Raw genomic sequence first — 144179 nt, 5'->3', positions numbered from 1 at the left:
ACCTATTCACAGTCTCCTCCAATTAGGATATTGACCTCTTTGGAGTAGTGTTGAGAGAACTGTCCTATCTGCCACAGTGAAACTCTGCTTTTCACCCTTCGTTCATATGTTTCTGGGTTTATCCAACCCAACAACCCTGGCTCAAAGCGTAGGCTTGGGACTTTTACGGGATTTCTTGGTAAAAAGCTCCCACCCCCACATCCCACTTCAGATGGGCTGATCACTGCTCACCTGCTCTGAAGAGGGGCCGGGGCGGGGACTCTCCCTGACTGGCTGGGGCCCTTCCTGTTTGGGCTGTTACACATCCAGAGGTTCCGCCCAGCTGCTGAAGTCCATGAGTGGGTAGCAGCTGTGTCCACCTTTGCAAAACACCAGACTGCTGCTGCTGCTAAGTCGCTTCAGTCGTGTCCAACTCTGTGCGACCCCATAGACGGCAGCCCACCAGGCTCCACCATCCCTGGGATTCTCCAGGCAAGAACACTGGAGTGGGTTGCCATTTCCTTCTCCAGTGCATGCATGCATGCTAAGTTGCTTCAGTTGTGTCCGGCTCTGTGTGACCCCATGGGCAGCAGCCCAACCAGGCTCCTCTGTCCACGGAATTCTCTATGCAAGAGTACTGGAGTGGGTTGCCATTTCCTTCTCCAGAACACCAGACTGGCATTCCTAAAAATAAAGCCTCTTCCTCCTGCTGCTGATTCAGGGAGCCGCAGTGCAAGTATGCAAACACTCCCTAAAAAACAAAGACGACTGAGTCAGAGCTCCTCAGTGACACCCAGCCTAGCACTGTATGGTCCCTTGTTTATTACTCACTGGCTTGAGCTGAGCATCAGGATGGTACATCAATGTTCAACATTGATTTGCTTTCTCTAGCCTCTCCTTTGTCATTCTCAGCATCCCCAAAGATTTTTTTTTTTTTTAATGCAGTAAAATATCTGTTTGCTAGGGTTCACCTGAAAGACACATTATTAGTCAGGTTTTTGCTATCTGAATGCTGTGCAACAAAAGACTCCAAAGTCTCAGTGGCTTACCAAAAGCATTTCTTCTTCCTCATTGGTCTGTGGGGCAGCAGGGGCAGCTCTGCTTTGCTTTACAGAAGGGGATCAGGTCTACTCCACATTTCTCTCATTATCCCTCGACCAGCAGTGACCAGGAACCGTTCTTCTCATGATGAAGGACACCAAGCCAAACTACAGGAGCACATTTAAGGTCTCTGCTCAGGTCATGACCACTAACATCCCATGGCCCCAAAAGAGTCACATGCCAAGTCCCCACATTAGTAGGTAAGGAAATGTCCTCTGGTTTCTCCAGCAGGAGGCACTGTTGAGCAACATGACAAAGACTGGGTGTGTTCCAAGGTGGAAGAGAATTGGGATAATCCAATCTTATCATTGGCGCTCAGCTGGTAAAGATTCTCCCTGCAGTGCAGGAGACCCGGGTTCGATCCCTGGGTTGGGAAGATCCCCTGGAGAAGGAAATGGCAACCCACTCCAGTATGCTTGCCTGAAAAATCTCATGGACAGAGAAGCCTGGTGGGCTGCAGTCCATGGGGTCGCAAAAAGTTGGGCACAACTGAGTGACTAACACTTACTTAATCTTATCATAGGGGCTTCCCAGGTGGCATTAGTGATAAGAAATACACCTGCCAATACAGGAGATGCAAGAGAGACTGGTTCAAGCCCTGAATGTGGAAGATCCCCTCGAGTAGGAAATGGTAACCCACTCCAGTATTCTTGACTAGAAAATTCCATGGGCAGAGGAGACTGGTGGGCTACAGTCTGTGGGGCTGCAGAGTCAGACACCACTGAGAGACTGAGCAATCCTCTCATAGACATCCTCCATCTTGATACTGTCTGTCTCTTTCATAGAAAAGGAGAAAATAACTATATAAAATTTTATAGGTCATTTCAAGAATTTCTGCAAAAAAAAAAATTACACACACACATATGTATATATATGTTACCAGTAAGATTTCACCCTGCCTCCTACCTATGGATCTGATTTCATGGGGTTTGTACAGGAGTATAGGACCTCACACCCAGAAAGACCCCACATTTGGTGTAATGCTCTGCTTTATCTTGAAGTTCTTAATAATGTTTGACCAAGGGGCCCTATTTTTTCAATGTGCACTGGCTCCCACAAATTAGGTAGCCAGTCCTACCTACACGTGCTGTATTTATGGTTCCATGTGGTGAGAATTCAGAGAAGGCAGTGGCACCCCACTCCAGTACTCTTGCCTGGAAAATCCCACGGACAGAGGAGCCTGCAGTCCATGGGGTCACAAAGAGTTGGAAACGACTGAGGGACTTCACTTTCACTTTTCACTTTCATGTATTGCAGGAGGAAATGGCAACCCACTCCAGTGTTCTTGCCTGGAGAATCCCAGGGACAGAGGAGCCTGGTGGGCTGCCGTCTATGGGGTCGCACAGAGTCGGACACGACTGAAGCGACTTAGCAGCAGCAGCAGCAGTGGTGAGAATTAATGCTCAGATTAGCAGCCCTGAGACCGGTAGGTTCCAAAATGATCCAAAATTCTGTTGCAATTCCCATGCTCTTTTCTTCTTTCAATATGTTTAATGGGCACAGTTATAATTCTAAGTGTTAGAGAGAAGACCGAGAACTAACCAGCCTGCTCTCCTCGGTTTTACACTGTACCATATTCTGGCTATCCGCTGCTGGACAGATGATTTTCATTATAGTCATTAAAGGGAAATCTGATGCAGACACTCATAATAGATCATGGATGTTGAAGGTCACAGGCAAGCCCCAGCACCCAGCAGGAACTCCCTTCATCTCGATATTTTCTTCCCAAGAAAGTAAACCAGAACACAAGTGAGTTAGAGCGCCACAATTAGTTAGACAGCCCATCTTAAAGCCACTTGGCTTTGTAAAGATAATAAATCTTTCCCAACTTTGCTACTTTGGCTATAATCCTAGCCTCCCAAGTGACAAAAAGATCCATTTTAGAAAGGTTTTCAACCATAAAGCCTAAAGTCAAAGAGCAGACCGAGTTTCTGGTTAGCATTTCCCAGGGGCTCTGCAAATAGTGTGAGAAATGCCACTCTGTGACAGCTTGAACCAATACCAGGCTCGTCCTTCAAGAGATCCGCTCACTACTGTGTTGCTCAGAGGAGTGAAAAGATGTCAAATTGCTGATCCGCTTGAAAGATCAAAACAGGTGTATTTCATACTCAAGCAGCAGGGACCCTGTCTTGGGAAGGAATCAGTGCTTTTCCTCATTTGCTTGCTTCACAGAAATTCATACCCTTAGGCTTAATACCTCACCCCATCCCCAGACTAGACTCTGCTTCCAGCAAGCCCAGCTGGACTCAACATGTTCACAACACGCACAGATGCCTCCATGATACAGATGGCACCACCAGCTCTATCAAAGCTTGCTTCTCCAGCCCCATAGGGCCTAGTTCTCAGATTTTAGCCTACATTAGAATCATTTGGGAGCTTGTTAAACACAGATTTCAGGGCTCTAGCTTGTGATTTTTTGGTTCAGTTAAGTCTTGGGTAGGTCCCTTGCTTCCCTAGTAAGTTTCTGGATGCCCGATGCTGCTGGTTTGGGTACCAATCTTTGACAGCCTCTGCTCCAGGACATTGCTTTAGGCCCTGAAAGGCTGCACCAGCAAAACTCTCTGCAATGCTAAAGACCCTCATTTCTTTGGCTTCTGACCACCTCCATCTCAGCTTTCCTCGACTCCCATTCATTCTTGAATATCCTTCTTTCGATAGTCTTCCAGCCTCACATGCCATAGAAAACGTTCTCACTGAGGTTAAACATGATGCACCTGCTGTCAAATTTAATAGACGGGCATCACCACTCAGGTGCCTCCCCAGCCAGGCCACAACTCACCCTGTCTGAGCTGCACACCCTGCCTCTCTGCCTGTTCTCTTGGTCTAGTGTTGGAGGCTGCCTGGATGGCGTGTTTTCTCTTCCTTCTGGTAATAGTATTGCCCCGAGGTGCAGCCATGGCCCCTCCCTACTTGGTGTCGTTGAGATGTGATTTCCAAACTGACACTCCTGACACCTTGATTTTGAACATCTGACCTCTCGAATTGTAAGAAAATTAATTTCTGTTGTTTAAGCTACCCAGTTTGTGGTAATTTGTTACAGCAGCCACATGGAAACAAATACATCCTGCTTTCATCTGAAGGGCTGGGATTGCGGAAGGGAGGCAGGGGATCCTGCTTAGGTGATCTGACCTAAGATACAGAAGGTAGGAAATTTCAAAGCTTCCTCAGCCCAGATCTGACTGCTTGAAAAACAGTACAGTCACCAAACTACGCAGTCTGAAGATAGCTACCACTTCGGCACAGATACTTAGCCAATCAAGAGCTCTATCTCTTACACCAACCCTGTTTATTTAGTCTCTTGAAGTTGGAGGGCATTCTCTCTGTAGACAGAAGAAAGACTTTCTCTGTATAATAAATTAAGGGAAAAAAGTTTCACTGAACAGTCCTTTCTTAGAAAGCTTACAATTAATTTCCTTTGTAATTTCCGGTGATAAGAGCTGATAGCAGATTTCCTTGCCAGCTTTTGTAATCCCAATGACATCACAGAACCTCCATCACTGTAGAAAAATTGTTCTTTTAGGTGGCAATGATGACATCAACCACTACAAGGGGTGCAGGGTGGGGAAGAACAGGAAATCCTACATTCAGCTGCTAACTGATAAATGAAGGAGGAACTGGTTTTTAAAGTAAGTTCCCATAACTAAGCAGCATTCTCAATTACTTGGCTTTATTTGAGACCTAATTGTTTCTATAATCTACAAGTCCCTAGTCAGAAAGGCTCCTCACTTCCAAGAAACCCAGGGATTATAGTTTAGATCCCCTCACTTTGGGGGAGCCCTAGGTCATTGCCTCATGTCAGACATAAGCATAAGGGTTAAAAAAGACCCAGACCACAGAGCTGGAGATAATTTTTAGGATGAAAGGAAGAGAAAGAAAGAGAGAGAAGGGGAGAAAGAGAGAGAAGGAAAGAAAGAAAGGAAAGATAAATAGAAAAGAAATACAGACAATCAATGACATCTGAGTTGGGCAACCTAACAAACGGTATTAGACTTCTCCAGAGAAAGCAAAACTGATGGGATATGTGTATATAGATACTGAGTTTCATTTTGTTTCATAACATCATGTAGAGTTTGGTCTCATTTGTATACAACTAAAGACGTAAATTGCTATATTTCCTGGAAAGGACGTTTACCAGAATCTTAACAATAGTAATCTCTGAGTAGTGGAATTTCAGGTTATTTTGGTAACATTTATTAGGGGCATACTATGTGTCAGGCATTCTTTCAAGTATTTTACATGGATTAAATTAATTCAATAATTGATTTTGTTTGCACTTTTTAAAAAACAAAATCATGTGTCATTCCCCCCCCCCAAAAAAAACTATGAAGCAGTTGTTTTTTAAAAAACATCCCTTCTATTCTCATACATGAGCAGCCCTTGTTTCCCAAAGCTCCACAACCTTGGGACCACTGAGAAGCTGAAACTGTTGCATGCAGATCCCACCCAGAGTTATTGCTGGAAATCTTCCCATTTCTCATACACACACACACACACACAAACTGATGCTTTCCCATTGCTGTTGGAGTGCTTCGTTTGTTTGATTGTTTTCATGGCTCCTCTCTTGTTTATTAAGAACTGGGTAAGTCGGTAATCTGTTCCCTTTCAACCTCAATCTTACTCGTAACCATCTCCCATAGACCCTGCTTCTAAGGTATTTAATTTGCATTCTTTTGTTTCTGTCTGTTCTCATAAAATGTGTTGTTTGGTAAATTCGTATTTTTAATTCACCTAGATGGTTTGACTTTATATCTCATTCAAGGGTTCTCTGCCACACCCGCTACAATCACCCATCCAGTCCCTGCACCCACTCTGACCATTGTTGCTGGTGGAAACTTGGGGATTCCTGGAGTTGAAAGTGTTCTCCATCATCCCTCTGCCAACCACTCACTCCTAATCCCCTGACTTGCTCCAGAACTTAAAGTTGATTAGACAACCTTAGGTCCAAGAGTCAACCTTGGTTTGTTTTTTTTTTTTCCATGTGTGTAGCTCTCTCCCCTGAGAAACTTGCTCCAAGTTTCCCATTTGCCAGCCTGAAGGGAAGTGGAAAGCTAGCAATGATTGCCAAGTCAAGCCAAAGTCAGGTCCCTGGACAAGGACTACCTGCCAGCTCTCTCATCCCTAGAAACTCCTCCGCCTAAATCATTTTCCCTTCTCCACCAGGTTGAAGCAGTCTCGTTTCCCAACTTGTGCAAATATTTACAGTGGGAAGCTGGATCTTTCACTCTAAGATTCCTTTGCTGAATCTTCCAGAAAATCTAACGTGTCCTTCATCATCTCACAAGCATTATAAGAATGTATGTGGGGGGGCACTCCTCTGGTGGTCTAGTGGTTAAGAACCTATCTTGCAATGCAGGGCACTTGGGTTTGATCCCTGATCAGAGAACTAAGATAGCACATGCTGCAGGGCAACTAAACCCGCACCATCTGGAGCCCCCGTGCCACAAGAGAGGCCGTGCACCGCAACGAAAAGATTCCAGCAACCAAGACCCGACTTAGCCAAATAAAAATATTTTTTAAAATGTACGTGATGAGTCCCTCACTTTTCTATAATTTCTGCATCCCACTCACCATCGGCTGCCTCTAACTTCAGTCTGATGTAATCTGCAGAAAAATGCTCAGGGTGGGACATGGTCAGAGGTGGATTCATCTCAAAGTTAATGAGGCTTGAGTTTCAGTCCCTGCCCTGTAAAGGGCCCAGGAAAAGTCCAACAATGTGCTCACAATGTGTTTTCATTAAATTTGTGATGTTAAGACATTTTAGCCACAGTCAAGTAAGACCGCTATCTTTGTTCTCTGACATTCCTCCCATCACCGTCTACCACGGGTCAGGGAGCTTTGGCAAGGCCTTGGATGTTTGGGGATCTGGCTAAAGGAAAGTTGGCTTGCGGATACACATAGTGGGGTTTAGTGTTTATAAACACTGTTGTGTCTTCTTGTTATAGTATTTGTATCCTACAATTGTATTCTTAAAGAGGGTTTCCAAAATTCCAAAACCTTCCTCCACCTCCCAAAGCTGGGTCTTCCCACCCAGTGAAGCCCAGTAAAATTTGCTTCAGAACCCATGTATCCTTAGGGGTGATTTTGGACCTTCACGGTTCTGTCCTGATCTTCATTTTGAAGCTTTTCTGTTGTAGGTGGACCCCTAATTCCACTGACGTGTAGCCCTTGACTCAGGGTATAATTTCCAACCTGCGCCTCTGTCAGTTTCCTTTCTGTGCCTCTCTCCTCTGCTCCCTCAGCACACACATACTCTCTCTCTTCTGCATCTGGCGCAGTTGCATCTCCTATTTAAATACCAGAAGCTGAAGTGCAGATTGGCAATGAGCCAGTTCTTAAAAATGAGCCCAAATGTTCGAGGCAAACACTTCCAAGAATGCCCACAGCTGCCAGTCTCAACTTTAGAGGGCAAGAGGAGGAAACGGGCTTACAAAGCAGGTGTTCTGTCCGGGTGTCCCTCTGGAACTGAGGCTGTTTGATGAGGCAGAAATATTTCCAACTCTCCACCTAACAAAACAGTGAGGGAACAAAACTCTTAAATTAGAAAAGTCTCTCAAGTCAACAACTCAGCAAAATTTTCAGCACATACACCAAAAACAGTGCTCAAGGACTATTAAGTTAACAAATTCTCCTTTTAGAGGAAAGCATCCCCCACCTCCAGTCATTGCAAATGGACTCTGTTTCCATTTAAAATGTCCTGGGAGACATCTTTCCTCTGGCCTACATTCAAGGTCAAGTTTTTGTTGGTTTCTTGGCAGGTAGGGGCTGGGGAGGGAGAACTGCTTTCATTTTCTTTACCTCTGCAAAATGCCTTTCCGAAAGTGTTAACCCTATTTTTTTTTTTTTCTTTATGTTGACCTCCATTTCTCTGGCAGACTTTCAAATCATTTTTTTCTCGTTGTAAAAGTAATCTATCCATGTATTAATCGAACAAATATTTACAGAGTACCTACATCTCAGGTCGTGTTCTTCTTTCACTAGGATAATTTTTTCTCTCTTATTAACTAGACTTTGCAAATATTTAAAATCACAATATTTATGATAAGCAGACCCCAGAATTTATTTAGCCATTCTCTTTTTTGTTAAACATTCAAGCCACTTCCAATTTCTCCCTGTTGTAAATAGTGTAGCAGTGACATTCCTTGCAATAGACTCTTGTCTATATCTAAAGAGTAACTCTTCAGGACAGATATCTAGCAATGGAATTACTAGATCAAAAGGTATAAACAATCTAAACTTTCTTAATAAACATTCTAGTAAACTTGCTGATGCATACTACCACCTTTGGCTTCCTCAAATCTTCCTCAAAGGAAGAATCACCCATCCCTATTTAAAGACAGGAGGGCATAGTCCATTCCTTCTATAGAAGTTTGCTGATTCCTAAAATAATTTCATTTCCTGGTGGTGATAAAATTCCAGTTCTTTTCTTGAACTTTCTGTACTAAATTCATCCTCTAGGGTCACATTTTTGCATTCCTTATGCAAAGGTGTAACACTTAGAAAAGAAAGAGTATCCACACTCCTCTGCTCATGACTATCACTCTGGGCAAACAAGAAATCAACCCAGAGGGAAATCATCCCTTCCAAGAGAAATATGGAGTCACACAAAGGTATGTAAGACTCTAGTAATCATCTTCATTCCTCGACCTACTGAGGGGTTTGAGGAGGAGAAAGGATGTAAAGCTGAGCATCTCTCTAATTAGCCTTGTTCACACAGGAGGAAAGGAGCCTTCCCACCTAGTCAGCACCTCTGCTCTGGCAAGTCAACCTGTAAAAGTGCCTTACCAAGGCGCTTTTCAATATACAAGCAAATTTCATTGCATAGCATTTTAATCTCTAATTTTTCTTCTGGAACAACTTCGTTCCCTGACTCTTTACTAAGAAGCATGCCTGCTTTCCAAGAAACCCAGTGCTGTCTTGAGAAACCCCCAGTACTTTGTCCTCAAGAAGAAACACTAGGGAAGACAAAGAAAACCAGAGCAAGTCCTCTTTGATCTTATTCAAGATGGAATATTTGCTAATGTGTTGCTTCATTGTCTTATTTGGATCAGAAGCCCTTTAGTGGGAATTTTGTTTATATAATGTTCTGCTTAAGGCAAAGACTACTGAGATTGAAAGTCAAGATTTTCTCTTTCCTGGGAGCCAGGCAGCCTGAACGAACTGATTGCCTGGCCTTTTTCCCTCCAGCTGAGCCCAGGCTAGGAGAAAATCCGTGACAAGAGCAAAGAGTTTCATCTCTGGATGACCAAAGGGGGCTTTACCAAAGGTGATGATAGAACCTGTGGTAGGTGAGGGGCAGCACCGTCATTCATTCATCCAGCAGTGACTTATTGAATGCTTAGTATGTGCCAGAATCTAGACCAGGCACTGTGTGAGTGAAACAGACAAATAGCCTGCTCTCGTGGATCTTGCTGCTGAATGAGAAGCAAACACCAACCAAATAGTGTTGATCCTTGAACAATACGGTCCACTTTGACCTGCGCAGGCCCGCGGTGGATGCAGATTTTTGTTTGTTTGTTTCCTTCAAACACTACAGTATACCACCATCAGGGTTAGTTGAATCTGCTGATGCAGAACTGCAGATAGGGAGGGTGGATGGAAAGTGACACATGGCTTTTCCGCCATGCAGGGGGTCAGCACCCCTAACCCCCAGTTGTTGGAGAGCAGCTGTACCTATGCCCATGGAAATAAGACCAGCCTTGGTGTGGGCGGGGCATCAAGAACATAGAGCTGTGAATGCCTGTTTGTGGCAGGGGATTCACCTTAAAGGGGGAAGGCAAGCAGTTGTTGCTGGAATTTAGATCTGAAAGGCAAGCTGGAAAAGAGGGAAGAAGGTGTGTATCAGGCAGGGGGCTGCAGTCAGAGGGTGAAAGGAAGGGGCAGTTTGCAGGATGGCTCCAGAGATGTGATCGAGGCCATACAGGGTTCTGGTTTTCATCCTGAATGGGTCTTTATTATTTTTTAAATTTATTTTTTAATTGGAGGATAATTGCTTTACAATGTTGTGTTGGTTTTGGCTGGATAACAATGTGAATCAGCTGTAAGCATACATATATCTGCTCCCTCTTGAGCTTCCCTTGACTCTCCCCCGGCGGGTCCCAGCCCTCGAGGTCATCACAGAGCATGAGCCGAGCTCCCGGGCAATACAGCTGCTTCCGGCTAGTCGTCTGTTTACACGGTCATGCGTGTACGTCAGGGCTACTCTCTCAGTTCACCCCACGCTCTCCTTCCCCACTGTGTCCAAAGTCCATTCGCTACGTCTACGTCTCTATTCCTGCCCTGCAAGCAGGTTCATCAGTACCATTAAGGAGTCTTTAGACTGCTAAGCCCCTATTACTTGAAGATTCTACTCTTAGATATTTACCTAAGAGAAATGGAAACTCAAAAGACTTCACATGAATACTCACAGTTGCCTTAAAATAGCCTAAAGCTGGAAACAATCCAAATGTCCATCAACAAAAGAATAAATAAATAACAGCATATTCATAGTCAACTGAATGGAATGAACACACAACAACATAGAATGCTATCCAGATTACTTTGAGTGAAAAGAGCCAGGCACATCCCGTCCATACTGTGTATTTATATTTGTATGAATCCAAAAATGGGCAAAACTAATCTATGGTGATAAAAATCAGAAAGTGGTCGCCTCTGGGTGTGGGGGCTGGGCAGGGGAGGGAATCACTGGAAAAGGGGAGCAAGAGAACTTTCTGAGGTGATAAGAATGTCCTACACTTTGTTTTTTTCATTTGTCCTACACTTTGCTTCAGCAATATGTGAACCATGAACTTCCAGATGTTCAAGCTGGTTTTAGAAAAGGCAGAGGAACCAGAGATCAAATTGCCAACATCCGCTGGATCATCAAAAAAGCAAGAGAGCTCCAGAAAAACATCTATTTCTGCTTTATTGACTATGCCAAAGCCTCTCACTGTGTGGATCACAATAAACTGTGGAAAATTCTGAAAGAGATGGGTATACCAAACCACCTGACCTGCCTCTTGAGAAACCTGTATGCAGGTCAGGAAGCAACAGTTAGAACTGGACATGGAACAACAGACTGGTTCCAAATAGGAAAAGGAGTACATCAAGGCTGTATATTGTCACCCCGCTTATTTAACTTATATGCAGAGTACATCATGAGAAACACTGGGCTGGAAGAAGCACAAGCTGGAATCAAGATTGCCGGGAGAAATATCAATAACCTCAGATATGCAGATGATACCACCCTTATGGCAGAAAGTGAAAAAGAACTAAAGAGCTTCTTGATGAAAGTGAAAGAGGAGAGTGAAAAAGTTGGCTTAAAGCTCAACATTCAGAAAACTAAGATCATGGCATCTGGTCCCATCACTTCATGGCAAATAGATGGGGAAACAGTGGAAACAGTGGTTGACTTTATTTTTCTGGGCTCCAAAATCACTGCAGATGGTGATTGCAGCCATGAAATTAACAGACGCTTGCTCCTTGGAAGGAAAGTTAATGATCAACCTAGACAGCATATTAAAAAGCAGAGACATTACTTTGCCAACAAAGGTCCGTCTGGTCAAGGCTATGGTTTTTCCAGTGGTCATGTATGGATGTGAGAGTTGAACTATAAAGAAAGCTGAGTGCCTTTATAGAATTGATGCTTTTGAACTGTGGTGTTGGAGAAGACTCTTGAGAGTCCCTTGGACCTCAAGGAGATCCAACCAGTCCATCCTAAAGGAGATCAGTCCTGGATGTTCATTGGAGGTACTGATGTTGAAGCTGAAACTCCAATACTTTGGCTACCTAATGTGGAGAGCTGACTCACTGGAAAAGACCCTGATGTTGGGAAAGATTGAAGGCAGGAGGAGAAGGGGATGACAGAGGATGAGATGGTTGGATGGCATTACCGACTCAATGGACATGGGTTTGGGTAAACTCCGGGAGTTGGTGATGGACAGGGAAGCCTGGCATGCTGCAGTTCATGGGGTCGCAAGGAGTCGGACAAAACTGAGCAACTGAACTGAACTGAACTGAAATGTCTTTTTGCAGGCACCACCTCAAAGTCAGAAAGGCCCTTGCTTGCTGAAGGTTTAGAAGAACCCCAGAAGCTAAGCATTTTACAGCTGGAAAGGATTCTTAGAGTGCACATCGGCCTAAACATTTCACGCATGGAATGCGGGAGTAAAGGGACTAAACTACCCAGGAACATTCATAACATTTGATTAATACTTACCAAGTACTTCCACATCAATTACCTCCTTAAATCCCCATAAAGTGATGGCAAATTATTCATTCTTCTTTTCAGAAGTTGGGACTCAGAGAGTAGAGCAGAAAAAGTGAATTCCTGTCAATGCACAAGTTTCTCCTCTTCTTCTAGGGTACATCACTACATCCCTGTTACCACCTCTCTTGCAGCTGGAGGGGTAGGGTAACTGACCATACAATCCTTCCTTCACATTCTCACTTCTTTGCCGGCTGTCCAGATGTACAGGATCCAGGGGAGGAGTTCACAGCCCCAGGGGATGGTGAAGCCATCCATTGGAAGGATCCTGGGTCTCTGAATGACTCTGTGGAGCAGAGGTATTTTCCCCCATTCACTGATCCAAGTGAACTATAATAGGAAGGAGAAATAAACCTTTCCTCTACCCAAGCACTGATGTTTTGGTGTTTGTTTTCTAGTTAGCTTAACTGACATAAGAAAAATTAAGGGACCCATGCAAAAATCCATGTATTAATTTATGTAACAACAACAACAACAAAAAAGGTATTGAGCACCTATTAAACACGCTTGACATTGTGTGTTCATCAGTGAATTAAGACAACTCTGGCCTGCGCCCTTATGAGGCTTGCAGCTAACAGCTGACACAGGTATGGACAGGGATAAGACCCAAATGAAAATCTGTTAACTACAAATTTCTCTCCTTCTCTACTTCACAGGCTTCTTCCCAAATAATTTAAATCAAAATATGTCATTCCTTTAAAGTTTACTTTACAAAATAGACAATTTACCCCACATATGAATTATAGGATGGAGAAAAAAGGTAGGGGGTGTTTGTTAAGCTCCTGCATTCCCCAAGACCTAAGAAGGCCCAGCCCTGGTAAAATCTCCTTATATCATAGAGCCTTTGTCAGTAGATGGGATTAGAAAATGATTGTTTTCAGATACTTAAATTTTGGGGTATTTAAAGATCTACAGTTGACCTTTGAACAACACAGGGGTTAGGGGTACCAACCTTGACCCTTTACACAGTTTAAAATCTGCATAAGATAACTAGTTGGCCCTCAGTTGAGTTCAGTTCAGTCGCTCAGTCGTGTCTGACTCTTTGCGACACCATGAACTGCAGCATGCCAGGCCTCCATGTCCATCACCAACTCCCAGAGTCCACCCAAACCCATGTCCATCCTATCAGTGATGCCATCCAACCATCTCATCTTCTGTTGTCCCCTTCTCCTCCTGCTCTCAATCTTTCCCAGCATCAGGGCCTTTTCCAATGAGTCAGCTCTTCGCATTAGGTGGCCAAAATATTGGAGTTTCAGCTTCAGCATCACTTCTTCCAGTGAATATTCAGGACTGATCTCCTTTAGGATGGACTGGTTAGATCTCCTTGCAGGCCAAGGGACTCTCAAGAGTCTTCTCCAATACCACAGTTCAAAAGCATCAATTCTTCAGCGCTCAGCTTTCCTTATAGTCCAACTCTCACATCCATACATGACTACTAGTTGGCCCTATGTATACCCTGGTCCTCTGTATATGCAGTTCCTCATATCAACAGTTCTGCATCCCTGGATTCAACTAACTAGGGATAGTGTAGTAATGAAGTATTTACCATTGGAAAAAAAATCCACGTATAAGTGAACCCACGTGTCAAACCCATGCTGTTCAAGGCTCACCTCTATATTGTTGGAAATGGCATGAGTTCATTTCCCTTCATTACTCAACAGTAGTAACCTAAAATTCTATGACCCTGTGAATTTTTCTCTCTGATACCTGTGACTTTCTTGTGTCTCATAGTCATAACTCAGAACAGCTGTTCTCATTGTAATGCACTGTTGAGGGACTAGATTAAATGTCTCAGACTCTGAGATATTCCAAGCAATTGTTTGGATTTTTCAGAATACTCAGAACCTGGTTTCTTATGCTTCACTCTCTTTTCTAGACAGCTTTGGCAAACCTATAGGAAGGGCTGTCATGGTCAATAGATACTGAGTTTTCAGCTTTTGCTCTTTGAAATTTCAGATTTGTATGTATTTATCCAATTTTTACTCTTATTCAAGTGACTTTTACATGGTCATTGCTGTATCAGTTAACTCTTGGTAACAGAAAGACCCATTCAAATGGGGGCTTAAGCAAAAGGTAAGTTTTGGTTCAAGTAACTAGGACCTGGTTTTTCTTTCTCCATCTCTCAGCTTTTGGGTCTCAGCTCTCTTATCTATCTTTTGGGTCAGCTTTGTTCTCAGATAGACAACCATCACCTGCTCATAAAATAACTGGAGGAATGCCAACCTCAAAGCCCCTTAAGTTCATACCCAGTGGAAAGAAAAAACATATATCTTCTGGTAGCATTTATAAAAGTCAAGGACTTGAAACGTCCTTGAATTGCACTGGTTTAGGTCAGGTACCCACTCAGGAGCACAGGTGCAGTCTGTCTTGGGCCTGGGTCATGACGCCACTCGATGTAGGCATCAAAATGCCATTGAGACATCGTAGACTGAGAGTGGGAAAAGAGTAAATTACCCGGAAGAAAATTGGAGACTGATTCTGCAAAGAGAGGTAGGTAAAGAAAAATTATGGAATACATTGGTTAGCACTGCCATTGATGGCTCTGGGTGATTAGATTCTTTTTAAAGAATACAGCTATTAACCAGCTTGGGTAGCTGTTTCTAAACTCAGCAAATGTCTGAGTGAACACAAAGTTTGGGGCTTCACTTAGCCTTAAGAACTAGAAAAACTAAAAGAGTAAACAGACAGTAAAACCTGTTAAAATAACTCTTCATCAGAGAAAGTGTAAGCTTGAGTAGGCACTTGGGAAGTTGTTTGTAACTAAGGGAAAGAAAGATAAGAGTGTATATGTACTTTCTCTTACAAAAGTGATTTATTTCTTGTTGCTTTCAAAAAAAATTTTATAGTGACAAGATAATATACATTCAGTGCAACAGTGTGATGGGGAGGTGGAAGTGGAAATACAATTTAAACTAAGGTTGCTAGCAAGAAAGAGACCTTTAGGACACTGCATGGATAGAAAAAAATTTTTTTTGAACAACTACTTCTTTTATTAGGAAAAGTACAACAGCAATTTATGGTCATTTTATTTCTTACCAGTTTCTGTGGGATGTTTGAGATATTTATCAAAATGAAGTTAACTTTTAAAAAAATATTTATTCATTTATTTATTTGGATACATTGGGTCCTGGTTGTGGCACATGGTTCTCTAGTTGTGGTGCTCAGGCCTAGTTACGCCACGGTAGGTAGGATCTCAGTTCCCCAACCAGGGATCAAACCCATGTCTCCTGCATTGCAGGGCAGATTCTTAACCACTGGACCACCAGGGAAGTCCCTGAAGTTAACTTTGGGGAATATAAATGAAGTTAGCTTTTGACAATATTAATCAAAATCAGTTACTTGAAGTTGCTGTATGAGTGAGGTCTCTCTCTTTGGGTAGAAAGTGACTGAAACCCAAGTCAGACTAGCTTAGGCAAAAAAGAATCTGTGTGGGAGGGCTCAGCTAGTTCTGAGATGACAAGGACACACCTGGGCCTCGTAGACAAGGAATCAGGGATTCAAACACCACCCAGAGTCTTTTCCTTTAATCCCTTATCTCTGTTTCTCTTACTCTGGCTTTCTCTCCAGGAATTATGCCAAAAACAAATAGAAGGTTTTCTCATTTTTTTACCATTTGCACCAAAAGGGAAGCCAAGAATACTGGAGTGGGTAGCCTATCCCTTCTCCAGGGGATCTCCCCAACCCAGGAACCAATCCAGGGTCTCTTGCATTGCAGGTGGATTCTTTACCAACTGAGCCATCAGGGAAGTAACTTCTCAATTTGTCTTAGCAAGGGAGTAAGCTTCTTTGTCCGCTGTCAATTTTTCAAATCCTGAAGAAGGACACTCATTGGTCTGGTGTAGGTTACCTGCTTACTTAGGACCAAAGCATTATATTTTGATCAGCCCTACTTGATATGGTTAATCATCTCCAGTCCAATTCGCTCAGGCCAGGAGTTGGGATTCCCTACAAGACGCTTGTATAGAAAAATAGGCATTTTCCAGAAGAAAGAGGATCGGAATGCTAGGTCAACAAAACCAGAGATGTTCACATCAAACATCCAATTATTTTATTAATAATAAAAAATATTAATGCCAATAAACATAATTGTCACTTTAACAAGTAGAGGGTTACAACTGCAATGCTAAAGCCCACACACCAAGATAAAATGCTTGGCACAGGTAGATAACCCAAACATTTCACAGGCAGTTGTCCAGCTTTGTTCACTGCCCACCCTTCACAGATGACCTTCCTGCCCTGCTGAGATCATGCAATGCCTGATGAAAGTCAGACCTCTGCCCAGATTTCCTAAAATGAATCCTAACTTTAGGGAGACCTCGGAGTTCTATTCATCTTTCTCCTGCTTTTGACCTTCAGTTTCAGTTCTAATAATTAGACCTCTGCTTTGCTCACCTTCAACCTAAGCCAAATTTCCCCCTCTTTGTCCTTCTATTCCCCTACATGACACTAATAGCCCTTCTCAGACATGCTTTTTAAAAGGAGTGGGACACAAAATCTTGGTTTCTAAGTATCAATATCATTTTCCACTTGAAGGAAACAGGAGTCGTCAGAAATGGCTGATTCCAAATCTAGACGAGGGAAGTAGATGAGCCTGAAATAGCTTATTGTACCAGCAAATAAAGAGGTGCTCAAAAATAATGGGGAATGTCAGTTTGTAGGGCTCCTTATCTTACTTGAATTCCTAGCCCTATATAAAACTACTAATCTCATCCTCCCTCTTGAAACCTCCTCTAACTTCTGGTCATCTTCTCAATGCTAGCTCCCTCTAAGAGTATTTTCTGGTATCTCATTTTCTGCCCAGTCATCAGACAGGTGTCCCTTGGGGTTCTGTCCTCAGCTGTCTTCTCATTCTATTCCCTCCCTGGGTGATCTCAGCTAATCCCGTAACTCCAGTTGTTATATAAACAATGGCTCCCAAATACATACTTTTAAGTGTGTTTATATGTGGGTAGAGAGAAGAGATAGATTTAGCACAGAGACTTTGTTAAAGCTCCAGAATCCATCCTGGATATCTCCACTTAGTTTAATTCTCTGATATCTCAAAGATAACCTGCTAAAAAAGACATTTTCATCATGTCATCTAATATTCTTTATTCTGTTTCTGGTACTACCAATGTCTGACTCTCGAAGCAAGAAATTCTGTGGTTATTCATTTTTGAAAAAACTTTTTGTTTTGGGGTATACAGCCAATTAATGGGCTTCCCTGATTGCTCAGATGGTAAAGAATCCACTTGCAATGCAGGAGACCGGGGTTCAATCCCTGGGTCGGGAAGATCCCCTGGAGAAGGGAATGGCTACCCAGTCCAACATTCTTGCCTGGAGAATTCCATGAACAGAGGAGCCTCGCGAGCTCCAGTCCATGGGATCGCAAACTGAGCAGCTAGCACACAACACGGCCAGTTAACACTGCTGTGATGTTTCAGGGGAGCAGAGACGGGACTCAGCCACACATACACCTGTAGCCACTCTCTCCCAAGCCCCCTCCCATCCAGCCTGCCACATAACACTGAGCAGAGCTCCATTACAGCAGAGACTTGTTGGTTATTCATTTTAAACACAGCAGTATGTACATGCTAGGGTTATTCTTAATGTCAGTGTCTTTCAGGCAGAGACCGACAGGAACACATCTCTAGCTGGACAAGCTGAGTTAATTACTCTTTGCAGTGAAGGAAGATACCCAGCCTAGGGAGCCCTGGGACTCAGAAGGAGAGTGTTTGAAGAAAACTATTAAGGAATTTGGGATTTGGTTGAGTGATTTGAGAGAGGACTGAAGAAACAGAGGTCTGCTCTAGGCTGGCCGCCATTGGAAAGAAGCAGCATTTTACTATTGGGAACTCAATACATCTTATGTGCAGGAAGGACACCAGAGGAACTATAACACTATAATTGGTAAAGAAGTAGCTATTGTTCATTTCAGAGACAGGGGCAGAGTGTTTGATACTTTGTGAATGGCATAGTGACCCTGTTTTTGTCTGTGCTTCCACAAAATTATCAAGTAGAGTTGTTTTGTCTCATGTTGTTATGGTCACTGAATAATCTTGTCTGATGCTGGTATTCTGTGAGATTCTTACGCCAACAGAAAATAACACAGCCTGACTCTGAAGGACAGGTCAGCATCAGGAAGTCAACAGCTGTTTTTTTCCCTTTTTTCTCACTCATTACTGTCATTCACATGTAAATTACTTACCAAGTCCTATTAATTTTACTTTCTATGTATCACTAGATCTGTCCCCTTCTCTCCATCTTCTTTTCTGCTTCTTTAATCCCGGCTATTATCATTTGTCATCTAAATGACTACATCAGTCACCCCAGATTTCGTCTTGCTCCTGTTCTGGTCCATCCGCTACCCTCCCCCCAGTTAGCCAGAATGAGGTTTCTAAAAATATCATCCCTGCTTAAAATCTTCATTGGTTATGTTATCAGCCATACTGCTAACACTTAAATGGTAAAATTAAAAATCACGGAGGTTAGCAATGAAATAAAACTTCTTTTTTCTTTTCTCCCTAAGAGGAATTAAGAAGGGTGGAAGAATTTATTTTTATACAAGAATCAGCTGAATTTGGAGACCATTTTTCACATACTGACTACCTCTTAAGAAGTTATGACTCAATACAAATCAATACAGTGACATGACCACTAAAAACCAATGCATTATTGACACCATTAGCAGAAGTATATTGTCCAGAACAAGAAAATGAAGTTCAGTTCCATTCTGGGCAACACATTTTAAGAGAGACATCATTTAAAAATGTATGTCCAGAAGAGGGCAACTAAGACCGGGAGCTTCTGGAAACCATGTCATACAGATAAAGAGAAAAAGTGCAGCTTAAAGAAAAACAGGAATTTGACAAGTGTTTTCACATATCTGAAGAGCTGTCATATGTAAGAGGGACTAAATATATTTTGTACAGTTCTGGGACAGGATCAATCCTGAGGATTACAAATCATAGGAAGATTGATTTCCACTCAGTATAAGGAAATACTTTCTAATAATGAGAACTGTCCGATAATGGAGTTAGCTTCCTGGAACTCCAGGTTACTAGAAGGGTTTAAGCCAAAACTGAATAACTGTCTGGAAAGAATGCTGTAAAACAGAAGTTGTTAAACCATCTGTGATAAAGGTATAGTTTTTAAAAATCAATTAAGATCTAATACTTTTATAAATTATAATAAAACTTGGTAGGATGAAAAGAAAAAAATGAAAAGTACAAACTTAATTTTTATTGCCTAATTCAATGAACATAAAATTTAATTTTAGTAAATAGAATTAGAACAAACCTGAACGTGCACATTCAGGATTAATATAGAAAATTTCTATGAAACTTCGCTATGGAGAACAGTGTGGAGATTTCTTAAAAAACTGGAAAAAGAACTGCCATATGACCCAGCAATCCCACTCCTGGGCATACACACCGAGGAAACCAGATCTGAAAAAGACACGTGCACCCCAATGTTCATCGCAGCACTGTTTATAATAGCCAGGACATGGAAGCAACCTAGATGTCCATCAGCAGGCGAATGGATAAGGAAGCTGTGGTACATATACACAATGGAATATTACTCAGCCATTAAAAAGAATTCATTTGAATCAGTTCTAATGAGACGGATGAAACTGGAGCCCATTATACAGAGTGAAGTAAGCCAGGAAGCTAAAGACCAATACAGTATACTAACACATATATATGGAATTCAAAAAGATGGCAACAATAACCCTATATGCAAAACAGAAAAAGAGACACAGATGTGCAGAACAGACTTTTGGACTCTGTGGGAGAAGGCGAGGGTGGGATGTTTAGAGAGAACAGCATCGAAACATGTATATTATCAAGGGTGAAACAGATCACCAGCCCAGGTTGGATGCATGAGACAAGTGCTCAGGGCTGGTGCACTGGGAAGACCCAGAGGAATCGGGTGGAGAGGGGGAGGGGAGTGGGAGGGGGGATCGGGATGGGGAATACATGTAAATCCATGGCTGATTCATGTCAATGTATGGCAAAAACCACTACAATATTGTAAAGTAATTAGCCTCCAACTAATAAAAATAAATGGGAAAAAAAAAAAAAGAAAGTTAAAGTGTTAGTCGCTCAGTTGTATCCGACTCTTTTGTGAACCCCCTAGACTATAGCCTGCCAGGCTCCTCTGTCCATGGGATTCTCCAGGCAAGAATACAGGGGTGGGTTGCCATGCCCTCCTCCAGGGGATCTTCCTGACCCAGGGATTGAAACCACATTTCATGTCTCCTGAATTGACAGGTGGGTTCTTTACCACTAGAGCCTCATGGGAACCAAATTTCTATAACTCTTAACATTTTGTTGCTCTTCAATTCTAACTGAAGAAAACTATGAGTGAATTAGCAATTTTCTAGATGAGCCCAATATAATTATACTTTGAATAAACACCCTGCATATTACTATTTTAAAGTTTTAATATTTTAAAATACCATGTGACAAATGAGCTTGTTTCTTTCTTGTTAAAATATTTAATCCAGGTTGGACTGGTGACAATACTACTTTCAGGAAATGATGTACGTCTAAACTACTTCTATATTTTAATATCATTCCTAAGAAGGAACTGAGCTGACAAAGGGGTGATGGTAGAAATGGAAAAAAGTTTTAAGATAATTTCAGCATGAACTGTTCGTTTTTAACTTTTGGACAAAATCAAGGGAGTGATCCTGAAACTTCAAAGTTTATTTTTAATTCTTCATTAGTTGCCAATTAGAACAATATATCCTATAAGTCTATAATTAAATTTAAATCATCTTTTGATGAAATAAATGGATTCCAGATCTATGAATTTACTGTCTGTACTTTCTTTTAATGGAAGATAAAATTCAAAACATTCTATCAAATTAATAATAGTTTGATGAAAACTGCAGATGTGCAGCATCAAGATAATCACCACTTCCACTGACAATTGTTAAATTATGGAACATATAATCACAATCTGTAGAAACCCTGTTCTTCCTGGCCTCTACCTTTTGTTTTTGCCCTTTGACTTTATCTTCCACTGAAAACATCTTGCATTCCTGCTTTGAGTAGACCAATTTTGAAGATATCAAACAAGTTAATAACTCTAGATGGCCAATTTATATCTAAAAATTTGGAACCAAGCTGGTTTCTTGAAGTGAAGCTAAATATTCAAATATACTCAACAGAATTCCCCCCTAGATAACCATATCTCAGCATGTAATCATAGTTGTTTATAATGTTTTCTAATTATCACATAATAAAAAGAATAATTTGAAATTTATTGCATTAGCCTTTATATAATTTACAATATTTCCTAAGTCACTAAACACACTGTTTAATTTAGCTGATGAACTTCTTATACTAAGACTTTCTGAAAGGAAGTGGTATGTTGACTTAAATTCTGGGTCAAGCTCCTTAATTTAAGTAATTACTTCAGAATGTTTTCTTATCATTGAAGCTATGCATCTAATTGTATTCCTACTCAAAAATTCAAACCACATTCACTAACACTGTAATCTTTCTGTTGTTTAGAGATAGTTATGTTTGTCAGCAATGAAGCTAAAAAGAGAATTGTTTGGACTTATCTTTGATTGTCTAAGGCTGGGAGCTGGGGAGGAGAGACAGCAAAAGGGATGATGGAAATGTTCTTGATCTCGCCAAAGCAATCCTGAGAAAGAACAGAGCTGGGGGGATCACGCCCCCTGACCTCAGACTATACAACAAAGCCGCAGGCATCAAAAGATGCACGGAGCTAGACACATGAACCAGACAGAGCTCAGAAATAAACTCGCACATTTATGGCCAGTTAATCTGTAACAAATGAGGTGAGAATGTACAGTGGGGAAAAGAACCTCCTCAATGAGTGGTGCTGGGGAAAATGGACAGCTCCAGGGAAAAGAATTAAACTAGAACGTTTTCTTATACCATATAGAAACAAACTCAAAATAGACTAAAGATCTAAACATAAAACCAGAAATCATAAAACTCCTAGAAGAAAACATCAGCAGAACACTCTTTGACATAAACCATAGCAATCTTTTTTGGATCTGTCTCCTAAGGCAATAAATAAATAGAAACAGAAATATGTGTATGTGACTTAATTAAACTTAAAAGCTTTTGCAAAACCAAGGAAATCAAAATGAAAAGACAAAAAGAAAATAGTTGCAAATGATATGATCAGTAAGGGATTGATACCCAAAATATATAAACTGCTCATACAAAATAGAAAATTCAATTTTAAAAATGGGCAGAAGACCTCAACAGACATTTTTCCAAAGAAGACATACAGACGACCAAGAGGCAGATGTAAAGATGCTCAACACTGCTCATTACCAGAGAAATGCAAATCAAAACCACAGTGAGATATCACCTCACACCTGTCAGAATGGCTATCATCAAAAAGACCACACACACACACACACACACACACAAAATGACCACAAATAACAAATGTTAGTAAGATCATAGAGGAAAGAAAGAGAACTCTTGCGCACTATTGATGGGAAGGTAAATTGGTGCAGCCACTATGGGAAACACCATGGAGATTCCTCAAAAATCTAAAAATTAGAACTATCATATGATCCAGCAATTCCACTCCTGGGTATGCATCCAAAGAAACAAAAGCACTCAGTGGAAAAGATACATGCACCCAATGATCACAGTAGCATTATTTACAACAACCAAGGTATGGAAGCAACTCAAGTGTGCAGAACAGATGAATGGAAAAAAAATATGTGGTGCATATATATATATATATATATATATACACACACACACAATGAAATACTACTCAGTCATAAAAAAAAGAACAAAATTTTGCCATTTGCAACAACATGGATGGACATGGAGGGTATTATACTTAGTGAAATAAGTCAGGCAAATGAAGACAAATACTGTATGTTAAATATGTGCATTTTATTATATGTAAACTATACCTCAATAAGGTGGATTTAAAAAGTGGTTCTCCAAGAAGCAGTCTTCCCCACAAATCTAATCCCCAGTGAGTACTTCTTTTCCTGAACTTGAATGATAGTACACAATTTATCAATTGATTACTTAATGTCTTATTTCAGCTTCCAGTTGTTAAGCAGACCATACCATCTTACTGTTTAACTCTTTCCCACCTCCACCCTCTCCTTAGCTAACCAGTGTGTGTGGAAAAGAGACAGTATTAAAATAATGTTCTAATTGATAATGAAATTATCAGTTAATGAGCGTATCAGTGAGGGATCATTCAAGTAAAGCTGGTTTGTAAGCAAGAGTTAAGAATTTTTTTTTGGACATCAGGAAAAAAAACTTCAGTTAATTTCTTACTGCGGGGCTTCCCTGGTGGCTCAGTGGTGATAAGCCCAGCTGTCAATGCAGGAGACACAAGTTCAATCCCTGAACCAGGAAGATTCAACTAAACCCGTGCACAACTCTTGAGCCTGTGCTCTAGCGCCTGGGAGCCACAACTACTGGTGAGCGGTGGCTGCAACAACTGAAGCTCGGGCTCTCTCGAGCTGTGCTCTGCAACAGAAGCCACTGAACGAGAAGCCTGCACTAAAACTAGAAAGGGGCCTCCACTCGCCACAACCAGAGAAAAGCCTGCATAGCAGCGAAGGTCCAGCACAGCCAAAAATAAATGAATGTTAAATTTTTAAAAACTTTTTACTGACAGCCAACCATACGCTGAGCATTCAGCTCTGTCCTACAGACACATGACAATCTAAACCCAAATGTAAATCAGTTAAGATTAGTGATTCCTACTGTGACAGAATGGCCACTGTATCTGCTGCTTCTTTCAAAAGGTAGAGAGTCCCTTTCCCCACTCCTGGGACCTGGGATGGCCGTGTGGAAGCGATGTCAAGCCAGTTCAAAGGCCTGGCCCTAAGAGACTTTGCAGCTTCCAATCTTGTACCCATGAGACCATGAAGCCATGTGACCAAGCCAGGCCTGGATTGCTGGATAATGAGAAACACAGGTCCTCTTATTGCCCTAGCTGATAGACATTCAATCACTGTGACACACGGATGATGCCATCCAAGACCAGCCAGCCTCATCAACCTTATTAATGACCTTGGATGGATAAGCCCAGCCTACACCAGAAGAATACCCAGAAGAACGTTAACTAAAATAAAGGATGGTTGTTTTAAGCCAATGAGTTTTGTGGCAGTTTGTAACTTAGCCAATAAATAACAGATACTCAAGGACTCATCTGAAGTTCTCTTAAAAGACAGACCAAGTCATTTAGACATTTATCAAAAAGTTATTAAATCCTTGGACCCCCCTGGTGGTCCGAGGGTTAAGAATGCTTGCCAACACAGGGACAGGGGTTCAATCCCTGGTCGGGAAGAGGCCACATGTCACGGGGGCAACTCAGCCTGTGTGCCACAACTACTGAGCCCATGCTCTAGAGCCCGCAAGTGGCAACCACTGAAGTCCACTCGCCTAGACAGCCCACGCTCAGCAACAGAATAAGTCACTGCAGCGAGAAGCCTGCGCATCCCAACGAAGAGTGGCCCACACCCGCCACAACTAGAGAAAGCCTGCGCACGGCAACAAAGACACAGCACGGCCAAAAATAAGTAAATGAAAATAACTTTTTAAAAGTCATTAAGTCCTTAAACTGGAAGTCTAGGTTGAAGCTGACATGTAAAGAATAATTTATTTCTCCCTGGAAATATTAACCAGAAAACAACGTAAAGTGTCTCTGAATGGACAACTAGAATGAGTGAAGAAATAATCTAATGCTTTAATAGTAAACGTATGATTTCAGGGGCATAGCCAGTGGAATGCTAGGGCTGGTTCACACCAACCTTTGAAATTCAATTATTAAACTTTCAGAAATGTTGTGAGCCAGTTGCTAAACCATTGGTAGATTAAATCAGCCATGATAAGCGTATTTACACCATGGAATCCAGTTGTTAAATCTCTACTAGTATATCGCTGGGCACATCTGCAACTGGAGGCAAATTTCATGAGTATGTATATACCTGTATACATATTAAAATATCCTTGGGACTTCCCTGGGGGTTCAGTGGTTAAGAATCTGTGCTTCCACTGCAAGGGGCACAGGTTCAATTCCTAGTCAGGGAGCTAAGATCCTGCATGCCATGTGGCATGGCCAAAAATAAAAATAAAATAATAAAATATCCTTAATAGTTAAAGAAGACATTGGTTGGCATAACCAATGCCATGGCATAACATTCTGCCATGATATGTAATCTTGGGCAAGCCAATTAGTCTTGGTAAATCTGAACCCATATATGTAAAGTCTGTGCCCAAAAATCATCTTTTAGGTTTCTTTCAGATCTATTATTCTATCTCCTATGAGTGTACTGATGGTAATTATATCTGGATGGCAATGATGGAAAAGGCCAAGGGAGCATTCAAATGATCACACTGTGCTAGTGACTACAAACTTTGCTCTAATTCAAGACAAACTAAACTGATAGTATAGTAGTAATTACATGTGCTTGGGGTTATGGACAGCAAGGAGGTGCAACCAGTCCATCCTAAAGGAAATCAGTCCTGAATATTCATTGGAAGGACTGATGCTGAAGCTGAAACTTCCATACTTTGACCACCTGATGCGAAGAACTGACTCATTGGAAAAGACCCTGATGCTGGGAAAGATTGAGGGCAGGAGGAGAAGGGGACAATAGAGGATGATATGATTGGATGGCATCACCGACTCAGTGGACATGAGTTTGAGTAAACTCTGGGTGTTGGTGGTGGACAGGGAGGGCTGGCATGCTGCAGTCCATGGGGTCGCAGTCAGACACGACTGAGCGACTGAACTGAACTGAACTGGGTTATGGAGAAGGAAGAGGTGAATTCTGACTAGAGGGGAAAGAAAGGAAGGTCAGGCAGGAATGAGATCTCATCTCTGAGTCCACAGTGGTTCGAACTCTGTAGGTGCTTAATAAAACCTGCTGAAATTGGGCTTCCTGCAGGAAGATACTGAATAAATATGAGATGATTTTAGTGATGTTACTAAATCTAAGTGGATGCCTTTGGTAGAATTAGAAAACACATTACATACTCTGAGTACTTCTTGCCTGTGCATTGAAGTCTTACTTTCAAAAGGTTAAACAGTACATTAGAATATAGTAGGGGGCTAACAGCTGAGCTGTAATTAGGAAAGTATTTCTTTACCATTGGAATATTTGCAAATTATTTTGGTAAGAATATTAGCAAATAATTTTGAACTTTGGTGGAAAAAAATCTAAGAAATCATTCCTTTTGCCTATAAGCAGTGGAAATACTTCTCTATGCCTTCAGCAAAAGAATGGTTTGCTAACTTCTTGTGTTTATACACTGATATCCAAGTTGACTCATTTCTGAATACACATCTGAAACTGAAAAAATATTCCTTGATGGAATTCTCCCATCCAAAATGAAGGCACATGATGTCTTGTTTTCTTCTTTTCTTAAAAAAGCTTGAATCTAATTAAGATTGCATCTGAGAATATGTGGAAACTACTCTATGTTGCATATCAATATCATTCCAGTACTAATGTTATTATGTGCTTAGCTGTAGGCATGTAAGAACTAGGGCATAATGTGACAGAGCCTTTAATTGCTGAAAAACCACAGAACTTATGCCCAGGAAAAAAAAAACAACAAAAAACACAGATACAAAAATTCTCAAAATTCTACACAATTTCTGGAGTTTCATAGATACTTCCAACCCAAATCCCATTTACAAAATCCTTTGGTTAAAATCTTCTGCAAAAATCCTCAACAAACTATTACCAAATCAAATCCAAAAAAGTCTAAAAAGAATTATGCACCATGACCAAAAGGGATTTGTCCCAGGTGTGTAAGACCGCTTCAACACTCAGAAATCAATTAATGTAATCCATCAGTAATGAAGAAGTCAGAGGACTGATGACCATCTGATTTTAATGCTTATTATAAAGCTACAATCATCAAGAGAATGTAGTACTGGTGAGTGAACAAACAGGTCAGTGAAACAGAGTCCAAAAATAGACTCATACAGCAGTCAACTGATCTCTGACAGAGGAGTAAAGCAACGAAAGTGAGCATAGAATGTCTTTTTAACAAATAGTACTAGAACAACTAGACATCCACATGCAAAAAAAAACTAAACATAAAACTTTTCACCTTTCACAAAAATTAGTTCAAAATGGATTACAGATCCATATGTCAAAAGCAAAACTATAAAACACTTAGAAGATAACACAGGAGAAAATCTAGATGATCTTGGGTTTGGTGATGACTTTTTTTAGATACAACACCAAAGACACGATTCATAAGAGAATTGATAAGCTAGCCTTCACTTCAATGAAAAATGTCTGCTTTTTGAAAAGACACTGTCAACAGACTGAAAAGAAAAGCCATAAACTGGGAGAAAATATTTTCAAAAGACACATCTGATAAAGGGCTATTATCTAAAATATGCAAAGAACTCCTAAAATTCAACAGTAAGAAAACAAATAACCCAATTAAAAATGGGCCCAAAACATTTTAACATTGACTGTAGTGATGGCTACCCAACTCTATGAATATACTAAAAACTATCTAATTATATACTTTAAATGGGTGAATTGTATGGCATACGAATTCTAACTCAATAAAGCTATCAAAAAAAAAAAAAAAAGGGTCAAAGACTTTAACAGACACTTCACCAAACACATACAGATGGCAAAGAAGCAGATAAAAACATGCTCCACATTCTATGTCATCAGAGAAATACAAATTAAAACAAGACACCACTACACACTATTTACAATAACCAGGACATGGAAGCAATCTAAATGTTCATCGACAGAGGAATGGCTAAAAATGTGGTACATACAGTGGAATTTTAGTCAGTCATAAAAAAGAATGAAATAATACATACCATCAGCAGCCACATGGATGGACCTAGAGATTATTATACTAAGTGAAGTCAGACAAAGTATCATATGGTGTCACTTATATGTGGAATCTTATTTTTAAAAATTATACAAATGAACTTACTTATAAAACAGAAACAAACTCCCAGATTTTTTTTTTTCTTTTGATGTGGACCATTTTTAAAGTCTGTATTGAATTTGTTACAATATTGCTTCTGTTTTATGTTTTGGTTTTCTGGCCATGCGGCCTGTGGAATCTTAGCTCCCGGAACAAGGAATCTAACACAGCCTCAGCGCTGGAAGGTGAATTCTTAACCACTGGACCACCAGGGAATTCCCTCATAGATCTTGAAATCAGACTTATGGTTATCAAAGGAGAAATGTGGGGGGAAGTGATAAATCAGGAGAAAGGGATTAACATACATACTACTATACATAAAATAGATAACAAAGACCTACTGTATAACACAGGGAACTCGACTCAATATTCTGTAATAATCAATGTAAGAAAACAATCTGAAAAAGAAAAGATTATAACAGACTCACTTTGCTGTACAGTTGAAACTGACACACTGCAAATCAACCACATTACAATAAAAATTTTTTTACAAATTAGAAATAGTCCTCTTAAAAACAGCTATTCACCAGGATGCAGTAACAGCACTGTTTATAATAGGGATCAAATGGAAATAATGATTATGTCTAATGGTATGCATGCACGCTAAGTCACTTCAGTAGTGTTGACTCTGTGCAATTCTATGGACTGTAGCCACCCAGGCTCCTGTCCATGGGATTCTCCAGGCAAGAATACTGGAGTGGATTGCCATGCCCTCCTCCAGGGGATCTTCCCAACCCAGGGAGTGATCCTGCATCTCTTACCTCTCCTGCTTTGGCAGGCAGGTTCTTTACCATTAGTGCCATGGGGGAAGCCCACGTCTAATGGTATGGAGTTACTTAAATTATTACATTCCAGTTTATAAAATAATATGCATCCATTAAATGAGAGTACTGATACAGAAAAAAAAAAGCGTGATACTAAGTGAAAAAGCAAAATAAATACAATTATTTTTGGAAATATATTTATGCAGCAAAATAACCCAGGGAAGAAAGGTAGCAAAAATATTAGTGTTATCTTTAGATGGGACAATTATAATTTTATTTTCTCTTTATTTAGTCTCTAATTTAAAAAAATAATGATACATTATATTCATGGTTAAAAAGCAACATCATTAGAAAAACTAAGCAGCTTAGTGGATACTAGTTAAGCAGACACTACGCTCCTTAAGAAGGGTCCACTTTTTGTTATTGGCCTGGCAAAAAGTACAATGCCTCTTCATAGTAGTAGGGGTACAATAAATGACTAGATCAACAGAATGAATAATGGCTTTACTTAATTTCACTGCCGTCACTTATTCTACTTATCATTCTTACCTACAGAATACCCAAATAGTATCTGCTAAATTAAGTACATTAGTATCTGCTAATTAGATACATTTAGTATCTGCTAAATTAAATACATTAAGTCACTGCCCTTTGGGTGAGGAGTGCTCAAACTGAACCCTATATGAGAGTGCCCTCTGGTGGTTTCATGGACAATGCTTTTTATCAATTTGAAGTATGTTAACAATCCATTCCCTTCTCCAGGGGATCATCCCCACCCAGGGATCGAACCCAGGTCTCCTGCCTTGCAGGTGGACTCTTTACCATCTGAGCCACCAGGGAAGCCCCAACAACAATCCACCTCACCAATGGAAGGAAATATGAGAATGAGGACTGGGTAGTAGTATTTTCATGAAGCTAAATTTATTCCATTTAAAGAATCATCATACCTTATGTATTTTTTTAAATTTCTGAAAAAACAAAATAATCTTCCATGAAATGTTAGTGATGGTGGACAATAGGTTACACCTTTGAGGTGGAAAATGGGAGAGGCTGAGTGGAGGTGAAGGTGGTGATGAAATATGTACTTATTCAGCAACTCGTGAAATCCAGCATTTCAGGAACTACAGTGTTAACTACAATGTATGATATTTCCAGTACAAATAAAACTAATTCTCCAAAGCACTCACATGTATATGTGCGCTTTGGACATCTCACAACTGAACGATCTCTACTTAGTAGATCCTAGCATTTAGAAGAAAATTTGTCATTTACTTTAGTTTTTATAATCTTACTACTTTCATAATATGGCATATCTCAATCTTTGTAAAATTTTGGATATAAATCAACCGGAAACAAACTATTTTTGAAGATATATCACCAAATATAAGTGGTTAATATTTCAGATTATTAAATTCTATTGATTTGTCTTTCCTTTGCTTTTCCCCCCAAATGAGTAACATATTTTTATTTCCTTTATACTTTCCTATTATTCCTACATTTTACTGAACACTTGAACCTTCACCTTCCTTTATGAAAAGAACTAGATTAAGCAATAGAATGTGAAATCATTTTTCACATCCAATTTAAAAATATCACAAATATTGCACAAGTTTGAATAAAGTAACTTTCCATCTTAAAAGACTCCTCATTTCCTAAGGAGAAAGCACAGAGGCAGCAATGCTGATCATATATAAGCTGGTAGTGATAATCAACAGAATAGACTATTAATATCCTTATAAGAGGAACCAGAGACCAAATCGCAGAGAAATCAGAGATCAAATTGCCAACATCCATGGGATCATAAAAAAGCAAGAGTTTCAGAAAAACATCTACTTCTGCTTTATTGACTATGCCAAAGCCTTTTTGTGGATCACAACAAACTGTGGAAAATTCTTCAAGAGAGGGGAATACCAGACCACCTTACCTAACCTCCTGAGAAATCTGTATGCAGGTCAACAATCAACAGTTAGAACTGGACATGGAACAACAAACTGGTTCCAATCAGGAAAGGAGAACATCAAGGCTGTGTATTGTCACCCTGCTTATTTAGCTTATATGCAGAGTAGTACATCTTGTGAAATGCCAGGCTGGATGAAGCACAAGCTGGGATCAAGATAGCTGGGAGAAATATCAATGACCTCAGACACGCAAATGACACCACCCTTATGACAGAAAGCGCGAAGAACTAAAGAGCCTCCTAATGAAAGTGAAAGAGGAGAGTGAAAAAGTTGGTTTAAAACTGAACATTCAAAAAACTAAGATCATGGCATCCAGTCCCATCACTTCATGGCAAGTAGATGGGGAAACAATGGAAACAGTGATAGACTTTTATTTTTCTGGGCTCCAAAATCACTGCAGATGGTGACTGCAGCCATGAAACTGACAGACACTTACTCCTTGGAAGAAAAACTATGACCAACCTAGATGGCATATTAAAAAGCAGAGACATTACTTTGCCAACAAAGGTCCATCTAATCAAAGCTATGGTTTTTCCAGTGGTCATGTATGGATATGAGAGTTGAACTATCAAGAAAGCTGAGCACTGAAGAATTGATGCTTTTGAACTGTGGCGTTGGAGAAGACTCTTCAGAGTCCCTTGAACTGCAAGGAGATCCAACCAGTGAATCCTAAAGGAAATCAGTCCTGAATATTCACTGGAAGGACTGAAGCTGAAGCTGAAACTCCAATACTTCAACCATGTGATGAAAAGAATTGACTCACTGGAAAAGATCCTGATGCTGGGAAAGATTGAAGGCAGGAGGAGAAGGGGACGACAGTGGGTGAGATGGTTGGATGGCATCACCGACTCAATGGACATGAGTTTGAGAAAGCTCCAGGAGTTGGTGACAGACAGGGAAGCCTGGCGTGCTGCAGTCCATGGGGTTCCAAAGAGTCGGACACAACTGGGTGACTGAACAGAACTGATTCTTATAACACCAGTTAAGTTTAGTAATATTCATGTTTTAATCAGAGTTGCATGTGCTCTAAAGCAAGCAGAATTTTTAAGACAGCCAGAAAAAAATGTCAAAATGAATAATATATTCTTTCTAGGAAAGTAAAAATTCTCGGCTGAAAGAAAACACCTCTTGTCATAGTGATGCATTGTTAAAAAGCTCTGGAGCCTGACAGGGTGGATCCTGGCTCTGCCACTTGCTAGGTAGGCAGAGTTCAAGTCACTTAGTCTTATCTGTAAAATGGGGAAGATGCTGTTTCTTCAGAGGACTATTTTGAGAATTTAATAATATTGTAAACAAACGACCCAGCAGATAGGAAAAACTGATTAAAATGTAACTAATTATTCCCTAGAGCCACAAGAAAGGAAACATTATAACATCTTTTTCTGTGCGAACAGCATGAGTTTCTTTGCAAAAGCAATTTAAAAATCTTCAGAAGAACCATGCATATTTTTATTAATCATATTTATACTACTAACAGTATTTGGTTGATAAAAGTACTTAAGCATACTAGGCACATAAAAATAAATACGAGACTTAAATAACTCAACAGGAAAATACTATAAAGGAGGCTTTTTAAAATTCAGATTGTCAAATTCAGAATTACTTACTATATATAAAGAAATACACATTCTAATATATGAAAAGATGTTTTATTATTATTTTACTATATAACATATTAGTGAATACACCCAATTGTATCTTCTCAAAAGGCAAATGAGATCCAGGGTAACACTCCTCTTTGATTCCTAAAAACATCAATATCATCTGTCTTTTGGAGGATTCAGTTTCCTACGACGTCTATGATACCTTGAAAGGAAGAAAACATTTAAGATAAGATTATTTTAATAAAAGTTAACTGTTCCTGATAGAAATATCAAATTTGTATTAGCTTGGTGTTTATTGGCACTCAAAAAAAAAAATCAATTAAACATAATACATACATATACCTCAAATAGATATTTCTTAATAATAAGCCACATTTCCCTGCTGTGAAAATTTTCTATTAATTAAGCATTTGGAAAGTCTTTTTTCACATCTTGAGGTAGTTTCAATATGGTAATCTAGATGACTGTTCCTTAACTTAAATCTAATGATTGTCTTTGGAGCAAAGAAACACCATATTGTGAATATGAAGAATACACTCTATTGAAGTTTTATTTAAAAGGGGATGATCAGCTCTAAATGGAAGACTCTTAAGCTTCAAAATTATGTTTTAATAAACAATAGAAAAAAAATAAAATAAATAGAATATAATTAGTAGTATGTATATGGAAAATGTGCAGTATCACAAAAAATGGAAGAATACAAATTTAAAGTGAGCAATCTTTTCCCTTGTTTTTGCAATCACAAATAATTTTTAAATTATAATGTACAATGCAACTATAGGTATGGTGAACTAAGCAATATCACACCCAACTGCTTAAAGTATGCATCAGTATAACATTTGAAAACCAGTGTGGCACTATCAAAATTTTTTTTATTAATCATAACTTTTGATCTAATAATTCCTCTCTGGAAATCTATCCTAAAGCAAATCTTAATATGAAAATATTAAATATATAATATTAAATATTAAAGGGGGAAGGGATGATACAGGATTCAAATTTATATATACAGTATGATTAAAACCATGTAAAAATAGGCAAAACTATTAAAACTTATGTATAGAAAGAGAGAAATAAAATGCACTGTTACCAGTGACTGAAGTGTTTTCACCATGGAGAACTCTATTTTCTTTTTTCAATTTCTCTTTTCAATTCTTTTTTCAATAAAGAACTCTATTTATTGAGTCAAGAAAATTTCTGCACAGAGTACATGTGCTCTCAGTGATGAGTTCTCTTCAAAAACTCCCTTAAGGCGAGACTGTGGAAAATTGATCTGAGCTAATTTTTAACTTTTTTGCTAGTGTGGAAATTCACTGTAAAGATATCTATACCATAAGTGACAAGGCATGTATCTTATGTCCTTCAGTTGTGATTACGATGATCTCAAGTATTTTTTGCTTATCTTAAAGGTTTCATACAGGCAACTTTCCTATATACTGCTTTTTGATAAACTGCAAAATATAGAAATTAAGTTAAATAAATGAAGCACATCTATATGTCCTAACATGGGATACTAAGTTGCAGGGTAACATATAGCACATTATCACTTACCTAAACACGTCTACATATATTTATATTGGCATTGAGAAGATTATCGTTTTCTTAAGGGCTCCAGTTATGTGCCATATAATCAAGGTTTTACTAGCACAACTGTATTCCTGAAAGATGTTCTGTAAAAGCTAAGAGACACAGAATAGAGGTTTGGGAAGTTACAAACTTCCTGAAATTATTTATTAAAATTTTGAACATGTATTTATTTTCCGGGGAAGTGGATTAATAGGTTTCATTGGATTCTCAATGAAGTCTGTGGTTCTAAAAATCTAAGCACTGTCCTACACAAATGTGATTCAGCTTACAATGCTCAAACACTTTCACTACTCAAGATGCTTAAGGCCCAAAAACACTTGGAGATCTTGATAGCCCTGAACCTAACAAAGTCAAATTCTAAAATATGATCAATAAATGTCAAATAGCATTTACAGACTTTTTATCATGCATGAATGTCAACACTTGGAAGCAAACACCTGAATTTTAAGATGCCCTTATGACTTATCCAAACTGGGATCATTTAAAGAATAAAAATCTGTTCTATTAATAATTAACAAAACAGTTAAACTGAGACAGTTCCTGGCAAGGCAAAACATATTGTTACCCCTCTTAAATTACATGACTCAGTGATATCTGAAAGATTTGTCCACAGCTCTTAGAGTCCAGGATAGAACTTCACCCCCTGATTCACAATGCAGCTGGATGTTCAATGTTTCCTACTGATGTTGCGAGTTAATTTTTGTTGCCTCCATGGGAAAATATTCAAGTCGCTCTTTAAAGAGGTATTGCTACTCAAATATTTATAGAATATTGCTTTATATTTCAGAAATATAGAATCATGTTCCATATCCTTCTTACTTTCAATCCAGACTTCTTTCAATCCTTCCATCCCTTTTTTCAACATAACTGTACATTTGGTGGAATTATGTTACCTATTTTCTTTTTTAAGAGATATTATGAAAATCAGAATCATTCAACGAATGAATCTCATTCATTCATTTTTAAATATGTGGAGCATCTACTACATAACAGGCATCATCTTTAGGCGTTAAAGTTTCTGTGGTACACAAAACATGACAAAATCCCCACCCTCATGAAGCTTACATTCCAGTGTATTAGACGGAAAAATAAGATAAACAAGTTGGCCAAGGAAGGCTTCAGTGATAAAAACTCCAAAGAAGAGGTGATGGAATTCCAGCTGAGCTATTCCAAATCCTAAAAGATGATGCTGTTCAAGTTTTGCATTCAATATGCTAACAAATTTGGAAAACTCAGCAGTGGCCACAGGACTGGAAAAGGTCAGTTTTTCAAATCCCAAAGAAGGACAATGCCTAAGAATGTTCAAACTACCATACAATTGCACTCATTTCACATGCTAGCAAGGTAATGCTCAAAATCCTTCAAGCTCGTCTTCAACAGTATGTGAACTGAGAACTTTCAGATGTACAAGGTAGATTTAGAAAAGGCAGAGGAACCAAAGGTCAAACTGTCAACATCCACTGGATCATAGTAAAAGCAAGAGAATTCCAGAAAAACATCTACTCCTGCTTCATTGACTACGCTAAAGCTTTTGACTGTGTGGATCACAAAAAACTGTGGAAAATTCTTGAAGAGATGGTTCAGACCACCTTATCTGCCTCCTGTGAAACCTATATGCAGGTCAAGAAGCAAGGGTTAGAACCAGACACGGAACAATGAACTGGTTCAAAACTGGGAAAGGAGTACATCAAGGCTGTATATTGTCACCCTGCTTATTTAACTTATATGCAGAGTACATCATGCAAAATGCCAGGCTGGATGAATCACAACCTGGAATCAAGACTGCAATAACCTCAGATATGCAGATGACACCACCCTTATTGCAGAAAGTGAAGAACTAAAGAGCCTCCTGATGAGCACGAAAGAAGAGTGAAAAAGACGGCTTAAAACTCAACACTCAAAACACGAAGATCATGGCCTTTGGTCGCATCACTTCAGGGCAAATAGATGGGAAAACAATGGAAACACTGACTATTTTCTTGGGCTCCAAAACCACTGTGGACAGTGACTGCAACCATGAAATTAAAAGATGCTTGCTCCTTGGAAGAAAAGCTATGACAAACCTAGATGGCGTATTAAAGAGCAGAGACATTACTTTGTCAACAAAGGTCTGTATGGCCAAAGCTACGGTTTTCCCAGTAATCACACATGGATGTGAGAGTTGAACTAAAAAGAAGGCTGAGGACTGAAGAACTGATGCTTTCGAACTGTGGTGCTGGGAAGACTCTTGAGAGTCCCTTGGACTGCAAGGAGATCAAACAAATCAGTCTTAAAGGAAATCAACCCTGAATTGGAAGGACTGACTGTGAAGCTAAAACTCAAGCTCCAGTACTTTGGCCACCTGATGTGAAAGGCCAGCTCATTGGAAAAGACTTGATGCTGGAAAAGACAGAGGGCAGGAGGAGAAGGGGATGACAGAGAACGAGATGGCTGGAAGGCATCACCAGCTCAATGGACATGAGTTTGAGCAAGCTCGGAGAGATGGTGAAGGACAGGGAAGCCTGACGTGCTACAGTCCATGGGGTTGCAAAGAGTCAGACACAACTGAGCGACTGAACAACAACAATAATGGGTCTGAGGTGGAAGGAAGGGCATGTTGAAGGAACAGCAAAGAGGTCATGAGGTTGGAACAGCCTGAAGATGGAAGAGAACAATTGGAAATGAGAATAGAAAGGTAATAGAGGATCAGATCACGTAAATTCCTGTAGATAATAGGTAAGGCCTATAGTTTTCTGAGTGAGATGGAAAGCTGTTGGAGGTTTTTCAACAGAAAAATTATAACTAACATAATTCTGGCTGTGTGCTCAGAACAAACTGCAGCAAAGCAAAGGCTCAAGTAGGGAGACCAGTTAGAAAGCTTCTTCTATGAACCAGGCAAACGATGGTGGCACAGACGGGATGATGGCAGAGGGAATGGTGATAAATGGTCAAATTGATACATTTTGGAGACAGAGGCAACAGGATCTGCTGATAGACCAGATGCTGGGGGTGAGACAAATAGAAAAGTTAAGAATGGCACCAAGATTTCTGGCCCAAGCAGCTAGAAGAATGGAACTGGCATTAACTGAGACAGGGAAAATTGTAGGAGAAGCTGGTTTGTGACAGACACATTAAGTTAAGGATGTCCATTAGACATGTCAAGTAGGTACCTGGAAATACAGGTCTGGAGGTCAAGGGACAGGAAGAGAGAAATTTGGGAGCCAATCTAGATGGTATTTAAACCCATAAGATTGGATGAGATCACTGTCTTAGGGAATGGACAGAAAAGATGAGAGAACCAAGGACTGATCGATCCTTGGGGAACTCCAAAATTTAGACATAAGGGAAATGAAAAGGAATCAGCAAGAGAAACCAAGATATTAATAGTATATGAACTCTGGATGTGTAAAAAATGTAAAAAAGAGTTTTAGCAAACTTATTAAGGTTGAATTAACAAGAAAAATAACAGAAAACTCAAATAGAACCACTAGGAACGCTGCAATATTGCTAAAATGATGTGTTCTGCAAAGAACCATAATGGAAGGAATGCTCCACTTTTATTTTTTTCTCGCCAACTGAGGAAGACTGAAGACAGGAAGAAGAGCTTGGACACAGATGCTGGCAACTTAGGGAACTGATATGTCCTGCTTCCTGAGTACTGGTGACATTAAAGGCCAACAGGAGACACCTCAGGGGCTGTAGAGAAGAGCAAAGTGACTCACAATCAGGTCCTCAACACCTGTATACAGAGGAGCTATCTAATGCAAACTACTATAGGGAGTACAAAGAAATTGATTTATAGAAGGAGTACCTTTCACAGAATATATTCAAAGTCCCATTACATCAGGGAAATTATAATGTAGTGATTTAGCCAGCGTAATTGGTTTTCATCACCTATAATATTAGTAAATAGGAAGTAGCAGAAGCCTCATGGTTACATATGCTATATTTTAAAAAAATCAATCTTTGCACAACTGCATATAAAAATAGGCAAAAGGTAGAAGGGAGGGAACCAAAAGTTCAATTTAATCCCAAACCCAGGGCCCTGAATTTCCTCATCACTCATTCTCACCCTGAAAATTCAAACAGTTCTATAACCAGTCTCAGTATAAAGCCCAAATCTAAGATGACTCCTTGAACTGCCATGTTAAAGTAAATAAGATCATCAGGATTAGGAAACAGTAATATCCAGTTCATAAATTTAGTGGTAACAATTCTAACAGTGGATTTCCATATGTGAGATAACCTAACCTCCAGTGTTTATTACCTATTGGACTATTTCAGCATCAATTCTGTAGAGCATACTACCTATGCTTCCAGTCCACCCCACTGTGGGTGAGGTCAATAATTAAATGCAGGTAGGTTCAGGATTGAATGAGGTAGGCAACAACCCAGGATCATAAAGCCTTTGCTGACCTTGATTCAGAATCTGATAATAAAGAACATCTTAATGCACAGGTGACCTACCTAGATAAAATGGAAATTAAATAAATCCTCATGACTTAACAGCTCAACTCTGAAAATAAAACTTGCAAGAATCACAGGGAAATTTACCAATGGACCAACCCAAAGACCACCATAAAGTACAGCTTCAAAGAAAAACAACACCTTCAAGAAACTGGAAAGATAATTAGGCAAGATAATATCCCATAAGACAGTGACTTAGTACATACACATTGTATTAAAGATACTGTATTAGAGGTCTTCCAGGAAACTACAAAACAGAAGTTGCATTCCTGATGAAGACAGAATGACAGCAAAAGAGAAAACCAAAAACTTACCACAAATATAATGTTAATGGGTATCTAATAAATTATAGTTAAAATAATTTAGAGGTGGTAGCTATTCAAAATGACTATAATCAAATTTCATGAAAAAAGCAGGCTAAGAACAAATGGCAGAAGAAGAGTGCAAGTACTGAAAATCAAAAGAAAAAGCACTTAGGATGGCTTGATACTAAAATCAGAAGTCAGACTGGATAAAAAAACAAAATACAACTATATTTCATTTAAAAAGCCCACTTTTGGGGACTTCTCTGGTGATCCCATGGTTAAGTTCATGCTTCTGATTCACCAGTTCAACCCCTGATCAGGGAATTAAGATTGTATATGCCGCACTTGGCATAGACAAAAAAAAAACAACAAACAAACCTTCAAACTTTATAAAAAATTTTGCACAGCAAACAGAACTATAAACAAAATGAATAGACAAACCACAGAATGGGAGAAAATATTTGAAAACAATGCAACTAACAAAGGATTCATCTCCAAAATATCCAGACAGTTTATGCTGCTCAGTATCAAAAGAATAAACAACCCAATCAGTAAATGGGCAGGGACTTCTCTGGTGGTCCACTGGGTTAAAACTCCATGCTCCCAATACAAGGGGTAAGGTTCCATTCCTGGTTGGGGAACTAAGATCTGGCATGCCTCATGGTGCAGCCAAAAAAGGAAGAAAAAAAAAGGTGGGCAGAAAATCTAAACAGACATTTCTCCAAAGACAGACAGCCAAAAAGCAAACGAAAAGAAGCTCAACATCACTAATTATTAGAGAAATGCAAATCAAAACTACAAGGGGGACTTACCCAATGGTCCAGTGGCTAAGAATCCACCTTCGAATGCAAGGGACATGGGTTTGATCCCTGGTCGGGGAGAGGAGCACCTAAGCCTGTGCTCCACAATAAGAGAAGCCTATGCAGTTCAACTAAAGAAAGTCTTCAAACCACAACAAAAAGCCCACATGCCACAACAAAGACCCAGTGTAGTTAAAGTATTAAAAAATTAATAAATTAAAAACAAACAAAAAACTACAATGAAGCATCACGTCACACCAGTCAGAATGGCCACTACCAAAAAGTCTGCAAACAATAAATGCTGGAGAGGGTACGAAGAAAAGGAAGCTCTCCTACACTGTTGGTGGGAAGGTAAATTGGTACAACCATTATGGAGAACAGTATGAACGTTCCTTTAAAAACTAAAAACAAAACTACCATATGATCCAGCAATCCTACTCCTGAGTATATATTCAGGGAAAACCATAATTCAAAAAGATGCATGCATCCCAATGTTCACTGCAGTATAGTTATAACAGCCAGGACAGAGAAGCAACCTAAATGTCCATCAACAGAGGGACAGATAAAGAAGATGTGGTACATATATATAATACAATGGGATTTTACTCAGCAATAAAAAAGAATGAAATAATGCCATTTGCAGCAACATGAATGGACCAAGAGATTACCATGCTAAGTGAAGTAAGTCAGACAGAGAAAGATAAGTATCATATGGTATCACTTACATGTGGAATCTAACAACAACAACAAAATGATACAAATGAACTAATTTACAAAACAAACAGACTCACAGATCTTGAGAACAAACTCAGGGTTACCAAAGGAGAAAGGTGGAGGGAAATGATAAATGAGAAGGCCGAGTCTGACACATGCACACTTCTATATATAAAATAGATAACTAACAAGGACCTCTTGTAGAGCACAGGAAGCCCTGCTCAGCATTTTGTAATGACCCACACAGGGGAAGGACCTGACAGAGAAAGGAGACACAAACACACACATACACACACACACACACACACACACACACACACACCCTGTCACCCTGCTGTACACCGGACACACACACACACCATCACCCTGCTGTACACCGGAAACGGACACTGTAAGTCAACTACACCCCAATAAAAACTTTTAAAGTTTAAACATAAACAGGACTCCCCTCGTGATGCAGTGGATAGGAATCCTCCTGCTAATGCAGGGGCCACAGGTTTGATCCCTGATCCAGGGAGATCCCACATACCACGGAGCAACTAAGTCCATGCTCACAGTGACTGAGCCTGTGCTCTGGAGTCCGGCAGCTGCAACTACTGAGCCCACGTGCCACAACCACTGAAGCCCGCATGCTCCAGAGCCAGTGCTCTGTAACAAGAGGAACTGACACAATGAGAAGCCTGTGCACCGCAACCAGAGAGTCACCTCCACTTGCCACAGCTAGAGAAAAGCCCGGGCAGTGTTGAAGACCCAGCACAGCCAAAAATACATTTTAAAAATAAAACGGCCAAAAAACTGGAAAGAAGCCAAAATGTCCAACTGGTTAACAGATAAACAAACTGTGGTCTATCCATACAAGGAAATACTACTCAGAAATAAAAAAGAACAAATTATTGGTATACAAAATAATATACAAAATATACAAAAAGCACTGTACTTAGTGAAATAAGTCAGAAACGAAAGGTTATGTACTGTATAATCCCATTTACATGAAATCCTGGAAAGTAATAAAAAGCAGACAAGTAATTGCCAAGGGTGAGGATTATAGGGAGGGATCAGACTGCAAAAAGGCATGGGAGAACTTCCTGGAGTTATGAAAACAGTCTATATTATGATCGTGGTAGTGGTTATGAAACAAAGCAGGACCTTATGGCCCTTGACTGCCCTCCCCACATATCCTCAGCTTGCTTTTTGTCTGTGGAAAAACTTTAGCCAACAAATAAGTTTAATCAAAGAAGTGAGAAAATGTAGAAACAAAGGAAAACAGTCCAACAATACTAAATAACAACAGTTGTAATAATAACAATAGAATAACAATAATAATGATATGCCAAATATTATACTTAGCATGTACAACATGTAATAACTACACAAGACAGTTGTATAATTGTTATCCAAAATGGGTGTCCAGCTACTTGCATCTCAAAATCTAGTAAGGAGGCAATGTTGGTGGAAAGGAAAGTTTGCTTTATTTTGGAGACTGGCTCCCAGGGAGAGTAGGTACTGCTGTCGGTCCAAAGGCTGACTCCCCTGACTGAGAGTTGGTGGGCAAGAGCTTTTATAGACAGAGGGAGGGGGCTTCATGCAGATAACAGTACAGTCAGCTCTGACAGTTATCTTGAAATTGGTCATTGGTGGTCTGATCAGCATCATCTTGACTGTTTTAAGTACGACCCTTTGCGACCCTATACAACCCTGTGGATTGTAGCCCATCAGGCTGCTCTGTCCAAGGGATTCTCCAGGCGAGAATACTAGAGTGGATTGCCATTCGCTTCTCCAGGGGATCTTCCCCACCCAGAAACCCAACTCTTGTCTCTTACCATCTACAGGCAGGTAGGTTCTTTACCACTAGCAGCATACATTTGTTACAATGTATACATTTACATACTTAAACTGGTGACTATTTCACTTAAAACATTTGTCAAAAATCATTAAGTTGTAAACTTAAAACTGGTAAACTTGAAGTATGTAAACTACACCTCAAAAGAGCCTATTTAAGAAAAGATGCTTCAGGGAGTTCTCTGGTGGTCTAGTCGTCAGATTTGGTGCTTTCACTGCCCTGGCCTGGATTCAGTCCCTGGTCTGAGAGATCCTACAAGCTGCATGGCATAGTCAAAAAAAGGGAAAGATGCTTCAAAAAGAATAAAAGAAAAACTGTGAGTAGGAGACAGACAATATTAATTAATTATCATTATCACACTACTACTGTACATATACTGTATGCCAGGTGTTTGATTATATTTTATCTCAAAACCACCAAGCAAATTATGCATTATTATTTCTATTTTCTTCAATAGATAACAAGATTGAACTTACTAACTAACTAGCTAGTAAGTAGCAGAGACAAGATGATTTAAGTCAGTCCAGCCTCTTTAACACAGTTATACTCTCAGAAAAGGTTCTACTTTATTGGAGTTCAAAAAGCACAGAACTGAGTATAATATGAGGTAGGGTTATTCATATAGGGAGAGTTTAACAGTGTTTATCTAAGGGGAATATAGCATTAGTAGGTATAAAAAAAAGATTTTTATTTTATAGTTTTAATACTTCTGAATTGCTTTAAAATATTTTAAAAACAAGTATTTTATACCTTTCAATAACTTATTTAAAAAGATGTTATATAGCCCCAAGTAGTAAATTCATAATGGGTCCCATTCTTTTAACTGTTATAACTTTAAAACTGTTAAATATTTAGTAAAATATCCTTGTATATCCCGCCTGATATTAAAGAAATGTTCTCTAACATCTAGAAACCAACACTTGAAAATGGCTCCCATTAATCCAAACTATCTCTCTCTCTATATATATATATATATATACACATATATGTATATATATATATATACATATATATATATACCAAATAAATCTTTGTTAAGTAGCAGTAATCACACATTAAAATTGTGAAAGATGATGCATCATGACAACCATGCCTACAGGTATAACTTTTCTTTGTACACACAAGCTAGCATCTGGGGTTTTTCTGTTGAACTCTTTATTAGGAGAGATCCTGGGATAATCAACTGCATCTAATTAAAGTCTTCTTAGAACTGAAAGTGCCTAGTAATCCTGAAGGGAGAAGATACACCAGGAGATTAAATTAATTAGCAGTTAAAGCTAATTAGCAGTAATAAGATTACACATAGGTGGGATACTACACAGAAAGTCTGAAGATTACACGTTTGGTTTTAAGACTCCCTAATGGTCTTCTTGCCTTCAGTCTTTCCTCTTCAAATTACAAATACAACACAGAATTTTTGTAACTTCAGCAATTTGGTTATAAACAAAAGATCCCAAGAAAACTGCAGCAATATGAAACATGCAGGAAACAAGTACTGAAAGCCATTATAAAAAAATTTTAAGGTGGGGCTTGAACTAAAATATCTCGATGATGGGAAAGAAATAAAAGATAAACATGAGCAATGGTATGAATCATAGAAAGAAATCTTAGAATACAGCAGTGACTGAGATATGGGGCTATATAAAAGGCTTGCTAACCTGTTTTCCTATAATGTAAGTTACAAAAAGGGAAAAATATAGACTGCATGTATAAACTAAGTGGGTGCTGGATAAGAAAGAAAAAACAAGGAAGGGGACATAAAATAGGTGAAGGAATTGAAAGACACTTTGGAGAAGACTCTTGAGAGTCCCTTGGACTGCAAGGAGATCCAACCAGTCCATCCTAAAGGAGATCAGTCCTGGGTGTTCATTGGAAGGACTGATGCTGAAGCTGAAACTCCAGTACTTTGGCCACCTCATGCGAAGAGTTGAGTCACTGGAAAAGACCCTGATGCTGGGAGGGGCTGGGGGCAGGAGGAGAAGGGGACGACAGAGGATGAGATGGCTGGATGGCATCACTGACTCGATGGGCCTGAGTTTGAGTAAACTCCGGGAGTTGGTGATGGACAGGGAGGCCTGGCGTGTTGCTATTCATGGAGTCGCAAAGAGTCAGATACGACTGAGCGACTGAACTGAACTGATGGTAGCCAAGAGATAAACGGATAAAGAAGATGCAATATATTTCTCTGCTACACACAGCAGCTTGTGGGATCTCGGTTCCCAAACAGGGACTGAATCCATGTCCTCGGCAGTGAAAGCACGGAGTCCTAACCACTGGACCACCAGGAAATTTCCAGTATTATGTTTAGTTAAATAAGTCAGACAGAGAAAAGACAAATACACCATGTTATCACCTATATGTGGAATCTAAAAAATAAAACAAATGTATATAACAAAACGGGCTTCCCGGATGGTGCTAGCGGTAAAGAACCCAGCTGCCAATGCAGGAGACATGAGATGCAGGTTTGATCCCTGGGTCAGGAAGATCCCCTGGAGGAGAGCATGGCAACCCACTCCAGTATTATTGCCTGGAGAATCCCCGGGAGGACAGAGGAGCCTGGCAGGCTACAGTCCATGGGGTTGCAAAGAGTTGGACACGACAAGCGACTTAGCATGCACACATATATAACAAAACAGAAACTGACTCACATAGAGAAGAAACTAGTGGTAACCAATGGGGAGAAGGGAGAGACGCAAGGTAGGGGTGTGAAATTAAGAAACACAAATTACCATGTATAAAATAAAGAAGCAACAAAGATATATTGCAGAGCACAGGAAAATATAGCTATTATTTTGTATTAATTTTAAATGGGGTAAAACCTATAAAAATACTGAATCACTACTTTGAGGTACGCCTCAAACTAATATAACCTTGTAGGCCAACTATGCTTCAATAAATTAAAAACAAATATTGTTTTACCTTAAAATAAAAAAGATACTACTGTGGCAAAAAAAAAAACACAGATTTTTTTCCCTTGGAAACTAATGCAGAAATATCATTTTATTATAGAAACATTATTAAGGGAGAGAAAGGCTTTTTTGAGTGGAAAAGAAGAGCTGTGCTTTGTTATAATGAATTTAAAACTTTGTACAGATATCTAGTTAGAAATATTCTAAGGACAACAAATAAAAACAATACTTTAAATGACTATATCACAAAACAGAAAAAATTTTAAGAACCCCTGCATGATTCCCTGAAAGCTTTGATTAAACTCTCCCACTAAAATAAAGGAAGAGAAGAAGTACACTTTCATTTCAGCTACACTTTATGTAGATTTAAAAGCACAATTCAGTAGGTGAACATACTGGGTGTTAACTCCTTCAGGCAAAGTACAACCTCAGAAGGCTGTTAACAGAAAGAAAATTGTGTTATTTCTTTAGTGTTCAGTGAGAGATGAAGAAGAAAAGAAAACACTTACTGTCCACGAGGATACCAACGGTGCTTAGTAGTAAAGAACATTTTACTGAGTTGTTCTATCATGGGTCCTTGCTCTAAGTGTTCACTTTTTTCTTCTAATCTGCTTTTCAGTACTAGATCATGTGTTTCTTCATTGTTATGCACTGGATCTGGCCGAGGGATAGGCTACAAAATAAACAGCAGTGAACATCAACATGTAGGAATGTTAGCCAGCATCTGATTGAGTTGACGGTAAAATAACTACCACCACAGTACTTCAAGGTGGGTAGATAAGTCACCAAAATGGTTTCACTGAGTTGCACTATCCGTTAGCAAATCAGAATTTATTTTTGGCTGCACCCCAGGCATGGCATGTAGGATCTTAGCTCCTCAACTCGGGATTGAAGCTGTGCCCTCTGCAGTGGAAGCACAGAGCCCTAACCACTGGACCATCAGGGAAGTCCCCAGAAATATTTTTCTTCTCATATCAAGTTCTGGGTTTCCTTTCCAATAATTAAGTTATTATTTAAATTTATCTTCTCCCAATAATAAAGTACTTATTACTTTAGTCTCTATTTCTCAAAACTATAAATTGTGCCCACTTTTTAACTTAAAAGTTTATAGTCAGGACTTCCCTGATGGTCCAGTGGTTAAAACTCGATGTTTCCACTGCAAGGGACTCGAGTTTGATCCCTGGTCAGGGAGCTGAGATCCCACATATCACATGGCTCAGGTAAAAAAACAAAAAAACCCAAAAATTACAGTGCCCACAGTCTCTAACATTAAAGTGAGATACAATGGAAAACCTTTAATTGAAAATGACATTTCTTATATCCAAAAGAAACAGGAAAAATTTTCAATATTTTCATTTTAGGTGACTGCACTGGCATTAAATGATGCTTTATGATAATTTGAGTAGTTTTTTCCCCCAAAGACGATAATTACTAAAAAAAAAAAAATCTCATTTCTTCCCAACACTAGTAAGATAGCATATGTCCATCAGCAACAGTAGCTGACTAAAGCTCTTAAAAATCAGTGCCTTGGAAAGTCAGCTTACCTATATTTTAAATATTAAGTGATATGACATGTTAACACAAGATTGTAACATTAGTTTTATTAAAAAATATAACATATACAAAATAGAATATATGTATGTTATATATATATATATATAACATATATAAAACATATATATATTTATATGTAACATATATAAAAGACGCTTGCTCCTTGGAAGAAACGCCATGACCAACCTAGTCAGTATATTGAAAAGCAGAGGCACTGCTTTGCTGACAAAGGTCCATCTAGTCAAAGCTATGGTTTTTCCAGCAGTCAGGTATGGATGTGAGAGTTGGACTATAAAGAAAGCTGAGTGCTGAAGAATTGATGCTTTTGAACTGCGGTGTTGGAGAAGACTCTTGAGAGTCCCTTGGACTGAAAGGAGATCCAAGCAGTCCATCTTAAAGGAAATCAGTTCTGAATATTCATTGGAAGGACTGATGCTGAAGCTGAAACTCCAATACTTTGGCCACCTGATGCGAAGAACTGACTCATTTGAAAAGACCTTGATGTTGGGAAAGACTGAAGACGGGAGGAGAAGGGGATGACAGAGGATGAGATGGTTGGATCATCTCTGACTCAATGGACCTGAGTTTGAGCAAGCTCAGAAGTTGGTGATGGACAAGGAAGTCTGGCGTGTTGCGGTCCATGGGGTCACAAAGAATCAGACACGACTAAGCGAATGAACTGAAAACATATATAAGCTTTACAAATAACTTATATATGTATTACAACACAATGAAAACTTGAATTTACAAATGAAACAATTCAAACACAGACATCTTCTTACATTCATACACTATTAATGACAACTACTACATTCGACCACTGTATTAAATGTTACAGCATATATTCATATTTATTTAGCTTACGTACATGAAAAACTAAAGCCTTTTAATAGGCAAACTGTAAGTACATGATGGTGGTGCAACTGACTAAGTACTACAGAAATGCAAAATAACAAAGACATTAGTGAAATATAGAACAGGAGCCAAGTTAGAGCCTTGTCATAGAGTGCAGAATGAGTTCTAGAAGGAATAAAAAACATTACAAGTAAAGCAAAGTAGGTAAAAACACACAATAGGTAATCTTAAAAAAGGGACCCTGAGGAATTAAGATTATAAAAAGCTTTCACAGTTTCAATTTTCGTGGCTCAGTGGTAAAGAATCTGTCTGAAATGCAGGAGATGCAGGTTTGATTCCTAAGTCAAGAAAATCCTCTGGAGAAGGAAATGACAACCCACTCTAGTATTCCTGCCTGGGAAATCCCATGGACAGAGGAGCCTGGCAGGCCACAGTTCATGGGGTTGCAAAATGTCAGACATAACTTAACCACTGAGCACTAAGTACAACAATTTGACATAAGTAGAAATAAGGAACCACTTCCTTAGTGTGGGAGGGAATAAGGAGAAAGTATAATGAAAAGGTTAAGAATTGGGGCTTTGGTCAATAACTACTAACTCTGTGACCTTGGAAAAATTATTGAAACTCTTAATTTCCTTTCTGTAAAATCTGAGCAGTAATTACCTACTTAATATAGGTTTGATGTGAGAGTTGAGACCATAAAGAAGTCTAAGAGCTGAAGAATTGATGCTTTCAAACTGTGGTGCTGGAGAAGACTCCTGAGAGTCTCTTGGACTGCAAGGAAATCAAACCAATCAATTCTAAAGGAAATCAACCCTGAATGTTCATCGGAAGGACTGATGCTGAAGCTGAAGCTCCAATACTTTGGCCACCTGACTTGAAGAACCGACTCACTGGAAAAGACCCTGATGCTGGGAAAGATTGAAGGCAAAAGGAGAAGGGGGCAGCAGAGGGTGAGATGGTTAGACAGCATTACTGACTCAATGGACATGAAACTAAGCAAACTCCAGGAGACAGTGAAGAACAGGGAAGCCTGGCATGCTGCAGTTCACAGGGTTGCAAAGAGTCAGACACGACTGACTGAACAAGCCACTAATATTTCTTTTAAGGCCTCAAACAGGAAAAAAGTGGTATTATTTATTTTTTTAAAAAAGTGTTCCTTAAACATTTAAAGTAATTTTATAAGATCATCTCTTTAATACATAGAGTGAAATATATGTCTTTGCAAGTTGCTATCAGGCTCTGAAGGATACCAGCAAACACTAGATTAGAGCCTATAGTTTTCTCTCCTTTAGGTTATTGTGTTATTATTGTTTTTAGTCACTAAGTCATTCCTGACTTGTGACCCAATGGACTGTAACCCGCCAGGCTCCTCAGTCCATGGGATTCCCCGCAATACTGGAGTGAATTACCATTTCCTTCTTCAGAGAGATCGTCCCAACATAGGGATAAAGCTGACTCTCCTGCTTAGCAGGTGACTTCTTTACCACTGAGCCATCTGAGAAGCCCCTTAGGTTACTATACTTGTTACTAAAGATCAAATGTTTTAAATATTATCAGCTATTTTCAAGTTAATAAATGTTCATTGTCTCTCTTCCTACTCCCAAATAGGCTCAATTCTAATACATCTCAAATTCTCTCTGCTTTGTATAATTAAAAACATTTTCTTTCCCAGGCACACAGAAAAAAGACATTAGAATTAATGGCTTCCTCGAAGCCTAAACCAAAAGCCTCTACAGACTCAGAACTGACTTTTAGGATGCACTTGACCTCCTGATCAAATTTCAAAGAAAGGGTACATGAATATTTCAGTAAAAAGGAAAAACTAAAACTGTATGTCAACTTTAAAAAAACATTTACAACTGTCACCTTGAATTTTCCTTGCTTTTCTTAAAAATTTTTAAAATTTGACTTTTGAAATTTTCCACTAAATCAACCACTAAAAAGAATTGCCTAATACTTAAATTTTTACTTTATTTTTCCAAATCATTATTTTTTTGTCCCTGGTTTAAAATCTTTATTTTCCTAAACTAGAAATCCTAAATTCTAGAAAAACATTTTTAGTTTTAATAAAACTTATACCTGGCCGAAACAGAAAGCAGGATCTTTTTACCCGGATATTTGGAATATAATCGACATCTAGATGCAAATACAAATTACCAGAAAACCAAGGATATAAATCATTTTAATTTTCTTAAAGTCAGTGTCAGTAGGTACTTCTACATATGACCAGGATCTTTGTATGAAATATGCTTTCCAGGGCCTAGAGAATTAAAGGGCCCACTAGAGTTGCAGCTGGGCTTCCCTGGTAGCTCAGATGGTAAAGAATCCGCATGCAATGCAGGAGAGACCGGTTTGATTCCTGGGTTGGGAAGAGCCCCTGGAGAAAGGGCATGGCAACCCACTTCAGTATTCTTGCCTAGAGAATCCCCATGGACAGAGGCGCCTGGAGGGCTACAGTTAGTCCTTGGGGTCACAAAGAGTTGGACACGACTGAGCAACTAAGCGCAGCAGAGAACAGAGTTGCAGCTACTTCCTTGAGAAAAGAAAATCAAATCTAAATGTTAAGTCATGTTTAAATACAGTTATTTAATGCTATATACTATTTTTGTGAAATTTGTAAATCTAGATTCAAAAAGAACATATTTTAGCAACGCATTTTCAAGAATGTTTCCTACTGTAAATAAAATCCAATCTGTAATTACTTGAGAAACAAAAAATTTCCAAGCTTCTACAAATTCATATCTCTTAGCTTTAAAACAGAACATCATGGAGAAGACCCAATTTATTTAGTTAATCAACAAATATTTATTGTGCACCAACCAAGTACAAAGGTTTTCCAGGTGCTGATGATACAGCAGGGAACAAAATAGTCAAGGCCCTGTCCTCATGGAGCTTACATTTTAATGAAGGGAGACACACAGAATAGCAGGGAAACATCCATTGTGCCAGAAATTATAAACGCTACTGAGAAAAGCAAAGCAAAGAAGGACAGCAGGGACTCCAGGGGCAGGGGTTCTACTTTAAATGCAGTGGCCAAGGAAGGTCTCTCTAGAGAACCAATAAGGAGAGATCTCTAGGAGAGGGAATAAACTACAGGATTTCTGGGGGGAAAGCATTCAGGCAAAGAAAGCAGTAACTACATGGGCCCTGAGGCAAGAGCTTCCTAAGTATCTACCTTAAAGAAGAGCGGAGAAGCCACTGTGTGGAGGGATTACGTGTGAACTCACAGGAGTGATCTCCTAGACCAGACAGAGGGATACTGAGGACACTGGAGAGGGGACAACTGATACAGCAAAGGAAGGGCAACAAAAAAGGAAAGAGAGAGACGGGTATGTATGCAAGGGAGTGATGATGATGACGCGCATGGAATCGATCCAGGTAAGGAGATTGTATGAGATGTGTGCAGGACTGCGAAAACACGGTTCCATCAATTGATGGCGGTCTTAATGAGAGAATGAATAATTCTTGGAGCTGGGAAACTAGCAGGAGTTGGTAGCACACTAATGGAATTCTTAAACACCTAGACAGGGAGAAAGAATTATTTGTGATTAAAACCTCTCTAGAAAACTACCATGGGTTTCCCTGGAGGCTTAGACGATAAAGAATCCACCTGCAATACGGGAGACCTGGGTCCGATCCCTGGGCTGGGAAGACCCCTTGGAGAGGAGAACAGCCAACCCACTCTAGTATTCTTGCCTGGAGAATCCCCATGGACAGAGGACCTGGCAGGCTATAGTCCATGGGGTCACAAAGAGTCGGACACCCCTGAGTGACTAAGCACAACGCGGTATCAGGGAACAACCATGGGAGTGGGGGCTGCTGTAGAGATAAAAGATCAAGAAGTCAGAGGCTGGGGTAGTAGACAGATCACCTACACGGACACTGAAATAACAAAGAATTAGGATACAGTGTTGGGGAGTGGGAAAGTACATTTAAAATCTTCAAAGAAGAGTGGAGGGATGGGGGAGGGAGGATGAGAAGTGAACTGCAGGATGACAGCAAAAAAAAAGTAGATAGCATGGTTTAATGATCCAAACTACAAAGCTAGAAACTGTTAGGGAGGAGGAAAGATGATCTGGACATGACAGTGAAGAGCCACAGGGACATCTATTCTATCTCTAGGCTCAGTAGTAAAAGGGTTTAGGAGAGAAAGCATAACTACTTAAGAGTGCCAAGGAAGCACTGGGGCCAGGGTACAGCCAAGTTTCTGTTAAGAGTCGGAAGGCAAAGGCAACATTCTATAAGCTAGGGTTCTGAGAGACTTTAAAATGATAGTAAGTTTTAATAGAATGTAGAAGTTTTAAGAGTTGGGAAGGATAGGAAAAGTGTCAGATTCAGGGATGCGAAGAGCTATATGGAGATGAGAGTCTGGATAGTGAGAAAAGACCACATGATCTTGGACTTTTCAGTATAACCGCTAACACAGGAATAAAGCACATAACCAGAAAAATAATATGAAATAAAAATGGGAGAAAGTATGAGCTAGAAGTTACAGGTCAAAAGTCAGTGACTTACACCTGTTTTCTATAAACTGTTCAAAGAAATGAAACAGAAAAGCTACAAAATTACTGCCTATGATATCTAGCTAGAATACAAAGTAGGCAGACAAAATGATGAAATTAAAAAGAGAATATAAAATAGCAAACTAACATTAATTTGTTCTATCAAATCAGTACTCTGGCCTTAATGATGATTTTTAAAAACAGCTACCACTAGATGCATCATGTGATGAATTACCTAAGTATTTTTTCCTCAAAAAGCAAATCAAACATTACCGAATATAGTAGAAGAAGGCTTAAAGAAAAAAGAGAAAGCAATTCATACATAAAATAATAAATAAAGACTTGGGTCAAGTTAAATAAATTGTATTAAAGTAAAAACAAAGCCTCCTTTATCTAGTGCTTTGCTTTTGAAGAAATATGGAAAACCTTAATTAAACTAGGCCACTTAAAATTATGCCCATGTTGGCCCATTAGAAAAAACCAACCAAAAAAAGGAAGAAATTCACCAAACATTAAAAGGATGATCAGAACCAACACAACATAAAAGTTATGAAACAGCACTCTAAAATACAAACTTTTCATAATTTATTAGACTGCAATATACAGTAGCACGGGACAATGTGTTCCTAAAATTTATACTAAGTGTGTTTGATCCCTAGTCAGAAATCTGCCAAATTTTAGGCAAGAAAATTGATGCCATAATTGTGTTTAAATGGTTCACTTTGTGTATTGAAAAAAGTCTTTACAGAAAGAGGAAAAGAAGAGAAAAATCAAAACAGTAAAATAAAAAAGCCAAAAGATGATCAACACCAAATAAAGAAAATCAAACAATTCCTTTCTCTTTGGACACTGTAAAGAAGTGTATTTTCAAGAGCAAATTAAAAATCATAAGAGATTTGCTTATACATACTTTTGTGTGTTCATATGGAATGTCCACAGAAGGGTGATAGCATACTATTGTCCTGGCATCAGATGTCAGAGCAAGCTCTACTTTGCTTAAAAAAAAAGAACAAATGTTTCAGAGACAGATTTATACTGTATTCAAGGCAAAATGAGTATTAGAGCTCAAATCTGTTAATCACCAATCCCCGAAGAATAAATGCCGTGTCACTGGACTGGCAAAGGAAGTACCCATATTATAGGAAACAACTCAGATCATCCCACAAAACATGTCAATTTAACTACCACAACAAACCCATTACCCATGATTTTATCTAGATTATCCTTCAAATTACTTGTTTTGTTAGTTCTCCAAATCTTTGGAAGAGATCTTCATGTTCACTCATCACTATTAATAGAACTTCCTCCCTTATCTAAAAGCTACCTTCAAAAAGCTGTAAGATTACTTGAATTATTAAAGCTGAAGATCAGCAAAATACATAATCTTCCAGGTAAAGGATCACCTGAATTTCTAATCATAAAGACTGTAGCTGAACACTTTTTCTAATTCAGCATTTCTCCAAGCACCCTTGGCATAATGCAAAACATGTAAGATTCAATCTCTTCAGGTTCAAAAAGTACCACCTATTATCTAGTCTTATTTCATCACTATCCTAATACTCACTAAGTTTACAATTAAAACTGGTATCAAGAGGTAAGAAAATATATTTTTACTAAAATTCACAATAAAACAACTTTGTGGGGCTTTCTTGCTTCTTCAGTGATGAAAAAAAATCTGCCTGCCAATACAGGTGACAGGGGTTTGATCCTTGGTCCAGGAAGATCCCACATACCACGAAGCAACAAAGCCCGTTGTGCCAAAACTACTGAAGCCCACAGCTCTAGAGCCCCGTAGCTCCAACTATCAAGGCCCCCCACGCCTGGAGCCCGGGCTCCACAAGAGAAGCCACCAAGAGCAGGAGCCGGCACGCAGCCATGATGAGCAGGCCCGCTCACTGCAAGCAGAGAATGCCCAGGCAAGTCAACAAAGACCCAGCATAGCCAAAAGTAAATAATTAAATAAAAAAAAATTTTTTTTAAGTAACTTAAGAAAAAAACATTGTAGCTTCTGCACATAAGACTCTGCTATAAAGGACAACTTCCACTCATATGCTATTCCTAGTTCTTAGCATACTGACTAGAACTGAGTAAGTACCAAATAGTTTGTGGTTGAATTAAATATTTGTAATTTAGGATTATTCAATATCAACAAAAGATAAATAGTTGTTTAAGCTAATAGATATGAACCCTAAGAGAAAATCATAAAAGTAATTAACTTCTCAAAAAAACTAAAGAATGATTCAGGAAGAAAAGACAGCATTTCTATCAGCACATCTGTCTTAGAACAAATGAAGTATTCACTGAAACACAATGATAAATGATTTTTATTTAAAACATTTATAAGTCCAGACACTGGGTAAATAAGAACACTGAAATATTTTTTAAAAACAAAATTAAAGAAAGAATAATCAGAAAAGAAAGCAGAAAATTCCAAAACAAGAAATAAAACAATCTTTTCAGATAGAGCTAAGAGACTCCTTTTTTTTTTTCAATTGGATTTCAATACATACCAGTTATAGTCATCCGGAAGAGAAGAATACGTAGATTTGTGACCAACACAATATAAGGCTCCGTCTGCAAAAACCCCAAACAGTAAAATGGATTTAAAAAAAAAAAAAAAAAAGGATTTAGTTCATTTGAGCATATGTTCTCACACAAATGTAAAGTTAGTTTTACTCATTCAACCAATATTTACTATGTTCACCATGAACAGGGCTGTACTTGAGCTAAGGATTCAGCAAGTTGAGATCCTGTCCTCAAAAAGGGTTCAAATCTGGTGAGAGAGGGACACGTAAGCAAACAACTCCAATACAAAGATGAGCCCTGTCAGCACAGAAGAACTGGGAGGAGAAGGGGCACACCGGCAAGTTACAAAACAGGAGTACAGGTTCAGGAACACTTTTCCAGTGGAGACGACCTTTAAGGTGTTCTGAAGGATGAAGTAGTAACTTGGGAGTTATTAATGGATGAGTACAATGTTCCTTTGAGAGGTAATAAAAAGTGCCAACGATCAAAGGAAAGAACATAAAACTTTAGTGTTGGGAATTCACTGGCGGTCCAGTGTTTAGGATTCGGTGCATTCACTGCCGGGGTCTGGGTTTGATCCCTAGTCAGGGAATTAAGTATCCTACAAGCCAGGGAGTACAGTCAAACAAATAAATAAAAACTTTAGTGCAACTGGAGTGCACAGTCCATAAAAGGGGAGTGTTTAAGTGACGAAATACAAAATAAACTCCTCAAAATCAACTTTTCTTAATCAAAATGCTGACATTTCCTTTTTTAAGAATACCTGCAAATTCAAAAGCCATATTTTTTTTAACGGTTTGTAAAAGGTTTCTCTACATTCAGAGAAATGATAATTCTTTTAAATATAAAGGAAAAATATAGTTCAGTATGGTAAAAAAAAATTCTGAATAAATCTTCTGTAGAGAAAGATCAACTTCTCTCAACTAGTCTCTTGCTCCTCAGTATGGAATGCCATCCCAAGTTGGTTCATATACCACTCATCTTTCAAAAGCCAAATGCTACTCTTCCATGAAATTCTTTTTCCCTTCTCCCTGCCCGACAGCCCCCATCACAGAAGAGCTGTCTATTTTGGATGCTCCACAACCAACACTCCATACAACACTGATATACCATCTTTGTGGCCTTTTTTCTTTTTTTCAATGCACCAGTTATTTACATGTATCAGAGACGTCTAAACAAAGATGTATTTTCCATCTTTGTATACCTCTCCTTTTCCCAAGGATTGCATATACTTCAGAGTTCTAAATATAAATCCTTACTCCAATACATTAAAAAGTACCTTAACAAAACTCACTAGACTGTAAAAGATTCTTCAGCAAAATGGTGACCCCACAATTCCATTGATGTAAAGATAACAAAAATACAAAGAATTAAAAATATAACCTCATCTTTCAAAAGATTTATCAATTTTCATTATCTGTGCTAATACAGAGGTGTATTCATTAAGACAAATCAGAGGGTAATGTAAAAATCATTTACACATATTTTATTTTCTTGTTTGACACTGCTGGGGATCTTCTTTTCTTAACTATGTATGGATTAGTATTAAAAGTCATTTGTATTCTCTGAATACAAACCAGCTAAGTGATCTACATGCTTGCTGAAAGAAACAGGGTTGGGTGGCAGAGGAAGGACAGAGAGAATTTACCATTTTTAGATAGGCAAGAGGGAAAACTCAAGACAACAAGACTTTCAGTTCAACAGAACCTGCAAAATTTCTACTCTGCACTTACACAGACATTTGTTGTACCCTCGTGACACACCACATTCTACCTTCTATTCCAGGTGTTGTTTCCATAGTTGTCTATTTTAACTACGAGTCTAAATAGATTCTTAAATGAACATCCTGCTTATTAATGTGTCCCCTATCGTGCTTAATAAAAGAGATTGCTAAACTGCCTCTGAAATGTTAATTTCTGTATAATTAATACTTAAAAAACATATTTAACATTTTAGCAAGAGAAAAATTCTAGATATGGTTAAGTATCAGAAGTTCTAAAGGCATAATTAGGACTGACGCCAAAGTTAACATCAATCAATCCAAAGCAACTCAATATGCCAAAAAGAACTTCCCATGAGAGTCAGTTCTCCACAACTCAAGGACTTTTCCTGTTTTATGTATATATTTATACACACACACAGAGTTTAATTGCATTATGATATGATCTGTAAAAGCTGAGAGTCCCATTCATTTTCAAATGCTGAATTATTTTAAATTACTACAACAAAGATGGTCTAGCAGAAAGTATATTGAGAAGACACAGTTTTGATCTTAGCTCTAATTTATCAGATATGCAACTTGGTTGAGTTTCTGATGGCCAGAGAACTCATGTTCCTTCATCTTCAGAAACAGAATACCACCACATGATAAGTAAATTATTGTAAAAATCAAAGTTGTAAACATCAAAAGACTTAAGATGCTTAAAAGTTGTAAAATTTCTACACTGACTATATATTTCAGAAGGTTTTAAATGTTCCTTTTGGAGTATAAGAAGACCTTTTTATTTGTGCTCATTGAATTTTCCAATAACCGTTTGCTTTGCCTCTAATCTTTCAACATCCTTCCCTTTTGTATAAAATATCAATAGCAACAGTAATAATATTTTACCTTCACTAGTAATAATACAAATTGTGTAGAATAGGGGCTTAAGGATGTAAGAGGTTAGGCAGTCAGTGATTATTAGGATGACTGAGTGATGATGGAGTAATATTCTGGGAGAGCCCAACTGGTGAAGTCTACATAGACATTTTTAACTTTTCCAGGGGCAGATTAACTGGTTTTCAGATTAACCTGAGTGAGGACAAACTGTTGTTTCAGGACATGGACTAGGTAAAAATTGATTAGGCCTGATTTCCCATCAGCCTTGGGGCTGAGTTCTTACCAGGGCAAAAGAGAGACTAATTGCAGCAGCACTCTCTCCCCAAGTCCTCAACAACAACAAAAAATGCTCCTAGGTAATCAAGGGCTGACTGCAGTTTTGTTTTCACTGATTTTAGTGTTTACTTAATTATACTTTTACTTATATAGTTTTTACCCACTAGTCTTCAAATAACTCTTTTCCTCTTAACTCAATAGAAATGTTCATTACAAACGGTAGTCAACAGGAAACATGGACAAAGAGATTAAGATTGGGCAGAGATGAGTAAAAAAGTTAGCTGACTAGCTAAACATGAAAAAGAAAACCTATTGTAGCGTTCTAACCATGTCTGCTTTAGAAATGGGAGGATGCAGTTCACAAACAGGGGAAAGGGGAAAAGAAAAGAAACTTGGTGGGGAAGTAAGATTTTAATTGCCTGTTTATTTATATAGGTCAATGTTTTGACTATCAAACATGTATTACTAGGCTTTGAAGAAAATATTACACTATGTTTCTTCAGAAAAGGAAGTAATTACATTTTTTTAAAAAGTTACATAGAAAAAATACAAAAAGAGTACACCAAAATATTAACAATAGTCATCTTGTAAGATGGAATTGTACAATTGGCCCTTATTTGCTAATTTTAAGAACTGCCGAAAAAGTAGTATGTGAGGACTCCCATGGTGGCTCAGTGATAAAGAATGTGCCTGCCAATACAGGAGACATGAGTTCAATCCCTAGTCGGGGAAGATCCCACCTGCCAGGGAGCAACTAAACCCTAGCGCCACAACTACTGAGCTGGTGTTCTAGAGCCCAGCAGTCTCAACTACTGAATCCCGAGTGCCCTAGAGCCCCTGCTCCAAAACAAGAAAAGCCACCTCAGTAAGAAGCCCCAGCACTGGACAAAGAGTAGCACCCAGTCCCTGCAGCTAGAGAAAAAGACTGAGGAGCAACAAAGACCCAGCACAGCCAAATAAATAAGTAAATACTTTTTTAAAAAAAGCAGTATGTGAAAACATAAGTAACTCAAACCAGAAAAAGGTTTTCCTTATTAGTCCTTCACTTGGCCTCAGTTAAATCCCACTTGTGGTCTACAAAGATAACTTACTTGGTCCACATCTTTTACTCTTCATTTATAAATGCCTATATACATATACGGGTCAATCATCTTCCAAATGCACAAATTAGATCATAAAATAGATACTGTCTGACATACACCCCTTTCTATATGAGGATCTTTCCACATCATGCAATATGTGGCATACATATGACTCCTATACAATAGCAAGCATATACAATAACTAAACACTGTACATTTTCTTCAGTGGACACATATTATGATATTATAATATTTGAAAAAGTTTAACATCTCTTAAACATTAAAAAAAAAAACACCCAACTTACTTTGAATTGGAAATAAATGTTTCAAGATAGTTCTGCTTGATATTACCCATTTTACTGCTGCCAATGCCATGGTGAATCAAAATACTTATCAGGTGGTATAAAGATGATTTGAAGAGAAACTGCTTTTTAAAATCGGCTTCTAGATATAACAATCTTCACCCCTGCATGAGAGATAAAGGAAAATCAGTGCTGCCTATGATAAACTGAAGCGACACAACACACTCAACACCACAAAATAGGATCGCTACCTAAAACTATAGACACTAACGCAAAACTTTTTAAACAACTTTCTGTTTCCAGGCAATACAGGACAAAGAGCAATATCATCAGAAATCCCAGAACTATGTGCATTACTACTCCTCTTAAATGCAAACTTCTCAACACCTGGTATAGTTATTTCCATTCAATGAGTGCACAGCCAATGTGTAACTATTAGAAACAGTCTATCACACATGCTATACAGAGCATTCTCCTTTCATAAAGCTAATGTGTCTGTGTACAACTTCCCAGGTACCATATACAAGATCTTAATACATCTCTTAAAATAGTGTTCTGTTTCTGATTAAATGAAATATTAAACAAGAAGACCCAACCATGGCTTATTAAATATTGACTTCGAGAAACACACATAGACATCCTATCCCAAAGCCCCAAATAAAATTTCGCCCTCTTATACATGTATGAGATTTCTACCTTTTCAAGGTGCTTTCACTACCATTCATTTTACTCTCATATTAATCATGAGAAGTATCTTTATTTTGACTCATGAAGAAATTAAAGTACAAAATTTAAATAACTTGCTTCCAAGAGCTTCAGAGTCAATCATTAACAAACTGGGAAAGTTTGGGCAAGTCATTAAGCAATCCTCTTAGTTCCTTCCACGGTAAAATGGGGGAAAACAACTCCAGGCTGCTGTGAATAAATGACATACATCACTCGTTCTCAACTGACTATGCGATGACTATTCCCCACACCCCCATCCCCGCACAGTGGTAAAATCGTTATTTTATCAGTCTTAGTTGCTAAAACTACGCTGACTCCTTGCACTGTCAGTACATTAGCACTGACATCCCTGAGTTCCTTTCTATAGTTTATAACCCATTTTCCTATACATTATATGCTCTTTCACAAGTGTAGAAGTAGGCATCTCCACTTGAAAAATTAAGAACCTAGGCTCAGAGAAGTCAAACGGTTTACCGCTGCTTAATAGGTGGTATGGATGAAACGCAAACCCGTATCTTCTGACTACGAGCTGAGGAACAGAACATTTAAAACGACATTCTGTCTGAAACCCAGGGATCAGATTATTCACCTCTAAAAGAGAATTCAGAGGGTATATCCCTTGGCCTGGAATTCAACCCTGAAGAAATACAGGGTTGCAGGGAGTCTGAGAGGGACGGAGGTTTGAGGAACACGCTACCAGAACTAGCACCTTTCACCTGGAGCGTAGCTCCCACAGGAAGCGTGAGTCTAGTAACCCCAGAGGCTTTATCCTGCCGTAGGATAGGAAGTAGGCGACCTCAACACTTGTCAATAAGCCTTCTGGGCCCGCCGAGCTTCTAGGAACTCCTAGACGGGAAAAAGAGAGGGCAGCGGTTACCTGGACTGCAGCTCACCGCGAACCCGCCATCTTGCCTCAGTCAGGGCTCTAGGCCTCACAACCCCACGCGCCTTCCTGGCCCGCGGGGCACTCTGGGAAATGTAGTCTCCGCCGGAAGGAGCCGAAGGTGCCGGGATTGGGGTTTCGCGGCGGCGGGGGCTGCGGAGAAGTGATTCATTCAACCTGCTCCCGGGATTAGTTGCAGCAGTTCGCCGGCAACTTTACTAGCACTATCTCCAAAAACAAATCCACTGCTCCCCACGCATATCCTTAAGAAAGTAACAAGCAGTATTTTTTTTAAGTTTATACTAATAATCGGAGCAACTTGAGATCCATCTTCGGATAAGTTAGGTTTCCTACGGAAAGAGACATTTCAGAGAAGCATTGAAGGAGTAGTGGCGTTGGATTTAATGTTTGAAATGGGGAAGCGGGGCAACCCTTCAACCTAAAAGCCCAGCATTGTATTTTGAGAACGGTGCTGGTTATTTATTATGGGAGGAAGACATGTGCAGAATCCTGAACCTTGTCTTGTATCTTAGAGGGAAGAATAGGCAACGCCATAATGTCTTTCCGGACTATGCTGTAGGGGAAGACAGCGGGGAGAGACAGATTGGAAGGAACTATCAATGGACTCGTCAAACATTCACTGTGCAGAGCTGAAGAGAGACGGATCAAAGACGATGCCACAGGCCACGTCTGGTTGGCTGTGAGCCGAGTGGGAACCACTGACCAAAGGGAGGCTCAGTGGGGCGAAGAAAGGTTCACAAAGCTGAGACCAGAAAAGAAACCAGCCATAGGCCTGTGCACGTAAGGAGTGAGTGTAGAAAAAGAAAAGAAAGGTACCCAGAACCTAGCCAGGAAATTCCAACATTTAGCGGTCCGGTGGAGGAGGAGGGCCAGCAAGGGCCTCTCAGAAGCAGCAGCAGACAAGCAGTATGAAAACCAAGAGGCGCCCTCAGAGAGTGTGTCAGGAAGAGTTTGATAAATGTAGAGTTCAGTGTCAGCAGTTTTTAAACTGTAATTTCCAACATGCTGACGTTTGATGTATAATCTGTCACTTTTTGTCTCTTTGTGTATCTGTACTATGATAGTAGCTAACAGTTATTAGACACATTATGTGTACTATTTTAAAGTCCTGTGGCCAGTGATGGAGCTGAGATATGAACCTGCCAGGCTGATTCTTCTTCAGCCTCCCTCTCTTTCACACAAACACTTTTATGTTTAGGTTTTCTCTTATTACTGTTAATATATTAATACATATATCAATAAACACATACATGCACAATAGACTATCTTTTCTAATATACCTTTATTCCACTTAACTGTGTATCATGAACATCTTTCCTACAAACACCTTAAATATTGTCAGTTTCAAACTGCAAGTCTCCTGGAGATCATCAGGACTTATTTAAATGATCAAAGATTCTCACAGTATAAAGTTTTTTCATTATTAGGTGCTTTTATGCAACTCCTGCTGCTACTGCTGCTAAGTCACTTCAGTCGTGTCCAACTCTATGCCACCCCATAGACGGCAGCCCACCAGGCTCTGCTGTCCCTGGGATTCTCCAGGCAAGAACACTGGAGTGGGTTGCCATTTCCTTCTCCAATGCATGAAAGTGAAAAGTGAAAGTGAAGTCGCTCAGTCGTGTCAGACTCTTAGCGACCCCATGGACTGCAACCCACCAGGCTCCTCTGTCCATGGGATTTTCCAGGTAAGAGTACTGGAGTGGGGTGCCATTGCCTTCTCCGTTATGCAACTCCTAAATTTATTAAATTTATTCTACTGCACTCATTCATTCTACAAATATTTATTGAGCACTTTTTAGATGTACCAAACACCTGAGTAACAGTCTATGTCTTTAGAGATTACACATCAAGTGGGGACCACAGATAGTATATGCATAATTGAATAAATAATTTATTTTATTATCATTGTCTTGAGTGCCTCAGAGGGAAAAAAATGCCGTGAAACATGTAACTATTGGTTATAAGCATATTGGTGTCTGACTAGTCTATTAGGGTTAGAAAAGGTTCCCCTGTGGATATAAATGTAAGCAGAAATGTGAAGGAAGGGTAGAAGTCGTGAAGATGAAGAATATAAGAGAGTAAGGGCCTTGATTAAGGGCCATAAGGTAGGGAGCAGTACAAGATCCTTTCAAGTAACAAAAATAAGGTCAGTGTGACTAGAATACAGAGTGTTAGCAAAAGCGGTGAAGCTGGTGACAAAGGTAGATCTATTTTATATTTTTAAGAAATATTTCACTCTTGGCAGGTAATATATAAAAAGAACTTTCTAAGAGAACACATATATTTGAACCTAACCAAAAAATAAGACCCTATTTTTCTAGTACACATTGAGTATTCTCCTTAAGAAGTGTTTCCTTGCCTTGTTAAGATAAATTACATATGTTTAATAGCATTGATAAATGATCCCACCAGAAACCATAAGAAATTTACACCAGAAACTGTTATTCCCCAATAGCTCTTTCTCCCTCTCCTCCATATTAATAGAACCCCTAATCTTTGACTGAGTATACATCTACTCTGAATTTAAAAATCTACATTTCTCAACCTCCCTTTCAAACATAGATGTGGTCATGTGACTTAAGTGCTGGCCAATGAGATATATGGACCCAACAGAAGCAGAAGATATTAAGAAGAGGTGGCAAGAATACACAGAAGAACTATATAAAAAAGATTTTCATGACCTAGATAACCATGATGGTGTGGTCACTCACCTACAGCCAGACATCCTGGAGTGAACAGTCAAGTGGGTCTTAGGAAGCATCACTGTATATGAACAAGGCTAGTGAAGGTTATGGAATTCCAGCTGAGCTATTTCAAATCCTAAAAGTTGATGCTGTTAAAGTGCTGCACTCAATATGTCAGAAAATTTGGAAAATTCAGCAGTGGCCACAGGACTGGAAAATGTCAGTTTTCACTCCAATCCCAAAGAAAGGCAATGCCTAAAAATGTTCAAACTACCATACAATTGCACTCATTTCAAATGCTGGCAAGGTAATGTTCAAAATCCTTCAAGCTAGTCTTCAACAGTACATGAACTGAGAACTTCCAGATGTACAAGCTGGATTTAGAAAAGGCAGAGAAACCAGACGTCAAATTTCCAAAATCTGTTGGATCATTGAAAAGCAAGAGAATTCCAGAAAAACATCTACTTCTACTTCACTGGATCACAACAAACTGTGGACAATTCTTCAAGAGATGAGAATACCAGACCACCTTACCTGCCTCCTGAGAAATCTGTACACAGGTCAAGAAGCAACAGTTAGAACTGGACATGGAACAACAGACCGGTTACAAATTGGGAAAGAGTACGTAAAGGCTGTGTATTGTCACCCTGCTTATTTAATTTATATGCAGAACACATCATGAGAAATGTCTGGCTGGATGAAGCACAAGCTGGAATCAAGATTGCTGGGAGAAATATCGTAACCTCAGATATGCAGAAGACACCACCCTTATGACAGAAAGTGAAGAAGAACTAAAGAGCCTCTTGATGAAAGTGAAAGAGGAAAGTGAAAAAGCTGGCTTAAACTCAACATTCAAAAATCTAAGATCATGCCATCCAGTCCCATCACTTCATGGCAAATAGATGGGGAAACAATGGAAACAGTGACAGACTTTATTTTCTTAAGCTCCAAAATCACTGTGGATGGTGACTGTAGCCATGAAATTAAAAGACACTTGCTCCTTGGAAGAAAAGCAAACCTAGACAGCATATTGAAAAGCAGAGGCATTACTTTGCCGACAAAGATCCATCTAGTCAAAGCTATGGTTTTTCCAGTATTCATGTATCGATGTATGAGTTGGACCATAAAGAAGGCTGAGCACCGAAGAACTGATGCTTTCAAACTGTGGTGTTGGAGAAGACTCTTGAGAGTCCCTTGAACTGCAAGGAGATCAAGCCAGTCAATCCTAAAGGAAATCAGTCCTGAATAATCATTGGAAGTACTAATGCTGAAGCTGAAACTCCAATACTTTGGCCACCCGATGTGAAGAGCTGACTCATTGGAAAAGACCCTGATGCTGGGATAGATTAAAGGCAGGAGGAGAAGGGGTAGACAGAGGACGAGATGGTTGTATGGCATCACTGGCTCAATGGACATGTGTTTAAACAAGCTCTGGGAGATGGTGAAGGACAGGGAAACCTGACATGCTGCAGTCTGTGGGGTCCAAAAGAGTCGGACAAAACTGAGCGACTGAACAATAACAATGAGATGTAAGCAACTGTGTCTTTGGCTCTTCCCAAATGCTTTGCAAAGTACCTGACAGATAGTAAAGCACTCAGTCAATACTAGCAATAATTTTACCTTGTAGGTGCTTAATAAATACTGGTGTAATAAATTTTTATGAATATCTTACCCAAAGAGATTACCTACTTCTTAGACGTTGAAATGTAATCCTTCCCTTTTGACTGTCAGGAATAATCCAGTGAATGTAATGAAAATTTAAAAAAGGACTTAGTCTAAAATGGACAATAATGATTTCTAGCTTTGAGTTGATACATCACTTAGTCTCAGCAGAAAGCAAATGACATACTCAGCTGGTATCATTCTGAGCAGTTTATTTACAGAGGAATTCTTTAAGGAGTTGTGAGTGGAATCACACAGAGCAGTGTCAGTATAACCCGGGCTTGGTACTATTGGCTGTTCCTTCCAGATCAGAAGGAATAAAGAGGGGGAGCAGTTCCTGGACTCCAGGAGAGAATCCTGTAGTTGGCTACCTGAAGGAGAGCAGTCAGCTGTTGAAGGACATCGCCAGCCTGATGTGACCTTGCCAGGAACCATCCAGGGTAATAATTACTCTGACTTCCCTATCCTTTCCATCTCCAGTCTCCTGTAAGGGCTTCTTATTGGCCCAAACCAAACAGAAACCAGAGGTGAAAGAACCCTCTCCATGCAGGGTTGTCTAATCAAGTTAACTTCCAGGAGAACCGAGTGGATCAGGTGAAGAGTGGATTTGGGAGAGCAAAAGGCAAGTTCTTGGCACCATGTCAGAGTAAGTGTCCTTGGTGTGTTTTTGGTGCTCTGACTGTAAAGCCAGAGACTGGTAATCCAATTGGATGTTATTTACATATAAACAGTATGATCCTCCAGTTTTAATGGAATATGAGAAGAATTCTGAATAGCTTTGAGCAGTAATACCTTCATTGAATATGGTGATAAATCAAATAAGTGAAACTGCTTGGGTAGGAGATTGGAGGCTCACATCACACTGGTAAGTTAGGTAATATGTGTAACATGAATTCAGGTAACACTCCATTTGGAGGGTATGGGTGGTGACCATACGAGGGGGCTCTGCTTCTCCTTCAGGTCGTGCGGAAGAAGATCCTGGAAGACTGCACTTCCAGACCTCACCTTCACAACCAGCCTAGAAGGCGTCTCAGATGCTTGTGTCGGTTACCCCAAGGTACGTGGGGGTTTCTTCTTTCCTTCAGTGTGAGTGACTTTTAGCTCCTCAGAGAATTTGGAATGATGTGTAGAAATGATGATGTAAATCAAACACACCTGTGGACTTCCCCGGTTGGTACAGTGGATAGGACTCTGCCTGCCATTGCAGGGGACATGGGTTCGATCCCTGGTCCGGGAGGATCCCACGTGCCACTGAGCAACTAAACCCAAGCGCAGCAGGTTCTGAGCCTGCATGCCCTAGAGCCTGTGCTCCACAAGAGGGGTCATTGCAACAACAAGCCTGTGCACTGCAACGGGAAGGAGTCCCTGCTCATTGCAACTAGAGAAAGGCCATGAAATGAAGACCCAGCACAACCAAAAATAAATCATTAAATAAATGAATCAAACCCACAGGTAGTATTGTTTTCCAGTTAGGGTTGAGAACATAATGCATTCACAAACGTGTATCTTTTGTGTTTATATTAAAGTATTTAGAATATATGAGAATTTGGACTGTTAAATTTGCTTTGTGGCCTGACAGATTAGCTTTGATTCTAATTTTTTAAAACTTTTTATTACAGAAAATTTCAAACACATACAAAATTAGAAATAAAAGTATAACAAACCACCACACACCCCTCCTTTGGCTTCAACAATTGCTCATGGGCAATTTTGTTTCATCTATGCTCCCACCATGTATCTTTTCCTACAGTTATTTTGAAGCAAATCTCAAATAGCCTATTATTTCATCTATAAATATCTCAGTGCATGTGTTTACTAAGGCACTTCAGTTGTGTCCGACTCTTTGTGACCCTATGGACTGTAGCCTGCCAGGCTCCTCTGTCCATGAGATTCTCCAGGCAAGAATACTGGAGTGGACTGCCATGCCCTCCTCCAGGGGATCTTCCCTCCAGGGCTCGAACCCACATCTCTTCTGTCTTCTGCATTGGCAGGCGGGTTCAACATGCAGCTTTCCAAATGGCTCATGAATGTCATATTTTCAATTGAGTTTGCTTGTTTGAATCAGATCCAAATTAGATCCACACTTTTCAATTGCTTAATATCAGGTTTTAAGTTCTTTTCATTTAAGAGTTCCTTCCCTATTTGTCTTTCTCCTTTTTCCTTGCACTTCTTTGGTAAAGAAACAAGGTGTTTGTCTGGTAGAGATTCCCACAATCTGGGTTTTGATGAGTACATCTTGGAGCAAACTTTAACATGTTCCCAAGTCTCTTGTGTTTTCCATAAATTGTGATTCCAGTTTGAACTTGTCATTAGGTGACTGATCTAGGCTTATGACTCTATGTTGAAAAGTGTGAAATAATTATATTGTTTGGAAGCAGTGCTAGAATACTTAACAGATGACTCACTGTATTTAAATTGTTTTTCATTTATAAGAATTATTTAGATGTTTGGTAATGTTTACCTATCAGAAAACTGAAGGGCTGAACAAGAAAATTGAGTATGTTAAATTTACAGGTGCATAAACAAATGGGACCTAATTAAACTTAAAAGCTTTTGCACAACAAAGAAAACTATAAGCAAGGTGAAAAGACAGCCCTCAGAATGGGAGAAAATAATAGCAAATGAAGCAACAGACAAAGGATTAATCTCAAAAATATACAGGCAACCCCTGCAGCTCAATTCCAGAAAAATAAATGACCCAGTCAAAAAATGGGCCAAAGAACTAAACAGACATTTCTCCAAAGAAGACATACAGATGGCTAACAAACACATGAAAAGATGCTCAACATCACTCATTATCAGAGAAATGCAAATCAAAACCACAACGAGGTACCATTATACACCAGTCAGGATGGCTGCTATCCAAAAGTCTACAAGCAATAAATGTTGGAGAGGATGTGGAGAAAAGGGAACCCTCTTACACTGTTGGTGGGAATGCAAACTAGTACAGCCGCTATGGAGAACAGTGTGGAGATTCCTTAAAAAACTGGAAATAGAACTGCCATATGACCCAGCAATCCCACTCCTGGGCATACACACCGAGGAAACCAGATCGGAAAGAGACACGTGCACCCCAGTGTTCATCACAGCACTGTTTATAATTGCCAGGACATGGAAGCAACCTAGATGCCCATCAGCAGACGAATGGATAAGGAAGCTATGGTACATATACACAATGGAATATTACTCAGCCATTAAAAAGAATTGAATCAGTTCTAATGAGATGGATGAAACTGGAGCCCATTATACAGAGTGAAGTAAGCCAGAAAGATAAAGACCAATACAGTATACTAACGCATATATATGGAATTTAAGAAGATGGTAACGATAACCCTATATGCAAAACAGAAAAAAGACACAGATGTACAGAACAGACTTTTGGACTCTGTGGGAGAAGGCGAGGGTGGGATGTTTTGAGAGAACAGCATTGAAACAAGTACACTATCAAGGGTGAAACAGATCACCAGCCCAGGTTGGATGCATGAGACAAGTGCTCAGGGCTGGTGCACTGGGAAGACCCAGAGGGATGGGATGGAGAGGGAGGCGGGAGGGGGGATCGGGATGGGGAACACATGTAAATCCATGGCTGATTCATGTCAATGTATGGCAAAAACCACTACAATATTGTAATTAGCCTTCAACTAATAAAAATAAATGAAAAAAAAAATTTACAGGTGCAACTTAAAATGTTCAAATGTATGTATTTAATTTTCTTTTATGGAAAGTTCCCTTAAAAGAGTTTTATTTTAGTTGCTAGTCTAATTAGCAGAATAATAAGATTAGTAAGTTGAACTTTAGGAAAAACTAGACTTTACTCTCATTTCAGTAAATTGAATGCTAATTAAAGCAATGCTACTTAAACTAATCTGTGGATAATTTCCTTGTGCAGGAAAGCTACCTCAAAGACACCAAAAATGCTTTTATTGGTATAAAGATGTTTTTGTCCTCTACTTTCCAAAATTATACTCAAACAACGAGAACAGAGATGAATGGCAAGAGATGGAAGAATGGCACCTGGTTTAGCGGACTGAAGTTTAGCCTGCAGGTTGTACCAGGCCTCAAACAATTGGTGTCACCACGTATTCAGGAAGAGGGAGAGAGGAAAGGGCTGAAAGCTGATAATATTTGAATGTCAGTATAAGGTGAAATTAGATCCAAGTCTCCCATACACATCAGCCCCCCCTGGTCAGAAATGGGAATCTGAATCTGAGAAGCTCTGGACTCAGGAGCACCATACGTGGAGGATGGCATGGGAGAAGCACCCAATAGGAAACCGCTGAGTGAGTCCCCAGCTTCCCGTCCTTGTGCGGCTCCAGAATGTCAGCACCCTTTGTATTCTGAGCCTGGCCTGCGGCCTTCCCCATGACCATATGAACCACCAGAGGTCCTCCCAATAAATTCCTTATCTGTTCAGTTCAGTTCAGTTCAGTCGCTCAGTCGTGTCCAACTCTTTGCAACCCCATGAATGGCAGCACGCCAGGCCTCCCTGTCCGTGACCAACTCCCGGAGTTTACCTTATCTGTTACTTGGAGTCAATTTCTATGCCTGCGCCCAGGAACCCTGGGCGTGTGGGATCTTAGTGCCCCAATCAGGGATTGAACACATGCCATCTCAGTGGAAGCACAGAGTCTTAACCACTGGACCACCAGGCAAGTCCCCTATCTTGCTCAAAAAGAAAAAAAAAAAACACAACAAAACAGTTCCTAGGGAGGACCTAACAGTAATAGGTAGAGAATGAAGGCAGGAAGAGGCCATATGTGCTAGGTATTATGTTACTGCTAGACGCATAGCAAGTAAGAATGTGCGTGGGTAAAAAGGCAACATGACATCAGTGACAAGCCAACAAGATGTGAAAATGATAGAGAGAACATAGGTATGATGGATTCCGGGATTTTCAGAGCAATGATGAGATTGTCCAGACTGTGGGCTGAGGTTGCCTTTGGGGAGCCAAGATAGAAAGTAAGCAGGAGGTTAAGAAAATGTCAGTTGGTTTTGTGATTAGAAGGTAACAGGAGTAAGTTTTCTAATTGGTGAATTTAAAATAAAGAACTGGGTCCTCTCAGCTGTGTCTCTTTTCCGCTTCTCTTTCTCTACCTCCCTCTCTTTCCCCTCTCTTTTCTTTTCTGCTTCTTTCTTCCTCCTTTCTTTCTCTTCTTCCTTTCTTTTCCCCAGCCTGTCTTCTAAGCCTGCCCATCTCCTCTGTCTTGGTTTAAGGGGCCTGAAGTTGCCTGACCATGCTAAACAATTGCGTGGCTATGCCTGCAAGTGGGAAGCAGGTTAGGGAACCATTAATAAGCTCAAAGTACTACAGACTTAGAGTTCTTTTCTATGATTAGCTTTACTAGTAATGAAGGCAATGTTTTGGTCTCCATCTCTTTCAACTGGTTATAATTTCAGGAACCTAAATTAGGTTTTATTTATTGGCTTCCTCAAAACCCAGCAATCTGGAATACCTAACACTTGAACCAAGTGAATTAGAACAGATAGGAGGAAAGATATGGGTATCGGGCCAAAAGGAATTAGAAAAACAGGAACAAGAGAAGTATAAATCAAGGTTGGTCTTATAACTGTTTTGCCTTCTGGAGCAGATCAGATAATATTGGACAGTGATGTTCAAGCTTTGGACCTCTCAGTGGTACTGAGGGAGCTTGTTAAAATCACAGGCGCCTGTGACTTGCACTCAAGATCTTGGGTGGGGGTCCTGCACCTGTTGTGTTTCGCCAGCTCCTGAGGTGCTTAGCACTCCAGAGTTTGAAAACCTCTGCTTCAGAGTATATTATAGCCCAAATCATTATACTGGAAAGCAAAACAAAGTTTTCAAAACACTTCTAATCATGCTGGAAGCAGGCCGGCAGTTTTATGCAGAAAGCAAGAGACACAAGTGAGACGTGTTTGACAGATCAGTAGGACTGGAGAGAGATCAGTGATGGGTGGAGGAAAAAAGGTGATGGGAGTGTTCTGACAAGAAACTTGGGCAGGGCACACCAGGGGAGAAGATGTGGGGAAAGAGCTTAGGCTGGGTAGGCTGAGTAAGCGCTCACAGGTGGAGTCACCTTGGGCAGCTATTCTCTGGGAAACCTGGAAGAATGACACACAGGGGCCGGGGAAAAGCTGTGCTTTCAGAGCTCCTGTTCCACAGTCAGGCTTCTGGCCAACCCTTGAGTCACCATCCTCTGGAATCTTGTTTCCACTGGGAACTGGCCCAAAGAAAGGAATACCCTCCTTCATCCAGAATTAACGAGGGGCTAATGTCTTGATGAAAGTGAAAGAGGAGAGTGAAAAAGTTGGCTTAAAGCTTAACATTCAGAAAACTAAGATCATGGCATCTGGTCCCATCACCTCATGGGAAATAGATGGGGAGACAGTGGAAACAGTGTCAGACTTTATTTTTGGGGGGCTCCAATTAATCACTGCAGATGGTGATTGCAGCCATGAAATTAAAAGACACTTACTCCTTGGAGGGAAAGTTATGACCAACCTAGATAGCATATTAAAAAGCAGAGACATTACTTTGCCAACAAAGGTCCGTCTGGGCAAGGCTATGGTTTTTCCAGTGGTCACGTACGGATGTGAGAGTTGGACTGTGAAGAAAGCTGAGCGCCGAAAAATTGATGCTTTTGAACTATGGTGTTGGAGAAGACTCTTCAGAGTCCCTTGGTCTGCAAGGAGATCCAACCAGTCCATCCTAAAGGAGATCAGTCCTGGGTGTTCATTGGTAGGACTGATGTTGAACCTGAAACTCCAGTACTTTGGCCACCTGATGCGAAGTGTTGACTCATTGGAAAAGACCCTGATGCTTGATGCTGGGAGGGATTGGGGGAAGGAGGAGAAGGGGATGACAGAGGATGAGATGGCTGGATGGCATCACCGACTTGATGGGCATGAGTTTGAGTAAACTCTGGGAGCTGGTGATGGACAGGGAGGCCTGGTGTGCTGCGATTCATGGGGTCACAAAGAGTTGGACACGACTGAGTGACTGAACTGAACTGAACTGAATGTCTCCAGGGGTGCATGCACTTAAAGCTTCCTGTGGGTAAGATAGCATTCAAAAATGCTTGGTAAAGCATCAAGTGGTGAAAAAAGGCCAGTCTTATTCCCCTGATCCTCTTAGGTCTCATCCTTCCAGAGTCTTTCCACCTTGAGATAGTGCTCTTACGACCCTGGATGACCTCACTCGGTTGTTTTTCACAGGCCGGCATTGTGTGGGTTAACACTTTGTAAGTGCTCAGCTATTTATGTTGAGGTCACGAATATGAAGCCGCAGGGTTTGTTTTTTTTTCTTTTCTAAAATCTGTGTGCAGCCTTTTCCTCCTCCCCCACCCACTTCCTCCCTGAGTCAGTGTTCACGAACCCTCTTCTCACAGACACTTGTCTTGATCGCCCACGAAACAGTTTTCTTATTCGTTAAGAAACAAAAAGTGTATTGCCAACAAATACTTCTGCATGAAGACTATTGCTCATAATGGAAACAGGACCTCTATTAAAGATGACCGATCTATCATTTTCCAAACTGATCTACTCTGTCTTGAAAAAGCATGAGACAGCTTGTGAAAGAAAAAAAAAAAAAAACACAACTCTGTTGTCCTCCAGGAAGTCAACTTGAAAAGTTTAGGGATGAACATCAACATCCCGTGTTTTCTGTAAGCAATCACTTATGGATGAGGAATTTAGGCAGCTGTTCTCAAACAGGTGCTTATCTTCAGCCTGAACTCACGGATTCATTTCTTGACCAGTTCTTTTTGGGAGGTCTGATGCTCTAGGCCCTGAGCTAGGTCCCAGGGATCCAGAGATACCCAAGATAGAGAAGATCCATGACTCTGAGGAGCTCAGGTATAAATGTCGTAAGACATTACCTGCATAGTACATATGCTTCTGCTATTGTGGCAACCCACTTCAGTATTCTTGCCCAGAAAATTCCATGGACAGAGGAACCTGGTGAGCTACAGTCCATGGATCACAAAGAGTCAGACATGACTGATTTAGCGGGCATGCAGTGAACATCTGAAATATCTGTGGGACGGGGGTGGGGAAGGAACCGGAAGCACTAAAATAGTATTTTTAGGAGTAAGATTTGCATTGAACAGGAGTCCTCTAAATTATCCAACACAGCATTCTTGGGCCCTCTTTCCTGTATTATAGTGCAAAGGCCCTCGGAGTTCGAGTTCTGAAAGGAGCAGAGTCTGGGGAAAAACAAACAAACAAACAATACAAAAAAAAACCTGGACAAGAAGGAGGTCTGATGAAGTGCCAAAAAAAGATTAACTAGCTAAGAGTTCTGCCTAGTGCTGTTCAGTTTAGTGAAGCTATTTGGTGGCTCTTACTTATTTAATACCATGGACAGGCATCTTTTGAATATTGAGTACATGATTTCATTTTTTCTCTTTCTTTAAAATTAGTTTTTCCCTTTTTTTCTTTAGTTGTATATCATTCTTTTTTTATGTATATATTTATTTGGCTGAATCAGGTCTTAGTTGCAGCATGAAAGATATTTGTTGCATCATGTGGGATATTTCACTGTGACACACAAGTCTCTCTAGTTGTGGCTGAGCAGAAACACTGCATCTCAGCCCTGTGGCAACCTGTCCTTCTAAAATATATCCCGTTCCACAGCATCGAAACATGTATATTATTTAGGGTGAAACAGATCACCAGCCCAGGTTGGATGCATGAGACAAGTGCTCGGGCCTGGTGCACTGGGAAGACCCAGAGGGAGCGGGTAGAGAGGGAGGTGGGAGGGGGGATCAGGATGGGGAATACATGTAAATCCATGGCTGATTCATGTCAATGTATGGCAAAAACCACTACAATATTGTAAAGTAGTTAGCCTCCAACTAATAAAAATAAATGAAAAAATAAAATAAAATATATCCTGTTCTAGAGGACTTACATGAATCAGAAGTTTGGATTTTATTTTCCAGATGAGTATAGTGTGAGCTGTTCTCAAAGGGGGGAAAAAAGGGTAAAGACATTCATGTGTATATATATATATATATATATATATATATATATATATATATATGCGTGCATGCTAAGCAGCTTCAGTCGTGTCCAACTCTTGTGACCCCATGGACTGTAGCCCACCATGCTCCTCTCTCCATGGGCTTCTCCAGGCAAGAATACTGGAGTGGGTGGCCATTTGCCATGCCCTCTCCAGGGAATCTCTCGGACCCAGAGATTGTCTCCTGTGTCTCTTGCATTGCAGGCAGATTCTTTACTGCTGAGCCACTGGGGAACATATTATACTATATATATAATATTTATCTAAGAGAATTTCCTGCCATCAAACTGATCTTGGCCAAACAAGCTATACTGTCAAGTTTTTAAAAATCTGGTTTCCTGGGCTACCCTGGTGGTCCAGTGGTTAGGAATCTGGACACGGGTTTGATCCCTGGTTTGAGAACTAAGATCCCACATGCTTCTGGGCAACTGAGTCGGTGGGTCACAAATACTGAGCCTGTGTCGAGAACCTGCGTCAAAACAACAAGAGAAGCCATAGCAATGAGAAGCCCAAGCAACGCAACTAGAGAAAGGCTGCATGCAGCAGTGAAGACCCAGCATAGCCCAAAATACAAAAGAACTAGTTGCTTAAAGTGCTTTACAAAAAAATCTGGTCTCCTATAGAAAACTATACATGGCCTTCATCAAGATTACAAAAATAATAGCCCTATATGTTATGAAGTGTTCTAAGTACTTAATAGGTATATTTGTATATCATTGAACTTTCACAATAAGCACATGAAGTACACTTTATAGGTGAAGAAAAGATCAGACAAGTTAAGCAAATTGTTTTCAAATCTAGGTGGGGCTTCAGTGCCCTCACTCTTAACCTCCATGATTCTCATTATCCATTCTGATACAGAATAGCCAAAAGAAGGCACTGACATTTTTGTTGTTTATTCAGAATCTTTCATTCTCAAATTTTAGGATCTATCAACATTACCCGTGATGTTTACACGCAGAGTTCCAGGCCTCAGCACTGACCTAGAAAATTAGCATCTCTGGAAAAGGGCTCCAGGAATGCTATTTTAACCAGCGTTGTGGATGATTCTAAGGCAGGTGGCTTGAAAACACGTTGTGACAAATATACCTGTGGCAGTTTGTGTTTCTCAAAGTTGGCCACAACCATATTTTCTATCATATGTATACTCTGCTAGTTTCTAGAATTTTGCCACTCTTCTTTCAAGAGAGGGGGGCCATGTCCCCTAGTTTTCAAACTGGGTGGGTTTTTATGACCACGAGAAGTCAACCAATAGATTATGGCGGGAGTGATGCGACCTGATTTCCAAGGCTAGGTAAAAAAAAAAAAAGGTGATTCAGCTTCCACTTTTGCCTGCTAGAACACTCATTCTTGGAATCCAGCCACCAGGCGGTGAGGAAGCCGAGGTTGTTCCAGGGAGAGGCCCACTTGGAGCAGGACTAACAGCTCGTACCAACTTGCCTGCCATGTGAGCCATCCTGGAAGTGCTTCTGGTTCAGTCAAGCTACCCGAGCTGACACAGCATGTAGAGAGATGTGCCTTCCCTGCCAAGCCCTGCCCAAATTGCAGATTCAAGAACTAAATAAATGATTATTGTCCTTTTCGGCACTAAAGTGAAGCTGAATTTTTATGCACTAGATAACTGGACTAGAACCCTTCTAATCCCATGTTCACTCCGCCTTTCTTCCTATCAAGGTGGGTTCCTGGACCTCTCTAAAATATTCTGCCAGTATCTCTGTCCAATGTCATTTACTTTCCCAAATTCTCCTAATGACAGAACGACTCGTTTCAGAGTTTTAGCTATTCAAAGTTCTCATTATTGCCTCTGAGGCTTGGTTTCTCATCTAAAAAACAACAGTAATAAGACAGCCTACCTTATACACTTTATCATTAAATGAGATAGTCCATGTAATCATTTAGCATCACGCTAATGATATTTTCTCTTATTATTCTTACTAGGTTTCTTGCATTCATATTTTCTATTCTTTAATGCACTAATTTTTTTCTTATAGTTCAATGCAATTCACAGGCTTTCTAGGCCTGGCATGCTCCCCTGACCAAGTCAGTTACATGCTTCTTCATCCTTAAGGATGTCACTTCTCCTTTGAGGAGCTTTCTCTGACTTCTCAGGCAATTAATGCCTGTGTTCAAATAACACCTTGAAGGAAACTCTACTACGGCCCTTAACGCACTGAATTGTAATTGTTGACGTGTCTCTATTCTCCACTGTACTCTTTAAGTTCTTGGAAGGTAGGGTCAGCCTTTTTGTATCCTCATCCACTAACATAGGACCGGGCACTCTTTTAGTCACCGTCTACTGTCTGTGCTACTGGGCTAGGAAACTCCGTAGCTAAGTAGTTAAGGGGTCCATGTTTTGGCGGAACAAAACTTCCCACACAACCTGTGGAAAGTGAATGTCTCTGAGCCTCATCTGTAAAGTGGAGGAAGCACCTTAAGGTTTGCTTTGACGAGAAAGGAAAATAATACCGCAAAAAGCCCACCACAGAGCAAGCAATCAATCATCAGGGTGTTACGAAATGGTTCCCCAACAATCCAATTTTCGGGTACCCTCACTCTAATCCTCCTTTAGCACGCCGGCACTCTAAGGGTAATCCTTCTTTTAGGAATTACTCTCTAATCCTCTCCTAGGTCATTCCTCCAGCGATCCAGTCGGCAAGTCAACTGCTAGGGCCAGGCATTCAGAAACCATTCTTCTTCCCCGTCCCCAACTCTCTCCAAATTCTTTGCTTTTAGCTTTCCTAGGACTAAGGGGTGTATCGAAAAGGCTCGACTTATGCGAAATTTAAGCACTAAAAATCTGGTTAGAGTTTTACTGGAAAACTTTCGAGACCCATACTTGGGAGTTTCGGTGTTTCGCTTCCCCTGGAGCAAGGAGCCCGCGATCAATTTGACCTGTCTTTTGCCCACCGCCCGCCCAGACCGCGCGCAATGCAGTAACGTTGAATGAGCTAACGAACCGATGAATGGGCTACGTCCACTGCCAGGCCTCTGTTATGTCGCCCATTGGCGCGGGCGTGGCCGCGGATAAGAGCCTGCGGGGCTCGGAGCACTCAATCCCACCTGCGCGCGGCAGGCTCGGCCACGAGAGCCGGAGCTCCGCGCCGCCCCGCGCCGCCTCCCCCAAGTCCCTGCCCCGCCGCGCGCGTCACTTCCGCCACCCCCAAGCCGGGGCTGGGGCGGGGAACGCGGGGGAGGGGGCCAAGTCCGAGGGAAGCCCGCCCGCGCCCGAGCAGGAACTACATTTCCCGAGGGGCCTTGGCGGCGGCGGCGGGCGCGGCAACGTCCCCCGGAAGTGGAGCCTGGGACTTCCACTCGTGCGTGAGGAGAGCGGAGCCGGAGACGAGACCAGAGGCCGAACTCGGGATCTGACAAGATGGCCGGGCTGCCCCGCAGGATTATCAAGGTAACCGCCTGGGCCTCCCGGCTCTGCTCTTGCCCTGTCGGCGGACCGGGCGGCGCGGCCCCTCGCTTTCTCCGGCCCGCGGCCCGCGGTAGGAGGCCCGAGGCAGCGCGGAGAGGGTTTGGACGCGGCGGCGAGGGAAGTCGGGTGCTGGGGAGGGGGCGCCGGGGAGACTTCCGGCCGCAGTGGGGCAGCCGGGTGGCGGGGATCCGGGGCCCCCAGGAGGCCGCCCCGCGAGCGGGGAAGGCCTGGCCTGCGCCTAGGCGGAGGGTGGGGCTGCGGTGTTGCGGGGCTCTGGCTTTGGGAGCGGGCCTCCGCGGCCTCTCAGACCACCCCAGAGCAGAGGCCGCGGGCGCGCGGGAATCGCGGCGGGGCCCGGACTCCGGGCAGGGGTTGTGGCCCGACGCGGTCACTCGGCCTCGGAACCCCGTCTCGGCCGGGGCGGGAGTGCAGGGGTGCGGTAGCCGCAGGTTCAGAATGAATGAACCGGGAGGGTGAGGCCGGGCGGGGCCCTGTGCCTCAGGAGGCGGCTCCGGGAGGGCCGCGCGTCCTGCAGCGGCCGGCACATGCTCGCCCTTTGCTGCTGGGGTCCGGGGACGTGGGGGCTCCGCGCCCGGCCGCCCTCGCTTCCGCGATCTCCTCTGCTTTAAATGCGTTTCCGTTTGTTATCTCAGCGAAGTGATTTTGCTCTGCTTGGCAAACTCTTCTAGAGCTGTTTCTGTTGGGAGGAAATAGTTTTAACGCGAGACCGGGCGGGAAGTGGGGGAGAGAGATGTGGGGGACCTTGTGAAATATTTTGCCTCTGGATCTCCTGCACTTTATTAAAATCGTTTTTTGGTTTCTTATGAATATATACTTTGAGAAGTACGAATGAAACCATAGAAAATTCATCTTGGTTTTGTAAGTTCTTTACAGAAACATCAAATGATCAGATGTAAAATGTTCCTTGAAATCCACGAAGACAAAACCTTGAGAATTTTTGGTCATTTTTAATGAAGGAAATTAGTTGAACCTCTGTGTTGCTCACTATGCGAGTTCAAGTACCTAAATTGCAAAAACATTTGCTTGCTATAACCTGGTGAACGTGTATTTAACTTAACTTGTTAAAGTTTGGGGGAAGATGCAAGCTAAGTGCGGTGATAGACCTGTTGAAGGATGATGTATTGTGTAGTGTTTCTGCAGTTGCAGTGAAATATATCTCAGATGGGGTGTCTTTGACCTAAAGGTTCTTGATTTAGAGAAATGAGACGTGTTTTGTAAGGTAGAAAGTCTTACTAGAAAGTACAGAAGTAGAACAAATTGTCATTGTGCTCTGGAATCTGAATGATATGACCCTTCGTAGTGTTGCATAAAACAAACCTTCATTCGTTGTATTAAAGATTTGTCTTCGACTCTGTCCAAGGCAGTTTAATGGCTGTGTGCTTTGGAGGGTACTTACGATGTGGTTTTAGTTGTAATAGAATCTCATGGCCGCAATAGTCATGTTTATTGAGGCCTCAGTTGAACATGAGGGATGGAGTATGGGGTTATACACCAAATATCCTTGGATTTTTATTTACTGTTATTCAGATTATCGACCTAAGTACGCAGTACACGTTGACATTCAAGATAACTCTCAAAAATACATAATGAACTAAAGACTTTACGTATATTTTTCCATTTTTGCTTAAGGCTGGATATATTCTGCAATAACATGAAAGCCTTGGATGGGAAAAATAAATTCTGTGGGACTTTGTATATGAACTTAAAGATAGGACTTCAAGCAATAAGTTGAAGTCTTGGTGGTAACATCTCTCTAGTGAAAGTTTCCTTGGTTGGGATTTTATCTTGTAAGAGGTGGTTTTACTTTAATGCTATTTATAGCAAAAGGAACTGTTTCCTCCAGTTTGTAGGATGGATTGAAAGAGTATACAATTTTTTTTTCCCCTAGTGCCTATGCTTATATTATGTAGGCTTTTCCATAATTGGTGAACACGTTTATTTTTTATATCAGAATTAAGAAGTTTGCCTCTTTTCTGTCAACTACAGTACCAGGTTCTATGTGGAATATAGTGGGGGTGGCAGTGGGGCAGCACTGCTGTCTTGAGTGATGGGAACAGTGTCTCTCACTGGCCAGTGTGATGCTTTCTGCCTCAAAAAGGGCATTATTTACATTTGTAAAAGACTTCAACCACTTGGTACCTGCAGAAATCTTGTGAACTGAACGATACCGTTTTGTGGCCCAAAAATCCATTCAAAGGACTTTTCCTAGGGCTTTTCAAAGCTGGCAGAGGAGGCAGAACTTGGATCTTGACCCAGTGGGACCTTCCCCTGCCTCTTGTTATTGTGAAGTGACATAATACATGTAAAAGTACCATAACAACTGTAACTATACACATAAAGATGATTTTTTAAATTACTCTTCACCCAGTTGCTGTTGCAGTCAAATTCCCATGTCTAATCCAGCAGCAAATTCTGTAGGCTCTATTTTTCAAATCTCAGACAGTAAAGAGTCTATCTGCAATGTGGGAGACCTGGGTTTGATCCCTGGGTTGGGAAGATCTACTGGAGAAGGAAATGGCAACCCACTCCAGTATTCTTGCCTGGAAAATCCCATGGACAGAGGAGCCTGGTGGGCTGCAGTCTATGGGATTGCAAAGAGTTGGACATGACTGAGTGACTAACACACACACCCACCCTGAATCAGATACATTTCCCTATCTCTCTGAAACCACTATTCAGTTCCATCATTTGTTACCTGGCCTACTGTATTGATCTTTTAAACAGCAGCTAGTGTTACTTTTAAAAATATAAATCTAGTCATTCTCCCACTCAGAACTCCACAGAGGTTTTTCATTGCATTTAAAGTCTTGACTTTGTTTCCTCCTAGCTACAAGGCTCTCCATGCATCTGGGACCCACCTCCCTCTGAGACCACCTCCCACATTTCTCTCCTTGGGTCGTCCCATTGCAGCCATCCTGCTGCTGGGCTGTACCCTGAACAGTGAGAGGCTCTGCATGTTCAGTCACAGGGCTTGCCTTCTGTTTATCACATTGCTTACTTTGCCGTATTACTCAGTTCTTACGTGTCCTGTCCTCAGAGAGGTTTACCTAAACTGTCCTAAAACACGGTCCTCCCTCCTCCCCCATAATTGCTCTTTATCCCCCATTTCCTTCTCTTCTGTATAGCACCCATCATTACTCAAAGTCATATTATTTACTCTCTCTCTCTACTCTCCATGAAACTCCATGAAGGCAGGATTTTGCTCAGATACTTCGAACACATAATCTACAAATCTAATGCCTAGACGTTGAAATACTGATTGAATGAATGCTCTTCAATCTCTTTGGAAGAAAACTTCAGGAGAGTTATTCTATATAATTTATTGTTACTGCCCTGTAGGTTCTATCTGAATTGATGTCTGAGCTGAAAGTTTCTAATTCTACCCATGAGATTCATTAAAAACAAATCAGTCTTTTGTTGACTAGGAAATACATAGAACACCTTTGAAAGGTTCTAAAGGATACATCGAGGAAGAGTAAGACTCATCTGTTATTCAGCATTCTAGTTCCCCTCCCCAGGCAGCCACAACTTTTATTGTTTGTTTTTCCTGAAAGACCAGAGAGACTTAGTGAGTATATGTTAGGCCTGTTCCCCTCCTCCCCAAATAAATGGGCTTCCCAGGTAGCGCTCTTGGTAAAGAACCTGCCTGCCAATGCAAGAGGAGGGCATGACCACCCACTTCTGCATTCTTGCTTGGAGATTTTCGTGGACAGAGGAGCCTGGCAGGCTGCATACAAAAGGATTGCAGAGTCTGACACCGCTGGGCGACTTAGCACACACACATGGAGTAAATCCTATACCATAGTTCCTCCGTTTGCCCCTAAATATTTCTTTGAGGTGACTAATTTTTTTTTTTTAAAGGACTGCTTTGTGAAGTGGTTAGACCTTAATTTTACTAATTGCATATTGATAACTTCTAGATTGTTCCCTGTATTTGCTATACAAACTGCTGTGATGTAGTCTTACACAGTGATATTTTGCAAATACATTAATTACACTGAATCTTGGCAGTTATGTGTTTAGCTTGAATTATAGAATTTCCTTTTCTTCCCTCTTTTTTCCCTGGGCTAAACGTCTTTTAGTCTATATAAAAATGACAGAACAATTAAAGCTTAAAGTTACATAGAGTGAAAGCTCCCTAAAATAAAAGATCCTCCTTAATTTATCTGTCATAAAGAACCAGAGTTATTTTGGGAACAGATAAAAGAGATCTGTAGTTGTGTCTTGGTTAAAAACAAATTTATTTGTTGTACATGTTACATTGACAGAATGACATTCCTTTAATTTTCTTCTCAAAATTAATCATGAAATCAATAAACTATAGCCTAAGCAAACAGTTACTAACTTACTCAAGGAGTTGACTTATTTGATTAAAACCTAGCAAACCAACTTTCTGAGATTAGAGTTTCATCAGTTTTTCCTAGAATTTATTTTTTTGTTTCTTGAGGTTTAGTTTCAAATTCTTAAAAATTTAATCTGTGTTGTACTGAGTCTTGAGTTCTGTTTTTTAATAATATTTATTTTGAAAAAATAGGGTTTTTGTCACTAAAAGTGATACATGTTTTAATATCATTTGATACATATTGTTAGTACATAAGGTAGTTTTTAGTAAGAAAACTAATTCAGAAAACCAACCCCTCTTTTAAACCCTAAAAATCTTTGGCTGATAATGTTTTTTTTCCCCATTTAAGAAAAAAAGGCATGAAAAACTTAAAATGATCTGAAGATGCACTTGTTATAAATTGTAAAAAACATATTTAGGAAGCAGATAACCCCATGTAGTAAAAATTTGAGTAGAAACAGTGTGGTGCTCTTTTGGTTGTTGTCCCAATTTAGGAATCTTCTGTGCTTCTTCCTAGTACAGTCAGCTGTATTTTTTCCATATGACTTCTGGGGATTCAGGTTCTTGACAGGCTTATTTGTGAACTCTCTCAGTCTCCGTGGATTCCAGGCTAGAGTCCCTGAACTACTTTTGGTAGTGATTAAACTTTCAGGCTGTATGGATATTGTTTAATATACTACCTAATGTTTTGATTATGGAATGTAGGCATAATTGAAAGTAGGTTAAAAATAGGCAGTTGAGTTTTTTTTTAAGCTCCTCTTTGTCATGCACTTTGTTCAGCCCAGATTGATCAACTCTCACACAATAGAAATTGAGTTTTGTCAAATTATTAAGTACTTCCTGAGTATCCAGCATTCTAAATAATTGTATCAGAAATATTTTGCATTTGCTTTATAGAGGTTCTGAGTTTTTTCCACACTTGTGATGACTTCCAGCTGTATACAGTAGAGAACATTATCCTTCTACTTCTCTGATGAGGAGACTGTAGGCCAAAGAAATTGGATGACTAAGATTCCTGGCTGGCAAGTCAGTATTTTTACTTTTCTCCCTGAGCTGTCTATAGTGACTTGTTTTACCTGTGTGTAAATGGATTTAAGAAGAAAATAACTTCCCTGCCTTGGATTCAAGTGGTATGGATTCTGAACATACATTTGAGTCTGAGTTATGGATGCATAAACATTGTAGGAATAAACAGCAGAACCAAGATAATGAGGATGGCATTCAGCAGGGGCTTTGGACATTACAATTCTAGTTAACACACTTCTGATGTGGATGCTTAATTAATATGTTACATGATTTTACTTGCTAAAACCAAAATAGATCTGAAAGGCATAGTGTATGTAGCAGTGTTACATCAAGAAATAAGGATTCTTTTTTTCCCCCATTTAAAGTTTTTTTTTTTTTTTTTTTTGGTTTATTTTCTTTGCAAGTGTAATATAGGACATCAGTGTGGATATACAAATTAGGAGATGAAAAATAGAGATTCAGTTAATGTCAGTTAAAATCATAGCATTTTTTTTTAAATGCTTCCCAAGTGAAGTTTTTTTGTTTTTTAATGTTAAATAGTCATCTTTGATTTGTAGATTACGTAGGATGTAGGATCACCATAGTCTTAAGAGAGTGAGATCTGTGGCCCTGGCATTTCTGGTGACAGAAACTATTAAACATGTGGTTGGAAGAACTGGGGAACTGGGAATCTACAAAAAATTCTTCATTATCTAGTTTTTCAAGAGCTACCCCTCACCATTCAGGGTGTTGTATGTTTGTTAAAATTCTGGATGTAGCTATTGTAAAATCCTCTGAGGATACTTAGGGATAGACATTTTTATAATTTGGAGTTGGCCTGTAACTCAGATGTTTCTGAATAATTAGGATTTGGCTATGATTTGAAGTACATTTAGGTACTGATTTTGGAATCTAATGTTGACGTGTTTTGTCTTCATATTTTCAAACTCCTTTAGTAGTATTCTTGCCTGGGAAATCCCGTGGCAGAGGAGCCTGGCAGGTTACAGTCCATGGGATCGCAGAGTCAGACCTGACTAAAGCGACTTAGCATGGGATAGCATTTGTTTTCAGTGCCCTCACAATATGCCAGTATCAGAGGTTTGGTCTGTTTTGGGCAAATCGGTTTTTGTTTTTAAGACTTCTACTATCCAGTGATTGAAGGTTCTGTAGTCTAGAAAAATACTAGAAAGAAAGGCAACAGATGTTATCTTTGTGTCTTGAGAAATGGGTGCTTTTTATTTTTTCATAGCTTTCTAAGATTTCTTTGTACCAAGGCAAATGTTATTGTTGTCAAGTCAGTGTGTTTTTAGTGACCTTTAAGGGTCATTGGGATTACCATCCCCTTTCCCCCCTTACCCTGTTGTTCAGTTTCTCTGTCGTGTCTGACTCTTTGCAACCCCATGGATTGCAGCATGCCAGGCTTCCCTTTCCTTCACCATCTCCTCGAGTTTGCTCAGACTCGTGTCCATTGAGTCGATGATGTCATCCACCCATCACATCCTCTCTTATCCCCTTCTGCCCTCAGTCTTTCCCAACATCAGGGTCTTTTCCAAGAAGTTGGCTCTTTGCATTAGGTGGCCAAAGTATTGGAGCTTTAGCTTCAGTCCTAATGAATATTCAGGGTTGATTTCCTTTAGGATTAACTGGTTTGATCTCCTTCCTGTCCAAGGGACTCTAAAGAGTCTCTCCAGCACCACAGTTGGAAAGCATCAATTCTTTTCACTCAGCCTTCCTTATGGTCCCAACTCTCACATCCGTACATGACTACTGGAAAAATCATAGCTTTGATTATACCGACCTTTGTTTACGTCGGCAAAGTAACGCCTCTACTTTTTAATATGCTGTCTAGGTTTGTCATAGCTTTTCTTCTAAGGAGCAAGCGTCTTTTAATTTCATGGCTGCAGTCATCATCTGCAGTGATTTTGGAGCCCAAGAAAATAAACTCTGTCACTGTTTCCATTTTTTCCCCATCTGTTTGCCATGAGGTAATGGGACTGGATGCTATAATCTTAGTTTTTTTGAATGTTGGGTTTTAAGCCAGCTCTTTCACCTTCATCAAGAGACTCTTTAGTTCCTCTTTGCTTTCTGCCATTAGAGTGGTGTCATCAGCATATCTGAGGTTATTGATATTTCTTCCGGCAGTCTGGATTCCAGCTTGAACTTCAGGGTGCAAAATTCAGACTTAAATTGGAGAAAGTAGGGAAAACCGCTTGGCCATTCCCTTATACAGTGGAAATGACAAATAGATTCAAGGGATTAGATCTGATAGTGCCTGAAGAACTGTGGACGGAGGTTCATAATGTACAGGAGGCAGTGATCAAAACCATCCCCAAGAAAACAAAATGTAAAAAGGCAGAATGGTTGTCTGAGGAGGCCTTACAAATAGCTGAGAAAAGAAGAGAAGCGAATGGTGAAAAAGAAGAGGAAAGACATACCCATCTGAATGCAGAGTTCCAAAGAACAGCAAAGGTAGGTAAGAAAGCCTTCTTAAGTGAACAGTGCAAAGAAACAGAGGAAAATAATAGAATGGGAAAGACTAGAGATCTCTTCAAGAAAATTAGAGATACCCCTTACCATTGGACAGCAAAAGTGGCTGTGGTAAGCTAGAAAGGGCCCAGGGCCAAATTTCAGTCTTCTATAACATTGTGATTTGTCTGTCTTTTTATTATCCATTCATAAAACATGTTTCAGTTCAATTAAATGGCCATTTATTGAATTCGTAATATGTATTCACAAAACCAGGTAAACAAGACAGGTATCCCTGTCTGGTGAAACGGAGTTGTGAAACAAGAAATTACTGTGAGGTGTGTTATGAAAGAAGGAAAACCTGGGGTGTACCATAGTCAGAGGAAAGGTATCTGTTGAGGAATATTTTTAAACTTGAAGAGAAGGAAGGAGAGAGTGGACAGAGGGACTATCATATACGAAAGCTAGAATCGGGGAGAGAGAGAGAATGAATGCATAATATATTCCAGAAATCCAGTATGGGTGGTGGGTAGTGCCTTATTGTAGTGTAATTAGAGGCTTTTGCATGAGTCCTGTTTAGTACTGTAGTTTGCCTCAAGATGGAATGCCTCTTCTGGGGCGGCAGGATCCTCTCCTACCCTCCTGGGTCCCTGGGTCTGGGGACGTTTGGGGTTCCAGTGAGAAGGAACTAAAGAGCAGATAGGAAAATACATTTGAGGTATCACTGCCTTGGACCATAACCACTCTAATGTGAGTTTTAAACAAGATTTTTTTCATTCAGTAAGCCTAAAAATAGATTATCTTACACTCGTTCACATTAAATTGAATTTTGTGTTTTCCACTCAAGGGGGAGGGTATGTACCTACTTAATTTCCTCACTGCCTCAGAGAGACTAAGGAAAAGTATTTTCCAGTAAAATTCCCCCTACACTTGCGCATAGTGTTATTCTTGCTTTGGCCTTAAAAAGTCATTTCTTTTCATAGTGGATGGCACAGTGATTCACAGCTATAAACCTTTTGAAGTCTTTTACGTTTAGTTATAAAAGAGCTATCCCCATTAGGTAATACCCGCCTTGCCCACCCACCCCCCACTCCCCCCAGTACTGTCTACCCTGTCTTTATTGTTGTGGTTCAGATAAGGGGTAAACTGAAAGTGCTGCAATCTGAAGTCAGGTTCCTGCCGCTGACTGTGATTAGAAATCTGAACACTTGGCCAGACCTTGTCTATTTCTTATCAGAATCTTTTCCCCGTTTAACTGGGCAGGTTGCTGATGAATTGAGTGGTAGGAACTAGAAGATATTTTCTGTGAAGACTTGTTTATAATCTGAGCAGTTAGTTTATGGTTGTGCACCAGAGTTATTTGGGTTGTCAGCCCCAGCTTGTTTTTCTGTTATGCTTTGTCTTAAGATCTCCACGTGATTTTGTAGGGTGCACCTTGCAGAAACAGTGGCCTGTATGTGCTTGGCTTCAGTGCAAAGATAGGTAGAAGGTGGTGGAATTAAAATCACATGTAAAGCTACCTTCTCATATGTAGAAAACAAAGGCATCAGTGAGGACATTGAAGACCTGGCATTGTGGATGGGGAAACCCCTCAAGATTGGTATAGGGAACGAGGTTTTTAGGGGGTGACATTTGAGCTGATTTTGAAAGATAAGCGGAAAAGTGGAGTGTGGGGAGAATGTTATTCCAGGTTAGACATACCAGACTCTAGGAAGACACTTGAGCAGTGCTAAAACCGTAACATGAGTCAGCACTTACTCGCTTGGCCCACAGACACTTCATATGCAGTCTTTTAATTTGAAGTTTTTTTTCTTTAGAAGCGTAGTTCATGGATTTATAGTCATTTACTAAAAATCCAATTAATATGGTAATATAGAATGTTACATACTAAAAATAATCAAGTAATATGGATAATTATTTCCCCTTTGCTTTATTTTGCTATTCTGATCTCCACTTTATAGATAAAAATGAATATGAAAACTTACTGAACATGAAGGGAAAACCAGATGCTTCCATTTTTTGATGTACAAATCACATATCATAAAATTCACTCTTTTAAAATGTATAATTCTGTGTTTTTAACATATTCACAAAGTTGTGTTGCTGTCAACACTATCTAATTACAGTACTTTTTCATCACCTGGAAAAAGAAACCCTCCATCTTTAGCAGTTCTTCTCTCTCCTTCCTCCCTCAACCCCTGGCCACCACTTAGCCACTTTGTCTCTATGTAGTCACCTATTCTGGGCATTTCATATACATGGAATCAAATAATATGGCTTTGGTGTCTGAGCAAGTTTTCAAGGTTAATTCATATTGTAGTATGTGTCAGTACTTCATTCCCTTAAAAACTTTTTTTTTTTTTTTGGCTGATGTTTTTCTAAATAAATAAAGAAATTAAATGTTGAATGAGGCAAAGCAGAAGTTTTAAATCTGTTGGTTTCCATAAAACTAACACATTTGAAATCTGCATTGCTCTAGAAAATTTAAGAAATTTCTTTAGCCTTGTGAGCCATTATTATTTTTAAATTGTCAGTGAGCAGTAAATTTTTAAAGACTGAATTTCGGGAATTTGGTGGTGGTCCAGTGGTTAGGACTCAGCACTTTCACTGCTGGGCCTAGCAGCAAAGCCAAAAAAAAAAAAAGATTGGATTTTATCGCTGGATACTGAGAAATTTGAGTCAGTTCTGGTAAATAATGAGTAGGAACCATCATTGATTTTTATTTTTGTCTCAAGGATTAAGAAACTATGTGACCTTGGCCGAGTCAGTTTCTCTGGGCCTCCATTATATCTGATACTTTTTTAAAAACTTTGCATTGAGAAGAAGCTATGATTATTTAATCTTAGAACTGATTTTCCTTTTTGGCTTTTAAATTGGCCCTTAAGCAATTCTCGGGGTAGGGGGGAGGCACAACTGCTAAGTAGTAGCAGTATTCTGAAATTTTATATAGCTTTCCAGTATAATTAATAAGAAGGCCTTTGTCCTGGGTTTCAGGTCTTTCCAATTGCCTACCAAGTCTACTTAGATGACTTGAAGACACTTTAAAATCAATTTTTATTTTACGGTGGAATATATTCATTTTGCTGTCTCCCCTCCCTTGCATCAGTACTTCCAGTGTTTCTTTATTAATTACGTTAACATTAACTGAGTTGCCTGCCATTTACTTCTCTCCCCACCCCCTTAGACATTCCGTTTGTTACTAAGCCAGTGGATTGAACCTCAGAAATTCCTCTGCTTCTCCTAACCTATTCCTGTTTCTCATCCTTCCAGTTTTCTTTGTATGTGGGCTGTTACCCGCTCCTGTACTTTTTGTTTTTGCATTAATCAGAGAACTCATCTATCTTCACTTACACACACATGTACATGCTCTCTCTCTCTCTCTCTCTTCGTTTTCCACCTTGCCACATTATTCTAAAAATACCCAGTGTGATCCTGGAGAGCTTAGGCTCAAGTTCATATTCCTTGACTTGGCAGGTAAGGCGTTTTCACGAATTGGTCTTTTCTTCTTAGTTCATTGGCATTTCCTTCCTTGTCTCCCCTTTCCTGTACAACTTCTGATACTGATGGTGTTTGCAGGTTAAAATGATGTATTTTCTAACTTTTGAATTACGCCACGTTGGCAAGAGAACATCCTTCGTATGAGTGTTACTGCCCAGCATTCTGTGTTGGTTGAGTTTGGGTTTTTTTTTTTCTCTCTCTTCTTAGAGAATCTTGATTGTAGTCATCTTGGTTATATTTCTAGCATCAAGTATATTGTGGTTTAGAAACCAGCATACTGTTTTCTACATGAAGAGAAAATCAGGCATAAAATTGAAGTCATTTGCTTTATTTTCTAGGATCCTGTAAAGGCACTCTAGGAAACAAATGTCCTATTGTTAATTGAGTCATCGTAGTGAAAAAAATTTTTTTAACTTTTGACAAATAAAAATATGTAAATATTTAAAGTATATGAGGTGATGTTTTGATGTATGTATACATTGTGAAACTATTACCACAAGCTAACATCTGTCCTTACCTTTGTTGTTTTTGTTCTGGTGGTCAGAATACTTACTAGCAAATTCAAGTATACAGTGTATTAACTGTAGTCAGCATGTTGTACATTAGGTCACCAGAACTTATTTATCTTCTGAAAGCTTATATCCTTTAATCATATCTTCTCTTTCCCTCCTCCTCTCAAGACTCTGATAACCACCTTTCTAATCTGTTAGGAGTTTTTAAACAAATGTTTTTTTAAGATTCTACACATAAGTGACACCATGCCTTTCTGTGTCTGGCTTATCACACTTAGCGTTGTATCCCTGGGTTTATCCACATTGTTACAAATGGCAAGATTTCTTTCTTTTTTACAACTGGTGAAAAGATACTTTAATTTGTTCTCTGTAATCTGACAGATACAGTACTTGACACTACTTGGGTCAGGGTTTTGAGTGCCTTTTATATGCTTAAGTTTTGTTTTATTTTACATTCTTTTTTTGGCTACACCATGCAGCTTGTTTCCCACCAGGGATTGAACCTGTCCCCTGCAGTGGAAGCTTGGAGTCTTAAAACACCAGACCACCAGGAAAGTTCCCCATATACGCTTTTTAAAATGCCTGCCCTCGTGGTTCCTGCACAGATACACTAGCCTTTTGTTTTCTACTGCTTCATTGATAATAGTGGATTAGTTGTAACCGGGCCTTAAGCGGGTCATGTAGAAGTCCAGTGTCGTCTCCCTTTGTTGGAGGGATCGCACCAGCAGGTTTTTACTGCGTTAGTATGCAGTGGGACTCGGGTAGCTGAGAAGCTAGTCCTCATCAGTGAGCAGGCTTTCACTCCTTAAGCACCTCAGGTAGGACTGTAAAATGCAATTATTTAGGTTTATTGTCTTCTGAGGTGGCGAAGTAGTAAAGAATCCACCTACCAATGCTAGCGACGCCAGAGACAAGGGTTTGATCCCTGGGTCAGAAAGGTCCCTTGGAGTAGGAAATGGCAACCTGCTCCAGTATCTTTGCCTGGAAAATCTCATGGACAGATGAGCCTGATGGGCTATAGTCCATGGGGGTCACACGGGTTGGACATGACTGAGCACGTGTGTGCACGCGCGCGCACACACACACACACACACACACACACATAATGAAAGAAGAAAATAGAACTTGCACGTGTCCCTCTTTTATAGCAATTTTAATATTTTAAGAGTGCACACATATACTCCTTTATGTAAAGTGTTTACTTGATTAGTCATTTGGATCATCAGGCCAATTAGGGTTATATATTTGTGTAAATTATGACCAGTGTGTGTTAATATTTTAAACATTAAGAGTATTAGTATGCTGAGTATCAACTGTGTTCCTTATAGTGATTGTTGACAGGTCTCTGTTGTTTGTGGCAGATTAAAACAAACACTTGAGATAATTTTTTCTGCTTGGTACATATCAGCTACTTCATTTTGCTGTTAGCTGGCATGTGTACTCAGAATGCTTTAATTAAAATATTTGATTTTAGTATATAAACACACTAACATTCAGTTTTATAAAAAGATCATGTCATCCCCCTACACACACACCTATTTATTTATTTAATTTTTGGGCTTCTCCGCATGGCATGTGGGATTAGTTCCCCCACCAGGGTTGCAACCCACACCCCCAGTGGCAGAAGCGTAGAGTCTCAACCACTGGGCTACCAGCAAGTCCCAAAGATTGTGTCTTTAAAACCCCAGATACATATTGCACATCCAAGTCCAAAGATTCACATTATAATTATAAAATTGTAGGTGTTTTACATTATCATGCTATTTATTCTCTCATTTATATTATAGAGTTAATCATACAACTTCTGTTGGAAAACAGGTGTCTTGAAAAAAATGTGATTGTGAACTAACAGAAATTTTGCCCATTTTGCTCAGTATCAAGAGTCTTACTGTTCTCACATCTACTGAAAATGGTTTATAGTGAAAGTGAGAAAGATTGAATCTGGCAGGAAAATTACCTTCCTTAATATTGATGTGTGCAGCATGCTTTTTTTCTGTAGATTATTTTTGACGCCCAAATGTGTGAAGTTGTTACCACAAAGTATTACCAAGCTGTGTACAGAAGTGCTGAACCCTAAATCTTTCATCAGGGTACTGGAGGTTACCTGGTTGGGGAGAAGCTGGTTGTATAGTCGTTGGGAGTCTCACAATTCTTCCATGATTGTGAAATTCTGTTTGGGTCATTCACACTTGGGTGTGGCTTGCTTTGAGCGTATTATCAGATTGTTTTGGGTTTTTTTTAAATTATTTTTTTCCATTTATTTTTATTAGTTGGAGGCTAATTACTTTACAATATTGTAGTGGTTTTTGCCATACATTGACATGAATCAGCCATGGATTTACATGTGTTCCCCATCCCAATCCCCCCTCCCGCCTCCCTCCCCACCCCATCCTTCTGGGTCTTCCCAGTGCACCAGCCCTGAGCACTTGTCTCATGCATCCAACCTGGGCTGGTGATCTGTTTCACCCTTGATAGTGTACTTGTTTCAATGCTGTTCTCTCAGAACATCCCACACAGATCATTTTCTAAAGAGCATCTAGCTGAGGCCCTCTGCTTTGAAAGGTGAGGGAAGGGTGGGTCTTAGTTGATACAGGTTTGGTCCTGACTTCTGTGAAACTCACTTTGATACCAATAAATCACCTTTGAATCCTGAGTTTAATTATTTTCTACTTGTTGGATATGGGCACTGTGGCTTCTGCCAGTGTCAAGTGGAAGCGCTCCCAGACACTGGGGACCGAGGTGCTTAAGTGGGCACCTCTAGACTTGGCATTTCCTAAACTGGCACCGCTGCCCTCCTGCTTCTTAGCTGTCCTTTGTGTCTTTTGCTGAGTGTGAAGGGCCAGAGGGGTGGAGTGGCACTAGGCAGTGTGCAGACTGGGCGAACCTATTCCTCTGGCAGTTCAGTGAATACCTGCGAGCTGCCACACATGTCAGGTTCTTACTTAGGTGACTGAAGGATGAAAAGAGAACTTCAGGGTACTGTGGATGTAGCAGCTATAGGAAGCACACACTGTGCTAGAGCAAGTTAAAGTGTGTTTCCTGTCTTTAGCTCTGATACACCTTTAGTTGGAGAAGGAAATGACACCCCACTCCAGTGTTCTTGCCTGGAGAATTCCATGGACAGAGGAGCCCGGTGGGCTATACCATGGAGTTGCAAGAGTTGGACACGACTTACCTACTAAATCATCATCATCATCACACCTTTTAGTTATAAAATCCTTGTCATTCTCCTAAGTCTGGAGTCAAAAACAAAGAAGTTGAAGTTATTAAAATTTAGCCACTGAGAGAAGGACCCCCAGCTGGGATCCAGAATTCTGAAGAGAGTCTAGCCCTCTGATGGGGGTTCCAGGGGGATGCTCTGTCAGTCAAACTGGTCCTGTCGCTGGAGGGCCATCTTTGTGGCGTCATGGATAATGTTCTATTTAATGGCCAAACTCGAGAATATTCTATTCTAAAAGACTCCCTGCAGAGGCTAACAGTTCTTGCCTTCTTGAAAGCACCAGATAGGAGGATCGTCCCTCTAGAGCACCGGTTCTGAGTTAATATAAGAATGCACGTATGGAGAGGCAGGCAGCGACGAATAGCCACATTTCTAGAAATTTCTAAGCAGTGCGCAGGGCAGTGGTAGAGGGAGTAGGAATGAACAGGCAAAGGACCCGGGGTCATGAGATTGTTGGGCGGGCGGAGCCAGCGGCCTGGGAGGTTCTAGTCTGTTCTGCCTCATGCAGCTTTATGCGGTCACGCTGAAGTAGCTCCCGGGCCTGGAATCGGGCTGCAGCCTTCGCTGCGCCAGCCGCCTCTAGACCATGGACCCGCACAAGGTGAGCGAGCTTCGAGCCTTCATGAAAATGTGTAAGCAGGACCCGAGTGTTCTGCACACCGAGAAACTGCGTATTCTGGGGGAGTGGGTGGAGAGCATGGGGGGTTAAATTCTACCTTCTGCTCATAAAACTAAATCGGAAGAAAATACCAAGAAAGAAAAAACAGATACTAAGAAGGCGGAGGAAAACAAAAAGACAAAGCCAACAAGCGAGGAAAGTGATCTAGAAATTGACAATGAAGGTGATTGAACCAGACGCTGATGCCCCTCAAGAAATGGGAGATGAAAATGTAGAGCTAACTGAGGAGATGATGGATCAGGCAAATGATAAAAAAAAGTGGCTGCCATTGATGCCCTAAATGATGGTGAACTCCAGAAAGCCATTGACTTGATCACAGATGCCATCAAGCTAAATCCTCGTTTGGCAATTCTGTATGCCAAGAGAGCCAACGTCTTCATCAAATTACAGAAGTCAGATGCTGCCATCCGAGACTGACAGAGCTATTGAAATAAATGCTGATTCAGCTCAGCCATACAAGTGGCAGGGGAAAGCACACAGACTTCTGGGCCATTGGGAAGAAGCTGCCCGTGATCTTGCCCTTGCCGGTAAGCTGGATTATGATGAAGATGCTGGTGCAGTGCTGAAGAAAGTTCAACCCAGGGCCCAGAAAATTGCTGAACCTCGGAGAAAGTATGAGTGAAAACGTGAAGACCCCAAGATCAAAGAAAGAATAGAAAGGGTTAAGAAGGCTCGGGAGGAACATGAGAGAGCCCAGAGGGAGGTGGCTTTCCTGGGGGAATGCCTGGTAATTTTCCTGGAGAAATGCCTGGAATGGGAGGGGGCATGCCTGGAATGCCGGGAAAGCCTCGGCTCAATGAAATTCTTAGTGATCCAGAGGTCCTTGCAGCCATGCAGGATCCAGAAGTTATGGTGGCCTTCCAGGATGTGACCCAGAACCCGGCAAATATATCAAAATATCAGAGCAACCCAAAGGTTATGAATCTCATCAGTAAATTGTCAGCCAAATTTGGAGGTCAAGCATAATGCCCTTCTGACATAAAGCCCCTGCTGGAGGAAAAGTAACTTAGATCACTTAATGGATGTTGCAATAATACAAACCAGTGTACCTCTGACTGTCTCATGAAGAAAGCTGGGGTGCTTTGAAAATAATCCCTTCCCCTTTGCCCCAAATGGAGCTGAAAACATTTTACAGCAGTTTGCCATTAGGGTATTCATTCAGATAATGTTTTCCGACTAGAAATTAAAAACTTGAAGCAATTTTTAAACCTTAAAAATTAAAAAAGTGTATTAACCCCTACATTTTTCTTTACTAATCCTTTGAATTGAATAGGCGAGGAAGATACATCAGTATGGGAGATTTATTGTTCCAAGTTTGAGTGAAATAAAGATTTGTTAGTGGGAAGCTAATACAACATTTAAATAGATAAAGTTTGAGTTGGACATACAGTTACTGAGGCATTTTGATTTGTCTTTTTAATTGCTTTGTTGTTATTATATTAAATGATTTACTTCTGTAACTCTTGGGACCACCAGTATTGCAGTAGGACCTGGGTAGAGACTGGAAGTACTTGGCAGCACAGCAGCCGTCTTACTACATTTTATATCACATGTCCTCTTGTGCACATGCATTTAAATCTTACACTGTGGTGAAGGGATGGTTTTTATAATGCTGCAGTAAAATTGGATTACTTAGCTCTGTTCATGTCTGATATGTAAAAGAAATGTTTCATATTTCCACACAAAAAAACCAAACTGGTTCTCTGTGGAGTAAGCTGCAAATTAGATGAATGTGTTGCTAGGATGTTGGGTGATGTTTACAGGCGCTTCAGATGGACTAGAGACCTGGAAGAGGCAAGTCCTTTCTTGCAGTTTTAGCATCCACCTGTCTACAGAGGTTAACAGCGAGCCCCTGGAAGAGCACAAATATAGTTTGCCAAGTCCCACCTCCGGAATCATAAGTAGAGAATTTATTTCAGTTGAAAGGTATTTAATCTGGCACAGATATAAATTTCCCAATGTAGAGGTTTTAATGTCTGATTTTCTGGTCCGGCCCTTGATAGGAAAGAACAGGAATCCCCTGAGATGTGGCGATACTTGGCTTGACTTGAGTCCTACAGAATTATGAATTTATACAGGTTTTTAAAATGTGTGCGTATTTGTTTTGATTGTCTTTTTTTTTTTTGAAAGCATTATGTACTGTATAGAGAAATTCCTTTGTTCCATATCATTAAATCCCCCACTTTCTTTAGTCAGCCCTCAAATCTCAGGAAAGAGAACTGCATGCCTTCAAGTGGGGATTAGAGAGAGAGTATGCCAAGGGACACAAGGTTGCCTGTCCTTGATGACCCTACATCAGCCCTAAGGACACTGCTTCGTATATTACTGGAGCAAATTAAGAGACATATTTATTAACCTAACATGAATGCAAAGGTGTGAAGCTCTACTGGATACTGAGGATTCCAGACTCTTAACTGTGATGTGTGAAAAGAGCTCTTGACTCTAGAGTGGCCTTTTGGTCTGTGTTCTGCCACTTGATGTTTCTGTGCACATTTCTGAGGATTAAATAAAACTGTATAGTATGTGAACATCCAGGTCAATTTTAAGGATTAATCCAGTTGTCAATTCCTGCGCCTTTGAGTTCTAACTAAATGCATCTAGCTATCCAGTTCTTTAGGTTCTGAAAGTTCAATGTCCTGCCCAAAGTTTGGCTATTTATTAGTAGTTTAAGGTCTTGAGGTTTCCTTTTGTGTATGTGGTTCTGGCATTGTACATGCTATAACCCAGACCAGGTCTTTTAGTTGCAAGCATTTTGCATGTTTAGTGATTTTTATCGAGTTAGCAGCTTAGCAGCAAGTGGTGTGCCCCAGCTTGTTGGCTCTTGGGTTTTCCCCTCTTTTCTCATTTCTCTTGCATTGCTCCACTGCTTAGATTCTCTTGTGTCTGGTCAAATTGTGTCGCTCCTGCCCCCAAATCCTAGCAATTACTCAGGCTTAGAATAAAGACCTGACTGACTGCACTTTCACTTTTCACTTTCATGCATTGGAGAAGGAAATGGCAACCCACTCCAGTGTTCTTGTCTGGAGAATCCCAGGGACAGGGGAGCCTGGTGGACTGCCATCTATGGGGTCACATAGAGTTGGACATGACTGAAGCGACTTAGCAGCAGCAGAATAAAGCACCCTGTTTCCCTAAATTAAGACCCATTTCCTTCCCTCAGTAAGTTCATGACACATACTATACTTTTTTCTTTTAAATCAACTTTAAATTTACATACAGTTACATGCACTCATTTTAAGTGTACAGCTTGAGTTTTGACAAACGTATACAGCTATGAAACCATCTAAGTTAAGATTTAGAACATTCCATCACCCCAGCAGAACACTTAATTAAAAGATCATACTGTTTTGAAGTGTGTTTTGAGTTTATATAGAAGGAATATTTTTCTACACTGTTAGATTTAAAGCATCTTTTCCCCCATAGGCTTTGCTGTGATTTAATCTTTGCTGTTCTGAATTTTAATTAAGGATTGTCTTGATGAGACATTATTACTTTGAAAATGGGTTACTCAAAATGCACGTTCAGTTTCTTTAGGTGATTTTATTTAGTTTTCTTGTTTTTGACAAGTAGTACTTGGCACATGTTACAAAATTCAGCAAAGGGGTGCTCCTTGAAAAGTGCCCACTACCTCTGTGTCCCAGTCAGCGAATTCCTTTTCTCAAAGAAGCTGTTGTTTACTTGGACAATTTAAATCAGTTATTTTATGATTTTGTAACATTTTTTTGGTTCAGATGTATTTCTACATAATATATTAGCTCACGTTCCCAGCAGGCCCTCATTCCAGCAGTTGTATTCTTTAAATGTTTGATCACATTGTTTTAGAGTCTCAGGCTGTCCGGATCAAGTGGATGAATTTGACCCAGTGTTACTGTACACAGGTGCTCTATCAAATAATACTTCTGCCTTAGTGTGTAAATTTGTGCCTATTTCAGTTATATTAAAATCTGAGTTGTGGTCATTTTCTCCTCTGGCTAAGTAGCACAGGACAAAATAACCATCTGAAATCACAGAAGAATTAAAAAAAAATTATATGTACTGAGTTATACTCCAGTTGGATCTCTTAAGATTATTTAACTTACAACCAAATTGATAATCTGTGAAATATTGAAATCTTTAACTTCATGTTAATTTGGTTTCTTGAGCAATTTTATTTCAAATTCTGCCAAAAATCTTGAGGTAGAGGATGGAATCTTTAATATGTCAGCCAGTTAGTATTGAGCAAATTATCATTATTAAAATTGAGGAACATAACTATTGGAGCCTCATGGTTGCTAAAGGGACAAGGGAAACTTAAGCCTGCTGCTCTGGTGCTTAGTATTTGGTCCTTTTAAGTGCACATCCTGTACAGAGGTATCAAGGCCAAAACTTTTCAGCAGAAGTTTGAGATAGTGTGTGAAGATTGGGTTTGAAGTTTTAGAGTCTTTTTTTCTGTGTATTTCAGACTTGTGCAGCCACTGTCTGGCTCGTTAAAGCCTCGAGCCTACCATTTTTGAAAGTCACATCTGCTCATTCATTTGGAATGTGAGGCGCTGTGGTGCTCAGCCTTGGGGCTCAACCTTGGTGCGTGCGTGCTCTGTCGATTCAGTCACGTCCGACCTTTCGTGACCCTGTGGACCGCCGCACATGCAGGAATACTGGAGTGGGTTGCCATGCCCTCCTCCAGGGAATCTTACCGACGTAGGGATTGAACCTGCGTCTCCTGTGTCTCCTGCATTGGCAGGCAGGTTCTTTATCACTAGCTTTGCCTGGGAAGCCTGTAAACCTTAGATCTTGGCCTTGACCTGTAGGAACTGGTGTAGTTTGGAGACTGACAGTAGGGTGGCAAAGCGTGTAAGGGATGTCCTTCTGTAGGAGGCGCACCCCTGCTTTGCAGCAGTGTTAAGTAGCATTTAGTCACTTACCTGTTACGTGACAATTGACTTTCAAAATGGTAGGAATGCTGCTTTGTGGGCAGAATAATGTTTTATGGCTTAGATCTACTTCCTAATTCTCAGGAGCAAAAGGATTTTGTCTATGTAGAGACGTGTGGTAGGAGTATAGAATCTGGGGCCAGGCTCTCTGAGCTTGATCTCTAGCCCTGCCAGATACTAGCTTGGACATCCTCACTTGATCTCTCTGCTTCTTTATCTGCTTAAATATACTAATCTTGGTCTAGGGTGGTGGGGAGGGTTAGAGTGCAGAAAACAGAGCCTAATGTAATTCTGAGCCTTATTTAATATTGCGGATTACTGTTTTCTGATTTTGCAAAGATACTGCCTCTCTGTAAGTCTAAAAAGAATGAACATCTTTTGTGTGGGAAAGCTATGATTGTCATTTCATGTTCAACAAAATAGATGATATTAAACATAGCTCTCTGAACTGGGGCATAGATTTTTAAAGTAGAGCAAATGTTCATTTGTCAACAGTCGGTAGGAAAATGAGATGTTTGGAATAATCGTATATTTTGATTTTATTAGAATTATATATATATATAGAGAGAAGAAGTTAATTTTGCATGCATTAGTACTAAACTATTTTTACAGATGCTAAACTGAAGTTTTATTCTTTAACCCAAAGTATTTAGGATTTTGCAGAACTTAATGGGGCGCCTCTCGTGCAGACTGACTGGCATGTTGTTGGAGTTGTGCAGTGTGGCACAACTTGTTAAAGGATGCTTATTCGGAGGAAGCAGAACGCTTACTATCTGATTGTTTCCTCATTTATCATACAGTTGCATGCACAGTGTGAAAAAAAATTAATTTTTCCTTTCTGGTGGTTTGGATTTCAGACAAAACTGTGTCAGTAAGACAGTTGGATTGAGAGGGCAAATCTACAGCAACTGTAACTTGTTTTTGTTGGCCTCACTGAAAATTTCAGCTACTCTGCCTCCATCTGTCTTCTTGTCTGTTAATATCAACAGAGGCCTTTCCTATTAGTGGAGTCCTCAAGCTTTTAGCACTTAAATTTTCCTGTGATTGTCACGTTTGAAACCTGAAGTAACTAGTAATCAAGGAAAAGGATTGGATTAGATGACCCATAGTAGTTGTAGAGGTGTAGCTGCTAGCTGGTAGGCCAGCCGGGAGAAGTGCCTGTTTATGTCATTTGCTTTGCAAAGAATATTGATTATCTATTCAGCAACCAGGAAAGCACCATGCAATGACATAATAAATGAAAAAGTGTAAACGTAGTAAACTGTTTCTGAGGACTTTTGTCTTTATCAGAACAAATATGTGCTGGAATATTAACCAGATTTTGGTTATTAGGAGTATGGCAATTTTAAGTAGATTTCTTTCTTTCTTTTTTCTTTTAATGAGCCGGTGAAATAATCTTGGGGGGAAAGCAGGTACCATAAGCAACAGATTTCTTCCTTATTTAGATATTTAAGCATTGGCATAGATGCTGGGGATATACTATATGCATAATATCCCTTTTCTCAACAGGAAAGATGAAATATTGAGTATTGAACAGTGATTACAAGGTTAAAGAGGATTACAGAAGGGGACTTTCCAGTAGAAGGACGCATACAGCAGTAAGATTTAACCCATTCCAATAATAGAATGTTCAGCCAAGTTTAGTGCTAGAGAGAAACTTTGAAATGTCTAAGGGACTACGTTTTAATAGGTGGAGGAGGTAAATGAATTTGTATGGTTGTATACAATTAGAACTGGAATTAAATTCAGATTCTTAGCTCTAAAGTTTTTTCCCTAGTAGGTACTCCAGGCTACCTAGTTGAAGTTAGCTCTCTAATGTAAAGTTAGCTCCCTCTTTTTTAAAGGCTCTTAAACTTGGTAGAAGTTCTTTGATAAAGAGATTAGCCAGCTTCAGTGCTCTCCTTCTCTGACCCTGTTTAATCGCAGAGTTATTAGCTGCTGCTTAACCTCTTCATTCCCCCCAGACCATTAGCTCTTACCCTTCACTTTCTTTTCTAATTTAGACTTTATTTTTAGCAAGCGGCGGAAGCCAGCTTTGGCTGTTTTAATTCGCATTAGTATTTACGGAGTTATGATATATCTAACACAGTCTGCAGGAGTGCCGAAGAGAGAGGCAGCTAGGAACAAGGCTCAGAATCACATCACTGACTTCACTGCAGACACTGCATGCATCACCCACTGCAGTGTGATTGCTGATGCTACACTTGGCTGTCTTTGGGTAAGTCCTGTTGTTCGTTCCAGAAAGAAAGTGAAAGTGAAGTCACTGAGTCTTTGCGACACCGTGGACTGTAGCCCACCAGGCTCCTCTGTCCATGGGATTCTCCAGGCAAGAATACTGGAGTGGGTTGCCATTTCCTTCTCCAGGGGATCTTCCTGACCCAGGGATCGAACCCAGGTCTCCCACATTGCAGGCAGACGCTTTAACCTCTGAGCCGATCTCTATTTCATATCTTAGTTTCTGAAGCACAGGTTTTGAATGAGCCTAGGTCTCACATGCTGGGTTGCAAGAGAGTTAGGAAATAACACTAAAGCTTCTGTTGAGGGATGTGAGGGTCTGTGAAGGTTGGGGAGTGTAATCTTCAAATACATGGATGTTCTAGCTGTCGGGTAAAGGATTGACGAATGTCTTCATGAATCTCCTTTTGCCTTATGGTGCCAGGCAGTCCTATGTATGACCATAGTTAATTTTTTATTTTTATATTACAGTTACTTCAAATTTTTGTATTCTTCTCAAGCTCTCAATCTGAACATTGCACTAAGGAGGAGGAGGGGAAGGTATGAACAAATGGGGAATTTTTACCATTGCTTAATAGTGGACTAATTTATAGATAAATGGCTAAACTTACACATACAGGCCTTAAAATGAATTTCCAACTTCAAATAATGAGTTAAAGCTTGAAGAAAGAAACCCATAGTCTAGATAATTTTTAACTTAGCTAAATTTTTTAAAATGCTACAAGTTCACTGGTTTTTGCTGGTGTAGCATCACTCATAAATAGTGTTCACTATACAGGAACCAGGCATTCAGAAATTTTCCCTATTTCCGTTCAGGATGAATTCAGAAGACACACTTGCACGTTGCCTCACAGAATCGTAAATATGCAAGGTCTTGTTTTTTTTTTTTAAATAAGTTTTTTAACAGTGCCTTAAGTACCTTGGCACAACAGCAATCCCAGTGATGAAGTTTTACTGTTATTCAGTCCTCCCTTCATTCAGAGTTCTAAGATACCATTCCGAAGACAGAATTTATTAAGACAGTTACGTTACTCAAATCATTAAAGGCTTATTTTTATTTTTTGTGCTACAGTCAGTTCAGGCCATGAAGTTTTACGGTATCCGTCAAATAAGAAATCGGGGTGGGGAATACGTGTAAACCTATGGCTGATTCATATCAATGTATGACAAAACCCACTGAAATGTTGTGAAGTAATTAGCCTCCAACTAATAAAAAAAAAAAAAAAAAAAGAAATCAGGAGAAATGGAGAAATAGCTTCTATGAGTCTGCTGCTGCTACTGCTGCTAAGTCACTTCAGTCGTGTCCAACTCTGTGCGACCCCATAGACGGCAGCCCACCAGGCTCCCCCGTCCCTGGGACTCTCCAGGCAGGAACACTGGAGTGGGTTGCCATTTCCTTCTCCAATGCAGGAAAGTGAAAATTGAAAGTGAAGTCTCTCAGTCGTGTCCGACTCTTAGCGACCCCGTGGACTGCAGCCTACCAGGCTCCTCCGTCCACGGGATTTTCCAGGCAGGGGTGCTGGAGTGGGGTGCCATTGCCTTCTCTATGAGTCTACTCATGTCTAATTACAGTGTTGGGTATTCAAAGGACATTTTTACCACCAAGAATTTCATGAGTGTTATATGAAGGAGTAGTTGATACTGTCTTTAACTGTGATGTCAATATTTACAAATCTTATGGAAAAAACGAATGGAAAAAAAAGATGGAGATGTAAAGTTTCCAGAAAACATTTAAAGTGTCTTTAGAAATAGCCAAGAAAAAACATGCCCTGATCTAGTCCTGTTGTTCATATAGTGTCTCTAACTCAAACCTGTACCTACTCCAAGACCTTGACATTCCCATTCTAAAATGCATCTTTAAAAGACTGACTTTTATGTATACTTTATGAAATTTCAAGTCAAGAACAGTGTATGCTTTATATTCACGTTGAAATAAATTCCTGGGGTGAGAGGGGGGCAACTAACTCTCTTACTCAGAGTTAGTTCATACAGCAATACTATGAGCAAAATAAGGAATTAGTATATTTGTTAGTAAGTTTGTATTTCAGAGTCACAAGAACATTTCAGAGCACAATGATTTGTGCAATATGAGAGAGAAAATGGATTACCATGTAACACATAGTTTGAGGTCAAAATTATGTATGCCTTTCCCTTCTCCAGGGGGTCTTTTCAGCCCAGGGATTGAACTCAGTCTCCCACATTGCAGGCGGATTCTTTACCAGCTGAGTCACCAGGAAAGCCTAGGAATACTGGAGTGGGTAGCCTATCTCTTCTCCAGCGGATTTTCCCAGCCTAGGAATTGAACCGGGGTCTCCTGCATTGTAGACAGATTCTTTATCAACTGAGCTATCAGGGAAGCCAAAATTATATATGCCAATTTTTAAATCAGATATCGCAGATTTTTTCTACCTTATTTATTTTAATAAGACTATATACTTTTTCAGTTGACAGTCCCAAAAGAAAAATAAAGGTGACATGGTTTAATTTACCTTTTTCATGAAGCACTTCTACATGACTGTGAAGCCTTTCCTTAACTTCTGTGCTATTTTATTGTCCTGGCAAACATTTGAGATTTACTGTTGTTATACTGTAATGGTCACTCTTTTTCTTTTTTAATTTTATTTTGGCTGTTCCAGGTCTTAGTTGCAGAGAGGGAAATCTTTGTTGCTGTGTGCATGATCGAACAGAGATCTGATCTGAGCAGAGATCTCAGATCTGCATGATCTGAGCAGAGATTGAACCCCAGGACCCCCACTTGAGGAGCTCAGAGTCTTTTAGCCACTGGACCACCAGGGAAGTCCCTGTGAGTGGTCACTCTTAGTTCATCATTTTCCTCATGTGTAGAATGGGTCTGGGGATTAAATGAGTTAATGATACATTTCAAGCATCAGTATTTGACCTAGTTTGTTTTTATTACTCGAACTTTTATATTATCTGTGAATCAGGGAACTTTGCTTGATAATTGCATAGAGCCCCTGACCTTATGGAATTTACTGACTCGTGATGGGGGAGTATAAGAAGTAGACCGCAGCGTATCCTCATGCATTTCGTGGGGCAAGAGGACTGGGGGATAGTAGACAAGGAAGTCAAGGAATTCAGCCTCACAGTTTTCCTTGTTGGATGCACAGTTTGTTAGTAAGAATTTTCAGATTTTTGTCTTCTGTCAGTGATTTGAATAAATCGTACATGCCGTTCCTGGGGTGGAAGTTACTAACACAGCAGGTGTGGTAATCCTTCTCATCAGCTCTGTGTGGAACCTGAGTGTGCTTGCTTTTATTCCTGGAAGAAACCTGTATTTAGCACTTAAAACTACCATTTGCTAGCTGGAATGCCCATCGTAAAATAGTGTTAAGTGTTAGTCGCTCAGTCGTGCCCGACTCTTTGCGACCCCATGGACTGCAGCCCACCAGGCTCCTCTGTCCATGAGATTTTCCAGGCAAGGATACTGGAGTGGGTTGCCATTTCCTTCTCCAGGGGATCTTCCCAACCTAGGGATTGAACCCGGGTCTCCTGCACTGCAGGCAGATTCTTTACCGACTGAGCTACAAGGGAAGCCCTAAAATAGTGTAGGGTGCAACAAGTCAACCAAATTATTGTGCTAGTTATAATAAGAGGAGTGGAGGTAATTAATGCACAGGAAACTGGGAGTACAGGGGAGATGCTTCCAGGCTAATTCAGACCTGAGGAATAAGTTGATCAGATATACTTAGCCTTTGAAAAGTCTTTCTTTGGCTCCTAAGTCTCCATTCCTTTTCACTGAACTTAACACCAAAGTATCGATCTGGTCTTGGGTAGAGGAGAAAAATTAAAACAGATTTCTTGTGCAACTCATCCCATCCTATCTCTTGGGTATTCCAAGTAGAATGTAGCAGTACTTTCCTAACAGTTACTTAGCAGTCTGATGGGAAATAAAGTTTTTCAACAAAGTGTGATATCTTGGTCTAAAATCTAAGATTTAGTCCTTAGTATCCAGAGCCTTTGGAACAGTTACCTCCATTTTTCCTTTTCTGAATGTTCCACCTAAAAATAAGTATGTGGGAGTAGAAAAAGGGAGAAAAAGGAGGAAGAGGAGGGTGTGCCTTGAGAATCATCATTCTCATCTAAGTTTAGAATAAGCTGTTTTTTGAAAAATGGTGAGTTAGGATAACATGATTAATTTTTATGATTGTCAGATTTTTCATTTACCAAGGAAAAGGAATTGAAAGTAGATTATGTCTTATATCCACTAGGGGGTAGTGTGAGCCATAAAAATTAAAATTATTTCTCACTTGATTAACCTGTTTCATCATGAATTTGCCTTGTTTGAATCAATTTTTCTCCATGCAGTGTTTTTTAATTGCTGTAAGTCATCATTTTCAAATACAGTCTTATGACTGTAACAAACAGTAACACACATTCCTGTCTCTAGTGATTCAGATGTTCTGACTTTAATCTTTTTTTTTTTTTTTTTTTGGTCTGTACCGTCTGGCTTGTGGGATCCTAGTTCCTTGACCAGGGATTGAACCTCTACCCCTTGGAGTAAAAAGCACCCAGTGTTATCCACTGCAGCACCGAGGAATTACCCTGACATTGCTTGTTTGTGAAGAATTTTCTGAGGGGAAAATAGGGCTTCCCCAGTGGCTCAGACAGTAAAGAATCCACCTGCAATGTGGGAGACCTGGGTTTGATCCCTGGGTTGGGAAGATGCCCTGGAGGAGGGCATGGAAGAATACTCCCGTATTCTTGCCTGGAGAATCCCTACGGACAGAGGAGCCTGGTGGGCAGTCCATGAGGTTATAAAGAGTCGGACACAACTGATTGACTGAGCACACACCAGGGATACTTTAAAGTTTCTCTACCAAATTTTACTTATTATATGAAATAAACTAAGTTATTCGTTATGACCTGTAAGTAAAATTATTATATAACAGGATTGTCTTCTGTTTCACTGTCCTATATGGTAGCTACTAGCTTCATGTGCAGATTGTAGTTGAAAGGTGGCTAGTTCAAATTGATATGTGCTGTAAGTATAAATCACACACTGGATTTTGAAGACTAAGTATGAAAAAAGATTATAAACTATGTCAGTAAGTTTTATGTGGGTTATATGTTGAAATGCTATTTTGAACATCTTGGGTTAAATAAAACATTAAAATTAATTTTATCTTTTTCTTTTTACCACATTACTCTTTACTGTGGCTACTAGAAAATTTATAATTACCCGTGTGGCTCACATTATAGTTCTTGCCAACAGCACTGCTGTGCAGAAAAGCGTTCACTGGCCCATTTTTATCATGATGTCCCTCCACCTGGCGTTACGATTTGTAAGGAAGTAATACAATGAGGAAGTTGAGCACAACTTTGGTTTTGTTCCTAAGGCAGCTAGAATATATATGGTCACTTCTATAATGAGACATATGTGTTTCTAAGATTTATTATGTTAATAAGCAAAATTATGTGGTAAAAATCAGAGAGCTCATGGATGAGATGTTAGGGGCATAATACTCAAAAAACATTGGTTATGTTTTTTAAATGCCCACTTAAATGTCAAGGTTGAACTTGCAGATGCCCTCAAGTAATTTACAGTTGTGTTTATAATGAAATATTGATCTTTGCTTTATTGATAATCTCCCCAAAGAATTCCCTGCTAATATTTTAGAGTCATTTAAAGATATAGTGACACGTTGCAGTAGACAGAGTAGGCATCATTGAGGCATTTCTCATTGTATGATTTATGATAAGAAATTGATGAGTTATTTAGTATACTAGATCTTAGATGAGTTAAAAAATTCACAATTGCAGTTTTGTGTTTCAGAGAATATTCTAAATGGGGAAAAATCTAATTGCTATATGTATAACATGTTGGGGGTTTATATGAAAAGTGTGTTAGTCTCTCAGTTGTGTCGGACTCTTTGCAAACCCCATGGACTGTAGCCCGCCAGGCTCTTTTGTCCATTGGGTTCTCCAGGCAAGAATACTGGAGTGGGTAGCTATTCCCTTCTCCAGGGGATCTTCCCGACCCGGGGATTGAACCTCAGATCTCTCACATTGCAGGCAGATTCTTTACCATCTGAGCCATTAGGAGGTGTATATATGAATAGTTAATAAATGGGGCAACTTTTCACACACAGATTCCCAGTCTTTCTAAAAATACTGTTATCTAAAATTTTACCGTACATAATTCATTGCCATAGAACGTGTGAGACCTTATACTATTTCATAGTGAAGTGAAAGTCACTCAGTTGTGTCCAACTCTGCAACCCCATGGACTGTAGCCTGCCAGGCTCCTCTGTCCATGGAATTCTCCAGGCCAGAATACTGGAGTGGGTAACTTATTACCTTCTCCAGGGAATCTTCCCAATCCAGGTATCGAACCCAGGACTCCTGCATTGCAGACGAATTCTTTACCAGCTGAGCCACCAGGGAAGTGTACACACATTATCATTGAATCTAAAAACAGGAGGAGTCCTAATTAATGGAGTTTAGTGTTATTATTTACAGTGGTGTCATTCTGGGATTAGCTGTTTGAGTCCCAATAGAGCTGTTGATAATCAGATCAATTTGATGTTATTTAATTCCTTTGAAAGTATTTGTAGCATGAACTGCTGTATGCCTTCGGTAAAATGAGATATTGTCCTTGAGACTAATCTTGTTGCCACTTAAATTCATATTCTGCTTTTATGTACTTCCCTTTCTATTTTTTAGTAACCAGTTTTCTAATCATAGTCTACATTACTTTCTATTTTACGTGGCCTGACTTGAGTTCTACTTGAGATTCAGTCCCAGGATTGCTTTTAAATAGATAGGATCTCAAAATGCAACTAAAAGTTACTCTGTTTTCTTTAAAAATGAATACTGTTATTTAATAAATCTTGAGACTTGTTTCTGTGCTTTGTTCTTACCCTGTATTATTTTTGAGTTGCTTATGTGTGGACTGGCCTTCTTATGTGACATCATTTGTTAAGTCCTTTTACAATGTTATCTCATAGCAGTTCTACATAAGAGGTAATGTTAACTATATAGCTGAGGAAGCTGAAGCTCAGAGCAATGTAAATTTCTTCTTCAGAAATGTAGTTAAGTGAGGCAATAATAATTTGAACCTGTTATTTCTAAGACTTGAAGAATACTTCGCTGTCTTTCTACCATAGGATAGTGAAAAACTAGGATGTGTTTCAAGTTAACTGTGTGTGAGTAGTAGCAGGAAGGATTTTAGTTCCTACCCAGTTTTTGCCTTTTTAGGGAAAAAAATTGACAATTTCTGTGGGGGAGAGTTGTTCCATTTGGTTTGGGTTTTATTCTTTTTTTCCTTCTGTAATTTATGCTGTGGGTTTGGGAAATCAGTGCTGTGTAGTCAAATAATTATGCATGTGTATTCATTATATCAAAATCCATTAGAACTTGAGAACACATAAAAACTATTTCAAAAAGTTTTGCATACCCAAGAGCTTATTCTAGAATGTGTCCCGATTAAATCTGATACATGATCAGGTCACATGATACATTTAATATGTATGTTCTTAAGAAAGAGTATCTGATTTTGAGGGTGAACTGAAGATGAGGAAGTGAATGCTCCATCTGCCTGTGATGATTGTACGGAGTGATTTGAACCTATTTTGGGATGTGATCTTGGAGGCTTTTCTGGCAGCTTTTTATAGCTTTGAATAGAGCTGCCACTATTTTGTGTAACCAGGGAGTGGTGTTTTGGGACTCTTGGACCCCAGCTTTTTTTCCTCAGTTTCTCTCTTGATGACTTTCTAAAAATATGAAGAATTGGGATAAAACAAAAGGAGGATGGAGGTGAGGAGTGAAGATTCAAGGAATTTTACCATTCACTTTTCTCATTCCTTTACGCCTAATATTCTTTCTAATATCTTTACTTTTTCTCCTAAAAGTGAAGACCAGACTCCTGTTCTAGTTACGTTTTGGAAGACTTCCTAAGATGGGAGGCTTCTTTATTGCCTCCTGAGATTTTTAATGCTCCAAACATGTTTTACTTTGAATCTAAAGAATAGTTTGCTGAAAGTAGTTTATAGCATTTCAGTTTTTTATTTGCCCTAGCATTGGCATGATTAAAATCAAGCAAGCCAGTCTTGAATTGCATTACTCAAAATGGCTATGAGTTTAACACATTTTGGAAAAGAATTTGATTTTATACCTGGATCTTATGACTATTTCAGTATATAACTGTACTGACAGAGAAATCTTTTCTAGTATATGCGTTGCAGGCTGTAGAATGAAGTAGTGTAAGGTGTATAATTTTTCTTAAGTGAAAGCAGTATAGTATTCTCAATCATTGTTTTTCATATCTAGAAGCTTAAATACTGCAGTGTTTTAAGTGTTTTTGACTACACATACTTATTCAAAATGTTGAAAATGTATGGTGCACTCAGTCGTTCAATCGTGTATGACTTTCTGTGACCCTGTGGATTGTAGCTGGCCAGGCTCTTCTGTCCATGGGATTCTCCAGGCAAGGCTACTGAAGCCATTCCCTTCTCCAAGGGATCTTCCCAACCCAGGGACTGAAATCTGCATCTCCTCCATTGGCAGGCAGATTCTTTACCACTGAGCCACCAGGAAAGCCCTGAAAATGTACTATTAATGCATAATTGACTGGAGATCCATCAATACGTTTTTAGAGAGTGATACAATTAACATTACCATGGGAAGTAGTTAGAGCTAAAACGTGATCAAGAGTTCATTATACAACTTCTGGTCGTCGTCATCATTCACATTTTATTATGTTAGGTTTTTGTTCCTACCTTGTGTATATATTATAAACATAAAATTTTCAAAAAAGATGCATCACAAAATTTTGAGTAAGGAATTTTCTAGTGAATTTTATGCAGATGATTCTCTTTTCAGCCGAGTGACATGTATACTAACATCTCAGAAGATGATCGTTCTTTTGAATATAGTTCTGATTAAGACGGTACGAATATTAGACCAACAAAAAGAAAACCTTAGTGATTGATTCTGATACAAAAAATGAAAATGAAACTCACATTGCTGGAGTGAGCTCCTTTGCTTATATAGAAGAGTGGACTGAAGAAATTTCATGAAAATTATAAGACTTTTCAGCTGTATCACTTATATAACTATTGAATTAATAACCTGCATAGTGTTAGTGAAATAATTAATTTTTGGCCAGCCAAGAGAAAAATTATCAGTCACAGGCGTTAGTTTCTGCAAAAATTCCCTGGTCAATAATGAGCTAATATATAAAACTATACATACTGTTGTCAGTTTGTGTATTGACTATTAACATTTTTCTGACTAAATATTTATAAATATAGATTATTTCTCATCTCACCTGAGTGGATTCTTTTTCTTGTGCTGTGTGCATCCTGCTTTGCAAACACTGCTTTAATGTTAAAGATGGAATTTCTGATAGTTTATTCCTTGTTCTTTGTATCATTAAATAGATTGATGATTCAGCAAGTGTTTATGGAACATCAGTAGTACTGCTCACTGTTCCAAATGCTGAGGATTCAGCAGTAAATACAACAAACACAAATCCCTCTTTACGACCAAATTAAGTGAGATACAGTATGTTTAGACCCCTAGAGATAAACTATGTAGGGGGTGGGAAGGAGCAGGGCTAGAGGGAGGGTGTCGGGTAAGGTGGAAAGGGGTTTGCAGATTCAGTTATGGAGGCTTCACTGAGAAAGCACATTTGAATGGAGATCTTGGGATCTAAGGGAGTGAACTCCATAGACACTTAGGGGAGTTCAGTTCAGTTGCTCAGTCGTGTCCGACTCTTTTCAACCCCATGGGCTGCAGCACACCAGGCCTCCCTGTCCATCATCAACTCCTGGAGTTTACAGAAAGTCATGTCCATTGAGTCAGTGATGCCATCCAACCATCTCATCCTCTGTCGTCCCCTTGTCCTCCCACCTTCAATCTTTTCCAGCATCAGGGTCTTTTACAGTGAGTCAGTTCTCCCCATCAGGTGGCCAAAGTACTGGAGTTTCAGCTTTAACATCAGTACTTCCAATGAATATTCAGGACTGATTTCCTTTAGAATGGACTGGTTGGATCTCCTTGCAGTCCAAGGGATTCTTGAGTCTTCTTCAACACTGCAGTTCAAAAGCATCAGTTCTTCGGCGCTCAGCTTTCTTTATAGTCCAACTGTCACATCCATACATGACTACTGGAAAAACCATAGCCTTGACTAGACAGACCTTTGTTGGCAAAGTAATGTCTCTGTTTTTTAATATGCTGTCAAGGTTGGTCATAACTTTTCTTCCAAGGAGTAAGCGTATTTTGATTTCATGGCTGCAGTCACCATCTGCAGTGATTTTGGAGCCCCCAAAATAAAGTCGGTCACTGTTTCCCCATTTATTTGCCATGAAGTGATGGGACCAGATGCCATGATCTTTGTTTTCTCAATGTTGAGCTTTAAGCCAACTTTTTACTCTCCTCTTTCACTTTCATCAAGAGGCCCTTTAGTTCTTCTTTGCTTTCTACCATAAAGGTGATGTCATCTGCATATCTGAGGTTATTGATATTTCTCCCTGCAGTCTTGATTCCAGCTTGTGCTTCATCCAGCCCAGCATTTCTCATGATGTCCTCTGCATATAAGTTAAATAAGCAGGGTGACAATATACAGCCTTGACATATCCTTTCCCGATTTGGAACCAGTCTGTTGTTCCATGTCCAGTTCTAACTGTTGTTTCCTGACCTGCATACAGATTTCTCAAGAGGCAGGTCAGGTGGTCTTGTATCCCCATCTCTTTCAGAATTTTCCACAGTTTGTGGTGATCCACATATTCAAAGTCTTTGGCATAGTCAGTAAAGCAGAAATAAATGTTTTTTCTGGAACTCTCTTGATTTTTGGATGATCCAACGAATGTTGGCAATTGATCTCTGGTTCCTCTGCCTTTTCTAAATCCAGCTTGTACATCTGGAAGTTCACAGTTCACGTACTGTTGAAGCCTGGCTTGGAGAATTTTGAGCACTACTTTACTAGTGTGTGAGATGAGTGCAATTGTGCAGTAGTTTGAGCATTCCTTGGCATTGCCTTTCTTTGGGATTGGAATGAAAACTGACCTTTTCCAGTCCTGTGGCCACTGCTGCATTTTCCAAATTTGCTGGTATAATGAGTGCAGCACTTTCGCAGCATCATCTTTTAGGATTTGAAATAGCTCAACTGGAATTCCATCACCTCCACTATCTTTGTTCGTAGTGATGCTTTCTAAGGCCCACTTGACTTCACATTCCAGGATGTCTGGCTCTAGGTGAGTGATCATACCATTGTGATTATCTGGGTCGTGAAGATCTTTTTTTGTATAGTTCTTCTGTGTATTCTTGCCACCTCTTCTTAATATCTTCTGCTTCTGTTAGGTCCATACCGTTTCTGTCCTTTATTGTGCCCATCTTTGCATCAAATGTTCCCTTGGTATTTCTGATTTTCTTGAAGAGATCTCTAGTCTTTCACATTCTATTGTTTTCCTCTATTTCTTTGCACTGATCACTGAGGAAGACTCTCTTATCTGTCCTTGCTATTCTTTGGAACTCTGCATTCAAATGGGTATATCTTTCCTTTTCTCCTTTGCTTTTCGCTTCTCTTCTTTTCACAGGTATATGTAAGGCCTCCTCAGACAGCTTATTTTGCTTTTTTGCATTTCTTTTTCTTGGGGATGGTCTTGATCCCTGTCTCCTGTACAGTGTCACAAACCTCCTTCTATAGTTCATCAGGCACTCTCTGTCAGATCTAATCCCTTGAATCTGTTTTTAACTTCTGCTGTATAATCGTAAGGGATTTGATTTAGGTTATATCTGAATGATTTAGTGGTTTTCCCTACTTTCTTCAATTTAAGTCTGAATTTGGCAATAAGGAGTTCATGATCTGAGCCACAGTCAGCTCCTGGTCTTGTTTTTTCTGGCTGCAAAGAATTTAATCAATCTGATTTCAGTGTTGACCATCTGGTGACGTTCATTTGTAGAGTCTTCTCTTGTGTTGTTGGAAGAGGGTGTTTGCTATGACCAGTGCATTCTCTTGGCAAAACTCTGTTAGCCTTTGTCCTGCTTCATTCTGTACTCCAAGGTCAAAGTTGCCTGTTACTCCAGGTGCTTCTTGACTTCCTACTTTTACATTCCAGTCTCCTGTAATGAAAAGGACATCTTTATTGGGTGTTAGTTCTCAAAAGTCTTGTATGTCTTTATGGAACTGTTCAACTTCAGCTTCTTCAGCATTACTGGTCTCGGCGTAGACTTGGATTACCATGATATTGAACGGTTTGCCTTGGAAACAAACAGAGATCATTCTGTCGTTTTTGAGATTGTATCCAAGTACTGCATTTCGGACTCTTCCGTTGACTATGAGGGCTACTCCATTTCTTCTAAGGGATTCTTGCCCACACTAGTAGATACAATAGTCATCTGAGTTAAATTCACCCATTCCAGTCTGTTTTTGTTTGCTGATTGCTAGAAGGTCAACGTTCACTCTTGCCATCTCCTGTTTGAGCACTTCCAATTTGCCTTGATTCATGGACCTAACATTCCAGGTGCCTATGCAGTATTGCTCTTTACAGCATCAGACTTTGCTTCTATTACCAGTCACATCCTTAACTGGGTGTTGTTTTTGCCTTGGCTCCATCCCTTCATTCTTTCTGGAGTTATTTCTCCAGTGATCTCCAGTACCATATTGGGCACCTACTGACCTGGGGAGTTCATCTTTCAGTGTCCTCCTATCTTTTTGCCTTTTCATTCTGTTCATGGGGTTCTCAAGGCAAGAATACCAAAGTGCTTTGCCATTCAACTTAGGGGAAAAAGAATGCAAAGCCCCTGAGGGAGGAGTTGCATGGTGGGTTGCAGAAACACAAAGCAGCTAATCTTGCTTTAACAAAGCAGATGAGGCGGGCGGTGAGGGTTGGGAAGCATAGCTGAAGATGACTAAGAGGTAGGTGGAATAAATGCATTTTTGGCGGGGGGGAGGTTCTAAGGACTTGATTTTTAAAAGGTCTGTGGAATACAGACTAGGTAGGGGCTGGGGGACTCAAGGTCAGAAGCAGGCAGAATAAGTTAGTCGGCTGTTGCAGCCTGCTGGGTAAGAGTTGGTGGTGGCTTGGATCAAAAGGGTAGCAGTGTCCAGTCACGGGTAAATTCTGACGTTTAAGCCAACAAGATTTGCTGATACAGAGTGGATGGGTGGGGTATGAAGGGAGAATTGATCAGTTGGAAGGATGGAATTCTGATTGACTCAAGGAAGGCTCTGAGGAGAGGAGCAGGTTAAGGGTGGGGAAGGTCATGCTAAGTTTGGGATGGTTACTAGAGATTCAAGAGTAGCTGTGGAGCACAGGGTTATGAATAGAAGCAGGATTCAGAGAGAAGTCTGCAGAACATGCATTTGGGGAGGCTTCTGTGTACATGGAGTGGATGGATTATATAAATTCATTAGACTAGATGAGATCACTGTGGAAGTGTATAGGCAGAGTAGAAAGCCTCAGACAGAGCCCTGGTGCCCTTCTATAGTGTAGAGTTGGCACGAGGTTGATACCATGCATCTAGGAAGAAAGCCAGGAGAGAGTGGCTGCAGGAAGCTGGATAAAGCCTTGCGAGGAGAGCACAAACCAGCTGGGTGAGATGGTGCTTCTGAGTCAGTCAGGATGAAGGTTAAACGCTAGCCATTTGATTTAACCATGTGGGCATCATTGATGGCCTCAACAAGCAAGCTGGCAGCTAAAGCCTGCTTCGAGAGTTGTGTTAAAGACCAGAGCAGAGGAGGGAGGTTGGAGACATGCAAGTTTAGATGACTTTCAAAGAGGAGTAAAGCAATGGGGCAGTAGCGGGGGGCCGGGGTGGGGATGTTGAGTCAAGTCAGGGTCATTTCCTTCCCCCTGTTTCCTTTTTTTTTTTCTGAGAAATTACAGTAGGTTTGTACAGTTTCGGGAAAATCCAGTAGAGGGGAAACGGTGATTCAGGAGAGGAAGATCATGCTAGAGCAATGTCCTTAGGGAGGTGAGGAGATAAGATCTAAAGGAGAGGTTGGTCTTAGCCCAGAGTGACAGTCACTTCACCCTTAGTAACAAGAGAAAAGGCGCAGAGCACCTGGGCCCACAGATGCAGGTTGATGTGCAGATGCTCCTGTGAGAACCGAAGGAGGGGTTTCTGTCTGCTCCTGTCATACAAAACGGAGATGTCAGCCAAAAGTGAAGATGTGGATAGAGATACTGGAGGTGGACAGGAGGAAGAATGTTCAGTTAATTAGGAGAGGGAGAAAGATGGAAAAGAGAACTAATGATACTGTTGGGGGAGCAGTAAGGGTCCATTTGAGGTTGGTTCATTTTCGATTTTAGAGACTAATCAGCTTGGAGACTAATCTCCAGCACTGTTTAAATGCCTCTGCACTTGTACTTTGTTTGTTCCATTAGATTTTTCAGAGGGGAGATTTTCAATGACTTTAAAGATTAATTTTGCTTTTTAAACAGCTTGGTTTTGGTTAAATTTAAATAGAGCAGGTTACCTTACCTATGTAGAAATCCTGTTATTTTCTTTTTTTCCCCTTCTCTCTCCCATGAGTATAAGATCAGTTTCATTAGTCTAATTTTATTCTCCACATATTTGTAGACATTTGTAGCTGCAGTTGTACATGATGTCATCAGTATTTGCTGGCGGTTGCTTTCAGCTGCTTATGATGATTTATGTTATTTTCTTTGAACTTTACATTTTATAAGCTAAACAGAAACCCTTTGAGAGATTGGAGAGGTTCTTTTTTATCCAATTCCAAGAAATAAATTTCTCTAATTTTTATTTTGGTGTTTAGCAAAATGGTATTTGTTTCACAAATGTGTTATGTTTTTCTGTTGTAGGAAACCCAGCGTTTGCTGGCAGAACCAGTTCCTGGCATTAAAGCAGAACCAGATGAGAGCAACGCCCGTTATTTTCATGTGGTCATTGCCGGCCCTCAGGATTCCCCCTTTGAGGGAGGGACTTTTAAACTTGAACTATTCCTTCCAGAAGAATACCCAATGGCAGCCCCTAAAGTACGTTTCATGACCAAAATTTATCATCCTAATGTAGACAAGTTGGGAAGAATATGTTTAGATATTTTGAAAGGTAAGTGTTATCTTTATCATCATATGCTGTTAAGATTTTTTCCTTTTTTCTCTTAAACATTCCATTTTGAGAATCTGAATATTGTAATCTTACCTTATATGAAGACCGCAGAAGTGTGGGAGGGAAGCGCAGCAGTTCTGGGGCTGTGTTTTCACGCGCGGTCATCCTTGTTGCCTCTGTAGATAAGTGGTCCCCAGCACTGCAGATCCGCACAGTTCTGCTATCCATCCAGGCTTTGTTAAGTGCTCCCAATCCAGATGATCCATTAGCAAATGATGTAGCGGAGCAATGGAAGACCAATGAAGCCCAAGCCATAGAAACAGGTATTTAATATTCATTCTCCTTCACACCACTTCCATTTTAAAAAACAACCTGTACCACAACATTTTTTTTTTTTTTGGGTCGTGTCTTGCTCTGCTTGAGGGGTCTTAGGTCCCAGTTCAGAGATTGAACCCAGGCTATAGCAGTGAAAGTGTCAAGTCCTAACCACTGAACTGCCAGGGAATTCCTGTATATCACCTTTTCAAAAACTTAGTTTTAACCAGAAAAAGAAAAGATTTGTTAAAAGGAGAAGATCAGATCTCTCTTATGGTATGTAAATAAGCTCTTAACAAAAGATTTTCAGACTCCATCTTACGGCCCACTGCATGACTCCAATTTAAAGAGGAACAGTAGTTGGGAGATCTTGGACTGTTGTATAAACTACACGATTTAACAAATGTCTGAGTGCCTGCCATTCATTTAGCTATATGTAAAGATAATGGAAGACCTGTAAACTTCCTTGAGCTGTTTTTGCAGTCTGTTTGATTAAATTAAACTATGTGTCCATTTATAGTTAGGGGGTTTGAAAGCAATAAGTTTCTTGCTACAAATTTTTTTTTTTTCTTGCTACAAATTTTAACAATTAATGAGGAGCATCATATGAGAAAGGAAGGAGACAGCTCTTTTCATCCTTTGGAATTTTGTAGAACTTTTGAATTCCATTGTAATGTTTCGGTAATTAGATGTATAGACAGTCTTTCTGCCCCAACCTAGATTATAGAAAATGACATGAATTTAAGAAGTTATAGCATGCTGTTTTCATAATTAACTTAATTCTGTTTGTTTGCTTTGTATAGAGTTTGGAAAGGAACATGTTGAACTTAAGTAAAGTAATAATCACGTTTGTTTTTGTCCACAGCTAGAGCATGGACTAGGCTATATGCCATGAATAATATTTAAATCGCTTCGATCCTCAAGTGTGCATCACTTCTCCTGTTCTGCCAAGACTTCTTCCTTTTTTGTTTGCATTTAATGGACACAGTCTTAGAAACATTACAGAATAAAAACCCAGACATCTTCAACCCTTTGGTGATTAAATGCACATTAGCAAATCTATGTCTTGTCCTGATTCACTGTTGTAAAGCATGAGCAGAGGCTAGAAGTACCATCTGGATTGTTGCGAAACGTTTAAAAGCAGTGGCGCCTCTCTGCTTTTATTCATTTCCCCCATCATGGTTTAAGTATAAAGCACTGTGAATGAAGGTAGTTGTCAGGGTTAGCTGCAGGGGTGTGGGTGTTTTTCTTTATTTTATTATTATTATTTTTTTTTTTGGTGGGGGGGAAGGTAGTTTTATTTTAATTTTATGGGCTCCGTTCCCCCTTTTTATGGTGATCTAATTGCATTGGTTAAAAGCAGCTAACCAGTTCTTTAGAATATGCTCTCTAGCCAAGTCTAACTTTATTTAGACGCTGTAGATGGACAAGCTTGATTGTTTGAGCCAAAATGGGAACATTAAACAGACATCACAGCCCTCACTAATAACATTGTGACCTTGCTGTCAAGTGTAGAATCCTCCCTTCAAGAAAAAGCTTGTGACCATTTTGTATGGCTTGTCTGGAAACTTCTGTAAATCTTATGTTTTAGTAAAATATTTTTTGTTATTCTACTTTGCCTTTGTACAGTTTCTTTTACTGTGTTTATTTCATTTTCCCAATGTGACAATCGTATTTAAAAATTAAAACTGATGGAACATTCTGTTTTGATCTTCACCATCTGACGAATTGAATGGTGAGAGGTAGATTTTGCCAATTTCTTTTCACTGATGCAGATTTGTGTTAAGATGTATCACTGAATGAAGTATTTATAAGCTGGCCCTGAGCATGCCTAAAACATCAGTATGTGACTTTTTTTTTACCTCCTAGAAATTTGAAATAAATGTGCGTGTGTTGTCTGATTAGTAGGTGACCGTTGGTGTCTTGCCACAGTGTTTGGAGAATTACTGTTCAGGAGAGTCACAGCACAGCCACGCCAGGGACTGGCTTTGTGTGGGACTTCTACTTGTGCCACAGTTGTGTCTGGCATTTGGGTTATGTCTCTGCTCTTAGTTCTTGTCTCAAAACTTCGTGTGTGACCACTGTTACTAGAAAACAGCAATCTGGTAATCACTTGGGGTTTGCTGAGGCATTTATCAGTCTTTCTTGCAGACCTGCTGAGCAGATCTTAAGCAGTCAGCTTGCCATAAGCATCTTGAGAAAGGTTTCTCCCTTAGAGGGCATCAGATCCTCAATTAATGATTCTTACTGTCATCCCTGTAATATTTACTGCGGGAGCTCCTTTTATTCTTTAATTTGATAATCAGCAATTATCTGCATTGACAGAGTTCTTCCCCCCCACAAAGCTGTTCTTTCCCACCTTTCCATATCTAATTCCTAAGTCTTGTTATTTTAAGACATTAATGTAGTCAGTCATAAGTATGTAAATGTTAACCCGTGGGTTGGAACCTTTGTCTCTTGCAGTTTAAGGTAATGGATATTGTAGCCCATCTGAGTTTTCCCCACTCTTATTCTCGTACCTCCTGGAGTTTCTTCAGACTGTGGTGTATTTTATTGTGCTCCTATGTAAGATGAAGAATATCTATTAAAATTACATTTTCAACATACAAAAGTTTTTGATGACTGGTAACTGGTATCCTTCAATAAATGCGTTGCTTGGAAACAAATATTAGTTTAATTCAGAGTAAAATTGTTCATAACCCAAATATTGTAAATTTAAAAGCTTAACAGCAGTTGTCATTTATAACAATTGTTGATCTCTCTAAGTTGTCTTACAACTAAGGGAACTGAATCTCATTCTGGGGCCAACATGAGTGAACATTCAATCAGTTAAATAGAGATCAGTTTTATTTATTGCAGGTGGCATTGCTCAGATGATAGCTAGTACAACATAGTGATTTATAAGTATAAAATTCCAGATTTAAATCTGTTCATCCACAAAAATGTACCTAAAGTAGGACTCTGATGTCTACTGAGTTTTTGAGTTACTGAAGTACAAATACGTGAATTCCTAATTTCACAGCAACAAGGTTTTTTCGTTTGTAATTTTGGTAAGAGCCCCCATTGTTTTGATAATACTTGCTCCCCCAACCAGTGGGATGAAACAAGAGCCAGTGTGTTGGCTGGGCTTTCTTAGAATTTAAGGGGATCTGGGAGAGGCCAAGATAGAGTTTTAAAACTGGCAGCCACATCTGGCTTTGGAACCTGTTTTCCTTGGCTCACATGGTGTGGTTGGTTAAAACATTTTGAATTCAATGCTGACATTTTAGAAAAATTGGGAGTGTCTCGTGAGAATCTAGAATTCGGGTAACTTGAATGATCTGAAGTTCTGACAACGGGAAGACGGGACCTGCCTTATGCAAGGCACCTGCTGGGAGGAGCTGAGTAGTAGCCTTCCTAAGATGAGCTTGTTATTCTACTCAGTGATTCTCAGGTTGGTTAGAATCCCCTCCCAGCCCACCTGCTCTGCTCTGTAATCCTTTTCCCTTGTAAGCCTTTGACTTTGTAACTCCTTAGCTTACGGATGCACTACTACATGTCAGGGGTGATTAGGTGAATGGGACTGGCATAGGATGTTCCCTCGTGGGCCTCGTCTCATGAGGGGTTCAGGTGGGGCAGACGGACCGCAGTGGCAGCGCGGATGGAGAGGGGAAGTAAGCGCTTGGGAGGGACTGCGCTTCTGGATTCAATACCTCCAGGCAGGGGGCCAGCTTGTGCAGAGCCCTGGGGGAGGAAAAGGATCTGAGCGTATTGATAAGTGGCTTCTTGAACCTCAGCTCTGCCCATTCAAAAGCTTTTCTGAAATCTGGAGGGGTTGATAGGAGACTTATGTTTTTCAAGTGATTTTTTAAATTTTGTTGTCTCCTTTGTTGTGATTTACTTCCACGCTAGCTAGTGTTGGTCCTCTCAGAAGCTGCCGAATGAGATCTTAGATTTGAGATATGTAGACCAAGAACATACTTTAATATGAAATTTCAGAAGCATTTAAAAATAAACACAGTACCTAAAAAAGCCATAGGTGCTATGGTTTAGCACTAGTAAAGGAGAGTATGGGGTGGGAAATCCTATAAGACATTAACAGTTTTAGCTAAATGGAACTAAATGGTATGGGAATAATAGGAAATGGCTACTTAACTCTAGCCACATCAACTTTTTGTTAGTTGCAAAGGTTTAGAAATACAGCCTTATCTACAAAAGCTGGCCAAAAGAAAAAGGTAAAATGCCATGATTATAGGGCAGCTAATTCAACAGTCTATTTTAAAAAATGTAATTTTATTGGAATAATGTATTTTGGGACTGGGGGCAACATTTCATTTAACTGCAGCATGCGCTTAGTTTAAGAAATTATATTAGGGGGTTATTTTTAAATGACTTAATGATCACAAAAGCAAAACATGTTGAATGTAATAACTTGGAATATTAAGAATAAAAATCTGTACACCATCACCCAGACTGATGATACTTTGTTTCCCTAACTATATCTTCCACCCCCTGCATTAATTTCCATTTTTTTAATCGAGGTTGGAAATCAGGAGGATTTGTTCCAAGAGTTGGTTTTGCTACATCTTTATGTTACAAATTGGACAAGTTCCCCATTGGCTGCAAAACTGGGAGTTGGACTAAAATTTTCCTTGTTAAGCATAGAACTCAACCTGAAGAGTCTGGATCCTTTATCCTCCTGGCGATTTCATCTTTGCTACCCTTTAGCTGATTTGATATGTGCCAGTTGTAGCATTCAAGTGGATGAATGCTGACTTGCTAATAACCAAGCAAGCCTCTGTGGACTTGTTGTAGTTTCTGATTGGTTGGAGAAGCATATGGTAAGTGCCTGGATATTTAGAGCTTACTGCCTCTTGTAGAGAGCAACAACTGAATCCCATGATCTTGTAAAAGTTTATTTCATGGTGTTCTTTAAGGAGCTTTAACATTTTTCTGCTAATCATTTTTACCTATGAGACAAAAAAGCATTAGAAATAGGAGAGACTTGACAGATAGCTCAGGTTCCCTATTGTGGAATAACTAGCGTGTTTCCATTTTATATATTCCTGATCCACACTCACCCACCATGTGACTCCTATTGAAATAAATAGTTCATGATCTAGATTATTGTGGTTCAGTTTCTTAGTCATGTCTAACTCTGCGACCCCATGGACCCCAGGCACGCCAGGCTTCCCTGTCCCTCGCCATCTCCCATAATCTGCTCAGGCTCATGTCCTTTGAGTCGATGATGCCATCCAACCATCTCATAAAAAATATGGAGCACTTCATGAATTTGCATGTCATTAGTAAATTCCAATAGCTCTGTAAGTTTCATTATAATCTAGTAAGTTTACAAAGTATTCTGGTTCATGTTCTAAGAGTAGACTATTCAAGAAGACTTACTTAGATCTGTCAAGTAGCTTAAATGTGATAGGTTGGTTGCACCAGATTTCAAGTTGGTGCTGTTTTCCTTATGTTTTGGCAGGAAGTATTAGAACTGTGAGTAACCAAAGGAGTAGGACCAAATGGTTGCAATCCGTGTTTTTTCATTCTGAAACAGTAAATATTTTGGGCTTTCCAGGCCATGGGTCTTTCTCAGTTACTCAGCTCTGCCAGTGTGGTGAGAAGACATCCAGAGACGATTTTAAACAAATAGGCATGCTGTTCTCTGCTCTGACGAAACTTTAGTTTTTACGTCAGAGTATTTTTTCCCCCAACTACTGAAAATGTGAAAAGCATTCCAAGTTTGTGGAATATACAAAAACAGGCCGGGGTCTCCATTTGGCCTGTAGGAGAAGGAAATGACAACCCATTTCCACTCCAGTATTCTTGCTTCTTGTCTGGAAAATCCCATGGATAGAGGAGCCTGGCGAGCTAGTCCATCGGGTCACAAAGTCAGACACAACTGAGCACGCGTGCACCAGGCTGTTAACCCCTACCTACTTGACAGTGACATTACTTGTCTTGTGTTATACGCAAGATATGTACCCCCCACCCAGCCCTGCCACCTTTTAAAAAGTGATGTGTGCATGTTCAAGTTTCTTCAGTCCTGTCCAACTCTCTGCAACCCCATGGACTGTAGCCTGCCAGGCTCCTCTGTCCATAGGGATTCTCCAGGCAAGAATACTGGGTGGTTTGCCATTTCTTTGACCAGGGGATCGTCCCAACCCAAGGATTGAACTTGCATCTCTTAGGTCTCCTGCACTGACGGGCAGGTTCTTCACCACTAGCTCCATTTGGGAAGTCTTTAAAGAGTGATATGTTAACTGTTACTCCAGTAACAGGAATGATTTGTGCAGGTTTCATTTTTCTGCTTTGATATTAACACAGATTGGCCATTTATCAAGCCCTGTTTTTTTCGTGATATATTTTCATACCAAATTTATCAATGTTCACAGGAATGTTCAAAATTATACAGGATTTGATTTTTAAAGAAAATCTGTACAGGCTTCTTTAACTTAACCCCACCCAATTTGTACATCTAAGTTGATGCACGTTTTATAAATAATGCAGTACACACCTTTGACTATACTTTGATTGTGCAACTTGAAGCATTTTTGTTGACTAAGTTCCCAGAAGTAGGTGAAAGGGTTATTATATGCATTAAAAAAAAATTTTTTTTTTGGCTGTGTCAGGCCTTCGTTGCTGCGCAGACTTTCTAGCTGGGGAGAGCATGGGCCATCATTGTGGCTTTTCTTGTTGCTGAGCAGTCTTTAGGGCATGTGGGCTTCAGAAGTTGCAGCTCCTGGGCTCCAAAGCACAGGCTCAATGACCGTTCGTGTGCTCAGCTGCTCCACGGCATGTGGGACCTTCCTGGATCAGGGATCAAACCTGTGTCTCCTGTACTGGCAGGCGGATTCTTCACCACTGAGCCACCAGGGAAGCCTGCATTTAAAAATTTAATAGTGGTACTACATTGCCATACCAGTTTATTCTGGCATCCTTAACCTGAATACCATTTTTATGTCTGTATGATATTCCACCATGTGGACACATTACTAGTTAACCTTGCCTTTGGGCCTGGGCATTTTATTTCCATGGCTCACCAGTTTGGCTGCCTTACCTTAGTAGGTGCATCTGTGTCCGTATTCCTAGAGATTAGATTCCTGGTGTAGTAACTTGATCAAAAGGTATGTTTAATTACACATACCTCTTACTATACAGTAATAGCCAAATAAAGTATTTTTTATTTCACTGATTATGGAATGAATTTGAGTAAAAATTGAGAAAAGCAGAAAGATTTACAGTACTATTATGTCTGGCACTAGTGTTTAGAACCAGGTAACGTGATGTCCAGAGGGTAGTATTCCACATATTGGGAAGAGTAACTTTTAGGATCATAATCAGTTGAAATCACATCAAAGGAGAGAAATGTAAGACTAGTTTCTGAGTAAATTAGGGTCTTTGCTATAATGCAGTGCCAAGATAGCACTTAGGAGCCTTCCCAGCTTTCTTACTGCTTGAATTTAGCCAAGGGAACTAGTCAAGTGAAAGTGGCTCAGTTGTGCCAACTCTTTGTGAACCCATGAACTCTACAGTCCGTGGAATTAGAGAATACTGGACTGGGTTGCCTTTCCCTTCTCCAGGGGATCTTGCTGACTCAGGGATCAAACCCAGGTCTCCCGCATTGTAGGCGGATTTTTCACCAGCTGAGCCGCCAGGGAACTAGTCAGGAAGGTACTAAAAGGAGAGAAGCAACACCAGGGATGAGATCACTTTTCAACTTGAGTTTTGTCCTACAGTTCCATACGAAATGCATCAAATTATTTGATGGGGATCACATTTTTAAATAAAGATTTTGTTTTTGAAGACGGTACATGTCTTAAAAAATAGAGCTTACATCTTCAAGGACATTTTCTGATGTATAAATAACTCCTCTCTATGCCTCACTGGAATATAAGTTCCTTGAGGGTAGAAACTTGTTCTATGCTGCTGCACTAACGCTGGGCATAAAGCAAATGCTGACCATTGTGCAGCTAACAGTGAATGCTGCATTAAGAATTTATGAAACAAGGTAACTATACTGGATGGAAACTTCATTTGAGGACAATCAGCTACAACATTACAGCTGGTAATATCTGTCACAAATCATACTTTGATAAACTCAACTAGTGTTTACTAGATCTATGTAAGAGATCTGTAGAAGATTCTTGTATTCCAATGAGAAGACATTAGAAAATGCCAAGCTTTCTCTTTTCTTCCAATTTAAAATCTTAATCAAAACCAAATGAGATCTGAGTAGAACTTTTATGTGAGGATTCTAAAGTTCATCTTACATAAACAATTATTTTGGGTAAATGAAATGGCCTCACCAGTTAGTTACCTTTTAAAAACAGCTGTAATAATTAATGTGACCACAGTGTAGAAAGTATCTGCAACATATTACACCAAAGTACTCAGGATAAGCCAAGCCCCTTGAAAATTAATTATTAAAACTCGATTAGGAAAGGAGAATAGCAATAAATTAAGACAACCACAGTGGCATGACTGATGTCCTGTATAAGATGGAAAACATACAGTGGGAGAGTTAATGGCAACACCTTACTGGTGAGCCCTTCCTTTTATGTTAGTTAATTCCACTAGTTAGAATCATAAAACAGAAGTGTATAAATAAATAACTAGCAGAAAATTATGTGGCTGTCAATGGGAAGACAATAAGTAAAGCTGTTACTGTGGAACACCAGACAAGTTTTCACTTTGACAGTGCTAAGCTGTGTTAAAAAAAATTCTTTTCCATTTTTTATTTGAGGTTTCCAAATATAAAAAAAGTCAAGATTCTTACACCAATTATCTCAAATGAGACCATGCAAAGCAAAGTGTATACAACAATCATTTCCCCTTCAGTTCTGTGTGATTGACAGAAATTGAATGGCATATGCCTGGTTGAAAAATTTCACCAGTTTAAAAAAACAAAAACCACCAACGACCCAGCAACAAACATGCAAGCCAGTTGCTACTTTGTGTCTACAAGTTACTTTATAAACTTTTTAAATTGGGAGGCACACTGAACATTTTAGCTGTCCAAATTTATCCTGCTGACCCGCAGAAAGCACAGGTGACAGTCCCAACACTGTAAACTTTGGAGCGTTGAGATAGTAGACACTATTTGTTATCTACAGTAGGTTCAGCTCTTGAGTCTGCCGAAGTCGGCTTTTTCTCTTAACAGAAATAAATCTCCTTAGGGCCTTTCCTCTAGGAAATTTTGCTAGGCTGGGTTCCAAAAGAATAGTGAAGTGTGAAATTTAAAGTGTGACAACTGAAGTATTTTGATGCATTATACAAATTTTTCCTAGTTGCACAGACTAAAGACAGGTGGTTTGCTAAACAGCACTGAAGAAAATCCTGACCCAATGGTACTACTTAGTCCAAATGTTTCTGACCAAAGAAAATTATACAACAATATTTATAGGCTCACTTTTAAGAAATGGCTGACATTAATACTGTACATATTTTACATGTCAAATACATAGTCCAAGAGTTTATAAAATAAGTTCATGCATTATTACTTCTAATAATATCATATACAAGATACCCAGCCCCCCGCCCCCAATACTTCTGACATTTCAGGTGGACACAAGTCTTATATACAAAAACAATCCAGTTCTCTCTGCTGTGTTAAGTATATAATTTAAAGAAACTTCAGAGATTACTGAGAAAAAACTACAAAGTGTCAATCTGTGGGATTTAAAATGTTTCCTTAAAAAAAAAAAAAAAAAAAACACCCAGAATACATAACCTCTGTACAAAGAAAAATATAAAAATTCTGGATGATCATGTATGATCATATTACATAATTTAGGATGAAATGTCATTGGTTTTTTTATTTTACTCATTCCTTTGACAGCATTCATTTGTGAACTAATATTTATATTTAGTTCAGCTGCATTTATGGCACAAGATCTCATTTTCAAAACAGTGGCACCAATTTTCCTTAAGTGTAACAGCATTCTATTTTTAGCTGCAATTATGTTTTTAAAGGTTGACAATTTAGAGAACAAATGTGGAACTATGCTTACTTTCTACTTTATAGTCACCAGTTATGATGTTTACAAAAAGCTAATGTCTATAGATGGAATCATCTTTCACTTTGCCCCACCTCATTTCTCACTTGGTCAGCAAAGTACAGACAAGGTATTCATGTGTTTCTGTTAGATGGGATTCTTGGACTTAAGTGAATATAAAGACAAGTGTAAGACAAATTCTTAGTCCAGGTATGTTCCAGAGCCCCAGTATTTAGTTATATAAGACCTACTGACCAGCTATAAAAGATGAGATGTTCTAAGGTGCCGTAACAATCTAGGTCTGACAGCTGAACAAGAAGGCCATTTCGCTCAACTGTGATGCAGTCAGCACCAACTGGCCTTTACCAGCAACTTTAACTGATGTCACTAAATTAGAAAACAAAATGTTTTAAAAATTAGTTTACACTGAGGGATGTATAGTTCTCATGTATTCTGTGTGAAGAGAGATTATAGATAAAGGGAACTGGCCATGGAGCATGTTAACTCAAATTCCAGGAGTACGGTTTTCATGGTAAGGTGTTATCTACTACATGCAATTTGCATATAGTACCTGCCTAACAGTCACCAGCTCTACAGAGTTAAGCTTTGTCTTAAAGTGACTGTTGAGTCCCTTTACGGGAATTGGCCATATCGGGTAACTAGTGATGTAATACCACTTGTGAAAATTGAGACAAGTTGACAAATTCCTGAAAATACGGTCATATAGAAAGAAACGGTCCAAATCTGGGATCTATGAATTAAAATTGTGATCCTATGAAACAAGTTTTTGGGTTGATGGACTGCTTTAATATCAAGAATTATTGTCATAAATTCCCACAACAGAAGGATTTGTTGAATATGTGAAAATGATTTTTGTGTGTGTGCCTTGTGAATGAGAAAACAATTTGAGGGGGGAAAATATACCCACAAGTAAGTTGATGTGACAAAACCCACAGACTGACAGCAAATGGACAAAACACTGAAAAACAAAATGCTGTGAAAATGCCAACCAAAATAACAAGGTGGGTGGGTGGGCTGGAGTAGGGAGGGGACACTTAAGGCATCTAAAAAAAATTCCACATGGCTTTGGCTTATTAAAATATTTTACACTATCTTTTTTTTTTTAAGAAGATTTGAAAGCATCTGAAAAACATGCAAATTGTTTGAAAATCCTGCATGGCAAATTCAGACAGTTTGCAAGCGTCATTCAGATGTTTGTCAAGGATAATAAAGAAGCCTCTGCTCACAAGACTGCACAGGGTGGAAGAGGTCTTTCCAATTCTATCTTACACTAGACGGCAGCCCAGAGGTCTGTGCGGCAGTTACAAACAAGGTGTTACTGTCTGGAAGGGAAGGGACTGTAGAATTTCCATTGGTGGGAGAACAACCCAGCTTTAGCTTTTCCAGATACTCTGCATGTACAGGCTTATGGCACTGGAGAACTTTGATGGCATCTTCTACTTTGAACCACTCTCTCTTCCTTCCTAAAAAACACCGAATGAAATAAAAATAAATAAATATACGATAGAAAATAAATGAAGTTAACTTACAATTGTAAGATAACTCAAATTGGGAGATGTATATTGACCTTCGCTAAAAAGCAGCCAAAAAATAATTTAAGATGCAAACTAGAATATACATATGTAGTAAGAATTTAAAGAATTCAGATAGCAAAAGGAAAGGGAATTTACCTATATTAACAGAATCTTCCCAGTCTTCTAATATTTCAGTGACAGTAAGAACATAAACGTATGTTCTGTGCTTTCGGTCTTGGTTCTGCTTCAATATAAAAAGAAAAGCATTTTAATCTACAAGAGCTAGTCATGTACACGTTTTCGAGTGAAGAATTCAGTGCGGTATACATTAGCATGGTTTACTTGCCAACACAGGCAAGTATACTCAGTCATACAAGCCTCAGCACCAGAGTGAATGTATGTAAGACAAAACATGAACAGACCCACTAACCTAGACCAGGGCCTCTCAACCTTGACCATCTATTTCATCACCCAGGATGCAGTTTTTTTAAAGAGACACTGATTCAGTTAGTCTAAGAGGAGGCCTAAGTATGTACAAGCTTCCTGGTGAACTATGCACAGCAAAAGTTGAGAATAGTACGAGGATAGTCCATTTCTAGAATGCCGTGTCCTACATGCTCCAACTCAGTTTTTACTCCTATTAAAACTGCCACCTAGCCTTGTGTCTAGGTTCAAAATTAAACACAAGTCGGCCTTAAAGGAAGGGGCTCACCTTCACCTTGATTAAAGGTAACCTTGTTTGGTATAGTCTTAAGACGTAAGACAACTGCCCTAATTTTTTCTACCGCAAATCACCCGAGTAATTCACTCATTCAGTATCTTATGTCTTTGGGAATGAAAGAGAACAGGAATAAATTAGAGGCCTCTCTCACTTAAAACATTATGTTTAAGGATCTGTCATCTTAACTCTATGCCTGGAAAATCAATACACTTATTTGCTATGTTCACAAATTAATCAAAATCACCATGGTGACTAGGCAGGAACATTCTAATTTTCCCTTCTATTTTTCTAAAGGGAAAGGTACACTGATTATCATTTTCTGTTCAGATTCTATGCAATTTCAGTAGTATCTGCAAAGCACTTATTACTGTTACCTTCCCATGTTACACAAACATTGGAAGTTTCCTTTAAAAATCTTGTCAGCATGTTCACATATGCATTATTATGTGTCCGCGGTTACTCAGTTACAGAAAACTCACACTGTTTTTCAGTTTAACCAGGAGATGGTGCTATTTAACTGGGTAAAACAAGTGGTGAATTCTGGAAAATTTTGAATAGTACCTTATGAACTTTTACTCTTAACAGTTACTGTATTCTGGGAGTCATCAATTCTACCAGGTGCTGTACAATCAGAATTTTTTCTGATTTCTGAAAAAGGCTAAAAGATAAAATCTTTAAGGACTGTATTTATATTCTTATCAGCAAGACTAAGCTAACACTTAAAAGGGTATCTTGAAAAAAAAAAAAAATCACAATGTGTCTGATATACCATGTATCTAGGTCTGAATCTTGTATGAAAATATATTTGAGAACAGCTTGGGTCTCATGACCTGACCTCATTTCTTCCCACCTTCCATGGAATACCTGTCACTTTCAAATTTTTTCTCCACAAATTCCATTCTGCCTTCAGTAACAAATTATAGAAGAGAATTCTATGCTTCTAGTATCTAGTCTGTGCATCTGAGTTTTGCATCCTCATGGTGTCCTTTCAGGATAAAGTCATTAAGCATATCATCCAGTGTTACATGCTGAAGGCAAAGGGTTCATTTCCAGGCAGTATCCATGAGAGACCTAAGCCCTTAGGTGATACTGAGAATATTGTAGTAATGGTATATGAAAGTCAAGCAGCTTCTACTTCCCTCCCTCCTAAATCCTTATGACTTCCTTGCCTACTGGTAGCTTCAGAGGAATAGCTAGCTCAGGCTGCTGCCAGATTATCTGGCCTGTTAGGAAGGAAGAAGTCATTAATTCTATCAGCAAGATAAGGATTACTTTTGTAACTCACCTCAAATATGCCCAGGAGTCTGCCCAATTTTCCTTTTACTCCAGCCTATTAAAAAGAGATGAAATGTAAAATTTTTACGTAACAAAATTTACATGCAAGTTATTTTCTCTGTGTTACCCCTTCCACTGCATAGTCCTGTTCCTTTTACCTGGTACTGTGACAGCCTGGAACTTCAGTGTGTGCCACAAACCAGAATGAAAACTAACAGACTGGCACGTGCCTTCTCTTAGAATGCTTATCCCTTAAGACCTGTCTCTAGAAAACCTTTCCAATCACACACCAACACCCAGTGAGAGCTTTATCACTCACTCCTCATTATGCTCTAACTGCTGTTCAAGAAGTTTTTATAGCACTTGATCTGTGCTGTTTTGCTCCTGAGTAAAAGCAAGTTCCATCTTCTATCAGTTGTGAGAAGACAAGCAGGCCAAGTGTGCTTCTGTGCATGTGTGTGCCCTCATTGTACTGAACTTTAAGACAGAGCCAGTAAAATGAAAGCAACTGGCTTCCTATATGTCTGAAAATGTATTGCAGCACATGATGAATTTGTTCTTTGTGCATTTTTGCTCAGTTAACACTAACCTTGCTTTGGGGCAAGGCCATCACGTTATATATTGATCACTGATGAGGCTAACTGTTATATAACTGTGTGTTATTCAGCTCTGGGGGATTTCCACATTGATTTTTAACTATTTTACCAGGTAGAAAAAAATAATCTGCTTACCAGAGTGCTAGCTGTAGCCACATGCTTTAAAATGTTGAAGGAGACAACCAAACAGCACTGTCTTCACGCCTCTCCCTCGGTGCACACTCAAGCACACTGCCTTGCTTGTGAACCTCGCCCAGACTGCACTCCTCTCCGTCTTACCTCTTCATAAACCTCCCTCACCGCAGCACCGTCAGGCTCTTCTTCAGGCTCCATCCCTCCTCCTGGGACAATCCACTGGTCTGGGTACCGACTGCTGCTCACCAACAGCACCTGCAAGCCCGACCAGAGCCATCAACCCCAGCCCCAGAAGTACTATGGACACTCACGTTTGTTTGTTCATGCTACAGCAGCAGAGTTGGGCAATTTCAACAGAAACTACATGGCCCACAAAGCCTAAAATACTGTTTGGCCTTTATAGGAAACTCTGCAAATCCAGGTCAAGAACAGCATTAAGCTTGAAATGTGCACACACTTATAAAACCAACAAAAAACCCCATACACTGTATTAATACAGAGTAGTATCCTGCCAGTTCACTTTTTAACAGTATCTGAAACAAGAAGTAAATATCCATCCTCTAAGTGAAAATCTGTGCACTAGGTTAGGTTGGAATTCACCCAAGTTGAGAGAACAGGGGTGGGGAAAGACTATGATAAAAAACCAAATGATGTTTATGAAAGTAACAGGCAGGCGTCTTGACCAACTTGAACAGAAATGTCTGCAAAATTACCTTAGTATATTGCCTTCAAGCAGATGCAAACAGTTCTCTCCAGAAATTAATCAGCTGAGAGCAAAGCCTGATCCTCAGTGCGGTTTCTGGTTTTCTGACACTGTGCCAGCTGCCTGCCCGATGAAGTGCTGGCCCTCAGGAATGTATAGCCAGCCCAGGATTCACCTACATGAGTAAGCTCCAGTACCCAATCTGCCCAAATGGAAACTTCCAGGCTGACAGCAGTTTATCAAGTCCCACCTTTCCCCCAAACCCCAACAAAACTGGGTTGGGAGATGAGGGAACAACTTCAAGTGCATAACTCCCCTCAATTTGAAGAGCGGCAGCGCGCCTTGGACTATAGACATACCATTACCACATATGGTGGCTCAGCTAACGCTCAAGGGACCTGAGCACCATTTCTCTCAATTCTGATCTGGACAGGACTTTACTACATCACTCCTCCAAGTATATAACAGGCAGAACAGAGGCAAGTCTAGAGAAAGCACTGTAAATTAACACAACTGACAAAGCCTTAGCTAAAGTACTAATGGGGTTCCCCAGGTTCCTCACTGGTAAAGAATCCACCTGCCAATGCAGGAGACGCAGGTTCGATCTCCGGGTCAGGAAGATCCCCTGGAGGAGGAAATGGCAACCCATTCCAGTAGTCTTGTTGGGAAAATCTCATGGACAGAGGAGCCTGGTGGGCAACAGTCCATGGAGTCACAAAGAAATCAGACATGACTGAGCACCCAAAGTACTAATGGCTGACATTGAGGGCACCACCAAGTCCAAATACAGCAATTTTGGTACAGTGAAATGTAAGACAGCCTTAAATTTAAGCTTTCTTAGGTATAGTGTCCTCCTCTGCAAAAAGAAGTAACTATCCTTGCAAGACTGTTGAGTGTTAAGGAGTATAACATACCTCAGATCCTAGCCTACGTGAGTAGGTCAAGCACACTTGGCCTCACTGTACTCACTACAGTGAGTACTGTTGGCCATTACAGTTGGATCTTCTGCTTTCCTACCAACTGAGTTGAATTCATCTGTCATGACAAGCTTGTTTCCCAGATTTTGCCAGTTGCACTTGTTTTTGTAATCACTGAGTGTTAATGATAAAATGAGAGCAGGAAGTAGTTATCAAAAAGGCTCTGCAAAAATTCATTAAAGATGGGTTGTTAAAAATTGCTATCAAATTAAGTATGGATAAGATTTTAAAAAAAGACTGGAAGAAGGAAATTTTAAAAATCTAGAAAGTTAAAATCCTAATTTATACAAAGTGAACTGCAAATCAGATTTCACCTTTGGATTTTATTCAAAAAGTATACTTGCCAATTGTCTGTGGTATTCAAAGGCTTTGACCCTGTATCAAGACTGGCAAACGAATATGTTTTTAAGTAAAACGAAAAATGTTTAAGGTACAAAAAGTGTTATATCCTGTATCGTGGAAAAAGTAAATGGTAACCATCAGTTCTGACCACAGAGCTGGAAGCTTCTTTTCCTGGTTCCTAGGCATGAGTTAGGGTTTCTAGTATCTGGATAAAATTCTTACTGCCTAATTCTATGCTCTAAAAGCAACCCCCTGATCACTTTCATAATGGAACAGGGTGGTGCAGGGAACTAGCCACCAGAAAAGTACATCTTCACTGAGTAAAGAGGGAGTTTCAAAACCATCGATATTCATAACGTTTGAGTTCTGAAAAAAATGAAATTCAGTGTCATGTATCTAGGTCAATGACTAATATGTTCCTATTTGACCACAACAGTCTTTAAGAACTAAATTACATAAGGTTAATAATGTTGAAAAACCATTAGTACAGTCTGTGTCTGTTTTTGAACTAACACTTAAGCCTCCGATTTAAAACCAAATCTTTATCTACAGGATATCATTGTCATATGACTGAACTTCTCTTCCAAATGGTTTAGCTGAGAAACCAAGAAATGGTGCTGCAAGAGTCCCCTGACATTCCAACGTGATTAAATTTTATCAAGCCATTAACTCCAAATGTATCTTTCCAAAAATGATCAATGTAAAATGAGTAGTACCTAAGGTATAGCATCCAAATGTTTAGATGATCGGTATCTAAACTAGCTTAAGAGATCTGATAATGAGCCTTTGGTGATGGTACAGATTTGGAAACTGGTATGTTACTAAGTACTTGCCTACTCATCTTGAGTACCTGGGAATTCAGATGAGGTCAAGGTTATGTGGTAGGGGAAGGGGGTGGGTAGTGTTTAAGAAAAGAAATCTGAAGAGTATAAGCAGAGACAAGGACAGTTAAAACCCCTTCTACAGACTGGAAGAATCTAAACCCACACCACAAAGTATTATTATTATTATTTAGTATCTCCCTCTCAATTCCTACAAAGCCATCTTAACATTCTATAACATCCCCAGTGTACTAGATCTACAATATAGCTTTAGCATGCAAACTAATGCTCTAAGAAAGGTGTTACTAAAAACAAACAAAAACTTCTAGAGAGAAGGGGTCTCTGACTATCCACCTCTATCCATACTTCTGTCTCAAAATAATGCTTATCACAATCTTTAAATTCTATAGCTGCATTAACCTTTACAGACTTCTTTCTACTCTCAGACAACTAAAAAGTATCCCTAATTTTACTGGCTTCACAATCCTAGGTTGGCTCTCAGATGTTTGTGATGCAAAATCTGAGAGAAAGTGGTGAAATAACAATCTACACAGTATGGAAGTGAGAGTGAGTGGGGGACAAGGTGTGTAAGACAAAAGGAATGAGGGCACAGAGCAGCTGCTATGAGGTAAGTCTATTGATATTTGCCACTAAATATATGTATGTGAATGAATATATTTATGTATTAGGTTGGCAAAAAAGTTCATTCAGATTTTTCTATAAGACGGTATGTAAAAATCCAAACAAAATTTTTTGGCTAATATTTGTTGTTCAGTTGCTCAATCATGTCTGACTCTTTGCCACCCCAAGGACTGCAGAATACCAGGCTCCTCTGTCCTCCACTATCTCCCAGTTTGCTCAAATTCATGTCCATTGAGTCAACGATGCTATCTAACCATCTCATCCTCTGCTGCCCTCTTCTTGTTTTGCTTTCAATCTTTCCCAGCATCAGTCTTTTCCAATGAGTCAGCTCTTCACATCAGGTGGACAAAGTATTGGAGCTTCAGCGTCAGTTCTTCCAATGAATATTCAGAGTTGATTTCCTTTAGGATTGGCTGGTTTGATCTCTCTGCAGTCCAAGAGACTCTCCAGGATCTTCTCCAGAACCACAATTCAAAAGCATCAATTTTTCGGCACTCAGCCTTCTTTATGGTCCAAATTTCACATTTGTACATGACTACTGGAAAAAGCATAGCTTTAACTATATGGACCTTTGTTGGCAAAGTGATGCCTCTGCTTTTTAATATGCTGTCCAGGTTTGTCATAGCTTTCCTTCCAACCCCAATATTACTGTTATTTATGAAAGAAATGACCAAAGCTTTAAAATAAATGGTATTACTGAGGTAACAAAAGATAGGTTACAAAAAACTCTTTCAATAAGAGGATACACTAACAGCTGAGAGGGCCATACATGGTCATTCATAGGTTTTAAATTCTCTTTCAACTACTTTTCTAGACCTATTAAATTTTGTGCGTCTGACAAGATGACAAAGATGAAAGTAGACATTTAACTTTCCAGATAAGCCAGACCTGAGACCAAAGGAAAGATTTATAAAAAGGAGGCTAATCAACACACCAAGCTGCAGAAATAAACTTGAATCACACTCAAACCCCAATGCCAATGGCATTAGAGTGGTGAAAAGTAAAGACACTTCTTCCCCAATTCGACCTGGCCACCTTCATATCAGCATTCCTCCTACTACACTATCAGATCTTATCCCTCTTTTCATGCATTGGTCAATTATCAGAATAAAACACTATTCACTTGGCACTGTTGAGAAGTCATTTTTCATATGTGTTTTTCTTAGATACCCAATGTTTCAAGATTTGGAATAGAGGTATTTCTCACTTTTAGTAGCAATAGTATAGTGATAGTCAACTTGGAACCAGCCCTGAATCTTGCTGGACAAAGGTTTGTCTGTGAATTGGAATAATATATAGTATTACTCTATATCACCCAACTCCTCCTCACTGAGGGATGTGTAAAAGTGTGTAAACTGAGGGATATGTAAAAGCGTGTTGGAGGTCTACATAATACAGCCATGCCCTCAGAGGCGGGAGGTACATGGGACTGTTGGCTCCCTACGAGAAGGGGCCCCAAACTGCCCTTCGTGGTTCAGCTTTTACCCTTACAATGGCTCTTGGTCACAGCCTGCCTTCAGGAACAAGTGAAAGTCAAAGTTGCTCAGTCCTGTCCGACTCTTTGCGACCCCATGGACTCTAGCATACCAGGCTCCTCTGTCCATGGAATTCTCCAGACCAGAATACTGGAGTGGTAGGCGTTCCCTTTTCCAGGGGATCTTCCCAACCCAGGGATGGAACTCAGTCTCCCACACTGCAGGCGGATTCTTTACCATCTGAGCCACCAGGAAAGTGAACAAGTAGTCACTATAAATTACCACAGCTTTCTCAGAAAAAACAAAGCTATTCACAGAACCCCTTAAGTGATCCCTAAATAATAAAGAGTTTTATTTTGCAAATTGTAACTATATATTTAGAAGCTGTTTTGGGTTGTTGTTCTTTCTTTCCCACATTATCACAAACAAGAATAACATGAATGGTTAAAACTATCTCTACTGTACTTAACGGTTTCATAGGCATTTGGCCAAGATTAGGGCAGCAGTATATTAGGAACACCCACTACGCACATATACATTTTAAAAGGTAGTTAAGTTACAATAATAGTTAATATATCCACTAACCACTACCAAGTTCTATTACTCAGCAAACTAGTACTACTTTTTGGGTTATAGAGGCAGAGTGCTATAAGATCAGAAATAAAGACACATTCTGTGAAAATGTATTTAACCAAGATTATATGGATTGGTAGATAATGGTAAGCTGGGTTGACCATGATTTTTTTCTCCCAGCATGTTAATGTTCTGAAGTGATGGGATAAACTTTCACAAAATTGGAGAAAGCCTTGGTGATACACCAAACCCGTAAGAATAAAAATGGATGCAAATCGTACATGAGGGCCTTCCCTTGAAGAAGTGGCTGATTGGATAGGCTAAGCAGCTTCTCTAGGTCTAGGAAAGCTGCAGGCACAGATGATGGAGGCTGGTGACATTTCCTGGCAGTTAGAAAAGGCCACCTTTGGATAGTTAATTCTGATGAAAGTGGTTTCCATTTGAAGTAAGAACCTTCAAGGACTTAATGCTCTTAGGAAGAGCCCCAGAATACATGTCGGAAAAGGCTTACTGATTCTAAGGGTTAAAGTGCTAGTAGAGAGAAGCCGTGATATTTCTTAGTAGTAGTGTTAGTTGCTCAGTCATGTCTCACTCTTTGCAACCCCATGGACTATATAGCCTGTCAGGCTCCTCTGTCCATGGGATTCTCCAAGGAAGAATACTGGAGTGATTTACCATTCCCTTCTCCAGGGGATCTTCCTGACTCGAGGATGGAACCCGGGTCTCCTGCATTGCAGACAGATTCTTTACCATCTGAGCTATAGGGAAGGCTTAGTTTTTGTTTATTAGAGCTCTGGTTTAGAGTTCCACAGGTTTCAAGACTACTGGCTCAGCCAGCTTACAAGCTAATTACAGCAAAAAGTCCAAATGCAAGTTAAGACTGTCTACGTTTCTCACTTGCAACTGTGCCTGGATTCCACCCAGGATCAAGTCATTTCTGTTTCCCTCTTTAGAATTCTATCCTATTTTGCTGCCAGATCATCCCCAAACTTGAATACATCTAAAACTGAAATACAGCAAGCAACTCCTTAATCTTACACTGAAGGTGCTCTTCATTTTTCAGCCACTATTTGTTCTCTGCCACAGTTCAATTAGACCACAGCCCCAACTCTTGCTCTGTTTATGATGTTTGGTCCTTCCCTACCCACTCACTGAAATCCAACTCCAAATGACTCATGCTGGATCTTAACTCTGGAGCACTTGATGGTACTTTTGCCTGCAGGCTAAGTCGCTCAGTCACGTCTGACTCTTTGCGACCCTGTGGATTGTAGTGCTCTTGGCTCCCCTGTTTATGGGATTCTCCAGGCAATAATACTAGAGTACTAGTAATACAAGAATACTAGAATACTAATTTTGCCCTTTCCTACTCCAGTGGATCTTCCTGACCCAGGGATCTAATCCACGTCTCCCATGTCTCCTGCATTGGCAGTGGGTTCTTTACTGCCAGCACCAGATGGGAAGCCCGATAGTACTTTACCAGTACTTTATTGACTTTCATGGGCTTCCCTGATGGGTCAGAGGGTAATGAGTCTGTGTGCAATGCAGGAGACCCAGGTTTGATCCCTGGGTCTGGAAGATCTCCTGGAAAAGAGAATAGCAGCATCCCACTCCAGGACTCTTGCCTGGAGAATTTTTTGTGGAGCCTGGAGGGCTATAGTCCATGGGGTTGCAAAGAGTTACGACTTTTTTCTTTTTATATCAGTCATCTGTCTAACCTCCTGCTGTACAGAGCATGTTCCTTAGGAGCCGACGCTTTTCATCTTGTAGCCTGGTTCCAACCATCATATATGCAAATATGTTCAATGGAATCCATTTCAGGTTCCCTTTTGTGAATGCACTGTCCACTTTCACTGCAAAGACAGAGATCCCAGCTCCTCTATGGAATACTTATTTGTTGCCTTGACTGGAAGCCCAACTGTCAAAAGTAAGGGTGGTTCCCCATAGAAATAACTAGCTGGAGAGGATCAAATGAACAAGAGATTTAGAAATAAAGGGCCTGGGCTCAAAATGATCTGCCAGCTTCTGTGACCTTGAGACAAGTTACTTCCATTGCCTAACTTCTTCCTTTACAAATGCTAATGTTTATTATCTACCTCGCAGGGAAGAAAGAGATGCAACGAGAAAATACATAAAACCACACCCCAAAGAATAAAAACTGCTGTGAGAACACCCTTCCGTCCTACAAAAACCTATTCTCAAGTCTACTTAGAACCCCTTAAGTAGAAAGCCAGACTGGAACACTGCATAGCTTGAGGGTCAAAAAGCAATTACTATTTTATTTCACTTTACATTCTATAAACACAACTACAGAAACGAAGATCCTGAAGATCTAAACCAGACGTTAGAGTTGGCTGTGCATTATTTAGAGAATTCCAGAGTCTTCCCTCAGAGCATATTCTCTAACAAACTGATTGACTTGGTTCCGCAACCTCCCGGTTAGGGTTATCCGATTTACGAAGTTTTACGTAATAAGCTTATCTAATAAATTCTTCAAATCTTGCTCTTTATTTTATAATGGCACTGGTCTCTTGATTCCACTGGAGGCTAGGAATCTAGCATTTATTACAGTAGAAACAATTTCAAAGCACAAAACCAACTCATTTATCTGCTACGATCAACTTCTCATGCTCTCCTCAGACTCTTGCTTTACCATTCACACAATACAGACCGTTTCAATTTCCTCCCATTTCCCATATTTTCCCCTGGGAACCTTAGTTTTTACAAAGCCTGAATTCCACGTTCACGTCATGGCAAGACTTCAAAGTGACTACTTTCGGAAAGTCTTCCAAACTCAGCCTCGCACGATCTCACTCATTCAGCAAATCTTGTGCACCCAACTGCTCTGGGCTTAGCCCTGTGCCCAGAGCCCAGCATCAGCAGGGACCAGATGCTGAATTCCGACGCCACCATTTCCTAATTACATCATTTGGGCAAAGTACTTCTGTTCTGCATCTGTCTCTTCACCTATAAACCTGCCCTAAGAGGATTAAATGTAACAAACTTAAAGTCTTCAGGCAGTGCCTGAGCACCTAGTAAGGGCTCAACTAAAAAAATAATTACGCAATAGTGAGCCAATCAGATAAGATTCCTGACCTAATAGTGAGCCAATCAGATAAGATTCTTGACCTATCTTGATCACTTTTGGCAGGTGTATTATTTTATATTTAAAGTTTGCTTTGTGCTAACATGGTCTTTCCCTCAAGGACCTTCTAATCTTTTTAACACAATGCACTTAAAAAGCCCGTTGACTCTGTGAATGCTAAAAGCCATTCTCTACTTTCTGGCTCTCCTAAATAGGCCCAGCCAAAAACATCAATTTCTCTTGAAAACTCCTTTGGAATTTAAGTTTAAATTCCAATAGAGACCCCCAACTGAGCATGCGATCAACACTAAAAGGCTTGGTTTCTTTTAAAAAAATAAAGACAAGAGTTTGAAGAGCACCATTCTGAAGTACTTTGATTTTTGTTAGCATAACAATATAAGCCACTGAAGAGTACACTATTTCATACTCATCCTAACTACAGGGACTAGCAGTAAGGAAGCCATTAAATTCCCGCCTCCAGCTTTAGCTTAATATTTTATTGGACATAATTGGTTATGGAAGCAGAACTCAGAATGTTAATGCTTTTCCTGTCTAACCATTTAGAAGTGGCAATGCTAAAAGATTTTCATCAGCTACCAATCGACTACTACTATTGCTCCACGCAAAATAAAACAAACTAGTGAACCATTTTTAAATTAAATAAGTGTAACAGAAATAAGTATAAACTGTTCTCCAGGAAAACCTCAACGGCCTTACTATCAACCCAATGCTGATGAGTGAATTAACAGAAGACTGCTGCTTCCTCTTAGAACAAGACTGCTTCTCGCCAGATGTCAAGCCAAACATAGCAAAGAAGCTCTGATAAATATGCAGAGGTAGAGATTACCGTCTGAAAATGGCAACTGTGCCCACCTCTAGTCCATCTTCTCCCTCTGGTGACTCCACGTTTTTCACTACCCATCATTCTATAGTCAGAAAACTTTAAAAGAGGAGGCTTTTTTTTTTTTTTTTTAAATCCAGTATAAATACGCCAAGCGCTTGTAAATTAAGGGATCCACTAAAAAGTGGAACTGATAGAACCAGACCGATTGAGTTATTTTAAAGCACGGGGACTGTCTGGATATTCCATAATCATGCCTACATTCAACTGAAGCCGCAAACTGCTATTTCAGGGGAGAGGAAAATGTAACAAGGGGCAGAAGGGCTGGGGCTGCAACATTCACGCCATTTCTACCCTCTGTTAGCACTCAAGGTTTTATTTGGTTTCACGCTCCATTAGCAGGTTAAAGTGGTGACTCCTGCTAGGCGGGACCCAGACGGCCCGGGACCTTCCAGGGGGCCAGGAGGCGTCTCGGCCTCCCGTCCTAACCACGACCCGGTGGGAGAGCGCTGGGCTGGGCGAGCCCCTTTGTTTCCACAATCTACCCAGAGAAAGGAAGGAAGGAGGGAGGGAGGGCGGGAGCGGAGAAGGGAGGGGGCTAATCCCTTCCAGCCCGGAGGCTAGACGGAGGGTCTGCTGGGAAGGGGATGGAGAAAGGGAAGGGCAAGGGCAAAGACCTCCCATCCCGGCCAGCCCGGACTCCCACACCAACCCCGCCCCGGCGCCCTAGCGGAGGGGACCAAGCGCGCCGGCCGCCCTCACCTCGTCCTCCTGCTCGCTCCGGAAGCAGAGGCACGCCGCCCGCTTCTTGAAGCCCTCGCGGTCATAGGTCCGCGTCTGGTTGGGCTTGAACTTCATCATAGAGGCGGGTTCTTGCTGCCGCTGCTGCCCCGGCCGCCGCCACCCCGCCGGGCAGTGGGGTCGAGAGCGAGTCGGGGCGCAGGGAAGCGAGGAGGCGGCGCGGGGAAAGGCAGCGAGGCCGGGTCAGTCCCGGAGCAGACGACCGCTCCGAGCACAGCGCGAGCGTCGGTCACTGGAGCCCGGGTGCCGGGGTGGAAGCGCCGCCTCTGCCCGGCCGTCCGCCGCTCTCCATCGAGCCCGCCGCACGCTCGCCTCCGCTCCCTCCTGCTGCCGCCTTCGCTGCCGGAGAAAGCGAGGCTCCAGGCTCGCGCCACGAGGAGACAGTTGCAGGAACCGGTGCCGACTGGGCAGCAGCGCCGCGGCAACTTCGCACCACCCCCTTCGCCGTATTTAAGGGGCCGCGCACGCCCCGCCCCGCCCCCACCCCCCTCGGCGTACCGCCCTGCGCGCCTGCGCGCCGGGAACCGTTGCGGCGGGGGAGGGACGTCGGGGGCGGGGCCTCAGCCTTCAGGCGGCTGGATTTCGGCGGGGCGGGCGGGCTGGTGCTCCGCCCCAGCGCGGGAGAACCAGGCGGCGAGGTAGGTGCCCGCGAATGGAAAGAAGCAAAGACGTCACTCCCGTGTTTATAAGTCCCGTAATATTACCTGCGAGGACCGTAAATAGCCTCTCCACAGCGGGGCCTAACCACGTACGTCCTCGGCAAAATCGCTCCTGGTCAGAAAACGCCTGGAGGCCTCGTTGCGCTGGCAGCCTCTGTAGTGACTGTGTAGACGGCCAGAGAGCGCCCGTCAAGTGCGGGGCGGACGAGTGAGGCCTGGAAAGGTGAAGACGTTGATGAAGACGTTTTATTGTTTTTGTTTTCCAGGAGAGAGGAGGAAAGCACATTTCCTTTTTATTTTTTTTTTTAATCTTTTTTTTTTTTTGGTTGGGGGTAGCGTCGCTTGTATTCTTTGAAGAGTCAACTCAAGCTTAGACGTTTGTTAGAAGCCCTGGATAATGGCTCCCGTTTTATCCCGCCCTCCAGAAGGCACTCATCAAATGCTGGCTACGGCTATTATCTTCTGAGTGTATCTCATGCTAAGTAACAGACATGGCCAGGTGTTGGGGCCGCCATCACCAAATAGAATGGAATGTCTGCTATCTAGGGGCGCTCAGTCTCTCGGGGGCTTGGGAAAAATGACTTTAATGTTTTCACACAAGCGCCAGGATAGGAGCCAGGAGACGTACCTTAATGTAAGGAAGTTGGTAAGGACGCCCAGGGGAGCCCCTCACCCCGCTCCACCCTGTCACCTCCACAGGGCCCGGGCCGCCTAAGTCCAGCCCCATCTGACAGTTCAGTTTTCATTCCTGGAGGGCCTCCTGAGTGCCGTCAATCTCAAACCAGCCCCTGCCCTGCCCGGAGCGTAGGCACCTGAGAGCAGACAAATATTAAACAATCACCCAAGTACATGTAAAATGACAAATGTGTAAAACGACCTGAGATAGAGGTCTCAGGTGGTAGAGGGTTTTATGGGGAGATTTGACCAGATCTGCAAGTCAGAAAAAGCAGCAGGGCGAGAGCTGAGGCTGGAGGAGGAGGAGGAGCAGCTAAAAGTAGACCGGGAGCATTTTCAAGGCAGAGGGAACTGGGACTTACGCAAAGACCAGAGAGGGAGGGAGTGAGGAGAGTCTGCAGAAATGAAAGAAAAAGACTAGTGTGCCTGCAGCCGGGTTCGGGAGCCCAGGGAACTGTGAGGATTGACCATTCAGAGGAGGGGGAGGGCTTTGGAGAGCTCAGAGTGGGCATTAGTCTTGTTTTTCTAGGCCTTGACCTCCTTTAGTTTAAGATCTACTGTGTGTAACTCATCTTCTTGCCCTTAGAACCTAGCAGGTGCAAGATTGTACAATGACTTAATGTTGAATAAGTAGAAATGAGGTTTTACCAAGGCACAATTGGAAACCTTACCAAGGCTGTGCAGAGACATTTTCTAGGCCTTAATTTTCTTAGAGAAGCCACTTGAAGTTTATTTCCGGATTTACAAACAGGGACAGAGCACAGCTAGCTAGGGACCCCAGTATGGCTAACATGCAAATATTATTTTTAGATCATTGGTTCAAATTGATAAAGTGATTAATCTCACTGTAGTCTTTTTAAATGACGAGGAAGACTAAGTTTCTCTCTGCTTAAAACTCTTTGAAGGTCTGGCTTCTAGCTGGCGTTCAATAAGTGCTTGTTGGGTAAATGTTGGTTCCCTCAAGTCCTTCCTATGTAGTAATTAGGTGAAACACCAATCAGAATTAACTGGGGAGGAAAGAGGAAGATGCACGGAACCAGCTCACCAAAGGCAGGAAAGGCAGCAGCACAGAACTAGTGAGTGTGAGCACAGGGCCACATGCTTCTGGCTTCAGACTGTAGGACTTGGATGAAAACATCTTGAGTTCAAGTCTCACACATGCCTAACTACTATAGGTAGGTTTTCCTCACCTCTCAAATGTGTAGGATTTATGCTATTTTGTATAAAGCTTACCTAAGCTACAACCGTGGATCTAAATGTCCTTTAAAACTAGAAAGCATTAAAAAAAAAATAACATTAAGGTATTAATAAGGAAGCTTTCATTGAAGATCTCTTTCTCCCTCCTTTACTCAGGGATTTGAGGAGTAATGGAGAGGGCCTTGGGAACGGCTGTGGGTTTTTGCATGAGGGAAGGAACTTTATTTAAAACAAGTTCTGCAACAAATCATTGAAAATGAATGCTTTGATACTATGAATAGCAACTACCACCCCTTTTTGTTAACTGATTAACAATACATTTTGCAATTATTTGAGAGAAAAGAAAAGGAAAACTTGTGTGACTGAAATGAGAGAGTAGAGAAAGGCTGAATCTCATATGTTAGGTCTTCATTTCCCTGTGTCAGTTCCTCACACCCCAGCTCAAAGCTCCCTCCTTAGTGTTGTCTAATGTGTATTATCCACCTGAAAGGCACTGTTCACAGTTTAGATCATATCTAGCCAGATCATAGTTGAGACAGATGCAAGCTTGTTTTTCCTCCTCAGGGCCAGTTAGGACTGGGCTACTCTGGCTGGTTCCCTTTGGGATCAGAGTCCAATTTCAAGTTAATCGCTGTTTAGTTCACTTACCACAGTATTGTCTTACCTAGAACTTATTATACACAGAGCCTTTTCTTGTACTATTTTCAAATGTTTGGGACCCCAGAGAGGGAAACAGTTTAACACTGCCTGTATAGAATACTTCTTTGACCTGGGTTCTTTTAACAATATCTGTGTAGGGAGCTTGCCGCCTTCTGTGGTAACTGACTCACAATGTTACCATGAAGTAAACTCCCTCTGTGATAAAACCAGTCATGACAAAAGAACCCTTCCTGAGTCTTTCTCATCATAATAACAGCCAGTCTTTACTGAGTGTTAGCCAGTGCTGGGTGCTTCTCATGGTCTCATATAAGTGACCCCAGCAGCAGCTCTTCTATGAAGCAATTTCTATTTATTGTCCCCATTTTACAGGCAAAGAAACAGAGGGCAGTGTTCTCTCTTTGCAGTCCAGGTTCTTAACCCCTGCACTATATTACTGTGTGCTTATCTTGCTTCTATTACATGATAATTATTTCATGTCTGTTGTGTTCTAACACTGGAGTTTCTTTCTGTTTTAAAATGCAAAGGGAGCTTTGTTTAAGGTGGAATCTGGAAGAGACGGTCTTAACAATGAAAGTGGAACTCTTGGATTAATTTCCTGTCACCTCAAGTGATTTTTTGTTTTTTTCTTTTACCAAAAACAGACTAGAATGGAGTGAGAAAAGTTTGAAAATAGAAAAGCCTTAATAGGTTTGAGGTTTAGGATTAAAAATCCTTCCTAAATAGGATTCATCAATCCAGCCCCCATTTGCAGAACTTTAAAAGTAGACTGTTTTGACCATTTAGAATCTTCTCTTTCACTGAAATAAAGCAATGGTTTCCAGATTTACAATCCATTTTCTATTTCCTCAATTTCTACTTACTGTAGAGTACTTTGTTTCATGAGCATCGTGTTTGTAATGCAGTTCTCTGTGGCTAATAAAAAAGTTTACTGGGAAGCACACTTCCTCCTTTCCTTCTTTATCACTCAGAGAA

General features: G+C 40.2%; 3 protein-coding genes and 1 pseudogene across 4 annotated transcripts; 2 read left to right on the top strand and 2 right to left on the bottom strand.

The window, feature by feature from the left end:
• Positions 1 to 32414: 32414 nt before the first annotated feature.
• On the bottom strand, positions 32415 to 60568 carry MRPL42 (mitochondrial ribosomal protein L42). Its single transcript, XM_061125742.1, has 6 exons — positions 60487 to 60568; positions 58887 to 59047; positions 54609 to 54672; positions 53009 to 53093; positions 45694 to 45857; positions 32415 to 32785 (listed from the first exon to the last, which is right to left on the bottom strand). Exons 2-6 carry the CDS (start codon positions 58954 to 58956, stop codon positions 32740 to 32742), a joined length of 429 nt encoding a protein of 142 aa, XP_060981725.1. The 5' UTR covers positions 58957 to 59047; positions 60487 to 60568; the 3' UTR covers positions 32415 to 32739.
• Positions 60569 to 77102: 16534 nt separating this feature from the next.
• UBE2N (ubiquitin conjugating enzyme E2 N) lies at positions 77103 to 116579 on the top strand. The gene is made up of 4 exons (XM_061125805.1): positions 77103 to 77260; positions 114956 to 115202; positions 115385 to 115525; positions 116383 to 116579. The coding sequence occupies exons 1-4, from the start codon at positions 77231 to 77233 to the stop codon at positions 116421 to 116423; spliced, it is 459 nt and encodes a 152-aa protein (XP_060981788.1). The 5' UTR covers positions 77103 to 77230; the 3' UTR covers positions 116424 to 116579.
• Positions 91488 to 101363, top strand: LOC133044391 (hsc70-interacting protein-like; annotated as a pseudogene).
• Positions 116580 to 124207: 7628 nt separating the features above from the next.
• Positions 124208 to 140433, bottom strand: NUDT4 (nudix hydrolase 4). Of its 2 annotated transcripts, none has more exons than XM_061125787.1 (5): positions 139978 to 140433; positions 129904 to 130014; positions 129039 to 129083; positions 127189 to 127276; positions 124208 to 126981 (listed from the first exon to the last, which is right to left on the bottom strand). In XM_061125787.1, the coding sequence occupies exons 1-5, from the start codon at positions 140074 to 140076 to the stop codon at positions 126779 to 126781; spliced, it is 546 nt and encodes a 181-aa protein (XP_060981770.1). In that variant the 5' UTR covers positions 140077 to 140433; the 3' UTR covers positions 124208 to 126778. The 2 variants fall into 2 exon arrangements, with proteins under 2 accessions (XP_060981770.1, XP_060981777.1); XM_061125794.1 differs by having other exon boundaries at positions 127189 to 127273.
• Between the last annotated feature and the right edge of the window lie 3746 nt (positions 140434 to 144179).

Source organism: Dama dama, chromosome 3 (assembly GCF_033118175.1).
Source record: "Dama dama isolate Ldn47 chromosome 3, ASM3311817v1, whole genome shotgun sequence".
NCBI lineage: Eukaryota > Metazoa > Chordata > Mammalia > Artiodactyla > Cervidae > Dama > Dama dama.
This window is presented reverse-complemented; position numbering and strand designations above follow the sequence as displayed.

Bases quoted from the DNA above. Each gene is read 5' to 3' on its own strand.
- MRPL42 (XM_061125742.1), bottom strand. From the start codon at position 58,956: ATGGCATTGGCAGCAGTAAAATGGGTAATATCAAGCAGAACTATCTTG. The intron at 54,673-58,886 runs GTAAGTTGGGTG...GGGTTTTTGCAG, and splicing joins ACATTTATTTCCAATTCAAA to ACGGAGCCTTATATTGTGTT. The intron at 32,786-45,693 runs GTAAGTGTTTTC...CTTCCTTTCAAG, and splicing joins CGTTGGTATCCTCGTGGACA to GTATCATAGACGTCGTAGGA.
- UBE2N (XM_061125805.1), top strand. From the start codon at position 77,231: ATGGCCGGGCTGCCCCGCAGGATTATCAAG. The intron at 115,203-115,384 runs GTAAGTGTTATC...TTGCCTCTGTAG, and splicing joins ATGTTTAGATATTTTGAAAG to ATAAGTGGTCCCCAGCACTG. The intron at 115,526-116,382 runs GTATTTAATATT...TTTTGTCCACAG, and splicing joins AGCCCAAGCCATAGAAACAG to CTAGAGCATGGACTAGGCTA.
- NUDT4 (XM_061125787.1), bottom strand. From the start codon at position 140,076: ATGATGAAGTTCAAGCCCAACCAGACGCGGACCTATGACCGCGAGGGC. The intron at 130,015-139,977 runs GTGAGGGCGGCC...TCGGGCTTGCAG, and splicing joins GGAGCGAGCAGGAGGACGAG to GTGCTGTTGGTGAGCAGCAG. The intron at 129,084-129,903 runs GTAAGACGGAGA...TCTTTTTAATAG, and splicing joins TGAGGGAGGTTTATGAAGAG to GCTGGAGTAAAAGGAAAATT.